The sequence below is a fragment of the Hakea prostrata genome, chromosome 2 (genome assembly GCF_041222555.1).
Source record: "Hakea prostrata isolate BN-2017 chromosome 2, UWA_Hpros_2, whole genome shotgun sequence".
NCBI classification, from domain to species: Eukaryota; Viridiplantae; Streptophyta; class Magnoliopsida; order Proteales; family Proteaceae; genus Hakea; species Hakea prostrata.
The window spans coordinates 23,643,646-23,787,824 of NC_142601.1; the positions used below are offsets into that span (position 1 = coordinate 23,643,646).

The 144,179-nt window shown below is 38.9% G+C and overlaps 4 protein-coding genes and 3 non-coding genes across 7 annotated transcripts in view; 2 read left to right on the top strand and 5 right to left on the bottom strand.

Moving 5' to 3' along the window:
* The window catches only part of LOC149024109 (uncharacterized), a 10,322-nt gene extending 4,823 nt beyond the window's left edge, over window positions 1–5,499 (bottom strand). Inside the window, exons 1-3 of the mRNA XM_089143416.1 lie at window positions 5,331–5,499; window positions 1,556–1,619; window positions 19–277 (exon numbers count right to left, since the gene is read on the bottom strand). Of these exons, the coding sequence (XP_088999542.1) occupies window positions 19–277; window positions 1,556–1,619; window positions 5,331–5,499 (492 nt within the window). The remainder of the gene's footprint in view (window positions 1–18; window positions 278–1,555; window positions 1,620–5,330) is intronic.
* A 1,944-nt stretch (window positions 5,500–7,443) lies between these two features.
* LOC149024110 (uncharacterized) lies at window positions 7,444–10,252 on the bottom strand. The gene is made up of 9 exons (XM_089142888.1): window positions 9,751–10,252; window positions 9,455–9,641; window positions 9,203–9,336; window positions 8,999–9,111; window positions 8,641–8,887; window positions 8,386–8,538; window positions 8,170–8,249; window positions 7,998–8,047; window positions 7,444–7,698 (listed from the first exon to the last, which is right to left on the bottom strand). Exons 1-9 carry the CDS (start codon window positions 10,186–10,188, stop codon window positions 7,562–7,564), a joined length of 1,539 nt encoding a protein of 512 aa, XP_088999014.1. The 5' UTR covers window positions 10,189–10,252; the 3' UTR covers window positions 7,444–7,561.
* A 33,399-nt stretch (window positions 10,253–43,651) lies between these two features.
* LOC149024111 (small nucleolar RNA R71) lies at window positions 43,652–43,758 on the bottom strand. Its single transcript, XR_016171900.1, has one exon. It is a non-coding gene; the product is annotated as a small nucleolar RNA R71 (small nucleolar RNA).
* A 5,552-nt stretch (window positions 43,759–49,310) lies between these two features.
* Window positions 49,311–49,392, bottom strand: TRNAS-AGA (transfer RNA serine (anticodon AGA)). Its single transcript has one exon. It is a non-coding gene; the product is annotated as a tRNA-Ser (tRNA).
* A 25,637-nt stretch (window positions 49,393–75,029) lies between these two features.
* Window positions 75,030–77,970, top strand: LOC149024113 (uncharacterized). The gene is made up of 9 exons (XM_089142889.1): window positions 75,030–75,464; window positions 75,616–75,802; window positions 75,909–76,042; window positions 76,130–76,242; window positions 76,359–76,605; window positions 76,772–76,927; window positions 77,010–77,089; window positions 77,187–77,236; window positions 77,316–77,970. The coding sequence occupies exons 1-9, from the start codon at window positions 75,030–75,032 to the stop codon at window positions 77,462–77,464; spliced, it is 1,551 nt and encodes a 516-aa protein (XP_088999015.1). The 3' UTR covers window positions 77,465–77,970.
* A 10,625-nt stretch (window positions 77,971–88,595) lies between these two features.
* On the top strand, window positions 88,596–90,742 carry LOC149024114 (esterase-like). The gene is made up of 5 exons (XM_089142890.1): window positions 88,596–88,874; window positions 89,193–89,402; window positions 89,582–89,751; window positions 89,960–90,230; window positions 90,315–90,742. The coding sequence occupies exons 1-5, from the start codon at window positions 88,619–88,621 to the stop codon at window positions 90,578–90,580; spliced, it is 1,173 nt and encodes a 390-aa protein (XP_088999016.1). The 5' UTR covers window positions 88,596–88,618; the 3' UTR covers window positions 90,581–90,742.
* Window positions 90,743–96,308: 5,566 nt separating this feature from the next.
* LOC149024115 (small nucleolar RNA R71) lies at window positions 96,309–96,415 on the bottom strand. The gene has a single exon (XR_016171918.1). It is a non-coding gene; the product is annotated as a small nucleolar RNA R71 (small nucleolar RNA).
* Window positions 96,416–144,179: the final 47,764 nt, after the last annotated feature.

The window sequence follows — 144,179 nt, forward strand, 5'->3', positions numbered from 1 at the left end:
AAAGAGGGAGAGAGTTACCTCTATATACAATAAAAGAGCCTTGAATTGAGGTGCATTTTCATTAAGAAAGCCAATAACTTCAAGATCTTGATCCAAAGGAGATTCTTCTCCGAGATAAGCAAAGATTGGAGCACTAGAATTGGCACCACCCCAGTACTTAAAACTGACCACATACTTCTGTTGAAAGCTTCTATAGCTTTCTGGTTGATAATTGAAATGGTCGAGCGTTTGTGTATAGAAAAAGGTCTTCAAATCACTGGAAGAAGAGGAAGGTTTGCTGGTGGCAGCAGCAGCAACAGCAACATTGTTAGGTTTTTTATTAAAATCTATATTATCTATATATTAAGTTTCAAAATTAGTTTTTGCATTTCTTTTATTTTGTTTGTGTGTGGGACCCTTGAGGTAAGGGTGGTAATGAGGCACCATGAGGTAAGGGTGGTAATGAGGCACCATGAGTAAAGGAGGCCCTTCATGACCTTGGTTAAAGGAGGCCCTTCATGGCTTTGGTTATGAGGCTCTTCATGACATTGGTCATGGGTCTTAAAGGTCTTGATCATGGTGATGAGGTGGGCTAACTTGAATGGTGGAATTACTCAAATTCTAACTCTTGACCTTTATTTCTCATTTCAACTTCATGACCATTCATGGCCATTACCATGAGTGGGGGTTAAGGTCTTTGAATGGGTTAAAGCCTATTCATTCCAAGGAAGTGAATATGAGAGTTACTTCCCCAAGTAGTGGGGAGGTTAGGTCAAGGGGGTTTATTCACATTAGTGGAGGAGGGACAAACCATTGATTCTCCATTAGTAGAGAATTGATTCTCCCCTTGTGGGGAGGTGTGGTTTGGGCCTATATAAACCCAATCCTTCCTTGCATATTGTGGGCTATTGTGACTCTCCTCACTCACATTATTTGTTTTACAAAGTTCATTTCTTTCTTGAGTTGTCTAAGTGTTGTGCTCTAGCTTTTGGCTCCTTGAAGGGACTAGAAGAACTACCTCATCTTCTAGTTGGAGGTTGCTTTATCTTGGAGGTGGTGGTGCGAAGAACCCTTGGTAGTAGGGTGCATCAATTACCTTAAAGACAGCATCAAGGTGTGACTCAACCTCATCAATCAGTGGTCCGTTCGGTTGCTACTTCAAGCTCTTCAAATTTGCTAAAGATCTTCATCTCTCAATTGTATTGCAATTTCACTTTTATATGTTTGAAGAATTTGTAATACAATTACCCCAACAAGTTTAAGGTAATTGAATTTGGAAGATCCAATGGCAAGTCTTGGAGATGGCGACTTCAACAAAGACGGAGACAACAACATTGAGGTTGTTGATGGAATTAACACCGGAGGAGATCCTTCAAACAATACCGTTGAAGGTAATGTCAACAAACAAGGTGACGACACTTTCGTTGCCATAGATGGTATGAGATATCCATTCCTTGCTACTCATGATTCAATCCCCACTAATGTAATTCCAACAGTGACAGATCTTATCCCGGATTTGGGTAAGATGAGGATTGTCACTGAGTTCGAAAAAATCGAACAGTTTGGAGGTCAAAACTTCAAAAGGTGGAGGCAAATGTTGCTATTTCCCTTAACCCAAATTGGGGTGGCATTTGCCTTGACTGAACCCATGCCAGAAAAAAGTATTGATCCTGTTAAGGAGGGCAAAAGGGTGGCTTGGATTCAAGCGGACTACCAATGCAAGAATCGAATTCTGAATGCATTATCTAATGACTTATACCATGTGTATAGTTCATTAGAATATGCTTATTCGATTTGGGATGCTTTGGTTAAAAAGTATTCTCTTGAAGATGCTGGTTCAAAGAAATACTTGGTGGCTAGCTTTCTAAATTTTACTATGAAAGATAGTGACACAATATCAACCCAAATTGATTTATTTCAAATTGTGGTTGGGAAGCTAGCAAAAGAGAAAATGGTCTTACCTGAAGAATTTGTAACCGATGCCTTGATTGAGAAACTTCCACCTTCATGGAATGCTTTCAAGATGTTTATGAAACATAAGAAGACAGGATTGACCTTAGACCAGTTGGTTGTAAGGATCAAGATTGAAGAAAGGAACCGGTTCAAAGACAAAGGTGAAAAAGACCTTGGAGAAAGTCGCCTAAAAGCGAACTTGGTGGAAACCAACAAGCAAAACAAGAAGAGGAAAAGTCATCAAGAATATGATGAGTCTTCTAAGAAGAAGAAACTGACTTGTTTTGTTTGTGGAAAGGTTGGCCATTTTAAGAAAGATTGTAGGTTCAAGAAGAAAAAAGTTGAAAAGGTGAACCTAGTTGAAGATGATGTGTTTGTAGCTATGATCACAGAAGCCAATTTGGTTGAAAAACCAAAGGATTGGGTGTTGGATAGCGGTGCTACAAGACATATCTGTGGTGATCTTAAGATGTTTTCCTCCTATTCCATGGGCTCAAATGATGAAAAGGTATTTATGGGAAACTCCCAAAGTGCCCCTCTTATGGGAAAAAGTAAGGTGACTTTGAAACTTACTATACGGGCAAAAACCAAACATCGATTATTTTGACACATTTGCCCCTGTGTCAAGAATTGCCTCAATAAGAGTTATGTTGGCAATTGCGTCAATACATAACTTGGTCATCCATCAAATGGATGTAAAAACTGCTTTTCTAAATGGTGATTTAGAAGAGGAAGTTTACATAAAACAACCAGAAGGTTGTATTGTAAAAGGACAAGAGCAAAAAGTTTGCAAGCTTAGAAAATCCTTATATGGATTGAAGCAAGCGCCTAAGCAATGGCATGAAAAATTAGACAAGGCTCTAATTTCAAATGGCTTTATCATCAACAATGCCGAAAGGTGCTTATATAGCAAGTTTCACGGTGGTAAAGGCGTATTTATTCTACTATACGTAGATGATATGTTGATAATGGGGACGAGCTTGGCAGTAGTGAATCAAACTAAGCATATTTTGATGTCTAATTTTAACACAAAAGACTTAGGGGAAGCTGATATGATTCTTGGGATCAAGATCATCAAGCAAGGGAATTGTATTTCACTATGTCAAGCTCGTTATGTGGAAAACATACTTACAAAGTATGGCTACCATGAACTTTCAGTAGTCAAAACACCTTTTGAGGTGGGATGTCATTTGAAAAGGAACTTGGGTGAACCAGTGAACCAGAAAAGGTATGCACAAATCATTGGTTCAGTTTCATATCTCATGAATTGTACACGTCCAGATATTGCTCTTGCGGTAGGAAAGTTGAGTCAACATACTCAAAATCCAAGTAAAGAGCATTGGAGTGCAATTGATAGATTACTAAGGTACCTAAAAGGTACTATAGACTATAGTTTACACTATAGTGGTAAGCCAACAGTTTTAGAAGGGTATTGCGATGCTAATTGGATTTCGGATACAAACGAATCCTTACCCACTAGTGGGTATGTGTTTACACTAGCAGGTGGTGCAATCTCTTGGAAGTCCACAAAGCAATCATGTGGAACAGGTTCTACCATGGAAGCTGAGTTCATAGCTTTAGAGAAGGCAGGAATAGAAGCCGAATGGCTTAGAAGTTTAATGGCAGATATACCATTGTGGGAAAAACCGACGCCATCGGTATCACTACATTGTGATAACCAAGCGGCTATTCACTTAGCCAAGAATAAGGTGTACAATGGTAAAAGGAGGCATATACGCCTTAGACACAATCTTGTGCGACAAGACATAGATGAAGGAATGATAGCTATCGATTATGTGAAGTCAGAAAGGAATCAAGCTGACATGTTCACAAAGGCTATGTCTGTCAAAAACTTGTGTATTGCATCTACAAGAATGGGGTTAATGCCTAATCCTCAGGTCACATAATGGATACCCTACCTATGTGAAGAGGCTAAATACCTGAATTAGGTTCAAGGGGTACAAACGAAGTCATGGGAAGACCGGTTCAATACTACCATTTATAATTATTCCATTCTAGGGTGTAGATGAAGGTAATAGTACTACTACAAGGGTAAGGTTGAGCGAAGCTCTTAATTAGTCTAATCCCAAGGAATGTGGGGGTGTGTTAGTTGTGGTGCACATCGGGAGACTAACCTAAGTGGATGTAGGTGGTTTGGCCGCCACTAATGAGAACTTATAGGCGAGTGCTCTAAACATTCATGAATCCAAGATAAGGGACATGGCCGGTTCAAAAGTCCAATGTGTAGTGTAAAAGGTAGCTCCAAAAGTCAACCTTTAGGACATGGATGATGGGGCGGTCAGCTACACTAATGAGGAAAGGTTCAAGGAGTCTGACTCTACCTGTACTTTGTAGTGCGACTCATTAGACCTAGTGTAGGTTCAAGTCCGAAAGACACCTACAACGATGTGTCTTTTAGTGTCTAATAAAGTCACAACACGAGTCCTTTTTTGCAATTTTGAAACTTGTGGGGGATTGTTAGGTTTTTTATTAAAATCTATATTATCTATATATTAAGTTTCAAAATTAGTTTTTGCATTTCTTTTATTTTGTTTGTGTGTGGGACCCTTGAGGTAAGGGTGGTAATGAGGCACCATGAGGTAAGGGTGGTAATGAGGCACCATGAGTAAAGGAGGCCCTTCATGACCTTGGTTAAAGGAGGCCCTTCATGGCTTTGGTTATGAGGCTCTTCATGACATTGGTCATGGGTCTTAAAGGTCTTGATCATGGTGATGAGGTGGGCTAACTTGAATGGTGGAATTACTCAAATTCTAACTCTTGACCTTTATTTCTCATTTCAACTTCATGACCATTCATGGCCATTACCATGAGTGGGGGTTAAGGTCTTTGAATGGGTTAAAGCCTATTCATTCCAAGGAAGTGAATATGAGAGTTACTTCCCCAAGTAGTGGGGAGGTTAGGTCAAGGGGGTTTATTCACATTAGTGGAGGAGGGACAAACCATTGATTCTCCATTAGTAGAGAATTGATTCTCCCCTTGTGGGGAGGTGTGGTTTGGGCCTATATAAACCCAATCCTTCCTTGCATATTGTGGGCTATTGTGACTCTCCTCACTCACATTATTTGTTTTACAAAGTTCATTTTTTTCTTGAGTTGTCTAAGTGTTGTGCTCTAGCTTTTGGCTCCTTGAAGGGACTAGAAGAACTATCTCATATTCTAGTTGGAGGTTGCTTTATCTTGGAGGTGGTGGTGCGAAGAACCCTTGGTAGTAGGGTGCATCAATTACCTTAAAGACAGCATCAAGGTGTGACTCAACCTCATCAATTAGTGGTCCGTTCGGTTGCTACTTCAAGCTTTTCAAATTTGCTAAAGATCTTCATCTCTCAATTGTATTGCAATTTCACTTTTATATGTTTGAAGAATTTGTAATACAATTACCCCAACAAACATCATCATGGTTCTTCAACCAGGATAATCTATCAACCACACCAAGCCTTGGTATACTTGATTTTCCTGTTGCTGCAGAAACACATGTTATGAAGAAGAGAAAATGGATGAACAGAGAAGAAAACAAAAGCAGTGAATGAGGAGGAGCTTCCATAGACATTTGTCCAAACATGTATGAATTAGGGATTCACTCCCTATATATAAAGTTCTCTACTTTCTCATACTCTTATTAAAATATCTTCCTTTAGTGATAAATGGTTGGGCGGTCCAAGGAATACTAATCTAAAATGGTTGACCATAGTTGATGATTCTTTTGACCCGTTGACTTCTGTAATCTTGGTTTGACCGCGGTTTAGTTAGTAAATTTCAAAGCTAAAGAACCCGGTTTATATTTAATTTGTTTTTCAGTTGGGTTCACTTATTGTGGGACGTAGGCGCAAACCAAATTTGAAAGTGTTAATCTGTTGCTTGGAAGGAATATTACCAATCATTTTCGGTCGAACCGGGCTAGTTTTTCAGATATTGAAAGCCGTTGGTTGGTAGAATATTCTGTTTAGACCAGGCAATGGTGGTAGTAGGCAGTAGCTTCAAGCTGGCAAACATAAAACCGAATCTCATCTCCACAAAGTCACCATTGAGGGAATCTAGTCTCATTAATACCAGGAACTATAAGTGACGCGTTGAAAATTAGAAGTGTTGGTTTGGGACCAAAATGGGTTGTTTGATTCTCAACCACACAAAACCAAAACACAGTTGGACCAGTTGGTTCGATTATTTCCTGTAAAGGAATAAATTTTCACGGGCAGCTTTGTTTGGCATGCTCTAGTAATCCATGCGCGTGTGCGTATCAGTCCGTATCGTTTCGATTTTACTATTTTATCCTTACATATAAAATTTAAAAAAATTTCCATGCCTAGTGAATTAACAACAATGAGAACTTGATTAATTAGAACCCATTTTTCATGTCCCTGATGGGAAGCACTACTCCTCCGATGGCATTACAACTACAAATTATGTGGAGCTCATAAGTAAAAACTAATAAACTATTTAAAAAAATAAACCGAATTCCCTTAATCCTATGGGTCCCCTGTAATTTGTGGTCAATACCTGTCGAGGAAGACGATCTAGACTCATTTTTCAACCAGTGCTTAAGATTTCATTAGTATCCTAAGACATAAGTAGATCCTATATGTTTATAGAATATACCAATTGAGATAGTTCACTTCACCAATCTGATTGGTGAATAATCTTCTGGGTTTATGTAGGTTGACTGAAAAATTTATGTGGAGGGTTTATTTTTTTTGGCCATACCTATGTACTGAGGTTTGAGGGTTCTTTAATTCAGAATGAGAGGGGTGGAACATAAATTATTATAATCCTATTTTTCATTGATAGTGAAACAATTCTCATTTCAATATAGGCAGAGATAATTTTAACCAACTTTTATATTCTTTTTTACCTCGTTTTAGATTTCATTTTTACCAATAGAATCATTTGCGTAAATTTATTTTGATTGAGCTAACAAGAATGACTATGCCAGATTGATATGGTGATGCACATTAGTGCACACAAGGTACTAAACCATTAAGGGTGATCAAATCCTCGACAATTCCAACATAAAACACTCATGGCCCCAACATCGGGCAGCTTGCAACCATTAGAGCTCTCTTGCAATTAAAGAATTGGTTACTACACACATAGGGATCTGGCCTAAAACCTCACCCCACCCCAATCACAACCTTTTAACTTTGCAATTAAGGGATTGGTTTCTGTTTTAGCTATAAATAAAATAAGTAAACCACACATTCAACAATCTTATCTACTTATAAGGACTCCATTTTAAGAAGAGAGTCCGCTTCCTCTCTCTTGATCGCTTGCTATCATATATTTAGGGAGATTTATCTTGTCTGTGTTCAAAAGTGGGCATTCCTCTTCAATGTATAGTAAAAGAGACGCTAGGGAAGGGGGCCGTGTTGCTTTGGTTTTTCACTCTTATTAGTGAAGAAAGTTTCTCTTATTGAAGGAAAAGAATGAATAAGTTAAGGATTCTTTGGTGTATAAATTGAAAAAAAATGAGAAAGAAAGGAGAAAGTGACCCAGAGACTGTACGCAATAAAGAAAACCTCCATTCAACATGTGCATCATTGTTTAAAGTTCCAAACAACAATCATATTTGACCATAACCATTCTTTTTCCAGATCTTGAGAGATGCAATTTTGGTCCTACAATGCTTTTGTTGTAGGATCCACAACATACTGCACTAGCCATCTAGCAATTATTCTGATCTCAATCTTTCTTTGCTCCACTAGCCACTCTGGGTCTTCTGGTGATGATTTAACTATATCCAAGCAATGAGACCCTGCAAATAGTTGGGTACAAAAAAAAAATTTCACTCATGATTTTTTCTCCATGAAATGTGGTTTTTTTTTTTTTTTTTTTTTTTTTTTTTTTTTGTTTTTGGTACAAAAGGCCTTTATTAAGCCAAGAATGGGGATATTAATACGCCTCAATGAGATTCAAACCCACGACCTCTTCATTAAGAGGTGTTGGTTTCAACTACTAGAACGAATCTGCGTTGGCTGAAACATAGTTTACCTATTAATAAGTAAATATTCTTGGCTTTAATTAAGACAACAATAAATGAGGTTGAAGATGTACCATTTTTTGTATGAACAGCAACTAAACTAGAAGAAATGTTTTCCAGCACCCTGTTGATGACAAGACAGAAGAAAAGTTGAATTCTCAAACAAATTGGTAATACATATATATAGAGAACTAAGGATCCATTCGATAAAAAAAATAAAAAATAAAAACACTATAAATATCCTACCCTCCACTGCTATATGGGTCTCTCAGTCCATTTGAGAATATGATGTTGCTTCCAAACCGCTTAAGAACCTGTTTAATGTTCTGCAAGTTTTTACCCATTCATCATTAGATCCTACAAGTAACGAAGAACACATCTTTAAACAAACTTAATTAGCAAGTAATTAGCTTGCAAAAGAATATATTAGCTAGTGATTATTGAGTAATTATTAAGACTTACATGACCACCAAACTGAGTTGTGATCCAATGAGGCCGAGGGCTCACACCATATTTATTCTTACAGTCTTCTATGAAGCTACTGAGGTTGAACGGTGCAAGTGGAAACATGGTATTGTTATCTTGGCCGATTCGCATTACCATCTCACTGCATCTCTAAACCAAGATAAACCATCAACCATTAAGATAAATTATTTTATTTTATATTAAGTTTCAATTTTAGAAGAATTAATTTTATTTGGAGTTGGAAAGTATTACCTGCCAACCCCACCCCTCATTTGTTTCAGATGGCTTGTTGAATTCATTTATATCATAGCATGATTTTTCTCCTCTATAAGCAACCAAACCTGCAAATGCTCGACTTAGAATATCAGTTCCTTCGGATGCTTCATCGATTCCTCTGCAAATCTTTGAAACTGGATAGCCCGGAGGACGATTATATTGAGCAGCAGAAGCATATGTACTCTCTAAGTAGTACTTCAGATCAGAAGATGCATTCAATGTGCTACAGAAGATCGAACGAATCAACAGAAACAATACTAACATTAAGATTTGAACCACCTTCTTTATTGGAAAAAAAAGTAAAATATAATAATAATCTGGCTTGGTTCATTACGAGCAAGTCTTGAATTTTTGGCTGAGATTAATAAGACCATCTGCTAGGGAAGCAACTTTGTCTATTTCTGACCACAATTGTCTAATTGTATTGTAGCAAATCTCACTGGCTTCCTGCACCACCACCCTAACAAGGTTAATTAATTAAAACTCAGTAGAGATCATTAATTAGTTCCTCTAATATGAGATTTTTGTGTTTATATACCCTGAAATCCTTGGTGACAATAGAGTAATATCCATCTTCAGGGGTGATGTCATCAAAGTAGAGAATGGGTGCTGATGATGCAAGTGCTCCATAAGCAACATGAGGATATTTTAGTCTAAACCATGATGCGAGCACTGAAAGATAGATAAAGAAAAGATAATCCTGTGAAATTAATCATGAAATTAAGAGATTTGATTAGTGCTAAATGAGAAATGAGAAATTATATGTGGCTAGCTAATTCTAATCACATACTTCCACCATAAGATCCTCCAAAGACAATAACAGGACTAGCTTCTGCAGATAAATTTTTCTTCAAATCAATAATCAGCTCAGCATAATCTGCTAAAGCTTGGGAAGAACTGAAGTACCCAAGCGTGCTTGCGTTTTGGAATGCTTCTTCCCTTGATCTGAAAGGGATTGATTTTCCATAGTATCGGTGCTGTTAAGAAACACCAACCACCCTACCTTAGCCATGACAATAAGTAATCACACATACAGAGAGAGAGAGAGAGAGAGAGAGAGAGAGAGAGAGAGAGAGAGAGCTTTACCTCTATATACAATATAAGAGCCTGGAATTGAGGAGCGTTTTCATTGAGAAAACCAATAAAATCAAGATCTTCATCCAAAGGAGATTCTTCTCCCAGATAAGCAAAGATTGGAGCACTGGAATTGGCACCACCCCAGTACTTCAGATTAACCACATATTTTTGTTGAAAAGTTCTATAGCTTTCAGGTTGATAGTTGAAATGATCAAGCGTTTGCGTGTAGAAAAAAGCCTTCAAATCACTGGAAGTAGAGGAAGGTTTGATGGGAGCAGCAGTAACATCACCACCATGGTTCTTCACACTTGACAACCTATCAACCACACCAAGCCTTGGTGTTTTCAGTGTTTCTCTTCCTGCAGAAGCACATGTAATGAAGAAGAGAAAATAGAAGAGAGAAGAAAGCAAAAACAGTGGTTGAGAAGGAACTTTCATGGCAATCATGTGGGAATAGAAGAGTGGAAGCAAGACATATGTGATTTAAAGACTCCTTGTATTACTTTTTTCGCTTTTTGCTTCTAATACAAAATACTTCTATAAAATGCCAAATTCTTAGCATTTTATTAAAAGAATATCTTCTCTATAATAACTAAATAGCTAGTATTTGCTCATGTCATATCCTTGGGTGGTCCATAAGAATCCAATTATCTAAAATTGAGTGGATCACGGTTGATGCTTCACTTGGCTATCTTTGAAAACTAAAAAAATAAAACCCTTGGCTAAGGGTGTCAATTCAATATGGAATCGATATTTAGTATGGTGTAGATAAAAAATCAGATACATATTTATCTCATACCATTTTATCATGCTAAATATCAGATAGAAAAAGTATATATATTATTGTTTATTATTATCATTTTTTTGGTATTGGTGTTTTTTTAATACTAGAAATGAAATGCCATCTGCACAGGTCAAACCCAAGACCTCTCCACTGAGAAACATGAATCTTTACCACTCAATTTATTTGGTATATATATATAAGTGGATTTTTGAGTTAAGAAACCGGTTTAAATTTTGGTTTAATTGTCATCCATTTTCAAGCCTTTTTTAGTCCACCTAATGTTGGACGTAGACGCAAACCAAACTTTGAAAGGGCTGTGTGTTCTTTGTAGTGGAGAATATTATCCCACTTATTTCCCGTTCAACTGGATAGATTTCTTGTTATTGGAACCACAGACACAAAGTTACCACTGGGGTGAATGTTGTCATATCAAACTAACGTAAGAGATGCGTTGAGGAATTAGCAAGTAAATGGGTTCTTTGAATGCCACCACAAAGGATAGGTTTGGAAATCGCTGAAGCCAGGCTTTTGATACTTCAAAGATAACTATAAAATTTAAATAATTTTTTATATTTCTTGCTTCAAGAAACAAAAGATGGGTTAAAAACTATTAGTAGTGATTTTAGAAATGAAATGTATCTACTACTGAAGACATTGATTTATATTTATACATAATACTAATTACAAGTACATATGCACATGGGTCATATATAAGGATAAAATAGTCATTGTGCTTTGATTTCTAACACCCTCCTACAAAGTCAAGGGTCTATAATGGAGCTTGAGTTTGGACTGAAGTAGTAAGCTCTTAGTGAGTATGTCTGCCAGTTAATCTGTGGTGGAAAGAAAATGAATTAATAACTCCCCTTTAGTCACCTTGTCACGAACAAAGTAATTAAAAGTCGATCTCAATATGTTTTGGTGCACGCATAAAATACCAGATTGACTGATAGATAGGTAGTCCCAATATTATCAAACTATAAAGTAGGAGGTGAAGAAATTGAAACCCCATTCTCAAAAAGAAGAGACTGTATCCAAGTGAGCTCGGTTGTGGCAAGAGCAAGAGCCCTATACTCACTCTCCGTGCTCAAGTGGGCCACGGTAGATTGCTTCAGAGATTGTCACCAAGATAAATGAGAAACCCTCATGTGGACTTGCAATTATCAAGGCACTTAGCCCAGTTGGCTTCGGTATAAGCATGTAGAGTACAACTTGAAGAAGGGGTCAAACGAAGCCATACAAAATTTTTCTTTAAAATACTGTAGTAGGCATATAAGGGCCAACCAATGATCCTCCCTTGGATGTGCCAAAAATTGAATCCGGATCATTACTCTGTCAGGGGAGCACAAAGTGCTCCGTCACAGTTTTACCACTACAAAATCGGTGGGCCCCAAAGGTAAAAAATATAAAACCAAAAAAAAAAATCTCATCACCCAACTCCCGACGAGTTGAGGACTCGGACTCCAAAAAATTGAGCTTACTGATAGAGAAAGACAAGTCAACTCTTGTAAAAGTCATATATTGTAAGTTCCCACCAACCTTCTTTAAAGAGTTCTATGCCCAAAAAAGATGGTTGCTAGACCTAGATCCTTCAGCGCAAATTCTTAGGATAAAGCAGCCATAAGAGTATCAATTCCCCCTTGACTTGGGCCAAGTACTAGAATATCATCCAAGCAGATTAAAATGTAGAGAGACCCATTGTCATCATGACGATAGAACAGAGAAGAATCGGTCGTCGATCCAAGAAAATCAAGTGTAAGAAGGTGTGAACTAAGGTGAGTAAACAACGCTCTTAGGGCTTGCTTGAGACCATATAATGATCATTGTCATCTGCAAACATAATGAGGATATTGGGCATCAATGTTTCCCTGGAGCTGTTGCATATAAGCTCCTCATCAAGATTACCAAAGCATTATTAATATCTAATTGCCAAATTAACCATATCGAAGAGAGCCAAAAAGAAGAGATACGAATATTAGTTGCTGTAACTACGGGACTAAAACTGTCACACCCCGCCCGCCGGGCAGGGTTACCCGCCCGACAACCCGTGGGTGCGAACCGTCACAGGATCCACGGTTTTAGTCTATCAACAATAATAAATACAAATACAGATAATCAAGAGCAAGAATAGCGCAATAATTAATAAAAAGGTTACAGAAGTCCAAATACTCCAATAAATATCCAAGAAAGAATCAAAGGAAAGAATCAAGAATCAAATGTAATATCGAGTTCAGCGGAAGCAAAATAAATAACTAAATAATCTTCTTTCTGGTTTTCTTTTATAAATCTAAAAACTAGTTGTCTAAATTAACAAGTAAAGATGTCCTCCAATCTTTCTCCCTACGATCATAACAATCCTGGCAATCTGCCTCCGTCGGCCATCAATGGGTGCCAAAAGTGCACACAAGCATCTTCAGGAGGCTTCATGCTCTGCAAGTTCATGTACCACTGTCTGTGCCACATCAGCTTTATAGGAGAAGGCTCTTTCATACGAATCATCTCCAACTTCCGATGTTGTGCAACTATCTGTACAGTTTATATAATACATACAATGAAAGGAATGAGCTCTAACGAACTCAGTAAGGAACAAGCAATTCTCATATATATGTCAATACAATCCACGAATGCACAGATGAAATGATATGGATGGTATACAGAAATATGAATGCTACTAAGATTTAACTATGCAAGTCTCTAACAGCTGACATGCTTTAAGATATACACCAGCCCTCCTTTGGGTAGGTCTAGTCTCTCTGATCCAGCAAGGACTGGTTACCTCTGTAGGGATCCTGGGCAAAGGGGTAAGTCCACACCTGGCTCTCAAACCATGGCTGAGGGTTAAGTCAACACTCTCTCACTATGACCATTGGCAATGACTATTGGCGCATGTCGGGGTTTCTAATCCAATGCAAGTCATAATGATAACATACTATATGGAGTCCAGATACTTCCCCTATGGCACCAACCAACTCGGTTCAGTATCCTTCGCAACCTAGAAGTGAGAACCCTCACGGACTGGCTACCGCTATTGGACTCCACTCCTTAACCCTATGGTCATCCACATATTATTGGGGCGGATGCTCTCATGACTCCTCCCGACACCCGGTCCGTTCCTTGGACGTCCATGAGCCCAACCCTAACATATGCAACCCTACCATTGCATGACCAACAGTGGACCACAGAGTCTCCGCATGGACTGGTTACCGCTGTAGAATGAAACATAGTCACGTCACCATTGTCACGGGTCACCCGGCTTCTATTCCCCTGCCGAAAGGGTAATAGCATGTGGGGTACCTAGCCATGCAATTCTAGACACTCCTAAGTATGTCATCCAGTAATCATGATAGTGCTGGAGACATCAGCAGGCATGTGTCCCATTCCATAGCCTTCTGATATCCCAAGCTAAGATATCCCAAAGGAATACCCCTTCCATCACAACTACACTACATCACTTTTTATCATACCATGAACAGTTGTGCAATATCATGAAAGATGAAGTACATCAAGGAATACCACAAACAGCAAGTGTACAATAAGATTCACATGCTTTATACAATTACAGCAAGTTACATGATCAAAGAATAGTAAATAGAACAACAGAATCATCATGTATATGTAATTGCATATAAATAAGAATGCATGTCCTTACCTGTAATTTAGTAGAAGTCCTCTAACTTGCAATCCAAAAACTATTATAAGACTTTTATTTGAAACAGAGAACACCTAGGCATAGGGTTACAAGAATGTATAAGAGTCAAGAGTCAAAACAATTCAAAAATCAAACCTACACAGTTACTGGAAACCAGCCGGTTGCTTGTGGCGGTTGCTTAAGTTGAGCGACCTCCTCAAGCGACCGCCCCTGTTTCAGACAGTTTCCAACTCCAAAAATCAGACTTTTGATCATCCGATTTCAATCCGTTTTGGGATGATCTTAGTCCGAATTTCAAGCTTAATAGGTCTATAACAAAGGGGTGAAAAGAACCCTAAAACTAACACAGATCAACCACCCAAATCATTCCCCTTGATTAGATCCATCCATTAACAAATGTAGGGATTCGTTTCTGGACAGGATCTCATCAAGAACATTGAAAAGGGAGATACAACAAATCAATTTGGTAACCACTAGACAAAATGGGGATGGGTTCATATCAATTAGAGGTTAAAAAGAAGAGAATAGCAGATGGAGATTCATTACCTTAACCAGAATCACCAAGAATAAAAGAGAAAAGGTTCCATATCATTAACAGCACTTCGCCCACCTTCTAGCAAGTTTCCACTACCGCCTAATTGCCCAAAATAGCAATCCCAAACATAACAATGCATTAATAGGGCGAGGGATGCTATTTATAATGAACAGGGGGCAAAATAGGGCATTTTCCAGCAAGCAGAACCGGGCGGTCGCTTAAGGCGGTCGCTTGGTTTAATCAACCGCCACTAGCAACCGCCCCCAAGTATATTGCTATACAAGGGTGCTTTGCTCAGGGGGTTGAAACCCAAACACAACCTAGCCCTAAACAACACATGGGGGAGGTCTTACCTTCATTTAGGACATCTCCAAACACCACTTGCCTTCTACCAAAGATCCAACTTCTCAGAAAGGGGGGTTCTTCAACAAGAGAATCCAAATCCATGGGTTCTGGATATGGATCATGAACTCCTAGCTGGACACTCCACAAAATTAACCCGACTAGACCTTCGGGTTCTCGGACCTACAATACGGATTCCGGGTTAGAAAAACGGGGGTTGTTACATTCCTCCCCCCTTAAAAGAAATTTCGTCCCCGAAATTGCAACGTATCTAAAAGTCCGAAAAGCTGGGGGAACTTTGTCCGCATCTCATCTTCTTTTTCCCAAGATGCTTCCTCAAAAGAAAGGTTCTTCCATCTAATCTTCACCAAAGGTATAGTCCGCTTCCTCAACTGCTTATCCTTCTGGTCCAAAATTTCATCTGGCTCTTCATCATACGTCAAATCCACACTCAAGCCTTTCAGTTCATGCTGGAGCAATTGCTCTGCGCTTACCAAGCACTGCCTTAGCATAGACACATGGAAAACATCATGCACACCAACAAGAGACGGAGGCGAGCCAACCCTGAAAGCTACTAGTCCAACCTTCTCAGAAATCTCAAAGGGACCAAAATACATAGGGCTGAGCTTTCCTTTGATATTGAAACACATGACTCCCTTCATCGGCTTAAACTTTCAAAAACGCACGCTCACCCACTTGAAACTCAAGGTCAGACCTTCTTTTATCCGCATAGGACTTTTGTCGAGACTGAGCAGTTTTGATCCTTTCTCTAATCATATCCACCATGGTACCAGTGGTTTCGATTAGATCAGGGCCAAGAACACGCCTTTCCCCAACTTCATCCCAATACAGAGGAGTTCTACAAGTCTTTCCATACAGAGCTTTAAACGGGGCCATTCCAATAGTAGACTGATAACTGTTATTATAAGCAAACTCCACCAAGGCTAGGTGGTCATCCCAGTTACCACTCATATCTATGACACACGCTCTAAGCATATCTTCCAAAATTTGTATGGTCTTTTACGATTGTCCATCGGTCTGCTGATGATGAGCAATACTCAAATTCAACTGTATTCTCAAGGCTTTCTGCAGACTATTCCAAAAAACGCTAGATGAACCTCGGATCCCTATCTGACACAAACACCAACAGGCACACCATACAATTCTCACCACATTGTCCACACACAGCCTAGCCAACTTGTCCACGGTAGGTGATCTTCATCAGAAAGAAAGAAAAAAAAAATGAGCCGATTTGGTCAATCAGTCCACTACCACCCACATTGAGTCATTCCCTTTGCTGGTTCGGGGTAGGGCTGCAACTGGGCCGGGCTTTTGCAATCCCAAGCCCAGCCCTATATGGTATAATTTGAGCCCATTCCCGCCCTGGCCCTAGTTTAGGGCCAATAATTATTGTCCCTGGCCCTAAGCCCTACGGGGCCAAGCCAAGCCCATTCCCGCCCTAATTGGCCCTAATTGGGCTGGGTCGGGATGGGTTGGCCCTGATTAGCCCCGATTAGCCCTGATTGGCCCTGATTGGCCCTGTCCCTGGCCCTAATTGGCCATGTCCTTGTCCCTGGCCCTAATTGGCCCTGTCCCTGGCCCTGATTGGCCCTATCCTTGGCCCTAATTGGCCCTGTCCCTGGCCTTGATTGGCCTTGACCCTGATTGGCCCTGTCCCTGGCCCTAATTGGCCCTGATTGGCCTAGGCCCTAATTGGCCTTGTCCCTAGCTTTAATTGGCCATATCTTTGGTCGTAAATATCAAATGTAAGACAGGTAGTAATTAAAATACATATTAAAGTAATTAAATACTTAAATTCCAAACTCAATTCTGGAAAATAAAATATTAAAGATGTCAACAAATAATCCAAAACTTAGATTCAATATGTATTTAACTATTTATACCCATTTAGATTTTAGAGAAATAGAGAAATCCAAATTTCTAGGGTTTTTTAATTTGCTCTCTCTCTCTCTCTCTCTCTCTCTCTCTCTCTCTCTCTCTCTCTCTCTTTTATTCTGTTTTTTCCTTTGGTTTTTCTTCAGCAGCAAAGAGTTAAAATTATTCATGAAATAGAATAAGTAGAGAGAAGAATTGTAATTAAATTTTGGCATATTTGAAAGTCAAGTCAATTATAGAGAATGTCACACAAACTCTTTTTGTAAACTTAGAAACATCAGAGATTCATAATTCAAAAGGAATCTGATAAATGAAAATTTTATCTTCAAAGTCAAGAATTTATGCCGTAGGTAGGTATGTTTTCATTCACAACTGTTCAATAAATTGATATATTTATTCAATAAAAAAAAATCATATTCAAAACCTTGTTAACAAGTAAATCGACAATAATTTAGTATTCAACAAAAAAAAATTTTTTTTTTTTCATAGTTAAAGAAAATGATGTTTAGTTACAAACATAGCTATATGTTTTTAATAATTTTTTTTTGAAATATCACAGTAGATTTATTAGATATTCATGATGAGAAGTTGGGGTATAGATTTGTTAGATATTAATTCTTTATGTAATAGTTTTTATTATTTATAATATATTATCTCGCCTTAGTCAAAAACAAAATCCATATTTTATTGAACTGAAAATGACTTTGTTGGAAAAAAAAATTACCTTAAAAATAATATAAAAAGTGAATTTATAGTCTAATATGATCAAAGTGACTAAATATCAAAATCAAGACTCATATCAATGTTAGTATGAAGATTAGGGTAAAAATCTAGTACTATAGTACATGATCATCGTCAAATTAATATTAAGATTAGAGCCAAAATTAGGGTCAGGATCAGGGCCAAAATCAAATAGATGCTTATTACATTGGTAATGAGGTTATAGTTTATTTTTATTAATTTTCTACAAAACATGATCATGTTTTTAAAATTTGACACGTGTCAAGTATCCACCTATATGTATTACAACTAATTCCTCTCCATGTGGGTGGAGGGTCCAGAGTCTTTAGACTCAAATCAGGGCCAGGATCAGGGCCAGAATCAGGGCCAAGATCAGGGCCAAAATCAGGGCTAGGATCAGGGCCAAAATCAGGGCCAAAATCAGGGCTAGGATCAGGGCCTGGGTCAGGGTCAAGATCAGGGCCAAAATTAGGGCTTGGGTCAGGGCTAAAAATCAGGGACGAGCCGGGATGGGCTGGGCGGGCCAAAGAGTAATCGCAGGCCCGCCCTTGGCTCTAGTTCAGGGCCAGAATATTTTGGCCCTAACCCGCCCTTAGGGCCAAAATCTTTAGCCCAAGCCCTATTCGGGCTCAGGGCGGGCTTAGGGCGGGTCAGGGCTGCCAGGGCCAAACTTGCATCCCTAGTTCGGGTAGACCTGTGACAAAGTCCATAGCAATGTCTTCCCACTTCCAACTAGGTACTGGAAGAGGATGGAGAAGGCCAGACGAAGGCTGCCGGACAGCTTTTACACGTTGACAAGTTCCACACTTAGCAATGAAGTCTTCCACATAATTCTTCATGCCAGTCCACCAAAAATATCCTTTCATATCATGGTACATCTTCACACTTCCGGGATGAATAGTAAAGATGGACTGATGAGCATCAGTCAAGATTTTGCTTCTGAGGTCATCAACAACAGGAACACAAACTCTTTCTCTAAAAACAAGAGCACCATCAAAAGCTAGGGAGAAGTCTTCCACGTCCTTAGTCTTCTAAGTGATCAAGTCAATCTTCTTCTTCAATTCCGGATCAGTCGACTGTAGAGCAACAATTCCGTCTCTCAAACTCGGTCGAGCCGACACAGCTGCCAAAATAGCACCAGAACCTTTTGACAAAATCTCAAGTCCAAATCTAACAACAGAGAACAATAAGGGCTTACTGAGAGATGTCAGAACCACACTTCCTCGATTATTCTTTCTATTTAAGGCATTATCAACCACATTAGCTTTTCCTGGATGATATTGAATATCACAATCATAGTCCATCACCAGTTCTAGCCATCTTCTCTGTCTCATATTCAACTCCTTTGAGTAAGGAAATACTTGAGACTCTTGTGGTCAGTGAAAATCGATATCTTTTCACCATAAAGATAGTGACGCCAGATCTTCAGAACAAAAACCACAACTGCCAATTCCAAATCATGAGTAGGATAGTTATACTCATAGTTCTTCAACTGCCTAAAAGCATAAGTTACAACCTTCCCATGCTGCATCAAAACGCTACCCAAACCAACTTTAGAGGCATCGGTATACACTATCAAACCTCCAGAGTCATCTGGTATCGTCAACACAGGAGCGTTAGTCAACCTTTTCTTGAGTTCTTCAAAACTTTCTTCACAGACTCCATTTCACTCAAACTTGATTCCCATCTTGGTAAGCTTCGTCATAGGGCTGAGTCTAGAGAAATTCTCAACAAAGCGCCTATAATAGCTAGCCATACCAAGGAAACTTCGAATCTTGGTGACTGACTTGGGCCCGACCCAATCTGCCACAACCTTCACCTTCGGAGGATCAACTTTAATACCATCAATAGAAACAATGTGACCCAGGAACATAACTTTAGGTAACCAAAAGTCACATTTACTGAACTTGGCAAGCAACTTCTTCTCTCTCAAATGCTGCAGAGCAAAACTCAAATGCACAACGTGTTCTTCTTCGCTCTTTGAATAAATCAGAATGTCATCAATAATTATAATGATAAACTTATCTAAGACATCCTGAAATACTCGGTTCATCAGATCCATGAATGCTTCCGGTGCATTAGTAAGACCAAAAGGCATAACTTAGAATATAATGCCCATATCTAGTCCTAAATGCAGTCCTGCAGACATCACTAGACTTCACTCTTAATTGATGATACCCAGATCTCATATCGATCTTCGAGAACACAGAGGCACCTTTCAACTGATCAAACAAGTCGTCGATCCTAGGGAGAGGATATTTATTTCTAATCGTCAACTTGTTCGATTCCCGATAGTCTATGCACATTCGCATACTACCTGTTGTAACTAATATATCCATTACCGATTTATATTGGTCAAACCAACTTCAACCGGGTTCGATTGAGAGATAAAGGCAAGATGATCAGAGACGTCCAAAAAGGAGCAATGATCTGATGGTCATAATTGAAAGAGAATTATAAGCGGGAAAGCCAGTATAAAAGCCAGAGAAGATCCGTAGGAAGGTAAGTCTCTAGAATCAACCAAAACTCTAAGCTCACTCTGATTGAACTCCATTACTAGCATTTGAGAAGCTCCAGAGAGCTCTGTAAACACCATCGACACCATATTGACTAGACCGTCGGAGACGAGACGCCGATCAAGACGATCGGCTCCGTTTCTTACCGTGATTCTGTTTCTTTCAGGAGTGAGAGGTTGATTGATCGAAGAGCAAACCAGATCGAATCAGATCTGAGGAGTTCGGTGCGAGAAATTACGGTTCACGGCGATCGGCAAAAATAGCACCAACATTTTGGCGCCGTCTGTGGGAAACAAGTCAGAACAGAAGCTATGGCTCAATCACCTAAGCGAGGGGGAATTACCAATAGAAATGGCGGAAACAAGCCAGAGGGAGCCAAGGAGAGTAAATCCAAAAAGAAGAACGAGAGAAGTGGTTCCGATGCCGCATGATGAGCACATTTATGTGTGAAATCTTAGGGCATAAATCATGCATTTTTAACACTTTGAGTGGAGCTACCTTGGGTTTTATGTTGTTTTTGCAGATTTTATGAAATTTTAGGGCTTAAGCGAATATCTGGAGTTTTGAGTATGAAACATGCGATTTTACACATCAAGAGGTCCGTTCAAATTCTCAAGTGCGAAAGTGGGCCTGATTTGGAGCATGATGGGCTAGAGATGTAATTATGGGCCAACTCCAGAATATCTTGTAAAATTAGATTAGGATTTTTATTTTATTTTTGTTTATTGTAATTGAGAATTGTATGGGGCCTACAAGTAGTCAAAAACTAGGATTTTCTATTTTTTAGAATATTTTATTTTGTTAGATTTTATTTATTTCTCTAATTAGTTTTTTCTCTTTCTTCCCACTTTCTATTTTATTTACTTTCTTATTTCCTTAATAACCAACCCACCTATATTTTTGTTAACAAAATATATATATTTCTTGTTTTATTTTATTTTCTTTCTCTTTCCTTCTTCCACTTTTCTTTCTTTCTTCCACCTTTCTCCACGTGAACTTCAAAAGCAAGTTTTTATTTTATTTCTCCACTTATTCTCTCTCTCTCTCTCTCTCTCTCTCTCTCTCTCTCTCTCTCTCTCTCTCTCTCTTTCTTTCTAACGAATTTTTTTTGCTCCTTCTTTATTTGTTTTTTCTCTTTCTATTTTTCTCTTATTATTATTATTATCATTATTTTTCCTTGTTTGTAAATTATTCTCATTCTTCTATAAATATTACCTCCCTCTTAGGTCTAACAGACTTGATTTTCTCTTTAGTTTACTTTAGTTTTACACTTTACTTTCTCTTTAGTTTTACTTTAGTCTTGCACTTTCTATTCTCTTTAGTTTGCTCTAGTTTGCTCTAGTTCTTTGATTAATTTGTGGGCTCTAGTTCTAGTTTTTAGATTGAATGTTTAGGAAGATTGAAGTTGTGTAATTTTTCTTTTATGCAAGTGTAATTCCTTTAGTTTTATCAATGCAATTTCAAGTTCAAGTTCAAGTTCAAGTTCAAGTTTCAAGAGGATTCGCTTTCTCTCTGGGTCTAGCAATTGCAGATCTAGTTTATTCTAGACCTGGTTGTTAGGGTTGGTTGAGATTCGAATCGTTTATTCAAGTTTTGTTTGAAAGATGCAAGTAAGTAAGATTCTTCAATAGTCTTCTCTCCCCCCTCCATTCCCGCTTCTATCTACCCCTCAATATTCTTAATTTAGGATTTACTTTCAGCATTATTTATTGTTCTCCCTTCCCCTGGATCCTTGATCAGAGATGCCTACAGTCGTGCCTCTCTTTGGTTAAGGCTTCCTTTTCCTTTTATTGCTTTGTTATTTACTTTCTGTTATTTACTTTATGCCTATTCATTCATTATCTCGGACCACATAACCGGAGCAAGCCTACAGTCGTGCCTCTGTTTCTGGTGACGGGTGGTGTTGCATCTGCATTTTTTTTCCTGTCTTTTATTTATGCATTAGTTATGTTCGCTTTATTTTTTTTTCGTTTCAATTCGATTGCATTAGATGTATGGATTAGGATCGTTGGTTTAGTTTAAGTAATTAGTTAACAAAAATTGAATCATTCTACTCTCGCATTACTATTAAGAAGTTGAATTCTAGGTGGCATATCTCCCTGAGATCGACCCGTTAGCTACACGATACTGTGCGCTTGCGGTTATTTTATTTTGCAAACACCGCAAATTCCAGTGATGCAAACTCGACAGAGGCGGAGAATGCTGGAGGATCATTCTCCACCTCGTCCAACTGATCAGTTTGAAAGGCAAGAGAAACAATTAGCAGAGACATTGGCGACATCTCGTCCAGAGTTAGATCCAAATCTGATCGCTGAGCGGTTTGAAAGCATTCAGCATCAAATACAGGAGACACAAAATCTGATGAGGACTTTCATCAAACAGATCGGAGTACATCCTAAGGAAAGAGTTCCGGTCTTATCAGCTGGAAGATCTCGAACTCTTTCCCGAGCAAAAGCGACCTCTGTCCCAAACTCTCAAATTCAAAAGTCAGGAGGAAGCCGAAGGAGATCATTTCTGAAGGAAGGATTAGGAGAAAGTGCGGATCCAAACTATATTCCACTAGAGACTGAAGATCGAGAATCGTCCAGAGATGATCAATTGAGTCATATCTGGAGAAAAAAAAGCAGGAGCGTTGGGAGTTGGAGAGATAAGAGAGAAACAGGAAAATCAGGAGATTGCAGATCTGAAGTTTATGGATCAGAAATCAGTAAAAGATTTCGCGTCCTCGATGATCAGATCCAACGACTGGTGAACAAAGATGGTGGAGAAAAAGCTGAGGAAATAATGAACCAGAATCCATTTGCTAAAGACATTATGTCAGCACCATTGCCGCGCAATTTTAAACTTCCAACATTCACGATGTACGATGGAAGTACAGATCCAATGGAACATCTGGCTCAGTTCAACTCTGTTATGATGCTAGCAGGTAACTCTGATATTTTAAAGTGTCGCTCATTTCCATCTTCCTTGAAAGGATCTGCAACAACCTGGTTCTTCAGCTTATTACCAGATTCCATTAAGGATTTTAAGGATTTGACGAAAATATTCTTGTCAAGATTCCAAAGTAGCATGAAAAGCAGCAAAACTGTTGATAACTTAGCTGCAATCCGTCAAAAATCGGGAGAATCAGTTCAAAATTATATGAAGAGATTCAATCAGGAGTCAATTCAAATTAAAATTTTGAATGAGGCGGTGGCATATGACGCTATGTTCAGAGGCCTAACAAATGAACATCTTCTGGAATTCCTGATCATGAACAAGCCAGCAAATATAGCAGAATTGACGACTCGTTGTAATCAGTATGCAAATATGAAAGACATCCTCCAAGCAAGAAAAGAAACTGAAGTGGTGGAGTTAAAAGAAAAGTGATGAAAACTATACTCCTCTCAACGCAAGAAGATCGGAAATTCTGATGCAAATTCAGCATCAGGGATTTATGAAATGGCCACTACCAATGATAGCAAAGGCGGATGAGAGGAATCCGAATAGGTTCTGTAGATATCACAAAGATCATGGTCATGATACTGATGACTGCAGAATTCTGAAAAATGAAATTGAACGACTGATCAACCAAGGAAGATTGGATCAATACGTTCAAAAGAGAAATGGGGGAAACAGAAGAAATGTTGCTGATCAGCCGAGAAGGTGGAACAATCGAACACTAGCTAGAGAAGAACAAGCCAAGGGAGATTTTCAGTATAACTCTCCAGAGGAAAATACTAAACAGCAAGAAATTCGGCAGATTTAACAGAAGCAGTCCCCCGTCATGACCATCCTGGGAAGTTTGGACTTAAATTCAATTTCAAAATCTAAGGCTCATGCCAGGTATGTGAATACTGTCGAATCTCATGTTATTCCTAGAAGAATCAAAATGATGAAGGAAATAGTCTTCACGGAGGAAGAAATGGAAGGAATTCAAGAACCACACGATGACGCCGTTGTGGTAGTCATCGAGGTGGCAAACAGAGATATTCATAGAGTTACGTAGACACGGGATCATCTCGTAGACATCATGTCTTACGAAGCTTTTCAACGATTGAAGTTGGATACGGTCAAGATAAAACCTTGCAGCACAAGACTATTTGGATTTTCTGGAGAGTCTACTTCGGTAGAGGGGACTGTGGAACTAACGATAACACTTGGAACACATCCACAAACGGTAACTACAGTTACCAAATTTTTGTTAATAAAAAGTCTATCAGCATACAATATAATTCTTGGGAGACCAACGTTGAATACTATTGGTGCAATAATTTCGACAAGACATTTGAAGGTCAAATTTCTAACAGAAGGTGGCATTGGAGAATGCAAATCAGATCAGAAAACTTCAAGGCAAAGCTATACAACTTTTTTGAAGGATTCGAAAGCACAAGGTAAGGCACTTGCCTTTACTGTTGAAGTTACAGATAATAGGGATGAGGAAAAAATTCAAAGAGGTGAACCAGTAGAAAAGCTAGAAAAAATTTGTTTTGGTTTGGAGAATCCAGAAAAAGGGACCATGATAGGAGCTGATCAGAACAGTCAGGACAAGGAGCAATTGAAAGAATTTCTTCAGCAAAACGCAGATGTCTTTGCCTGGTCAGCACAAGACATGCCAGGTTTAAGCAAAGAGGTGGCAGAGCATTGTTTATGGATAGATAAATCTATCAAACCAGTGAAACAGAGACGAAGGAATTTCTCATCAGAAAAGCATGATGCAATTAAGGTTGAAGTGGACAAACTTAAGAGATCTGAGTTCATTGAGCAAATCGGGTGTCCAAGGTGGTTAGCAAATGTGGTAATGGTGAAAAAGCATAATGGAAAATGGCGAATGTGTGTAAATTACACTGATTTGAACAAGGCATGTCCCAAGGATTGCTATCCTTTGCCGCGAATTGATCAGCTAATCGATGCCACACCAGGTCAGCAAATGTTGAGTTTTATGGATGCTTATTCAGGTTATAATCAAATTCTTATGAAGAAGGAGGATCAACCTCACACGGCATTCATGACCAATCGGGAAAGCTATTGTTATAAAGTTATGCCTTTTGGGTTAAAAAATGCTGGTGCAACATACCAAAGGGCAATGAACAAGCTGTTCGCTGATCAGATTGGAAGAAATATGGAGGTTTATGTAGATGATCTTCTTGTAAAAAGTCAATTTAAATATGATCATCTCGTCGATCTAAGAGAGTGCTTTGATGTATTGAGGAGAAATGGAATGAGACTCAATCCTGAGAAGTGTGCATTTGGAGTTTCATCTGGTAAATTCCTAGGTTTCATGGTCACACAGAGGGGCATTGAAGCAAATCCGAGAAAAAATCGGGGCTATATTAAATATGACGGCTCCCAGTAGTATGAAAGAAATTCAAAGCTTAACAGGAAGAGTTGCAGCATTAAGTAGATTTATATCCAGATCGGGAGATAAGTGTGCACCATTCTTCAAGGCTTTGAAGAATCTAAATGCACTCAACAAATTCAAATGGTCGAGGAGACTCATCGGAATTCATTTGAAGAGTCAAGAGGAGGCCGACCAGTCCACCGATTTTATCTCGACCAAAGCCCGGAGAAAGCTTGCGAGATATATCTATCTTCTTCAAAGGCGGCGGTAAGCGCGGTGTTAATCCGGGAGGAAGGTACTTGTTCAAAATCCTATCTACTTTGTAAGCCATACATTGTTAGATGCAGAATCTAGATATCCGAAATTTGAGAAACAGGCTTTCGCCTTAATAATAGCAGCCGGAAGCTCCGGCCCTATTTTCGAGCTCATCCAATTATTGTTCTTACTAACGGCCTTTAAAGAAAATACTGCATAAACCTGATCCGGCGGGAGAATGGTATCATGGGCGATAGAGTTAACGAGAACATGATATAGATTATAAACCTAGAACCGCAATAAAGGCACAAGTTTTGGCCGATTTTATTGCTGAAAGTATTTCATCACCGAGAGGAGGAAAAAGATTCTAGTAAGGTGTCTTCTGTGGACCTTACATGTAGATGGGTCAAGTCATTCGCGAGGATCGGGAGCGGGAGTGATTTTACAAAGTCCGTTCGGATTTGTAATTCAAAATGCACTTCGGTTTAATTTTCATGCTTCAAACAATGAAGCAGAATATGAAGCTCTTATTGCAGGGTTACGACTAGCCAGATCTCTCTGTGTTCAAAGCATCGAAGTAAAAAGTGATTCAGAGCTGGTGGTCAGTCAAGTGATGGGAGCGTATGGTGCGAAAGATGATCGAATGGTCAGCTATCTTAAAAAAGTATCACAATGTAAGGAGTGGTTCACACAATTCTCAGTCACAGGGATATCTCGAAATCAAAATAATGAAGCAAATTCTCTGGCAAAATTGGCATCCGCAAAGTCTGTTTCTATTCCACAAACTGTATATTATGAGGAGCTAGATATTCCGGCATATTCAGAGCCAGAGATAATGGAAATTGATGCAGAGATATCTTGGATGGATCCTATTATACAGTATCTGAAGGACGGTATTCTTCCTGAAGATAGGGAAAAGGCCAGAACTATGAAAAGAAGGGCTGCCAGGTTTATTCTAAAAAATGAGTTATTATATAAAAGAACAGTTTCTGGGCCACTGTTGAAATGTTTGGGACCCTCTGATGCTCTTTATGCCTTATCTGAAGTTCATGAAGGAATTTGTGGAAACCACTTAGGTGGGAAAGCTTTGGCGTATAAAATTTTAAGACAAGGATTTTATTGGCCACGAATGCAATCTGAGGCAATTGAGTATGTAAGAAGGTGTCATCAATGCCAGATTCATGCACCAATTCAGAGCCAGCCAGCAGAGCAGCTAACATCAATTCTTAATCCTCTCCCATTTGCTATGTGGGGTATGGATTTGTTGGGACCTTTTCCCGTTGCAGCTGGAGGGAAAAAGTTTGTAGTGGCTGCAATCGATTATTTTACGAAATGGGTAGAAGCAGAAGCCTTGGCAACAACTACCACGAGTCAAATTGAAAAGTTCTTCAGAAATCATGTCATATTCAGATATGGCCTACCAAAGATTCTACTGACTAATCACGGACCACAATTTGACAATGAGAGATTCAAGGAATTCTGTGCAGATTATCATATTGAGTGCAAACACTCATCTGTAGCCTATCCTCAATGCAATGGCCAAATTGAGGTAACAAACAGAACACTTTTGCGGGGGATAAAAAGAGACCGGATGAAGCGCATAGTTTGTGGATTGATGAACTACCTCATGTACTATGGGCATATAGGACTACGGTCAGGACCCCAACAGGTGAAACACCTTTCAGACTGGCGTATGGATTAGAAGCATTGGCTCCAGTGGAAGTTATGGTGGGATCAAATAGATATGAAGGATTTGATCCAATAACTAATGAAGAGGGACTACGGGCAAACCTCGAATTTTTAGATGAAGTCAGAGAAAAGGCCTTATACCGTAATATGGAATATCAAAGGAGAACAACAGCGTATTATAATGCTCGAATCAAACATAAATCTTTCAGAGTAGGAGATTTGGTTTTGAGGAAAAAATCAGCATCAGATCCAAGGAACTGTGGAAAACTTTCAGCAAACTGGGAAGGACCATATGTGGTAACAAAAACTGTGAGCAAAAACACATATTGGCTGAAGGACTCTCATGGAAGTTGTTTGAAACGACCGTGGAATGTAGTTCATCTTAAGAAATATTATCAGTAGAAAGAATTTTCTGGTATTCTTGGAGAATGCATTTTATTAAACGTGGTCATCCAAAGTTTCTTTTTCGTTATTAATCCAAAAGACATCTATGCGAACCAGTTTCTTCTGATCAAGCCATTTCAACGCTGATCCAGGATCATTCTTTTTGAGGATGATCCCGACTTTCCGAAGTCAGACCCAAGTGGTCAGCCTTCCGAGGCCAGGTCATGCTTTCCGAAGCTGATCACGGATCATTCCATACCGAGGGTGATCCCGACTCTTCGTGAGTTAGGCTCAAGTAGCCAGCCTTCCGAGGCCTGGTCATGCTTTCCGAAGCTGATCACGGATCATTCCGTACCGAGGGTGATCCCGACTCTTCGTGAGTTAGGCTCAAGTAGCCAACCTTCCGAGGCCTGGTCATGCTTTCCGAAGCTGATCACGGATCATTCCCGTCGAGGGTGATCCCGACTTTACGTAAGTCGGGCTCGGGTAGCCAGGTCATGCTAAGCTAATCACGGATCATTCCTTTCGCGAGGGTGATCCCGGATTGTTCCTTTCGAGGAATGATCCCGACTTTCCCAGTCGGGCTCAAGTAGCCGGGCTTCCGAGGCCCGGTCATGCTTTCGAAAGCTGATCACGGATCATTCCGTACCGAGGGTGATCCCGACTTTACGTAAGTCAGGCTCAAGTAGCCAGCCTTCCGAGGCCTGGTCGTGCTTTCCGAAGCTGATCACGGATCATTCCTTTTGCAAGGATGATCCCGACTTTCCGAAGTCAGGCTCCAGTAGCCATCTTTCTAAGGCAGCATTCGGATCGAGTACGACGGAATTAATCAGTAAAATAACTCAAGGATCAGGTTACACTGAAGTCTATTAATTGAAGTTCAAAAGTCAGATCAGGTATTAAATCAACATCTCAAGGTATCTGATCAGGTATTAAAAATCCTTTTAAATACTTTTTCATCAGAGGTATTTCAGCAGTATATATAATATAAAAATAATCACAATAGAAGGAGGGAAGAAAATTTCATTCACATAAAAGTTGAACAAGTTAAAAAAAAATAAAATAAATAAAAATAAAAATAAAAAAAACCTCATATGCAAAAGAAGTAGGCAAGAAAGAAAAAGGTAAGTTCATAAAGCAAAAAGAGTGTTTTCTTCATATGTGTGATTTTGTAGATGGATCAACATCTGTAGCATTACTAGACGGATCAACATCAACAACATCATTAGCAGCAATATCTTCATCTCTTTGAGCAGGTAAGTTATCATCATCATTATCATCTGAACCACTGGGCGAATGATCTGGGCCAGAGCTGGAGGAGTCACTCATATCATTATCAGAATCATCTTCTGACGAACAATTAGAACTGGGATGCTTCAAATTCCTAAGATCAAAAAAGGTTTTAGAAGGGAGAAACTCTGGAGATAACAACTTGAAATCTAAACTAGGATGAGTCTTAAGGATCTCTGAAAAAATTTGGTCAGAGCAGTCCTTTACCATATTTTTGCAAAACCCTAGGAAAGTTGGATTATCTCCAACTTCCTTCATAGAGGAGGTAACCGAATTTAAAACTATCTGGTTTTCACTTTGTATTCTTCTCTTTTCAATTTCAAACTGTTTCCTCTCTGCCTCTAAGTCTTCATGCAGCAAAGTTTTGAATTTTAAAGTTTCATCTAGGAGTGCATGAAGGTTTTCTTTCTCTTTAGAAACCAAATTAAAGGAAGCATTGAGATTATCCTTTTCTGCTGTTATCTCATCGAGCCTTAACTCCAAACCATTACTCTTATCCTCCAAAGCAGACTTCTCCAGTAGAATTGAACTAAAAGCTTTCACATGATATTCTTGTGCCAACTCTAAAGCAGTATTTAGCTTCTCAATCTCATCAAACTTCTCCTGGAGTTCATTCTTTTCCTTCTCAATACTTTGTGACCAGACCAAAGCTCTGGTCAGCTTTCCTTTAAAATCTTCTCTTTCACCTGTGGCAATTTTGGCCCTGTCAAGGGCATCATCCTTTAACATTTTAAGTTGAAAAAGCTCATTCCTATGATTCAAAACGGCTTCTCTCAACATAGAAACTTCTTCCCTGCAATTCAAAGCACAATGGTCAGAGCAAATTTCATAATCATTATGCAAACTATCAAGGTCATTCATCAAATCTATTTCTCTGAACTCAGCTGCTGTTAATTTTCTCTCTGAAGATCCCAATTTTCTTCGAAGATCCTGTACCTCATTAACCAATTCGAAGTTCTTCTTGATCAGTTCATCATTTTCTCGAGACAAAGTTTTTCTCTCTCCAACACTTCAGAAAAATGCATTGAAGGCAGCCCCAAAACATCTGTTTATCAATCAATATATAAGTATATATTAAAGACAATATAAATAATCAGATCAAAAGTAAATTAGTTCTAAATAAATAAAAAAAAAAAGGGGGGTCTAATTCTTACCCCCACCCATGAGAATAAAGATCAGAATCAGACATTCGTGCAGTATTCTTCTTGTCACGAGGGATTCTGCCTTTTGTACCCCATTCTGTAGCAGCCTCCCAATTACGGCTGGATGTGTGATTTTCTTTTAAAAACCACTCAGGGTGGAAAGGATTCCCGGAATCAGCATTGCTCATGGTATCATCAACTTTGATCGGGGGCTGGTTGGAGATCGGCTATCTCAAGAATATTCTCGGGATTAACATTCACTGCAGCATCATTTGAATCAGTCTGCATGATGATATTTTCTGGGTCTTCATGACCGACATGAGGGTCAATTACCATGAGAGCTTCAGGAGGGACAGGATTATTCTCTGGGAGAACTACTTCATGAATTCCATGGGAAACATTTTGGTTATTGTCCTCCAAGGGAGGAACATCTTCATCACTTTTCTCAGGAGGGGGAACATTAATATCTGGAGGAGCAAGAACATCAGTATCTGGGACAGCAACATCCAACACAGGGATGGATAAAGGTAAAACAGAAACGGAAATTTCATTCACATGATCCTCGGCAACAACATCCAAGGGAGAGACAGGAACATCAACATTTTCATCACATAATTGATCGGCTATTTCTTCAATAATACCACCTGCAGCATGTGTTAGTATGTCTTCAGCAATTTTCTTCAGGTGGTCAGAAGAATAGTCAAATAAATCCTTACCTTGACCTTCGTCCTCAACCATTTTTTCTGGGAAGACGGAAGTATCATGAGGAATTTCTTCACGTGGATTATCTTCAACAGTGGGAACTTCTTTGGGGGCAGTATGAATTTCTTTTCTTCTTTTCTTCTTCTTCTTTGAGTCAGACGGGCCCTGGTCAGAGACTGGACCTGTAGACCTAAGTCTACATCTCAGTGTATTGGAGGTTCTGGAGGTCCTCATCTTGGGACCAGGGATTTCACTTGCAACTGTTTTCACAATTTGCACATCAGCATCTTCTCTGATGGCACTTTCTGGAGCCGGGGTAGTTTTCTCTTGATCAGGGGAATCTCTCTTAGCAGTTTTTCTTTTCGAAGGATGACGGGCAGTGTGTTTTCTTTTCTTGGAGGGTTTAATAACCCTAGAATCAGACTTCTTTTCCTCTGAAACACTTCTCCGTAGGTCAGCAACATTAAGGATGGGACGAGCAATTGCTTCTGATGGCAAAAATATATGATAATGAGTAAGGATTACAAAAAGATAGAAAGGTATACAACAGTTATTATCTTTACCTGGAAAAAGGCCGTGACTAATGAGACCTGCATCTGTCTTCAACTTGGCCGCATCTATGGGAGTTCCAGTCGGAATCATACTCCAGGTTATTCGGTCATACTCAGTAAGCACAGGACGTACTTTTAGAGGAGATAAGGATTCCAAGGAATGAAGACACCATCAAGACCTGAAGTTTGGACTTGGAATAGCGCAGAAGAAGTATTTTTCCCGCCATTGCTTATTGTCATGGGGAATGGAAGAATCAATGAAAATTTTGGATTCTCTTCCCAGTTCACCCAAAATGCGGGTTCTTCGGCAAAATGAAGATATCCGCGTTCGCGGGATACTTTCAAGGTGTAATAATTTCTGAAGAGATCAACAGACGGGACACGATTCATCTGGAGAATAAACGCAAAAAAACAGTAAACCAGCCTCCAACTATTTGGAGTAAGCTGAGAAGGACAGACATGATAATAGTCCAATAAAGATTGAACTACGGGAATCAGCGGGATTCTAGAACCTGAATCAAGGTGATCAAGGTAGATGGTGATAACACCAGGATCAACTGAGTAAGGACGGTCGGAGGATTCGGGAACCCATACTCTAGCATCAGAAGGAAAATGGTAACTTTCCAAATAAGAATCCAGGTGGGATTTCTTTATTTTAGTAGGATACCATTCAGGACCAGCATGCTTTGGATCCATTTTTTCTCTGGACATGTTGACAAGAGTATAAGGAAGGATGGCTTCGTCATGAGCATATGGGACTGGTTTCCAGTCTGAAGGATTATGTTGAGAAGAGGAAGAAGCACCAGACACATTTTTCATTTGCTCTTTGTTTGGAGGTATATCAGGTTGGGAAGAGATACTGGGTACTGAAGGATTGGAAGCAGGATCCATGGCGGAGATAAGAAAGGAAGAAGAAGAAAATTGAAAAGGTAAAATCTGAAAAGGAGTAATAAAGGAGTTAGCAGATAGGTATGTTGATGTTCGCGAAGAAGAACAGAGTACGGAAAGGAAAAGGCGACAGTTGACAGATATATATAAAGAATGAGAGAGGATTTCTTGAAAGGAGGGGGAAATACACGATGATCCAAAATCAATGGTCATTACCTTTCGTAACTGACGCGTGGGATTAATCGGCTAACGCATGAAAAACAATGCAGTTGAAAAGAATGAAGATGATGTGTGAAAGGGCAAGGGAACAATATGATGGCAATGCATGGGAAAAAGACGAAGTCAGTGATCAAGCGGCGGTAACGTTAAGGAAGTTAAAAAGTTATATTTGAAAATTCAGAAAAGATCCGACAAGACAGTGATTTCAGCCGGTTTTAAGATAATTTGGGGGCTGAGTACAGTAATATAATTTCAACCAATACAAAGGACATGATTTCATGAGAGATATGATTATAAGCAGATTTTCAAGATAATGATGATATGATACGATAACTCGTCATCAAGGTTTTGAAGAAATCGAGGATTACCTGGGGAAAAGGCGTAATAGCTGGACAAGGAATACTTGTGTGATTTTGATGAAAAGGATAAAACCTCGCTGATCGAGTCTCATTTAGATTCAACCTGATCAGCAGGCTTGAGGGCTTATGTTGTAACTAATATATCCATTACCGATTTATACTGGTCAAACCAACTTCAACCGGGTTCGATTGAGAGATAAAGGCAAGATGATCAGAGACGTCCAAAAAGGAGCGATGATCTGATGGTCATAATTGAAAGAGAATTATAAGCGGGAAAGCCAGTATAAAATCCAGAGAAGATCCGTAGGAAGGTAAGTCTCTAGAATCAACCAAAACTCTAAGCTCACTCTGATTGAACTCCATTACTAGCATTGGAGAAGCTCCAGAGAGCTCTGTAAACACCATCGACACCATACTGACTAGACCGTCGGAGACGAGACGCCGATCAAGACGATCGGCTCCGTTTCTTACTGTGATTCTGTTTCTTTCAGGAGTGAGAGGTTGATTGATCGAAGAGCAAACCAGATCGAATCAGATCTGAGGAGTTCGGTGCGAGAAATTACGGTTCAAGGCAATCGGCAAAAATAGCACCAACACTACCGTCCTTCTTCTTCACAAACAACACCAGGGCTCCCCAAGGCGAAACATTGGGTTGAATAAACCCCTTGCTTGACAAATCATTTAACTGAGTCTGAAGTTCCTTCAACTCAGTCGGAGCCATCCGATACGGAGCTTTCGACACAGGAACTGCTCCAGGAATTAGATCAATTGAAAACTCTAACTCCCTCTCTGGAGGCAAACCAGACAAATCATCAGGGAAAACATCAGGAAAGTCCCTGACAACTTCAATATCAGACAACCGTTTCACACCTTCCGAGACATCCACAGAAGAGGAAAGAAGTCCGACATCTTTAGTCCACTGCCTAACTTTCACAATCGCAGCCACTATCTTCTTGCTCAACTTCCTTTGACTACCTTGATACTCAAACAGGCAATCATCCTTAGGATGAAACAGTACCTTCCTTTCGAGCAAAGGATAAACTGCGCCATACTTGGATAACCAATCCATTCCAAGTATCACATCAAAATTAGACATATCAAACTTGATCAAACGGGCTTCAAGGGTTCTACCAGCAATAACGACGGAACAAGATTCAACCACTTCATCTAATCTTACAACAGATCTGGTAGGAGTACTAATAACTAGTCCTCTTTCCAACTTTGCAAGTGTAACAGGAATACGACTCACTAAAGAAGATGTTATGAATGAATGCAATGCACTAGTATCAAATAATACGAAAGTAGAGGTAGATGATACTGAAATAATACCTGTCACAACATCGCGATCTGTCTCAGATTCGGAACCAACAACACTGAACACTTTTCCAGTGGGAACATTTGAAGCAGGCTTCAAACCTGACACCTGAGAGCTCGGCTTCTGAGTGTAGTTACGAGAATAATGACCCGGCTTCCCACAGTTAAAGCAGATCAAATCCCTACCACTCACAGGAGCTACTGAAGAAGGATATGCAGGTCTCTGGTTATTAACCATTGGACGAGGGTTAGCATAAATCGATTCAGTACCTTGACTACCTTGAACAAGACGCACTGGTGCACCACTAGAACCATAGCTCGAAGCAGAGCTAAAACTGGAACTAGCTCCTCTAGGCTGAAACGAAGGGGCAGTATAAGGAGCAGGCCTAGAGAATCTCTGGTTACGGTCACCCAAATGATTCCTGTTCGCAACAGAACATTGGAGCAGATAATTCTCTCTCTCTCATTATCTTCTACCTTCTTCGCATTCTGTATCATCTCAGCAAGTCTTCAGTGACGGCCTCAAACCCTTGAAGAACTTCTTCACTTTAGCTCTATCCTCCTTAAGGATTCAGGAGCAAAGAATAACAATTCCACAAATTTCTGTTGATACTTAAGTGCAGAAAAGGGGACCTTGTGTGAGTGCCATAAACTCAGCTTCTTTAGCATCTCTCACATACTCGGGGAAATAATTCTTACAAAAAGCTTCCTAAAATATTTCCCAAGAGATACCACCAGCAGGAACATCAACTTCAGGGACAGCCCTACCTCTATTCCAACTAGAGGAGGCACCAAGGTTCCTTCTTTCAACCATTCTAATAATCCAAAACAAAAGGTTGAAAATCCACGAAAAATTTCATCCATTCAAACTCACACTTCCAACATGTCTTACACACTTAACTCAACTGCACAGGCCATTGAAATCCAAACAAAGCTTCAAAAATCAAATATTCTCAAAAATTGTCAAAACAACAAAATTTGCCTTGCTTGAAAAACAGCCTAAAGGGCCCACTTTCTCTATTCCAAACTCATTTCTATCTTTACCAACTTTGAGTTTGGCTCCGGGGAAAAGGGTTTTAGGGCTCCTAGGGTTTCCAAGACTCTCAAGAGGCTTCATCAATATCACACAACTTCCTTTGATCATCAAACACAAGGTAGCCTTCATTCTCACTTCTCTTTCCTTTCAATTTCCATTTACCTACTACATGATTTTCTTCAAAAATGAGAAATGCTTGCTGTCCTTGGTTAGAAATATGACTAGGGATGTTTAGAAACATGCTCCAAAAAATTTCCAAACAAAATCATGCTCCCATCAACAAGATTTCCCACACTTTGCACCAATTTCACTATTCACCTTAATAAAAATCCAACTTTGCAAACACTTATCCCATTTTCAAACCAAATGGAATTTTGAAACCAAACCACTTCCTACATGACTGATTCACTAAGAGGAATGTGCCTCCACACTTCGTTCGGCCAAATTCCAACTTTTGAAAAATCACAACCCTAGCCCAAAAGAGGGTTTCTTCTTCCAAAGTTGCTGAATTTTCACGTCCACACTGCGAATTTGAAAGATTTTCATCAAACAAACCATCCCAGCATGTTTATCCAAGTCTTGTGCACATGCTAGTATGTTTGAATCGCAATTTCGCCAAAATCAAAATTTTTCCAAAAATTACCAAAATGCCCTTCTTCACCAAATATTACACTGCTTAACTTCCTTTGCTCATGCAATGCAATGCAAAACTCAACTTATCTCTTTAGATTTCCAACAAACCACAATGAGGAAAGCGCCAGGGGTTAGGAGAGGTAGGCAAAGTGCTAATGCTGTGTCACAAGCAGAGATGATACAAGGGTAAGGAGACAACAGTCCAAATTTCATATGAAATTCAGGATCAAGATGAAGATGATGATGAAAAGGATCAAGAGGTTCAGGAAGATGAGGAGGAAACTATTCCAACTCGGCAGTTTAAGGTTAGAGGTCCTTCGCATTCAACTTTCGAGGCACCGGGTGTGGTTTCTCAGTTGTTAGCGAAAACTTCCACACAAGAGAGGATAGAGACTCAACAGGAGAGGATGAAGACACACATATACATTATAGAAGATTGACTGACACGACTAGAGGAGGAATCTCGAACTATGAAAGATCAGCTAAATTCTCAAAAACGATTACCTAGATAGACAGTTCTAGGAATTCCTTTTATGTCATCACAAATGTATTCACTTTAATACTTGTAAACCTAAGTGATTAGTGAAGTTAAATTTGTATCACTTGTGTTATTGTATATTATGCTTTGCTTTTGTTGCATTAATAATTGTTCAATGTTTAGTTATGACTCATAACTCATAACGACCACTCACAACCATTACTCCCAACGACAACATAAAACAACTCTCGACTCAGACTCGTTCGACAACACATGACGACAACACGACTCAAACTCATATGATGACTTACTCCTGACAACATCTCACAACAAAAACTTACTTACAAGGACAACTCATGACTCGACACACATACACAATAACTAAACTGACAACTCAACTTTAACCCATGACTACAACCCAAGTACAAGTCATAAATTTTAATTGTTGTGCATTATTCAAACTTGGTGTATTATGGTTTATTTATTCAAGTTTCTAGTCCAAGGTTCTCTATTATTCACCTCTAAGAGAAATTGAGTCACTTCTGGATCTATGACTCAGATTGCTCCTCCAATACTTGTATTAACTATTATTGACTTCGTAAAACCAGGGCTCTGAAACCACTCTGTCACACCCCGCCCGACAACCCGTGGGTGCGAACCGTCACAGGATCCACGGTTTTAGTCTATCAACAATAATAAATACAAATACAGATAATCAAGAGCAAGAATAGCGCAATAATTAATAAAAAGGTTATAGGAGTCCAAATACTCCAATAAATATCCAAGAAAGAATCAAAGGAAAGAATCAAGAATCAAATGTAATATCGAGTTCAGCGGAAGCAAAATAAATAACTAAATAATCTTCTTTCTGGTTTTCTTTTATAAATCTAAAAACTAGTTGTCTAAATTAACAAGTAAAGATGTCCTCCAATCTTTCTCCCTACGATCATAACAATCCTGGCAATCTGCCTCCGTCGGCCATCAATGGGTGCCAAAAGTGCACACAAACATCTTCAGGAGGCTTCATGCTCTGCAAGTTCATGTACCACTGTCTGTGCCACATCAGCTTTATAGGAGAAGGCTCTTTCATACGAATCATCTCCAACTTCCGATGTTGTGCAACTATCTGTACAGCTTATATAATACATACAATGAAAGGAATGAGCTCTAACGAACTCAGTAAGGAACAAGCAATTCTCATATATATGTCAATACAATCCACGAATGTACAGATGAAATGATATAGATGGTATGCAGAAATATGAATGCTACTAAGGTCTAACTATGCAAGTCTCTAACAGCTGACATGCTTTAAGATATACACCAGCCCTCCTTTGGGTAGGTCTAGTCTCTCTGATTCAGCAAGGACTGGTTACCTCTCTAGGGATCCTGGGCAAAGGGGTAAGTCCACACCTTGCTCTCAAACCATGGCTGGGGGTTAAGTCAACACTCTCTCACCACAACCATTGGCAATGAGTACTGGCACATGTCGGGGTTTCTAACACATGTCGGTTCAGTATCCTTCGCAACCTAGGAGTGAGAACCCTCACGGACTGGCTACCGCTATTGGACTCCACTCCTTAACCCTATGGTCATCCATATATTATTGGGGCGGATGCTCTCATGACTCCTCACGACACCCGGTCCGTTCCTTGGACATCCATGAGCCCAACCCTAACATATGCAACCCTACCATTGCATGACCAACAATGGACCACAGAGTCTCCGCACGGACTGGTTACCGCTGTAGGATGAAACATAGTCACGTCACCATTGTCACGGGTCACTCGGCTTCAATTCCCCTGCCAAAAGGGTAATAGCATGTGGGGTACCTAGCCATGCAATTCTAGACACTCCTAAGTATGTCATCCAGTAATCATGATAGTGCTGGAGACATCAAGAGGCATGTGTCCCATTCCATAGCCTTCTGATATCCCAAGCTAAGATATCCCAAAGGAATACCCCTTCCATCACAATTACACTACATCACTCTTTATCATACCATGAACAGTTGTGGAATATCATGAAAGATGAAGTACATCAAGGAATACCACAAACAGCAAGTGTACAATAAGATTCACATGCTTTATACAATTACAGCAAGTTACGTGATCAAAGAATAGTAAATAGAACAACAGAATCATCATGTATATGTAATTGCATATAAATAAGAATGCATGTCCTTACCTGTAATTTAGTAGAAGTCCTCTAACTTGCAATCCAAAAACTATTATAAGACTTTTATTTGAAACAGAAAACACCTAGGCAAAGGGTTACAAGAATGTATAAGAGTCAAGAGTCAAAACAATTCAAAAATCAAACCTACACAGTTACTGGAAACCAGCCGGTTGCTTGTGGCGGTTGCTTAAGTTGAGCGACCTTCACAAGCGACCGCCCCTGTTTCAGATAGTTTCCAACTCTGAAAATCAAACTTTTGATCATCCGATTTCAATCCGTTTTGGGATGATCTTAGTCCGAATTTCAAGCTTAATAGGTCTATAACAAAGGGGTGAAAAGAACCCTAAAACTAACACAGATCAACCACCCAAATCATTCCCCTTGATTAGATCCATCCATTAACAAATGTAGGGATTCGTTTCTGGACAGGATCTCATCAAGAACATTGAAAAGGGAGATACAACAAATCAATTGGGTAACCACTAGACAAAATGGGGATGGGTTCATATCAATTAGAGGTTAAAAAGAAGAGAATAGCAGATGGAGATTCATTATCTTAACCAGAATCACCAAGAATAGAAGAGAAAAGGTTCCATATCATTAACAACACTTCGCCCACCTTCTAGCACGTTTCCACTGCCGCCTAATTGCCCAAAATAGCAATCCCGAACATAACAATGCGTTAATAGGGCGAGGGATGCTATTTATAATGAACAGGGGGCAAAATAGGGCATTTTCCCACAAGCAGAACCGGGCGGTCGCTTAAGGCAGTCGTTTGGTTTAATCAACCGCCACTAGCAACCGCCCCCAAGTATATTGCTATACAAGGGTGCTTTGCTCAGGGGGTTGAAACCCAAACACAACCTAGCCCTAAAAAACACATGGGGGAGGTCTTACCTTCATTCCAGACATCTCCAAACACCACTTGCCTTCTACCAAAGATCCAACTTCCCAGTAAGGCAGGTTCTTCAACAAGAGAATCCAGATCCATGGGTTCTGCATATGGATCATGGACTCCTAGCTGGACACTCCACAAAATTAACCCGACTAGACCTTCGGGTTCTCGGACCTACAATACGGATTCCGGGTTAGAAAAACGGGGGTTGTTACAAAAACTCTTGCCATAGTCAATGCCATACTCTTGTGTATATCCTTTTGCAACAAGCCACACTTTATAACGCTCAATTGTACCATTAGACTGTTGTTTCATTCTACACAACTACTTACACCCAACAACATTGCCAGAGAAGGAGGAGGAGTTAGAACCCATGTATGATTGGACAAAAAAGCATTAGATTCTACATCCATAGCTTGACACCAAACTTAATGTTCTAATGCTTGAGAAAAACAAGTGGGTTCTATTTCAATGGGACCCAAAGCCATGAGATTAAGAAGAAGTGGATGTTTGGTGGCAACCAAACTATAGGGTACCTCGAGAATACGGGTGCCTCGCATCCATAGACCATGTGACCATGGTGTGAGGACGTGTGGGTCTGTTAGGTTTTTTATTAAAATCTATATTAAGTTTCAAAATTAGTTTTTGCATTTCTTTTATTTAATTGTTTTGTTTGTGTGTGGGACCCATGAGTTAAGGGTGGTAATGAGGCACCATGAGTAAAGGAGGCTCTTCATGACATTGGTCATGGGTCTTAATGGTCTTGATCATGGTGGTGTGGTGGGGTTACTTGAAGGGTGGGATTTACTTCAATTCTAACTCTTGACCATCAATTCTCATTTCAACTTCATGACCATTCATGGCCATTACCATGAGTGGGATTGAGGTTATTGAATGGATTGAATCCAATTCATTGCCTTAAGAATCCTAAGGGGTATAAGGTGAGGTTTGGGCCTATATAAACCCAACCTTTCCTTGCATGTAGTGTGCTAGAGAGACACTCCTCACTCTCACATTATTTTCTGTTACAAAGTTAATTTCTTTCTTGAGTTGTCTTAATTTCTTTCTTGAGTTGTCTAAGTGTTGTTCTCTAGCTTTTGGCTCCTTGAAGGGACTAGAAGAACTACCTCATCTTCTAGTTGGAGGTTGCTTTATCTTGGAGGTGGTGGTGCAAAGAACCCTTGGTAGTAGGGTGCATCAATTACCTTAAAGATAGCACTCAAGGTGTGACTCAACCTCATTGATCGGTGGTTCGTTCGGTTGCAACATCAAGCTCTCCGGATTAGCTAAGGATCTTCATCTTTCAATTGTGTTGCAATTTCATTTTTTGTATTTTATAGAATTTGTAATACAATTACCCCAACAAGTTTAAGGTAATTGATTCTGGAGATCCAATGGCAAGTCTTGGAGATGGCGATTACAACAAAGACGAGAACAACACCATTGAGGTTGTTGATGGAGTTAACACCGAAGGAGATCCTTCAAACAATATCGTTGAAAGAAAAATCAACAAACAAGGAGACGACACATTCGTTGGCATGGTAAGTTAGGTCATAGTAGTGTGAAATATATCACCAAACTATGCAAGTTAGGGATGATCATCGATAAGATGGAATCTCCCAAGGACAAGTGTAAAACTTGTGTGGAGGCTAAGTTAACCAAAATGCCTCACAAGACTATGGATAGAAAGAGTGATATCTTGGAATTATCCATAGTGACTTAAGTGACTATAAGTCATATTAGTCAAGGAGATGAAACAATTATGTGTGACAGTACATAGATGAAGAAATGATAGCTATCGATTATGTGAAGTCAGAAAGGAATCAAGTTAACTTGTTCACAAAGGCTATGTCTGTCAAAAAAATTGTGTATTGCATCTACAGGAATGGGGTTAATGCCTAATCCTCGGGTCACATGATGGATACCCTACCTATGTGAAGAGGCTAAATACCTGAATTAGGTTTAAGGGGTACAAACGAAGTCATGGGAAAACCGGTTCAGTACTAGTATTTATAATTATTCCATTCTAGGGTGTAGATGAAGGTAATAGTACTACCACAAGGGTAAGGTTGAGCGAAGCTCTTAATTAGTCTAATCCCAAGGAATTTGGGGGTGTGTTAGTTGTGGTGCACATCAGAGACTAACCTAAATGGATGTTGATAAGCATGCATTTACCATTATTTATTTGATTTAATTCCCCATACTTATTTAATTAAAGAGAGCTAATTGAGTATTTTTGTGTATTTTTCAGGAATAAGGAGATTTTGGATATTAGAGATAATATGGAGTAAAGTTGGCAAATATATTAGATATTGGTGGATTTTAAATCATGGCATTCAATCTTGCTGCTCAAGAAATCATGAAAAGTGAGATCTTAGCCAAATTGGAAATAGGTGGAGGTCTAAGGAACAAAATTGGTAATAAATCTGAAAATCGGGTAAACAGACATACCTCCAGTATTTTGGGCATATCTCTCTCGTATGAGCTTGGAATTCGATGATTTAAGATGCTATGGAACGATATTGAAAATATATACAAGTTTCTAGTTTTGGGTTTTTCCAAAATCCAAACGAATAAAGGTCGAATCTACGGGTAAAGAGAAAGGATTCATTGTGTGCGGGAGACATAAAAGAGAAACCAGCCACAGAAGAAAAAAAAAAACGGCGAATGCGGCTCTCATCTCTCTCATTGCTGAAGAAGAATACCACATTTCTCTCTCTCTCTCTCTCTCTCTCCCTATGTTTCATCTTTATTTTTCTTATGAACTTTGTGATAATGAGTAGCTAGTTCCTTTTCTTTGGGATGTAGATGAACCATGCTTATTTCATTAATTTGATTGTTCTATCTCTTCTAGTTGATTGTGGTTGAGTTTGGCCAAAGATGTTCTATAGCTCAGCGAACTAAGCGTGCCAAGCTTCCGTGAAGGAAGATAGTCTTGCGAAGATAGGGCATATCTTGGAAGACCATCCTTAATTTACTTTGAAGTGTAGAGTTATATCGGTTAGGGAAAAGCATTGGGGATTTGAAATCCCAAAGATCTTCACATATTCATAATTTATGTTTTTGCATTAATTAATAGATTTAGTTTAAATTTAGTTTTGTTAAATTCAATCTTAGTAACTTAGCCTTTTAGTTCCCCATAGTTCGACCCCGTACTTTCTCCTTACTAAATTAGTATAGGATTTTATTTGATTGGTTAGCGACACGATCAAAATTTGGCGCCGTTGCCGGGGGACCAAAGCACGGTTGCTAGGATTGATTTTTGTCAATTGGGCATAATTTTTAGAGTAATTTTAGTGTTTTTAATTTTTATTTTTTCCTTGCTTATTTAACTAATCTCTTATTCTTTTGTTTTGTAGGTAACTGCAAGAGTAGCGATTCGATAATTAGTTTAGGTTGTTATTTTTTCTTTCTTATATATAATTGTATTTAGGACTTTTCAATTGTAATATTACATTAGATTGGGTTGTTTAGGTTATTTTAAAAAAAAAATCCCCATCCCTCAGATCCCACATGTGTAACTTTTGTTCGAAAGATCACGTGGATTGCGCTTCAGGTACGTCTTAAACTTTCCCTTTTGCTATAATTATTTTCTTTGAATTTTACTTATTTAGCTTATTCTTTTTTTTATTCTTTTGTGTGTTTGCATGGTCGTCGGTCCCTAAACCCTGAGTTGACTCCACTTGACTTAGAGTTAGAAGAGACTTTGGCCAATCTTAGAAGGCAAAGAACCATGGAAAACTATGAGCCTCCAATGAGGCCCTTGAGTGAGCATTTCATTCCTACGATATGTACTCCGGTTTCTTGTATTAAGTTGCCTAACATTGAGATGGCTCAATATGAGATCAAATCTAGTGTGATTCAAATGCTACCATCTTTTTATGGACTTGCCAATGAAGAGCCTTATAAGCACTTAGATGAGTTTTTAGAGGTGTCATCCACGGTTAAAATTCAAAACCTCTCAGTTGATGCTTTAAGGTTACTTCTTTTTCCATTCTCCCTTAAAGATAAAGCTAAGCATTGGCTTCATTTTTTGGACAATGTTAAAATTTTCACTTGGGTAGAAATGCAACAGGAGTTCCTTAAAAAGTTCTTCCCCATTGGCTGTACCAATAGCATTAGGAGAGCGATAACGAGTTTCTCCCAACAAGAAGAAAAACAATTTCATGAGGCTTGGGAAAGACTAAAAGAATTACTTAGAAAGTGCCCCCATCATGCTATTCCTAAATGGCAATTGATTCAATGCTTTTGTGATGGCCTTAGAGACCAACATAGGCAAATGGTTGATTCTTCTTGTGGTGGGACTTTCATGCACAAGAATGAGAATGAGGCATGGGAACTTTTTGAGACCCTTAGTGAAAACTCCCAACTCCATGCTTCAACAGCTAGGACTAAGATTCCATCCATTGGGCAACCAAAGAGGAGCGGTCTCTATGAGATCAATCCTACCATTGAGATGAGCACTAAGGTTGACTTGCTATCAAAGAAATTGAACCATCTCTTGTCATTAGGACAACAAACCCCATCTCCATTTCCTACAAGTTTCTCTCCACCTAATCAGATTGAAACATGTGCTTTATGTTCTACCATATCCCATCATGTCACTGATTGCTATTTGGCTACACAATACCCTGAGTTTGTTAAGGAGCATACACATTTGGCCCAAGGAGTCTCTAAATTGGCAATGATCCATATTCCAATACCTATAACCCAGGATGGCGAAACCACCTCGAAAAATGCCCAATCCCTCTAATCAAATACCTTATAGGCCACCTCCATTTAATATGCACCAAAATGCCTATAGGAATGAGCAACCATCATCTTCACAACCATCACATAATTCATCATTTGAGGATAAGGTACTTAAAGCACTTAGTGGATTAGAGCAAAACACTCAATTGTTGCATTCCCATTCTCAATCCATTAACAAATTGGAAATCCAACTTGGTCAACTAGCTGATGCCATCAGTAGGAGGGAGGTTGGCTAGTTACCTAGTCAACCAATAGGTAACCCTAATCATCAAATTGGGTCTAGGAAAGAACAAGTCCAAGCAGTCTCTGTTGTGACACGTAGTGGGAAGGAATATTATGCACCTTTTCCTACTCCTAAGCCATTGTCCATTGATCTTGAGAGTCGAGAGGAGGTTGATTTGATCCACGAGACTGGCGATGGTGCACACAAGCCTAGTAAAGAAACACCACCTATAAGTATTTCCCATCAATTTCCTTGTAAGGGGTTGCACATTCCGATTGTAGAGGGTCCTACTCCTGAATCTTACACTCCTAAAGCCCCCTTCCCTGAAGCTCTTGAGTCCTCAATTCCAGATTTTATAAAGAATGTATCTTTAAGCCCAAATAGAGATGAAGAGTGCTTTGCGATTAACTTTATTGATAAGGTAGTGGTTGATTATATTCTAAACATTCTTATTGATGATCCCCTACAACATTATTTGCCATTTGGGGAATATAACCTAAATATTGAGGAAGTCAACACATTGTTGGACTCTTCCACTTCTTTGGAGCAGTCACCATCTACATTTAGATTTGAGCTTCCACCTCCATTGGCTGCTTCTTACTGAGTCTGGCTGAAGACTCTAAACTTAGCGCTTTATGGGAGGCAACCCATATGTTTAGATATTATTTCTTGTTCTTTTTCTTTTATTTTCTTTGTTTGTTGTTAGGTTTTACTGTTGCGTGCTCTATCATGAGTTCAAACATCGGGTACACTCTTTCCTCTATTTGCTTCTATTATTTTTTTTTGCATGCACTGAGGTCATTGCATAATTTAAGTATGGGGGGGTGTCAACTCGAGTAAGACTTGTTAATAGTTGGTAGAGCATTGTCACAAAGATAAAAAGTGCCCAATTTTTTCTGGCTTTGGTAAGATAAATGTTTTAATTCCTTGCTTAGATACAAAATGAGAGTTTAAGTGTTTTAGAAATCACATCTGATGTAATGAACACCTTCTTGAGAGAATAGTAATGGGTTTTATATTTTGAGACCGAGGTTGAATCTAAAAATAGGAATTCCAGGTAGTCCAAAAAGTTTGACCATCTAGTTATCTTGTATTGCCTTGTGCTTATGGTGACAAGTTGAGACCGTTTTAGACTATTTAAATGTGAAGTGAATTGAAGTATAATGTGAAAAAAGAAAAAGAAAAAAAAATGGTGAAGTTTAAAGGTTAGACCTCCTTCTTAGTAACGGGGTCTCGGTGTCACCAACATCGTGCCTCGCGTCAAATAGTTGGGGTGTCTTTGGTTCAGTCTTGGCCTATAGCTTAGTTGGCTTGAGTAAGTAAGTTCGAGGGGTATTCTACACCTAGTCCCTTAAGGCCATCTGGCTTGAGACCGGTTGACCCAACACTTGTTACATAGGCCATCTAGAAAGCTTAAGAGGCAAGACATTGCACGGACTAGAACTGTGACCATTAAAGAAAGAAGTGAATTAATGTGCTTATAAAGGTGAAATGTCTAAGAAGGTCGATATTGCTTAGATCTTGAGTTCTTGGTATTATTTGGTATCTAGTTTAGTTTTATCTGAGGGTGAACTGGTAGACTGAAGATAAGAAGAGACTTCTCGATTGAATTGTTTGCCTAGAGCTAGACTCAAGAGAGGGTGTAAAGAGCTTAAGTGTGGGGGTGCCTATATTCCCTTCAATCTTTAGTGGAGTGTCTTTGTCTTGAAATCTATCTTTTTACTTTTACTACTGCCATAATAATTAGAAGAGCACTTAAGAATTTTGTGTGTATATTCTCTGCAAACACTCACGAGATACAACTCGTCCACTAGGGTAACCTAGGGGTTTAAAGGCTTGTTGCACATGCTAAGTGCAACCGTGATTCCTACGAAAGTGAGTTAGGTTTTTCTTTCTTTATTTTTTGTATTAGTTTTATTTTTTTGTTTTGGTCGAGGACTAGCAAACACTCAAGTGTTGGGGTATTTGATAAGCATGCATTTACCATTATTTATTTGATTGAATTCCCCATACTTATTTAATTAAAGAGAGCTAATTGAGTATTTTTGTGTATTTTTTAGGAATAAAGAGATTTTGGATATTAGAGATAATATGGAGTAAAGTTGGCAAATATATTAGATATTGGTGGATTTTAAATCATGGCATTCAATCTTGCTACTCAAGAAATCATGAAAAGTGAGATCTTAGCCAAATTGGAAATAGGTGGAGGTCTAAGGAACAAAATTGGTAATAAATCTGAAAATCGGGTAAACAGACCTACCTTCAGTATTTTGGGCATATCTCTCTCGTATGAGCTTGGATTTCGATGATTCAAGATGCTATGGAACGATATTGAAAATATCTACAACTTTCTCGTTTTTAGTTTTTCCAAAATCCGAACGAATAAAGGTCGAATATATGGGTAAAGAGAAGGGATTCATTGTGTGTGGGACACATAAAAGAGAAACCAGCCAAAGAGAAGAAAAGAAGACGGCGAATGCGGCTCTCATCTCTCTCATTGCTGAAGAAGAATACCACATCTCTCTCTCTCTCTCTCTCTCTCTCTCTCTCTCTCTCTCTCTCTCTCTCTCTCTCTCTCTCTCTCTCTCTCTCTCCCTATGTTTCATCTTTATTTTTCTCATGAACTTTGTGATAATGAGTAGCTAGTTCCTTTTCTTTGGGATGTAGATGAACCATGCTTATTTCATTAATTTGATTGTTCTATCTCTTCTAGTTGATTGTGGTTGAGTTTGGCCAAAGATGTTCTATAGCTCAGTGAACTAAGCGTGCCAAGCTTTCGTGAAGGAAGATAGTCTTGCGAAGATAGGGCATATCTAGGAAGACCATCCTTAATTTACTTTGAAGTGTAGAGTTATATCGGTTAGGGAAAAGCATTGGGGATTTGAAATCCCAAAGATCTTCACATATTCATAATTTATGTTTTTGCATTAATTAATAGATTTAGTTTAAATTTAGTTTTGTTAAATTCAATCTTAGTAACTTAGCCTTTTAGTTCCCCATAGTTCAACCCCGTACTTTCTGCTTACTAGATTAGTATAGGATTTTATTTGATTGGTTAGCGACACGATCAGATGTAGGTGTTTTGGCCGCCGCCAATGAGAATTTATAGGCGAGTTCTTTAAACATTCATGAATCAAGGATAAGGGACATGGCCGGTTCAAAAGTCCAATGTGTAGTATAAAAGGTAGCTCCAAAAGTCGACCTTTAGGACATGGATGATGGGGCGGTCAGCCACACTAATGAGGAAAGGTTCAAGGAGTCTGACTCTACCCGTACTCTTTAGCGCGACTCATTAGACCTAGTGTAGGTTCAAGTCTGAAAGACACCTACAACGATGTGTCCTTTAGTGTCTAATAAAGTCACAACACGAGTCATTTTTTGCAATTTTGAAACTTGTGGGGGATTGTTAGGCTTTTTATTAAAATCTATATTAAGTTTCAAAATTAGTTTTTGCATTTCTTTTATTTAATTGTTTTGTTTGTGTGTGGGACCCATGAGTTAAGGATGGTAATGAGGCACCATGAGTAAAAGAGGCCCTTCATGACCTAGGTTATGAGGCTCTTCATGACATTGGTCATGGGTCTTAATGGTCTTGATCATGGTGGTGTGGTGGGGTTACTTGAAGGGTGGAATTTACTTCAATTCTAACTCTTGACCATCAATTCTCATTTCAACTTCATGACCATTCATGGCCATTACCATGAGTGGGGTTGAGGTTATTTAATGGATTGAATCCAATTCATTGCCTTAAGAATCCTAAGGGGTGTAAGGTGAGGTTTGGGCCTATATAAACCCAACCTTTCCTTGCATGTGGTGTGCTAGAGAGACACTCCTCACTCTCACATTATTTTGTGTTACAAAGTTAATTTCTTTCTTGAGTTATCTAAGTGTTGTTCTCGAGCTTTTGGCTCTTTGAAGGGACTAGAAGAACTACCTCATCTTCTAGTTGGAGGTTGTTTTATCTTGGAGGTGGTGGTGCAAAGAACCCTTGGTAGTAGGGTGCATCAATTACCTTAAAGACAACACTCAAGGTGTGACTCAACCTCATTGATCGGTGGTTCATTCGGTTGCAACATCAAGCTCTCCGGATTAGCTAAGCATCTTCATCTTTCAATTGTGTTGCAATTTCAGTTTTTGTATTTTATAGAATTTGTAATACAATTACCCCCAACAAGTTTAAGGTAATTGTTGCACCCTACTACCAAGGGTTCTTCGCACCACCACCTTCAAGATAAAGCAACCTCCAACTAGAAGACGAGGTAACTCTTCTAGTCCCTTCAAGGAGCCAAAAGCTAGAGCACAACACTTAGACAACTCAAGAAAGAAATTAACTTTGTAACGTAAAATAATGTGAGAGTGAGGAGTGTCTCTCTAGCACACCACATGCAAGGAAAGGTTGGGTTTATATTGGCCCAAACCTCACCTTACACCCCTTAGGATTCTTAAGGCAATGAATTGGATTCAATCCATTCAATAACCTCAACCCCACTCATGGTAATGGCCATGAATGGTCATGAAGTTGAAATGAGAATTGATGGTCAAGAGTTAGAATTGAAGTAAATTCCACCCTTCAAGTAACCCCACCACACCACCATGATCAAGACCATTAAGACCCATGACCAATGTCATGAAGAGCCTCATAACCTAGGTCATGAAGGGCCTCCTTTACTCATGGTGCCTCATTACCACCCTTAACTCATGGGTCCCACACACAAACAAAACAATTAAATAAAAGAAATGCAAAAACTAATTTTGAAACTTAATATAGATTTTAATAAAAAACCTAACAATTTGAAAACGTGAACGGCAGGATTCGAACCTGCGCGGGCAAAGCCCACATGATTTCTAGTCATGCCCGATAACCACTCCGACACGTCCACCGGCTTCTGGGGTAATTGTATTACAAATTCTTCAAATACACAAAAATGAAATTGCAATATAATTGAGAGATGAAGATCTTTAGCCAATCTGGAGAGCTTGATGTTGCAATCGAACAAACCACTGATCAATGAGGTTGAGTCACACCTTGAGTGTTGTCTTTAAGGTAATTGATGCACCCTACTACCAAGGGTACTTCGCACCACCACCTCCACGATAAAGCAACCTCCAACTAGAAGATGAGGTAGTTCTTCTAGTCCCTTCAAGGAGCCAAAAGCTAGAGCACAACACTTAGACAAATTCAAAGAAAGAAATTAACTTTGTAACACGAATTATGCAAGTGTGAGGAGTGTCTCAATTTTCACACCACATGCAAGGAAAGGTTGGGTTTATATAGGCCCAAACCTCACCTTACACCCCTTAGGATTCTTAAGGGAATGAATTGGATTTAATCCATTCAATAACCTCAACCCCACTCATGGTAATGGCCATGAATGGTCATGAAGTTGAAATGAGAATTGATGGTCAAGAGTTAGAATTGAAGTAAATTCCACCCTTCAAGTAACCCCACCACACCACCATGATCAAGACCATTAAGACCCATGACCAATGTCATGAAGAGCCTCATAACCAAGGTCATGAAGGACCGCCTTTACTAATGGTGCCTCATTACCACCCTTACCTCATGGGTCCCACACACAAACAAAATAATTAAATAAAAGAAATGCAAAAGCTAATTTTGAAACTAAATATAGATTTTTAATAAAAAACCTAACAATCCCCCACAAGTTTCAAAATTGCAAAAAAGGACTCGTGTTGTGACTTTATTAGACACTAAAGGACACATCGTTGTAGGTGTCTTTCGGACTTGAACCTACAATAGGTCTAATGAGTCGCGCTACAGAGTATGGGTAGAGTCAGACTCCTTGAACCTTTCCTCATTAGTGTAGCTGACCGCCCCATCATCCATGTCCCAAAGGTCGACTTTTGGAGCTACCTTTTATATTACACATTGGACTTTTGAACCGGCCATGTCCCTTATCCTGGATTCATGAATGTTTAAACAACTCACCTATAAGTTCTCACTGGCGGTGGCCAAACTACCTACATCCACTAAGGTTAGTCTTTGATGTGCACCACAACTAATACACCCACATTCCTTGGGATTAGACTAATTAAGAGCTTCGCTCAACCTTACCCTTGTGGTAGTACTCTTACCTTCATCTATACCCTAGAATGGAATAATCATAAATAGTAGTACTGAAACTTGTGGGGGATTGTTAGGTTTTTTATTAAAAATCTATATTAAGTTTCAAAATTAGCTTTGCTTTGGTACCCTAACCGTATTTACGTCAATGCAGGGTTGGTAGAGTGGTAAAGTTCATACTTCTTAGTGGAGAGGTCATGGGTTTGATCCTTCCGGACGACAAGCAATCCCCTAAGGATGTAATCAAATTGTTAGGTTTTTTATTAAAATCTATATTATCTATATATTAAGTTTCAAAATTAGTTTTTGCATTTATTTTATTTAATTGTTTTGTTAGTGTGTAGGACCCATGAGATAAGGGTGGTAATGAAGCACCATGAGTAAAGGAGGCCCTTCATGACCTAGGTTATGAGGCTCTTCATGATATTGGTCATGGGTCTTAATGGTCTTGATCATGGTGGTGTGGTGGGGTTACTTGAAGGGTGGAATTTACTTCAATTCTAACTCTTGACCATCAATTCTCATTTCAACTTCATGACCATTCATGGCCATTACCATGAGTGGGGTTGAGGTTATTGAATGGATTAAATCCAATTCATTGCCTTAAGAATCCTAAGGGGTGTGAGGTGAGGTTTGGGCCTATATAAACCCAACTTTTCCTTGCATGTGGGGTACAATTGTGGTGTGCAATTGAGACACTCCTCACACTTGCATGATTTGTGTTACAAAGTTAATTTCTTTCTTTGAATTTGTCTAAGTGTTGTGCTCTAGCTTTTGGCTCCTTGAAGGGACTAGAAGAACTATCTCATCTTCTAGTTGGAGGTTGCTTTATCTTGGAGGTGGTGGTGCGAAGAACCCTTGGTAGTAGGGTACATCAATTACCTTAAAGACAGCACTCAAGGTGTGACTCAACCTCATCGATCGGTGATTCATTTGGTTGCAACTTCAAGCTCTCCGGATTTGCTAAAGATCTTCATCTCTCAATTGTATTGCAATTTCATTTTTGTGTGTTTGAAGAATTTGTAATACAATTACCCCAACAAGTTGATGATCATCCCTAACTTGTATAGTTCATACTAACTGTATTTATGTCAATGCAGGGTTGGTAGAGTGATAAAGTTCATACTTCTCAGTGGAGAGGTCATGGGTTCGATCCTTCCGGACGACAAGCAATCTCCTAAGGATGTAATCAAATTGTTAGGTTTTTTATTAAAATCTATATTATCTATATATTAAGTTTCAAAATTAGTTTTTGCATTTCTTTGATTTAATTGTTTTGTTAGTGTGTGGGACCCATGAGATAAGGGTGGTAATGAGGCACCATGAGTAAAGGAAATGCAAAAACTAATGGTGCCTCCTTTACTCATGGTGCCTCATTACAACCCTTATCTCATGGGTCCCACACACTAACAAAACAATTAAATAATAGAAATGCAAAAACTAATTTTGAAACTTAATATATAGATAATATAGATTTTAATAAAAGACCTAATAATCCCCCACAAGTTTCAAAATTGCAAAAAAGGACTCGTGTTGTGACTCTATTAGACACTAAAGGACACATCGTTGTAGGTGTCTTTCAGACTTGAACCTACACTAGATTTAATGAGTCGCGCTACAGAGTACGGGTAGAGTCAGACTCCTTGAACCTTTCCTCATTAGTGTAGCTGGCCGCCCCATCATCCATGTCCTAAAGGTCGACTTTTGGAGCTATCTTTTATATTACAAATTGGACTTTTGAACCGGCCATGTCCCTTATCCTGGATTCATGAATGTTTAAAGAACTCGCCTATACGTTCGTATTGGCCGCGGCCAAGCCACCTACATCCACTTAGGTTAGTCTCTAATGTGCACCACAACTAACACACCCCCACATTCCTTGGGATTAGACTAATTAAGAGCTTCGTTCAACCTTACTCTTGTGGTAGTAATATCACCTTCATCTACACCCTAGAATGGAATAATTATAAATAGTAGTACTGAACCGATTTTCCCATGACTTCATTTGTACCCCTTGAACTTAATTCAGGTATTTAGCCTCTTCACATAGGTAGGGTATCCATCATGTGACCCGAGGATTAGGCATTAAACCCATTCCTGTAGATGCAATACACAAGTTTTTGACAGACATAGCCTTTTTGAACAAGTCAGCTTGATTCCTTTCTGACTTCACATAATCGATAGCTATCATTTCTTCATCTATGTACTGTCACACAAGATTATGTCTAAGGCGTATATGCCTCCTTTTACCATTGTGCACCTTATTCTTTTTGAAAGATAACAAGATGTCAACATGGCTTCCCCCCACATATCAAGTGGTACATTAGAACTCAACAACATGGAGTTCATCATCTCTTTAAGAGATCTATTTTTCCTTTCCGCTACCCCATTTGATTCTGGTTGGTAATGAGCGGTCTTTTCATGGATAATTCCATTTTCCTCACAAAACTTATCAAGAATAAAATACTCAGTCCCTCTATCGGTTCTAAGTCTTTTAATCTTCTTGCCAAGTTGATTTTCAACTTCCATTTTGTAAGATGTAAATGCCTTTCCGGCGTCATCCTTTGATTTATATCTAGAATGATCATCTATGAAGGTGATAACATAATTGTTTAATCTCCTTGACTCATATGACTTATAGTCACATAAGTCACTATGAATAATTCCAAGAAATCACTCTTTCTATCCATAGTCTTGTGAGGCATTTTGGTTAACTTAGCCTCCACACAAGTTTTACACTTGTCCTTGGGAGATTCCATCTTATTTGTGATCATCCCTAACTTGCAAAGTTTGGTGATATATTTCACACTACTATGACCTAACTTACCATACCAACGAATGTGTTGTCTCCTTGTTTGTTGATTTTTCCTTTAACGGTATTGTTTGAAGGATCTCCTCCGGTGTTAATTCCATCAACAACCACAATGTTATTGTTTCCGTCTTTGTTGAAGTCGCCATCTCCAAGACTTGCCATTGGATCTTTCATAAATCAATTACCTTAAACTTGTTGGGGTAATTGTATTACAAATTCTTCAAACACACAAAAATGAAATTGCAATACAATTGAGAGATGAAGATCTTTACAGGTATAGCAAAGGTAAAAGGTACCAAAACAGAATCTGAACTAGGGGTCTTTAAGAGAGATCCAGATGTGGAAACTTTCATTAGATGAATGAAGCCTAGGTGGTGGAACTTCACTATATGGAGGCCCAATTTTTGAAACCTCATTAGATGGAGGCCCAGGTGGTGAAACTTCATTAGATGGAGGCCCAATTGGTGAAGTATAGGGACAAGAACCATCAAGAAACTTCATGAGATCAAAACTCTTTAACAGAAGAGTGAATTGAGATCTCCAAACCAAACAATTTGTGAAAGAAAAGTTTGATCGAAAGAAAATGATGAATATTAGAAAAGGAAAAGTGAGAAACCAAATCAATGATGCGAGCTTCAGAAATTGTGGATTTACACTCCTTAGAGCAAAGAAAACTGTAAAATGATAGCAGAAAACAGGAAGACCTCAAGAGCAAACAGAGAAGCCCCAAGAACTTCGAAGATTCACACTAAAACTTCAATAGTTGCAGAACGCGAAGCCAACAAATAGAACAAGAAAGAGCCGAAACTAGACTCCTAATACCATATCAGAAGTGATTTTGGGAATGAAATGTATTTACTGAGACTGATTAGTATGTATACATAACAGTGCATAGAAGAACTTATGCACATGGGTCATACAAAGGATAAAGTTGTCATTGTACTTTATCTCTAACAAAAATCGTTTGAGATATATCATACTATCATACTACTATTATAAAAGTATGAACTCAAAAAAGATGGCTACATTTAGTTTTCCCCAATTACCCCTATGAATTCACACAATTATCATATTTGTATTAGATTCACACAATTAGATTTACACAATTAGTATGTCTACAATTGTAAATGCAAAAAGATGACTACATTTCGTTTTCCATAAATATCCTTTGTATTAATCAGTTAAATCTTTGAATTAGTAATAAATAATGCCTAAAATTGTAAATTTAAATTATTGAATTAATTTTAAATCTCAAATTCTCTTTTTTTCATTTTTCAATAATTCATTAATTGCTTTATACGATGTCTCATTGTATTCTCAGAAAAATGAGATTTAAATTAATTAGACCCAGGTAATAAAATCTAACCGATGACAGAATAGTTAAAGCTGATAGGAAGGGGAAAGGTTTTATGCCCAAAGCACTTAGGAAGATGAAAAGTTTCTTAAATCATAATTTCTTCCTTTTACATTTTCCAATAAATCATAACTGCTTGATCCGTTAGAAGCCGAGAAGCCATAACAATGTGGTTACACATGAGGTTTGTTCATCTTCCATTATAGAACTACGACCACCATTTTCTGCTTTTGCTTTTATGTACTTCCTTGTTGAGTACCTCTGTTGAGCTTGAGAACAACAGAAACTTCATTTCTAAAAGCAGATGCAGTGAACAACGGAAACTCAATGAGTTCAAACTCTACAGAGGATCATTAGCGTACATGAAAAAAGAAAAAAGATAAAAAGGTAAACCGATTTCATAAAGGTAAACCCTTAAAATTTTTCCTACCCAGTATTTTTCATGTTTCTATTTTTCAAAATCGTGGATGTATATAAAATTTTGCCTATGTTTCGTTCGTTCCAGATGAAGAAATCGGTGGTCATGATGGAGCTGAGAAGTTCGCAGAGTCAGAAGAATTCGACAAAATGAATGTTGCGATTGAACTCGAAGAAGGTAACGTTTTTTATTTTAATTTTTATTTTGAAATCGTCTAATTTTCTGAATTACAAATTTACAATGCATTTTCTAAAGTATTGATTCGGACCACCGACAGGGCTGGCTTCGACAAGTGACAGCTACCGTATTTTCTATGCGGAGAGGTGCCCATGGTGGCTTGTGATTAAGGCTACTGGTGCTCCTGCTCATGGGTCAAAGCTTTACGACAACAGTGCAATGGAGAACCTACAGAAGAGCGTCAGAGAGCGTGAGGAGGTTCCGTGATGCTCAAATTTGACATGGTAAAGGCGGGTTTGAAGGAAGAAGGCAAGGTCATTTCAGTGAATATGGTTTTCTTTAAGGCTGGTACGCCATCTCCGACTGTAAGTTCTTGAGTTGCTTATTAGCGTGTTTGGTCTGATAGTTCATCAAACATTGGCGTTGTTATACACTTATAATATAAACAGCCCTTGTATAATTAATTTTTAACTCTTTAAGGTGTTTAGTACAACAATGTTTCAAAGCTTAAGTTTACCCATTTGTTATAGCTCGAATCCTCAGTTCCTAATTGTCTGAATCTGAAATCACATACGGTGACCCAATTAGTCCCATTTTTCCATTTGTTGGTTCATACCACATTTGTGCTTGCAAGCACCTGGGATGCCTGGGCTGGGTGAGTGCTTTACTTGCAAACCTTTGCCAATGCATTGGGTCACCTAGACCCCATGACATTGTGGTTCACATTGTAATGTGGTAATATAGAAAAGTCATTCAAATATATGAGCTAAGTTTTAAGTTTTTGAGTCTTTTTAACTCGACTTCATAAGATTATCCTTGAATGAACTTATGACCGATTATAACTGAAATTACTCTGTATTTTATATTGTACATTAGATCTCTCCAGAGAATGTAAACACCAGCCTAACATGAACTTGAAAAGAATGGGTCTCGTGTGAGAGTTTATAAAAAGAATATGCATTCTTTATACAATGTACTTGTTAGTAATGGACAAATCGGCTGTCACCTTATGACTTATGTTCCCACTTCATTGCCATACTGTTCTGAACATGTGGAACTTCATGGCTGTGCACACTAATTTTATCACATTCTTTTGGATTGCATACATATAGTTTCATCGGCTGCAATTCTTGGCACCATATGTCATAATTAAATAGGCTTGTGTAGATGTCTGTTTATCTCACAAGGGATTCATTTTCTTTGCCTCACTTCACCTCCCCCCCCCCCCCCGGCACTCCCCCTTCATTCCTCTTCCTTTTTCATCTTGCATTTTCACTTTAGAATATTTTTTCATCCGAAAGACACTTTGCACTTTGAGAAGTCACAATTGATATTTCTACTTATCTAACCAATGCTTGCTGTGAAACGTTACAGGGTGAAATTCATCATGTTATGAATTCTGATCCATATCATGGGGTCTTTGGCTCATATGCCAGTTCTTATGCGAAAGATGTACAAGAACACATTGACTTTGGTACTTCAGGAAAAGTTGCTGGTTTTATAGCAGAAACCATTCAAGTGGACCTAGATAAGTTATAGGATGAGATGGAGGTTTAATGTTTGCTACCCATCTAGACCTGGGACTTCTTTTATATTCTTAGCTCAATTTCCTCATTTTGAAAATTCCAGGGAGTTGGAGGAGTATGAATTTGCCCCTGGATATTTAACACAAGTGTATGATATTGTACATAAGGCAGGTGGTGTATGCATCGTAGATGAAGTGCAAACAGGGTTTGGCAGAACTGGAAGCCACTACTGGGGGTTTGAAACCCAAGGTGTACTTCCTGACATAGTGACTATGGCTAACCGTTGCCTCCATATTATATATGCGACTACCCCTTTTGCACCCACCGCCCCAAGTAAAGGAGAGAAAAAAAAAGAAAGAAAGATGGAGATGCTTTCATCAGTTGTTTTATATTTATGCGTCAATGTTCTGCCTTTAGGCATGCGAGAACTTCACTTTAAGTCATCAACAATTGCATATATCTGTGCACTTTTGATTTATCAGTCTTTGACGTGTATTGATGAGGCATTGGCAATGGTTTGCCATTGGGAGCTGTTGTTGATATCGCGTTACTATAGGCAAGTTATATCAGTTTGTGACTATGTCGATGTCAAATCGATGTCAAGTGCTCATTTTTTTTCTTCCTGCTTTCCTGGTTAGGTTAAATTGATCCATCTTTGATTGAAAGGTGGCTGGAATAATTTTCTGCTTTAGATGTAGATATTCTGTGTTTACAACATGATTTATTTAGAGGCTTTGTATGGTTACAAGGTAAGTTTCCATGCACAGCCAAACATAGTGGTGCCTCTAATATTTCAATTAGCTTTTTTTGTACTAATTTGTGGGATTATCCTCTTGACTGGTTTTGGAGGTTTTGGAGGTTCATGCCTGGCAATTTTGTAGATAAACTTTGAAGTTTATAACTAATTTTCATCAATATTTTCTATGCATTAGTTGATTTAATTTGGGGATTTCAGCTCATAATTTTGGTGTTGAGTTCTTAATGATTTTGGTGTTGGTATTCTTGTATGCTTGCTCACAACCCTTTCTGCAACTGATTTCTTTGAAATCAAAGGCATCAACGAAATTGAGCCTGCATTGAAGAAGCTACTTATTATTTCAACTGTTTTGATGACTATTGGAGTTGCACTCATTAGTTGCCTTGCATTACCATCGTCCTTCATAATTTCAATTTTGGAACTCAAAAGGATGTGAAGAACTGGTAAGCGACATCAATTGTACTGCTTTCATGGTGGTTTAAAGAACGATTGAGATTTTCGTAATACTAATTGGAGGGTCCCCCAAAAAATTTTTTAATAAATTTGTTGACATTGAGTTTAGTTTTCAGGCACTTGTTTCCTTTGTGTTGCTGTTGGTCTATGGGTTGGACTTGCTATTGGTTTCGTCACTGACTATTACACCACTAATGCATACAGGTTTGCATTCATCCTCCACTTTTTGTAATATAGCTAACTCACGAGTTTTATTTGTAAAAAATCCTAAGAAAATTTTCTCAGTCTAATGTTCCAGGTTCTCAAGAGACCCTAGCTAACTATATGAACATTTCCACATTGATTTGCTATTAATACTTGATCAATTTTCACAAATGAATATCTCTGGCTTTAATTTTAATTAACTTGATTTACTTATTACCTATGCAGTCAACACAAAAAGCTGGTCATATTGTTCTTCTATTTGCCTCCCTTTTTCTCTATATGAGTTTCTCACTTCTAAAGCTCTAACATTAGTTATATATATGATTATGGTGGAAAAAGAAGAGTATAATGGTCCTCTGCTTCTCTTTTCTCTCAAATTTCTTTCAATTTTGAAACTTGCATCATTCATTCTGTATAAAAAATATTAAAAAAAAAAAAAAAAAAAAAACCTCCACGTGGGCTTTGTTTGAGACTATGTGAGCATAATAATGAAATTTCCAAATCCCAATAACCTTTTGAGAGACAATTTGGTTGGAATTGGATTCCTTAGAGATAGTTTCTTGCCTTTCCATTGGCGGGATGTTGCTTGATGATGCTTGATGGGCCTGTCAAGCTGGTTGATGAAACCAAAGTGCCGTTGAGCTCTACTAAAAATATTTCAATTAAACACGTCTATAGAGACACTAATGTTGTTATTGCTTGGATGTCAAAGGTGACCCTTTTGTTGAAGGGGACTTTAGTATACTTTTACGAACCTCCTTTGGACTTAAAAGAGGTTCTTTAAGCAAATGCGTTAGGCTCTTCCTTTGAATAAATGATTCCTCTATGTGGGTGTTGAACCACATTTATATATCTAGAAAATGAAAATGAATGAATCATTGTTCATGTTCCTAGAGGAGGAAACATCTAATAAACCTTGAAGACATTCTCTTGTGATTATACTGCAAAGGTTATAAAATTCAATTTAAAGGCAACAAAGTTAAAATTTGTAAATTATACAAATAAAAGAATATATTCATGGACACATCACACGTGCATTTGCACGTGCGTTATTACTAGTATATATATATATATATATATATATATATATATATATATATATATATATATATATATATATATATATATATATATATATATATATATATATATATATATATATATATATATATATATATATATATATATATATAAAAAAGTTAAAATTTATGAAAATTTATGTTTCAAGAAATAATTTTAATGTAATAACAATTGTAGTGTCTATTTTTGAAAAAGCAAAAGTTGGGCGTGGGTTAGATTTAAGTGAAACAATTATATAGATAGATATTCATTGAATATGACATTCTAAACATAAGAATTCTACTAGAAATTTTGCTTTCATATTGTTTACGCTTCCAAAAGCAAGTTCTATCAAATCATACTATCATACTATTATTATAAAAGTATGAACTCAGGGAATATGACTACATTTAGTTTTTCATCAATATCCCTCTGCATTCATTCAATTAGATATTTGCATTAATAATAAATGACGTCTATAATAGTTAATTACAATATATGAACTTAAGAGATATGATGTCAAAATTTAATTATCCTCCAATACCTCTTTGCATTAATGCTCACTTACGATTACATCATTTCCAAGATATTATTTATTCAACAAATTTTAATTGATGAAATTCAATTACAATATATGAACTTAGAAGACATGATGTCAAATTTTAATTTTCCTTCAATACCCCTTTGCATTAATGCTCACTTATGATTACATCATTTCTAAGATATTATTTATTCAACAAATTCAACAAATTTTAATTGATGAAATCCAACTTCCTTAAAAACAATACAATTTTTTAATCTCTCCAAAAAAATTACATGGGATTCTGTAAATCTAAGAATCCCAAATATTATTTATTCAACAAATAGTAAAGAATTTACCAATAATACACAATAACAAGAAACAATAAATACTGCTACTTACTAATAACAACATCATATTACTATCTCCGATTACATGACATGAAACAAATTATTTAATTACATCATACCTAATAAATTACATGGAATATATCATTAATAATAATAATAATACACAATATAGATTGTTGAATTTCCCATAGTAAACATTTTTCAATGTAATTGTTGAGTTTCCTAAACATCATAAACATCATATACCTGTTTATGATACACCATACATCCAAAACACCCAACCAGCACGAGACCCAGGAACTTAGTGGGGATCGATCAAGTGCTCTTTAATTAATTCATTAGGACTCTCCATGATGAAGTGATAATGACGAACACCCTCGACAGTAGAATAATTTGTTCAAGGCGAGCGGTGGATAAGGTGAGAGGGAACTACAGGTAAACTCAAGAGCTGACAACTCCTAATCCTAGTGGGAGTCAACTCCAATTAACAAATGAAGTAATGATATATTAAGATTAGAATTAGTTTACAACCATCTACGTGAATACTTACTAGAAAATTTTAAAAAAAAAAAAAAAAAATCCATCTGCGAGAATACTTACAAAATAAAAATACAACGGTAGACATCTAACCAAATGAAAAAAGAAAAACCCTCCTCAAGCTACCTGATCAAGCTCCTGTAGTCTGTTGCATGTCCCAATCTGATTAATAAGGTGCAATATATAGCAATCACACAGAAGCCTTGCTTGAAAAAGAAAGTGGTAGCCATGAGGAAAACGGAGGTTCTCTTTCCTGCCAGTGGTCCCCACCGGCAAGCAGTGGTGGGGTTTCCAGAAAGATGAAGGAAGATGATGGGTGAAAGGAGAATCCCTTCACTCATTTAGAAAGCAAAATAAATGGAAATTACTTGAAGGGTATTTTAGTCTTTACACACTAAAGAGTGTATAGTATATTGGACAATTCATAACCCAAACTTAATGGTCAAAAGGCCTGACCGTTAAGAGGGGTAACTTGCAATATTAAAACTTAACCAATGAGGGTGCCATGCAATTTAAACCATACAAGTGGACAACCATGAATTAATGCCCACTTAAGGGGGTGTCAAGCAAAAAACTCTTTTTTTTCTTCTTTTTGCTTGTAAAAGAAATCTAATTTTTTGACTATAGTTATTTTGATAAAATTCACCCCCCCAAAAAAAAAAAAAAAGTCATTTTGATAAGTTTGAATAAAAGAAAGAAATTAAAATGACATAAGAGTGTTTTGGGCACAAAAAAAATTATAAAACCAATGGAGACCGTTTAGATTTTAAGGCGTGTATTAGACTTTTTTAGATACCTCAAGGGAAGCAAATGCAAAAGATAATTTTTTTGAATAAAAAATGACGTGAAAAATACTATAGGGTACAAATGAAAATTACCTTTTTGTAGTCAAAGTAAAGACTCAATTTCTATTTAGTAATGTACATATTAGGATAACAGTAAGACACTTAACTTTTATAAAGTGTTAAGGTTCAAATTGATCCTACTCGATCCTTTGTTTTCGAATAATTATCAAGCCAAACATCTAACTTGGATTAGCCCAATTGGCAAACACCAATATTTCATAACCAAAAGATGAGTTTTGATCTCTTTTGTGTCACCATTCCATGAATTTTGTTTTGTTTTGAGGGTTATGAAATATTGAAGTCAGAGAGGGGGTAGGCATGATGGGGTTGGGGTGGTTTCTAGGTCTAAGAAAGAGAGAGAGGGGACTGGGATGGATCGTGATGGAGAGGACGGGCTGTACTTGGGGAGGCTTGAAGTAGGCTGAAGCTTGAAGAAGAAGAAGAAGAACTTTCAGAGTTGCAGAAAACACTAGCACAATCCAGCCGCCATGGACACCCTCGACTTTTTCTCAAGTCTTTCTTCAACTCAAATTTCCATTCATCAAAACTGAAATTAAGTACATAGACTCCTTAACTATTTATAACAAAGGACTCAAACAAACAACTTCCCATCAAAATAAAACTCTACAAGGTAGAAGATGAAGAAAAAACAAACAGCTTCTGCAAAATGAACCCTCGCAACTTGTTTCTCCCCCTGCTTGCGCCCTTTGTTTCCTTCTCTCTCTTCCTTTTTAGATTCTGCTAATTTCTTCTTGGAGTCGCCTGGTTGGAAAATAGGGTAAGATCGATGAGCTGGTGATGGATTAAGCAGGAAGGGTGTGGTAGCCGTTGCTGTACCGCCCTATCAAATTTCATTACTCTTTTTCCTTATTATCCTTACTTCTTCTTCGTCCATATTTAGTTCTCCACCTACCGGGTGTCGGGAGCTTTTATGGGAATCTCTTTTGTTTACTCTTCTTAAAGGAACTCTCTTGACTTCCAAATGCACACGACTTTTCTCTTCTAAACCTTCAAAGACGTGTTGTTTCTGTCTTTTCTCATCTCATTTGTGTCCAGATGGCGGAAATTCTATGCACTTTGAACATCTAAAAACGCACTCTTTTCTTTCCTTCTCTCTCTAGTTGTTCGTGTTGACAATATAAACCGACTGCTGTTTCAGAAACCTTCTTGTGGCTGTTGATGTCTATTGTTCTTATTTCTATAACCCTCTCTTGTCTCTTCTTTCACTTCTCTCCTTCTGCGGGTTCTCTATGGGTCGTCCTGGTTCCTCTTGCTCGTAGCGTGGTCTCTCTCAGCGTGTTTCATCCTCTGGCATCCTGGGAAGCTCTCCGATGATGGGACGTTTACATGGCATCACTGATGATGCAGGGAAGGAAATCTCTGCAGCATATTGGAGGTTCTCTAGCCACGGAGTGACAACCATCGAAGGATCTGTTACTCGGTTTCTCCCTCACAAAAGAACGGTTCGCTACTTGCGGCAGAGTTTATTTCTGAAGAACATCGGAACCGAATTCTGTCGTTCGCACCCTGGTGGTCTGAAGCCTATCTTGTGCATGTTGCTTTCTCTCCCTTTTCTGAAAGGTTCATCCAAGGAGATCTGACGCCTCCCCTAGCACGATGGTTTCAAATACACAAAATCCTTGAAGAATGCCACAAGGAGAATCAGGTGTCGGAAGCTGCATCGGTGTTTGGCAAAGTCGTTGATGTGCAACTCAATCTGGTGTTGGAAGCTGCATCGGTGTTTGGGTCTTTCCCATGACGTTGCCCGTGTCAAAGTGATGTTCGATATTAATAGTCCGATGGAGATGCAGGGGGTGATGTTGTGGCTGAGGAAGCTGCTCCAGTGGCCATGGAGTGTGATGTAACTAGAGGTGATCCCACACAAGTTGCTGAAATGAAAATGATGTGCATTCGGCAGGCTTCAACCTCCAGTGTTTGTTTACCGAAGAATCAAAAGCTGAGGCAATGTATAAACTAAAAGGGAAGGCTGTTCTTGAAAACAAAACTACACAAAATTGTGAACAAAACTACACAAAATTGTGAACCCAAGTTTTGTGGATAAAGAGATCGTGGAAGGGGCGCAGACTGTCAATATCTATCATGTTTATTGCTGCCATGACTAAGCCAAGGGAGGCTGTCATGTCAAGGGAGGCTCCGGGGACCAGAGGATGAACCGTGAGAGACATGTGAGAACTAGAGGGCTGAACATGGTCTAGTTCTCACATGGACACCCAACCCGCATGAGGAAGCGTTCCCTGAGTAACGCTGTTCGGAACCTTGATCCAATGGAATCTTTCCAATCCTTTGTCAACACCCTTCTCTCTAACTCCCTCAACCCTGACTCCCTGCTGAACTCCATGAAAGAAGATATTCTAATGAGGATTTATGATAGGGCAAATCAAAACGTGTTGCACCTCTTCTCCAATGCATACTATCTAGCATCGGCTCTGGATCAAACCCTGTTGGACAACCAGGTGACCCCTGTCTAATATTTCTTGTGGTTTCTTGATATTTTTGATACTTTTATTTTTTTGTGTTGCTCTCGTCTTTTTCACTGTATCCACGAGGTTGTTAATTCACTGTTTTAAGATCTTTGTCCTCCAGCTCTCTAACCAATTTTAGTTCACTGTGTGTACTCTTCCAGGTCGTTACTGGTTGCATTCATGCGTTCTACCCTTGAATTTTTTAAGTTTGTAGTAGGTTGTATCACCTTTTTGCTCTCTCTGCCTGCTGTTCTTGTGTGGTGTCTTTGGTCTCCTTTTGTGTGTTTGTGGAGAGAAAACAAGTCTAAAATGTTATTTTTTAGTTGGAATGTTCGTGGCATTAATGGGAAGCTAACGCTTTTGAGATTGGAAAAACTCTGCAGAAAACTCAAGCCTGATTTTCTCTTTCTATGTGAACCTAAATGTAAAAACTTCGGAATCATTCACAAACGTTTCTCAGGTGCACTTAAAGGTTACGAACCAGTACATGAAGTACCCAGCACAGGAACTAGGGGATATCAGGGTGGCTACTGGATTCTTTCAACCTGTTGCCAATCAACCCAAATTTTATTTTCTTCTAATCATTTTACTGGCTTACTTATTGAATCTGCAAATACTCAATTTGTGATTATCTTCATTTATGCACCCCCCATAATACCCTTCTAGAAAACAAGTATGGATTGATCTTGCCAGTCACCTTGCACCACTTACATTACCTTTCATCATGTGTGGGGACATTAATGAGCTGATCTCGCCGGTTGATAAATGCGGGGGCACGTTCAAACCTTCGCCAGCCCTTCCTTTCTTATGCAATCTCATTTCTGATTTTCAACCCTCTGAAGTTTCGGGTGATGGTCCTACATATACTTGGTCAAACCACAAACAACCCCCTCATCTCGCAAAAGAAGTTTTAGACAAAGCATTTGCTTGTCCAAACTTCCTATCTTCCTTTCCTAATCTAAAACTTTCAAAACTACCCGCAATTGGATCGGACCATTCACCCATAATCATTAACACTAATGGTGGTTTTGTCTCAGGAAGAAAACTCTTTCATTATCAACTGGCATGGCAGGGGCACCCTGATTTCTCCTCAGATATTGGTAAGGTTTGGAGTGAGATGGAGGAGGGTTTCCTTTCTTCCAAACTCGCCTCTCTTTCTAATTTCCTTAAAGGATGGAATGTTTCTAAGTTTGGTTCTGTGCATAACATTTGTGATAGAATTGAGATGGAACTATTTGCTATTGAAAACAGTCCTGACCCTGATTGGAGTTTGTATCATCAAAAGAGAGACTGGTTGAAGTGGGTATATGAGGCCCAAGAATCATTTTGGTTCCAAAAGTCTCGACTTCAATATGTTTCGGATGGAGACAGAAATACCCGCTTTTATCATAATGCTTCGAAATTCCATCTGAAGAAGAGAAAAATTGAATTTATTCTTCATGATAATAAGTACACCAATGACCTTGCAGGTATTGCTAACTGTTTTGCTGTATTTATGCAGGATCTGTATACATCTAGTAACCCTGTTATTCCCCCTCTTATTGATTCGCTTTCTCTCCAATTAATGCGATTGTGAATAACTTTTCTTTGACTTGTGGCCCTAGCTTGGAGGAGATTCATTCTTCTGTGTTCTCTATTGGGGCTTTTAAGTCCCCAGGCTTTGATGGGTTTGGTTCCAAGCTTGTTTTTTTCAACATTTCTGGGATTTAGTTCAAACTGATGTTGTATAGCTTGTGGAGAATTTTTTTAATAATTGTTGGTTACCCCCTGGGATAAATCACACCTTGCTATGCTTTATCCCTAAAAGGGAGAATGCAAGCCGGGTATCGGACTTTAGACCCATTAGCTTATGTAATGTCTCTTACAAAATTATTGCTGAATTAATTGCTATGAGACTAAAACCTTTTCTCCATGAAATTATTTCCCCTCTGCAAAGTGCGTTTGTGCCTGGAAGGCAAATAACTGATAATATTATGATAGCCCAGGAAATTTTTCATTTTATGAAAAAAACTCGGGCTAAACATAGTTTTGTGGCTTTGAAACTTGATATGTCAAAGGCATATGATAGAGTGGAGTGGAAGGTTCTACTCAAAGTGCTAAAATGCCTTGGGTTTGATTCTAAATTTTGTGACATGATTGAATGCCTTATTTCGTCTGCCTCTTTCTCTGTAAAGCTTAATGGTTCCCCCTACTCTTGGTTCTCTACATCTAGAGGGTTAAGACAAGGATGCCCATTGAGTCCTTATTTATTTCTTCTCATCATGGAAATTTTGTCTAGACTTCTTGGAGCTTTTAAGTCTGAACAGGCCTTTCAAGGAATCAAAATTGCTAGATCTGCCCCTGAGATTACACACCTGTTCTTTGCTGATGATACTTTTCTTTTCTGTTGTGCTACATTGAATGATGTGTGTGTTATCAAGTCTGTGTTGGATATATTTGGCGAAATCACTGGACAAGAGATTAATTTTGATAAGAGTGAAGCCTTCTTTAGCCGAAACACCAACCCTTCAATAAAGCAACAAATCTTGAACCTATTAGGCATTAAGGAGATGAGTAGCTCTTCTACTTATTTGGGTAGCCACTTGTTTCCTGGAAAGGCTAAATCTCTCTGTCTCTCGCCCATCCTAAACAAAGTCAAGGCCAAGCTAGCTGGTTGGAAAGCCCACTCTCTTTCCTTTGCAGGGAGAACTATACTGATTCAATCTGTGTTACAAGCTGTGCCTCTTTATCACATGCAATATGTCTTGTTTCCCAAACAAATCTGCAAAGCTTTGGACTCGACCTGTCAGAAGTTCTGGCTAGGAAAACCAGGCCAAGGTAAGCCTCTCACTCTCATTTCTTGGGATAGATGTTGTACACCTAAATATATGGGAGGTTTAGGGCTGAAAAATATGGAGACTATGAATAAAGCCCTTTTGCTTAAACAATGTTGGAGGCTCCTTACTGAAACAAATTCGATATGGGTCAGATGTTTCAAAGCCAAGTACTTCAAAAAAACCACCCTTTTTGATCACAAGGTACAAGCAAAAGCTGGTTCCACTGCCTGGAATAGCTTGAGATCTGTCTTACCTTTTTTAAAGAAATTGGTCTTTAGGGAGGTGGGAAGTGGGAATGAGACTTTCTTCTGGTTTGACCCATGGATCAAGGATCCATAGGAAAATTCGGTTGGAGAGTTCAATGTACATTTTGCTTTGAGAGGGGCAAATGTGGCTGAGATTATTAGGACTAGAAGGCGATTTGCTTCTGAAATTTCTCTAACTTTTTGTCCTAGAATTTCTGCAGCTATTCATAATTTACATCTTTCATTGACTATGGATACTTGGAAATTGAATTTTTCTGATGCCCCAAAACTGACAACTAAGTTGGCTTATCAGCAGCTTACAGTTGCTAATAGAGGATCATCATTCCCTGATAAACGCTGGTGGTTATTTCTTTGGAAATTAAATATCCATCCTAAATTTAAACTCTTTTTTTGGCGCCTTCTAAATGCAGGAATTCCAGTCAATGAGATTCTCGCCAAATGGAGCACAATTTTGGATAATTGTGGGCTTTGTGGTACAAGTAGTGAATCGAGTTGGCACCTATTCTTCAAATGTGAATGGACAAGGCGGGTCTGGGCAGCATGATCGTTAGGCTTGAGAACAGAAAGGCTACCCTTCACTAATATTACTGACTTTTTTTTGAATTTATTTTATAATTCACACATTGAAAAACTTGTGCTAAGATGGATGTTTGCTATCATATCTATCACTTGCTTCAGTATATGGTATGTTCGAAATGACATGAAATTCAGGAATGAACTACCACAGCCCATGAAAGTGTTAAAATTCATTAGTAACTGGTGTTGTGACCTCCATCTAGCACAAATGGGACCACCTGATAGGTTAAATCCCGACAATAAACCAGTCTATGATCAAATTGATCATACACTGGACTTTACAACAATCCCTCTCCCTACTCTTACAATGCTTTCTTGTGCAGGTGATGTATAAACCACAGAAGAAAAAAAAAACAGGATGCTGTTGGGGAATCACTGTCAACAACCAAGTTGTACATTGCTGGAGCGGTGTTTTTGATGGGGACAATTTCACTTTGGCTATTGTTAAGGGGCTGAGAGAAGGAATGGAGAAAGCAAGACAATACAACATACATGTCGAATCTATTTGGACTAATTGGGACCAAATCAATGACTTCATACCACGTCCTCAAAAGCCCTGGCCACTGGAGTTAGTTCAAGATCTATTGATACTAGGATCATCCCTAAAAGGGATATCGATCATCAAAATAAAGCCAATCTATTTGCTGGAGATGGCACAAGACCTTGCCCATGAAGCCATAGATAGACAAAGTGATAGAATCTGGATTGAAAGACCTTTAAATGACCTCACTACATTGTAATCTTTGTTTTTCTTTGTATCAACCAAAAAAAAAAAACTCTTAATAACTCACAACTAAGACTCTAACCAACCAAAGAAAAATATAAAAAGACTCCATAAGATTGGCTGGATTGATTCCAGGTTAAGTAGGACTCGAACCAAGGGGTGGATGATGACTAAAATACCCCTATGTTGGTTCCTACACACTGGGCTTGCCACAAATTGTTGGGGGCCTTGGGTCCATTTCGGCCCTTCTTGGGCTGTCCTTGGCTGGCTACATCACCTCTTCTCACCTCTCCAGCCAATTCTAGCCCCTCCCCCTTCTTTCTTGTGATACCTCTCTTCCCCTCTTTTCTCTATTTTTTTTTATTTTCTGGTTCTTGTGGCAGAATTAGAAGAAGAACAAAGGAGAAGAAGATAGCACAAATTACACCACCCCCTACCTTGCCAAGACCCCTAACCCTCTTCCTTCCTTAACTGCAAGCTTCTTACCCAAACCACAAGCTTTCTACCCCTATGAGAGCCACATCTTTTCCATCTATGTCCACTTTATTTAAGTAAACAATATTCTTCCCATTCCCCTTTTGGGTATCCCAAACTCTTCCCATACCCAATTACAGAATTGCATTCCCTTCCCAATTAATTTTAGGTAAAGAAAGATCATCCCACCACTTCCCAAATAATTTTGTTTAAATCTGGCCTTATCCTTCCTAGGACCCTCGAGTAAGTTTCTTAGACGTCCACAAACATCTTAATCATTTTCTTTGCCTTCTAGGACCCATTTTCAGCTTCCTAGTAATTTAATAAGTTTACCGTTAGATTTTGGGTATCTCAATTACACCCATTGGAGCCCCAAATTACAATAACTTTTATCTCAATTCATTCTAAGAACCCTTGCTTTTCCCATTGATAGTATTATTTGCTGGCTCAAAAGAAGATTATCCTAGCCAACCCTAAATTTTAGGGAATTCATCCAAAAAACCCTAACCCTAAGATCGGTTTACATTAGGTAGCTAGGGTTAGGGTTGAGATCGAACGTGGAAGGGGAGAAGGGGAGGTGAATCGAAAAGAAAATTGGATTCGGATTGGTGATTTGAAAGATATAGGGATGAGAAGATCTTGGGTTGTTAGGGTTTCTGTGCAGAAGATAAATTGCAGGATTTTAGAGTTTAGGTGAGGGACAGGAGTGGGAGATGGAAGTCGAAGGTAAGGTAAGGGAAGTGAAGGGAAGGGGGGTGGTCCTAAGAGGGGAAGGAATTCGAGGGTGAAGTTCAGAAGAAGATAAAAGGGTTTGGGAGAGAGAGGATGGTGCCACAAGAAGAGAGGGGAGGGGAATGGGGTTGCGCAAAGGGACATAAGAAAGGAGTTGAGTACCAACTTGTTTTAGGAGAGGACTAATTGAAAAACTACAGAAAATAGGAAGCTCCAAAGTGCCAGAGAAGCTTTCCTCTTTGGGAAAACCTCCAACACTCCTCAATTTCCTTCAAAGAAATTCTTTTTTAATCAACTGCCTACATGGGGGAGGCTTTATTTATGGCCTTTACATTGAAGAAGTCACCCTAGGACTTAGAAGAGAAGAGAGAATAAAAATAAAAAATTAAAAAAAAAAAAACAAAGAATTCTGTTTTAAGGAACTCCTACTCAAATAAGAACTTGAAATCCTGATTTAAGAAGGAATCCAATTCGAAATAAGATTCCAACTTGACCAACCAATGACTCGATTAAAAAAATAAAGGTAGATCTAAACTTCTAAGTTCTAACAGGGATTAAACTAGGTCAGATTGGGTTTGACTAAGGGGACCCAAAATGACCAACCAGAATCCTTAGGCCCTGTTTTGGCTAATGGGGCTTTTCTGGGCTTGGCCCTTCTGGTTACATCAGCAGCACTTGAATAACTGGACATAATCCTTGATTAGTTTTTGAGCATTTTGTGTCAGTCTGGTACCCTAGTACTTTTTATTTGAGTCAGTTTTGTTTCTAAATAAAGCTCACAATTTTGATATTTTTACTTTGTTTCGGCTGAGTCATTATTTGTTAAGTTATTAAAGAGGGTATACACTATAAAAGTGTATTTGTTTTTAGAATAACACCCAGCTTCTGGTATTTTTCAAAATAGAAACACTTGTATCTACAAAGGAATTGTAGTGGGCTAATCTGTAATTTAGCTTTAAGGTTGAACCGTGGTTAGCATGGCTTGAGTGAATCATCAACTGGCGCCAAACCAATCGGTTCAAGCTGTGTATATATATTTGTTTTGTGGTTTAGTTTGAAATGGGTTAAGTTATTTTTTTGGTTTTTATATTTTGGGCTCTGTTCTCTCTCTTCTCTCACGTAAACGGAGGTTCAAGCTTCACTCTTGCCGCTGCTGTTTGAGGTGGCTTTCTCCAGCGATCTAATGTGGTTTCAAGCATGGATAATGCCAGGATGATTGTTGCAGTTAGCTCTTCTCTGTTGTACATCTTTTTTGCTAAGTCTGTAAGATTTTGAAACTCTCATATAGTGATTGGACTCTGTCTTGAGTCCCTGAAATGTAAGTCGCAAGACCAAACTTCGTCATCAAATCTCTCGCCTATTATGTGTGTTTTTTTTCCTTTAATTTTCCATAAGGATCAAATTGTAATGGCTTAACAGTGGCATAAGAGCTTCAGTTCCTTGGTTTCCTTGATTCAGTCCTTGATGATTTTTTAGGGCTTCTTTGATTGGTATCCTTGTGGTTATGGAATAAAACTATCCCATTTGATTCTTGATTTTTTGATGAAATTATTATTCGTGTGTCTTGTTCAATTTTTTCATGGAACTCAGCTCGATTTTGGTAGGGATCTGGGGATTTTTGCTTCTAATTGTTCAATTTGTGATTTAGGATCTCTATGATGATTACTGGTATGCTAATTGATCAATTTTACTAATAATTTACTGATTAAGTTCGGCTAGGGTATGTTTGCATGAAATTGATATGTTCTGATAATTTATGCCATGATTATGAGATCTATTCTATCTATCGTTATTTGTTTTGATTAGTTGGTATGTTCTTATTATTAATTGTTAACAATTGTGCATGATTACCTGCTGTTTGTTAATGTTGCAAGCTTCAGCAATATTGTATTGTTTCAAATCATCTCTGAGATAATTTCAGATTGTCTAATGATTATCTAAAGATTATTTTAAGTTACATTCCATTTGTGATTCATTCAGAAGATATAATCAGACAGTTCTTGAACATTCATATTCTTTCTCTTCAGAAAGCTTGATTTTGGGTGAAACATAGGGTTTTTTTTGTGGTGATTTTGGGGTTGTGGAGACCAAGAAAAGCAAGGAGAAAAAGCCAAGAAGCAAGATTGGTATGAAGCAGAAGCCCAAAGGTGTATTTTGAAGAAAGTGGGTGAGTTTCCTATGTTACATTTCTCATTTGAAAGGTAAACATGTGAATAGTTTTTACCTTTCAAATAGTTGCTTGTTTGGTATGAATGGTTTGAAGTTGTAGCCTCATTTTTTGTGGGTGAAAAAGTTCATGTTGGAGTAAGTGTTCTATGTATTGAATGTATTGAAAGTGTATGATTAGAAAACCCTATTTAGGCATTACCCCATGGACGTTGGCAGTTTGGCAACCACATAACTTTTCTACCTTGTGTCTCTAGTTTATTTTGTTGTTGTATATATTGGAATGTTTCAATTGTAGAGGGACTGTTTGGTAGACTCAATCGTATTGTGGTGTGTCGTGGATGCATGCATCCATATATGGTTGATAATTATAGGATCATCCAAACCAATCTTGTCTTGAGATTAAAGAATCATTATCATATTAAAGAGAATCTTAGGAAATGGTAATTCACACCCCCTCCCCCCCTCTTTCAATATCAACCTAGGTTCAAATATAAAAACACAAATATCCGACCGTTGGATGTTAAAGTTGCCACATAGCACACTTTAATAGCGTGGCTAAAGGATGACCGTAACCATAGTGGCTGCAGAGGATGTGAACCCAAATCTATTTCATTACCGCATGAAAAAAAAAACAAATCATTATACCTAAACAGAAAATTCTTTCTTTTTTTGTTCTACTAGAATAGAAAAACACCAAAAACACTGTCAAGGTAGAACAAAAATAACACTAGCCTTGTATTCATCAACTAGTTCTCCCTAGCCAGGCCAGGCTAGGTATTATGAGCAGCCGATCAACTTACCTATGTTCGGCGGTTCAACCATGGTTTGGTCAGGTGGTCCGACCACAGTCAACTCAATAATAATTCTTTCGGGCTTTAAGGAAGATCTTAGGTTTCTTGTTCTTGGAGATTTCTGCTCCGCACTAACTTGTTTGTCGGAGACGATACTCGACCAACACGATTGAGCACGTTCTTGCAAGTTCACGTGTTCCTTCGGTCAAACAGGATTCAACAACAACCCTAGGTAATACAATTCTGATTATTTTTATCCTAAAGACGAATTTGACTTGATCTTAAGCCATCCTCAGGACCAAAAATCTTATACACAATTCCAATTTAAACTCAAGGTAAAAATCTCATTGGAATAAATGCCTTTTTGGCTTGAAGACCATGAGCTCTGGAAGATAGCTGCTGTTTTCTCTTTTGGTAAGTAAGTTACCTGTCATTTCATACTTAAGAGACTTTGGTTACTTGTACAAATGGAACTTCTTCACCTTCTATTTGGGATAGCTAGACAGTTCATCTCTTAGTTGGTGGTTTGATTATTGCATTGTTTAAGGGACCTACTAGGTTTAAAAGGATCTTTCTTTATTAAAACAGTCCATTACATGTGGTGAGCTAAGGAACCCATCTCCATTTTTAATCCTGCATGCCTTTCTCTGGTATATAAATGAGCTGTGCAACAGTTTTTTAAAGGGTGAAGTTGTTGAAGAATCTCTGAGTGATTTCTAGTTTGACAATTTTTTAGTGATCCTTATAAGTCATTTGACCTTTTTATAGTCTTCAGGTCGATTAAAAGGTTCTGTCCAATCTGACAGCTGATTTGTTTTTTTGTTCATACAGGTTCACACACTTCGAAAGGTTTTTAGACTATGTCATCGGAAAGCTTCTGTACAACTATTCTTTACCCACATGGTCCACATCGTCATTGTTAGTTCTGCATTATCAGCTGTGCAACAACCATTAATATATATGAGATCGGAGTTCGTATCGTCTTCCAGTTTCAAACTCGATATGATCTAAAAAATTGATTGGTTCGAACAAACGAGAAAAATAAAAAAAATAAAAAATTCCTCTTACATGTCTACATCCAACAAAAAGTGGATCTGCTAAGACTTGAAATTCAAAAGAAAACCAAAATTAAATTTAAACTAAATCATTAACTTAGAAATTTACTTACTAATTAAACTGCCATAAAACCGGATTAGATAGGTCAAAGGGTGTTAGAAGCCATGCATGGCTTAGAGGGAGGGAGATAAAAAGAGACAAAGAGTTTATGTGATTCGGTAGTACTGTGCAATTAACATACTTTTACGGAGATAATACATAATTTGCTTCTTTGATTATTTATGGTTGTGATACATTTCCTATATATATAAAATAGAGTTTAGAACTCTTGAACTCTAACGGAGTTCTTTATATACAAGTACCGTTAGGTACTAGGGTTTTAAATTGATTGTGTTTCTTACATGTTTATGAGATAAGGTAAACCTCTAAAGATGCTTTGGTTGTTAATGTAATGTACAACCCCGAAGATGCTTTGGTTATTGAGATAATATAGACTTTTGAAGATCAACTTGTGTTCGAGACAATGTAATACTCTAAAAATCCAACTGAGTTTGAGACAATGTAGACTTATGAGGATCTACCGGTTTTTGAGATGAGACAGAACTTTGAATATTATCTCTAGTTGAAGATAAGGATTGGACCAGAGTTGGCATGCGTCTAAGTGTTTTGCCAAAGTTACCCTTGACGGCTAGTAATAATGAGGTGGCTAAGGTAACCCTAGGTTGGCCAGGGTTGTTGGTGAAGTGGCATACATATCCTTAACAATGGATGAAAGGAATCACTAGCCTTGTTCACCCATTTTACATAAACGGATTCTTGGACCCCCTAACTATCTTGTAATGGTACTAGATAAGTTTAAATGATTTACATATATATATATATATATATATATATATATATATATATATATATATATATATATATATATATATATATATATATATATATATATATATATATATATATATATTTACTAGTTAGAACATTTACGTGCAAATGCATGTGGATTTCTCGCATTTATTCTAATTAGATAGAAACTATGAGTAGCGAAGATTGTTGGGCCATAATTGAATGAATTAATATTAAAAATAAATATAAGTTCTTTTCAAAAATCGAATGAAACATGACTTGATGGCTTTTTATATATATATATATATATTAAAGGAGTGAGTAGATAATTTATACACGTTTCCAAATTTATTTGTATTAGAAGGAAAGCGAGAGACTTCCGAGAAGATATCCTTATTTATTTTTAATTTTTAAAATGTTTATTTTAAAGATTTATTTATATAAGGCTCTTTAAACGCTTCTTCTCCTTCTCATATGTGAAGACATGGCCATGAAAGCTCTTTCTCATCTACTGCTTTTGGTTACTTTTCTGGTCATCCATTTTCTCTTCTTCATAACATGTGTTTCTGCAGCAACAGGAAAATCGACTACACCAAGGCTTGGTGTCTTTGATAGATTATCAAGGCTGAAGAAGCATGTTGATGTTGCTGATGCTGCCATCAAACCGTCCTCTACTCCCAGTGATTTGCAGACCTTTTTCTATACACAAACGCTCGACCATTTCAATTATAAACCTGAGAGTTACAGAACCTTTCAACAAAGATATGTGCTTAATTTTAAGCACTGGGCTGGTGCGACTTCTAGTGCTCCAATCTTTGCTTATCTCGGAGAAGAATCCCCTTTGGATTATGATCTTGGTTCTATTGGCTTTCTCGACGATAATGCCCCTCAATTCAAGGCACTTGTACTTTATATAGAGGTTTCCCTCTCTCTCTCTCTCTCTCTCTCTCTCTCTCTCTCTCTCTCTCTCTCTCTCTCTCTCTCTCTCTCTCTCTCTCTCTCTCTGTCTCTGTGTGTGTATGATTACTTACTGTCATGGCTAAGGTAGAAAGATTGGTTTTTCTTGACAGCATCGATACTATGGAAAATCAATCCCTTTTGGGTCAAGGGAAGAAGCATTCCAAAACGCAAGCACGCTTGGGTACTTCAGTTCTTCCCAGGCTTTAGCTGATTATGCTGAAGTGATTATTAGTTTGAAGAAAAATTTGTCCGCAGAAGCCAGTCCAGTTATTGTTTTTGGAGGATCTTATGGTGGAAGTATGTGATTTGCTAGCAACATATGATTACTGATTTACCACTAATTAAATCTGTTAATTTCATCATTAACTTCACAGTATTGGTTTTTTTTTTGTCTTTTTTTCAGTGCTTGCATCCTGGTTTAGACTAAAATATCCTCATGTTGCTTATGGAGCATTTGCATCATCAGCACCCATTCTCTACTTTGATGACATCACCCCTGAAGATGGATATTACTCTATTGTCACCAAGGATTTCAGGGTATATACACACAAAAATGTCATATTAGAAGTATTAACTAATGATCTCTAATGGCTGTTAATTAACCTTTTTAGGTTGTTGATGCAGGAAGCTAGTAAGAATTGCTACAATACAATTAGACAAGTGTGGTCAGAAATAGACAATGTTGCTTCCCGAGCAAATGGTCTTCAATTTCTCAGCCAAAAATTCAATACTTGCTCGTAATTAACTAAACTCTATCTTTTCTTTTATTTTCTTTCCTTTTTGAAACAGAAGTTGGTTTCTATCTTAATATTAAACTTGTGTTTGTTGCTTTGGTAATTTCTTTCTTTCCCAGCACATTGAACAGATCTTCTGAACTGAAGGATTACTTAGAGTCCATATATGCTTCAGCTGCACAATATGATAGTCCTCCAGTATATCCAGTTTCTGTGATTTGCAAAGGAATGGATGAAACACCTGAAGGAACCGATGTTTTGAGCCGGGCACTTGCAGGTCTTGTTGCACTTAAGGGAAACCCATCATGCTTTGATACACAGGAATATAACACTCCATCTGAAACAAGTGAGGGTTGGAGTTGGCAGGTAGTTCTTTCTAACTACAAATGTAATTAAGTCCTAATATCATCTGCATGATCGAAGTAATTAACAAAATCAAGAAAAAGAATCCATGAATCATTTTTGTTACTTTAGGTTTTTGTTCTTTTTACAAAAATAGCATGTTTAATACTTGATGCTTCATCTTTAATAGACATGTAGTGAGATGGTAATGCCCATTGGCCGAGGTACCAATGATACCATGTTCCCAGCTGCACCATTCAACCTGACTAGCTTCATGGAAACCTGTAAGGATGCATATGGTGTGAGTCCTCGACCTCATTGGATCACTACTCAGTTTGGTGGCCATGTAAGTTTTAACTATTCTGCAACTGATTCATAACTTCAATGATCTACTTCATATATTAATGCTGAAAGGATTGAAATTGCAGGATATTAAAAGGGTTCTTAAACGATTTGGCAGCAACATCATCTTCTCCAATGGACTAAGAGACCCATATAGTAGTGGAGGGTAAATGACCTATAATGTGCTCTTGAATCTATTTGTACAGATTATTATGAGCTTATCTGGCAATCTGATTCTACATTTGTCTTCTGATCAATATTAGGGTTTTGAAAAGCATCTCTCCTACCCTTGTAGCAGTTCATACGACAGAAGGTATTGTTTTCTAGTTCTCTTACCTTTTTGTTGTTCTAAAGTTTTCCAAAGACCCAACTTATATAAAGTTTCTGTGCAGGATCTCATTGCTTGGATTTAGTCACATCATTATATTCACCAGATCGCCCAGGGCCAGATTGGTTAGTAGAGCAAATAAACGCAGAGATAAGAATAATTTCTGGGTGGCTGGAGAAGTATTATATTGATCTTGAAACAAAAATATGGTAGAATTAAAATTGCTTCTCGAGGTTTGAGAAAAAAATTATATAATAATTATTATTGTAAGAAACTTAAGATGATCACAAATAAGAAAAAAGTAATTAAACGTGAATAGAAGGTTTCTCTCCCTTTTACACGGCTGTTGGGTGTCACTTTCTCTATGCTTTTCTTTTCCTTTCAGTTTCTATAAATGAGAAATTTTCTTGAACAATGTGGGCAAAAGGATGACCCAAGCAACAGTTTCAGCACCTAATTAGCTTATCAAATATGGAACACCTAATGGCATGTTCTGTACCTAAAGTTAGGTACTGCTAGTCTATCCCACTTGCTGACATTAATTTATAGAAATCATATTACTCATTCAAGTAATCACCCAAATTCTATCTCATAAAATGCCTAGAAGTGGAATTAAACTTCACATCTCATGGATGGTAACGTGTATGAGAGGTAATACATATTCTATTTTTGAAAGCAAAAGGAAAGAGAATACATGAAGTAAAAGTGATAAACTAACATGAAGTAAAGGGGGTATTCCTAACCATAATATCATTTCTTGGATGGTCCTTAAAGTTCGGGTTTTGTGTCTTAAGCACATAGTCGTTTAGAGTATTATACCTTGAGAATTTCTTTGGAAACCCGTTTGCTGCTTCCACCAATATTTATAGGCAACATTAGAGTTTACAGTTAATGGACTTAGTTATAATTAAGACCCACTACACCAGGCCTTTCTCTACCATAGTTAATTATCTTCCATTGGTGTTTTTGTTGAATTGCCTTGGAGGAATATTCATCATCTATTTTTGCTTGTCCTTCTTAAACCACTAAGTGGGAGAGTGTTTCTTTTGTTCGATCTCCAGGTGCTTGCTAGCGTTCTTCTAGGCATACTTAGTCCTAAAAAAAAACTTTAAGATTGAAAGACCCCTTTTCCTATCAGAAAAACTAATGACCTAAGTTTGATTGTTCATCCCACTATTTTCTCTCTTCAACAAAAAAAGATCAATTTTGTCATTGCTTCAAAAGCAATCTTCTTTCGCCTACTTTTTGAGATATCACTTTCTTTCTCTAGATCTGCAAGCATTGAATGAGGTTGCTTCTTTTACTCTCGTCCACCAAATTGCACTGTTTTTTTCTCACACCGGCCGGTTAATCTCATAATTCGTACGAGAGAATTTTGGCCTCGCTACAACACCCGACCAAACCATTGGATCAACCCTTGAATCATGACAGGGGCGGACCTATGAAGGGGCCGAGGGGGGCCATGGCCCCCCGGATTTTTAAAATTTTTATATATTCCCTTAATTCCCTTGTTTTTTCCACTTTTTTCTCTTCCTATATGTGAAATGTCGCTATTTGGCCCCCCCAATATTGAGAACAATTTTTAAAAGTAAAATAATGGGCACATATGTCATTCCTAATTAAAAACTAATTCCTTAATCCCTATTTATTCTCCCCACTATTCTCTCTTATCTTTTCTTTCTATTTATTCTCTTCTGTTTCTATAAACCTGGTTAAAGGAAATATTTGAAAAAACATTTTATTAGATATTCAAAAATCAAAATGTCATTCATAATTAGAAAGTAACTCTTCAATCCCTATTTATTCTCTTCTACATCCTCTATGCTCTCTCCTTTTTTTTTCTTTTTATTTATTCTCTTCCTTTTTTTTCTTTCTATTTATTCTCTTCGCTTTCTATAAACGTGGGTTAAGAAAATTTGGAAAAAAAATCTACTCCACAATTAAGTACTCTTTCTCTTTCTCAATTTATTTATCGTTTATCTTGTTCTCATTTTTTTAATTTTTTTATTTGATTTTATATTATATGTTTCTTTGTTTCTTTTGCAATTTTTGTTATTTGATTTTGAATTGTGAATAAAATATCTATAGTTAATAGGTAACTAATTGCCATTGGTTTGCATCTATTACCTAAAAATTTTGATTTACATCTCCTACCAAAGAAAATATTTGCTTGCATCTAACTTTTTAGGGTTGAAGTCATGTGTATATATTTTTTTATATTGTTGCTTTAATTTTACCTATATTTTGTCCAAAAAAAAAAATCATTATCAATAATTTACCTTTTTTTTTTCTTCAAATAAGTGTGGGTCCCACAAAATATATGTGGGTCTATTCTTTAATATAATAAAATAATTTAGATGTGAGATCTAAAATGAATATTATAAGGGCCCACATAATATGTGTGACAAAAAAGCATTAGTGCTTCCCTAACAGGAAGGTTATCTAGCTTTCGTTCTTCGGTCCCCCCCAATATTTCATCCTGGGTCCGCCCCTGAATCATGATAAAATTTATCAATGGCACTCTCACCCTCCACGTGTAAAGGAGCTTCCACGTTGGCTCCTTTAATTGAATGAGTGGTAGACTTCAAGTTCTCCCTATAAACCGAATTTTAAGAATCTTCCACTTGTGCTAATTGCTTTGTGTGGATTTTTATCAACATATATGATCCAAAGTGAGGGAAATTAACGACCATTTCTATCAACTCCTCATGTATAGAAATAGGAAGGATTCTACTTCTTAGGACATCTCTCATCTCAATAACCCTCAAAATGGCATCTCACATCCTTCAACCCTACTTTCTACCCTTTCTTAGATCGGGACTAGTATGCATCACCGGCACAATACATGATCCCAGAGCTAATAGTTTCTGGTCCATACTATGTCTACACTATGGATCTCTAAACCAATGAATAAAGAGAATCCATTCATACTTATATTAACCAAAGGATTAAAGGTTTTCCTAATCTATCTATCAGAGTGTTATCTGATTATTCATTACATCAAAAGCTCAGTTACATGATATTTAAATAAATAAATAATTTACAATCAAGGCATCATAAAATGATAAAAATAAATAACCTCTAATGTCCTAAATACAACTGTCACATATACAACTAGGGCATGTGCCTCAACATTTTGTGCAACCAAAATGCATCTCTAATACTAGAGTATCACTTGTTATAATATTTTAAAGGAAACATTTTTTAGAAGAATAAGTTTCTTAACATAAGCATAGTAAGGCGAGATGCAAGGGCAATGCAATCTCCAACTCCTCCAAAATGTAATGACAGTTAGGGAAATGGAGCAGAAACATGCAAGAAAACAATTAAACAAAACCATATAATCCATGCTTTTCATTTACCAGGAATATTATTAAGTACTAATTTCAAACAATCCATTATTAAGTCCATGCTGTTACAGTAATAGTAGCAATATATTAAGATGACCTTAGCATCATCTGTCACATGATGCATGCAGCCCTAGTCACCATAGAAGTTATCTGGGCCTACCAATAGCTGGAATCTCCTTAGGGTTAAGGATAAATTCTGGTATGTACTAAATAGTTATTCCACCCCACACAACGTTAGAAAATTAATTTAGTCCATTTCTAATACATCCATTTCCTTGTCAGAAATGGACCATCCATTTGCTTGTAGATGTATGACATGTGTCCTAACATCACATCAAATGATTGAAATCCATTTATAAGTCATATCAAAGAATTGTGATTAAATTAAAAAAAAAAATTATATGACTTGTGAATGGACCTCAACTTTTTGATGTGATGTTGGTATATGTCACACATCCACAAGGAAATGGTTGGTCCATTTCTTTGTCAGAAATACAAAATATTAATTCGAAGTTAGACAATAATTTTTTCTTTTTTCTGGTTGAATAAGTTAGACGATATTGAACAAGTGAAAAAGCAAAATAGAACTAGTATCATTTTATAAAAAGGGGAAGTGGAGTGGTGGGCTAATATTTAGTCCATTTCTGACAAAGAAATGAACCATCCATTTTCTTGTGGATGTGTGACATGTGTCCGAACATCACATCAATAGATTGAAGTCCATTTACAAGTTAAATCAATTTTTGTTTAATTTAATTATAACCCATTGGTGTGACTTACAAATGAGCTTTCTTGTAAGAAATGGACTAGATAAAATTTCTTGAATTGAGTCTTGAGTAAATATTTTAGACTTTGGTTGGTTGTTCATGATAGTAGGAATGCTCTTGCATCCAATAAAATGAAGTATAAAAGGATTATTATTGTTGTCTCCCTCTGTTATAGTTTAATTACTATTTTATCCTCTATATTTTTTTTAAATGACTAATTCAACCTTAGACTTTGCCTATAAGGCTATAATTATTGTTGCTCCCCACCGTTAAATTCCTTTAGTTAAATGATGATGTGACAGTTTTTATTTATTTAAAATTCCCAAAATAACCTATGGTTTTATTCTATTTATTTATATTTTAATTACATTATTTCCTTAGTAACTAGGAAAAAATTAACCCTAATCTGGTAGGTCCTTATTTTTTAGGCTTTTTATATTTACTTTTCAATTTTGTGTTATTTTTTAGTTTTTGTTATTACTTTCCAATTTGATGTTATCAATTTTAGGAAGTTCCTACCTCCATTAGGTTTTCATTTATTTACTATCTAATTTGACGTTATCAATTTTAGGAAGTTCTTTTTCTTAACCGAAATTTTGTTTATCTTCTTCTTCTTCTTTTATTTATTTATTTATAATTCAAAATGATAAGAATACAAGCGCAAAATTGGTACTTGATATGATTTTTTTCTAAATGAGGATAGTATTATATTTTCACTTTTTTTAATTCTAAAAGGACAAAATAAATATTAAACATTGAAATGTAACAATCTTTTAACATTGTTAAAATTGAAAAGGACAACATAAATTATATAAAAAGCAGAGACCTTTTAGTAATTAAGCTATAATACAGGAGAACAATAATAATTATCCCAAATATAAAATATAAATACCTAGAAAAAATTTTATGAACCTAAAGATGGATTGAATTTATTCCATTTCCTCGTAGGAATATTCTTGGTACTCTCTTTTTATTTTTTTATTTTATTATTATTATTTTTTGAATGAATATCTTCTTGGTACATTGGTAGCAGCCAAGTGATTCTTCTTTTTTGTTGCAAAAACCTTATCTAACCTTTGGAACTGACAAAGTTATGTTTTTATTATGATAGAGATTGATTGGGAGATTTTATGAAACAAGCTTTATGTGTTGGGTTCCAATTCAAATAGAAATTACCTTTCGAACTTGGGTGCAATTGAAAGTTGCATAGATAATTAGAAGAGATACAAAGACATACAAACATACGAAAGTGACTATTCAACGAACATTTTACCAAATAAAAGAATATTTAAGTAAACAATGCATCTTAAATTTGATACACGACTAATCCATAAAACACATAGCTTGTATTAAAATTCCAAGGAATCTTAAAATAGTTTTGTTTTCATTCCTCACTTCAAAAGGAATGTAAATAATAAAAATTAAAAAATAATAATAATTAATAAAAATATATAAAATAATAATAATAATCCATCGACCACTGTACCAAAACTCGCCCTTCAAATAAATCACTATATAATAATAAATTATAATAAAAAAGTATGAAAATAAGTTCTTAGGTAGTCTATTATCCATGCCTGCATATTGAACTTGAATAGAACTCGTTACCTCTTCTGAGTTTAGAGTCATTTATTTATAATATTGTTTTTAACAAGATATACATTAAAGTGTAAAACCATATAGGTTAATAACAATTTACAAAATGCCAAACTACTCCCTAATACCATCCCTCAAGGTCAAGGGTCCATCTTGGAACTTGAGCTTGGAATGGAGAAAACAAAAACGAGCGGAGGAGAGCCTTGGTAAGAATATTAGCCGATTGATCAGTAGTGGAGATGTAGAGAAAAAAAAGGTCCTTTTTAGCCACTTTGTCACGAAAAATATGGAAATGGACTTCAATATGTTTGGTACGAGCATGAAAAATTGGATTAGCAGATAAATGTGTCACACCCACATTATCACACCAAAGTACCGGTGGAGATGCCGGTATAATACCAAATTTGACCAAAAGAGATTGGATCAAAGTCAACTGAGTCATAGCAAGAGCAAGGGCTGGTTATTCACTTTCGGTACTAGACCTGGCAACCGTTGTTTGTTTACGAGACTGCCATGAGATGAGGTTAGTGCCCATATAGATAAGATAACCTCCTTGGGATTTGTGATCATCAGGGCATTCTGCCCAATCAACATCCGAATAAGCCTCCAAAGAAGTAGAAGTACAAGGAGTAATATGAAGACCAAACAAAATAGTACCCTTCAAATAACGTAAAAGCCTCTTAAGAGCAATCCAATGATCCTCAGTCGGAAATGCCAAGAACTGACAAAACTTATTGACCAAAAAAGACAAGTTAGGTCTAGTGAGAGTCACATATTGAAGTCCACCAATGAGACTCTGATAAAGAGTAGGATCAATAAGCACCTTGCCGCTATTAGTAGAAAAATGTACAGAAGTTGCCATTGGGGTGGAGATAGGCTTCACATCAAGTAAGTTAGCCTTAGTGAGTAAACAAGTAATATACTTTTGTTGAAACAAAAGAATTTCAGTGGGCAATGTAATAAGCTCAATACCCGAAAAATAGCGAGCTTGACCAAGATCCTTTAAAGAAAATTCCAAAGAGAGAGACAACATGAGAGCATCAATAACCTCATACGAAGGTCTTGTGATGAGGATATCATCAACATACACCAACACATAAAGCAAGGTAGTGCCATGATGCCAAATGAATAGTGAAGAATCAGTCTTAGAACCCTCAAAACCTAGTTGGACAAGAAATGTACTAAGGCGCTGGAAATACGCTCTTGGTGCTTGTTTAAGGCCATAAAGTGACCGTTGGAGTTTGCAAACATAAGAGGGGTAGCGTGAGTCCAAATAGCTAGGGGTTGGTGCATATAGACATCCTCATTTAAGATGCCATGTAGGAAGGCATTGTTTACATCAAGTTTACGAACAGGCCAGTGTTAAGAAACAACCAAAGAAAGAATGATGCGAATTGTGGTGGGTTTAACTATAGGGCTAAAAGTTTCATCATAGTCAAACCCATATTCTTGGGTGTAGACTTTTGCAACAAGACGAGCCTTATGACGTTCTATAGTGCCATCAGACTTCCTTTTGATATGAAATAACCACTTGCAACCAATGATATGACGATCCTTAAGAGATGGAGTAAGTACCCATGTATGGTTAGCAAGTAAAGCATTAAATTGGGTATCCATGGCTTGTCTCCAAACAAGAGATTTAGAAGCTTGACTATAACAAGTAGGCTCGATGTCAGTAGATCCATGAGCAAGGGGAAAAGGATAACGACTTGCATAATAACTCTTTGGTGGTTTTAAAATGCGAGTCCCATCTTGAGACCTAGTAATCATGGAATGGGTCCCAATGGGAGCAGCAAATGGTAATGGTGCCAAAAGACCAGCTCTAGGTGGAGCATCAACAGAGGGTACAACAGATCCACTAGGAATCAAAACATGAAAACGACTGTCAACTGAGGCAGCAAATATATCAAAAGATGGATTACAATTAACCACATTAGAATTAAGAAAATTCAAATGTCCATTAACAGTCCCATTAGGTACAACACTTTCCAAAACAGGCTGGCCATGAACCAAAATAGAATCCAAAAGTCCATTAGCATGCTGTCCATTATCTATTTCAGAATTAACATGCTGGTTTTTATCCTTTGCATAAGCAACATGCTGCCCATTATCTCTTGCAGAAGCAATATTAGTAGAAAACAAAACATGCTGCCCAAATTCAAGTTCTGTTTCAGCATTATTAGAAACCAAAACATGCTGCCCAGATTCCAATTCAGATTCAACATTATTAGAAACCAAAACAGGCTGTCTAGAATCCAGTTCAGCTGTAGCATTATTAGAAATCAAAACATGCTGCCCAAGTTCCAGTTCAGATTCAGCATTGTTAGAAGCCAAAACATGCTGCCCATTATCCAATGTAGAATTAACAGTAGTAGATGGAGCATGACACGGTTGAGGAGAACCACAAGAAACAAAAACTCCATTGTGTTTGTGAGATTGCAGCCCATCAGTACAAGCATGAACTAATCCTTGGAAGAAGCAGAGCATATGTGTTGCCCAGATATATGTAAACCATTATGTGAGGGAACTAAAACAGGGGAAGAAAGAGGTTGTCTAACTAATGTCCCACCATTAGAAGAATGCTGATAGAATAGATTAGGTGAAACAAGGCCATTGGAGTGAGGAATGACAAGAGAAGCAGGGGAAGGTGAAGGAAAAAACGATGGAATAACGGAGCGAAAAGGAAAATAAGACTCATAAGAAACAACATGACGAGAGACAATAACCTTGCCAATAGACACATTTAAGTAGTGGTAACCATGGTGTTTTGGACTATAACTAACAAACACAACAATGGCAGACCTATAGTCCATTTTATGTTTATTAAAGGGTCGCAAAAATGGATAACAACAACAACCAAAAACTTTAAGAAAGATATAGTTAGTAACACGATAGGTAACTTTATGAAAAGGAGAATCTAAGTGTAATGCAGCAATGGAAAGCCTATTAATAACAAAAACAACAGTAGAGAAAGCTTCAGCCCAAAATTTTAATGGCATTCCCGAATGAGCTAACATGTAAGACCCATTTAACTATTTGTTGATGCTTTCATTCAACACAACCATTTTGCTCAAATGTGTGTGGACAGGTGAGACGATGGGTAATACCACAAGACCTTAAAAAGGTAGAAAAACTTCTAAATTCTCCCTCCCAATCAGTTGAAAATTAAGAATAGAAGAGGAAAATTGATTCTCAACAAGAGCTTTAAAAATCTAAAAAACCTGTAGAGCATCAAATTTATTGGCTACTGTATACAACCAAGTAAAATGATTAAAAACATAACAAATGAAACATAGAAGTAATGACCCTCATTGGATAAAACAGAGGAAGGTCCCCAAAAATTAGAGAATATTAACTAAAGGGGAGTAGTAGTAAGAGAATCACAACTTTGAAAAGGGAGTTTATGAGATTTCCCAATCTAATAGGAAGAACAAATTGAAACAGACCGAGAACCAACAGAGGGTAAATGAAATTGATGAATGAGCCTACTGATAGTGGGTTTACATGACCAAGCTGTAGATGCCACAAGTCAGGGGAGGCATGAACAGTAGATAATGCTTGCACAGGGTCACATTTCTTCATCATTGGAAGGCTATAAATTCCTTGATTAATGAGGCCGGTGAGAAGGACACGATCCTTGATTTTGCAACCAGAAGCATCAAATTCAAATGATACATCATTATCATTAACAAATTTGTGAACAAAGAGTAGATTATGGGTAACCGAAGGAACATGAAGAATATCGCTAAGCTTGAAATGAGAATCATTAATAGAAATTAATGAATTACTAGTATTCTTTATAGATAGACTTGAACCGTCACCAATCCGAATAGCATCGCTACCAAGATATTCAATTGGATCACTAATAGCATGAAAACCAGGAGTGATGTGGTGCGTAGCACCTGAATCTGGAAACCATATCATAATTTGTTGTCGTCTTACAGAGGCAACATGAGTTTGTGGATGTTGAAAACCAGAAGACCAAGTCTGATTGGATTGTGAGGCTCTAGCAGAAGAAGGATCAGATCCATTACGATAGTAGCAAAATGTTGGCAAATGACCAAAACGATCATAGATATTACAGTACCAAGTAGATTGACCACCGCGAGTTCCTTGATTTCCAAAGCAACCAAAATTTCGACCACCATGAAACCAACAGTTGAAGAAACAACCAAAAGAAGCAGTGTGTGGAGGTTGAGAGGATGCAGAAGACATACTAGGATATAGAGATACTATAGCAGCTTAAGCCAAAATATTAGTAAGATCCTGTAGAGCAGAGGAGATTTGCATTTCTTCACAAACGAGAAGGCCATGGAGATCAACCACCTTAACAAGATTATCTCAAGTAGTAACAGAGGTTATGAAGGCTTGATATTCAGAGCCGAGACCACCAAGAATGTAGAAGACCAAATCAGAATCACAAATAGGCTGTGATGCAAGAGCAAGAGAGTCAGTGATCTTTTTAATCTTCAAAAGATAATTGGACATTGAATCTGCACCTTTCTTGATGGTATGCAGCTGCATCCTGAGTTGCATGATTCGAGTATGTGAAGATGAAGCATAAGTAGATGCTAAGGCATGCCAAACTTCGGCAGAAGATCTCAATACAACAACTTGAGAATGCACACTATCAGTTAACGAAGAAATTAAGCAACCAAGAAAGAACAACTTGATCTTATTTCTGCCACGCAAGATACGCTGGATTCACAACCGGAGATGGTGAAGTCAGATCCAAGAGAGGCTTAGGACAAAGATTCGAACCATCAACGAAACATGTCAGTCCAGTACTAATCGAACAGGGAAGAAGTTGCGATCGCCAGATCAGGTAATTTTCAGATGAAAGTTTAACATTCAGGTAATGGTGAAAATTAGATAGAGAGAATGGAGAAGTGGAAATAGGTGTAGAAGGCAATGGAGGTTCAGAAGAGATGGATTCAGAAGCCATGAGAAAAGCAGCAAGAACAGAGGAAAGCTCGCAAGAATTGGGAAAAACAAGAAATTAGGGCAAGAAACCAAGAGAAGAACCAAGGTTCACAAAAGAACCAAAAAAAAAAAAAAAAAAAAAAAAAACAGACCAATTTTGAGGAGAAAACACGGGATCAGACCAGGCTCATGATACCATATTGAACTTGAATAGAACTCGTTACCTCTTCTGAGATAGAGTCATTTATTTATAATATTGTTTTTAACAAGATATACATCAAAGTGTAAAATCATACAAGTCAATAACAATTCACAAAATACCAAACTATTCCCTAATACTCCAAGAAGATAATGAATTTGATTGATGTCATGAGACTATTAAGGAATCAGATCACCAACAAAAGACTAGAAGCATGATCAAGAAGTGTAGAAAATGACAAAATGTCCATAAAGACTATAGATATTCAACTTCTAGGGCTGAAACATGAAGAAAGATAGATGTGAGTCATGTGACATGATCAGTGACTACAACAAAACGACGAGTGATGATTCAGAAGCGTGAAAAATGGAAAAAGAATTTGTATCATATTGCAGGAATGCCTCCTCATGCATGGGAACTAAACCACGTAAAATGTAAATCTGATCTCCTATATATAGTCTCTCCTTCTCTCTTTCTCAAGCCAAGTACCCTTTAGCTCTGATCTTTCTTTCTTTGTTTTTTCTTCTTCACCATGGAAACTCAGAGAGTTACCCAGTTTCTTATAATTCTGTATTGTTGCACAACAGTACTCATTGTCAATCTCAATCATGGGTTTGCTGCAGAGGTAAGCTGTGAATTTCCAGCCATCTTTAACTTTGGAGACTCTAATTCAGATACAGGAGGATTAGCTGCTGCATTCTTTCCACCTAAGTCACCCTATGGTGAAACCTTCTTCCACACTCCTGCTGGAAGATATTCTGATGGCCGCCTTATCATTGATTTCATAGGTACTAATAATATATATCTAGCAAGCTAATCTCTTCTAGCTTATTTCAAGTTCAATGAATTTTCAAGTACGTGGATACATGTGAGTCATTCAAATGGAATCCACTACATATGGTGGTTTCACTTGGATGTCTCATTTCTGTATGTGTTCATAGAAATTCACATACATGAAGGTCCATCTTTGTTCCTTATTTTCCTTTCATGTCCAATTTATGTCCTATAGTGATGTTACATGATACATGTTTGCATGAATTTTCACTTAAACCTGATTTTCATATTTTGATTTGATTACCATTTGATCAAAATGGGGGTGTTTTCAGCGGCGAGCCTTGGATTGGAATATCTAAGTGCATATCTCAATTCCGTCGGATCGAACTTTACGTACGGTGCAAATTTTGCTACCGCAGCATCAACCATCACACCACAAAACAGAGGATTAAATCAAGGTGGATACAGTCCTTTCTATTTAGGGGTGCAATACTCACAGTTCCAACAATTCATATCTCGATCACAAATCATCAGGAATCAAGGTCCCTAATTCTATCTTCTTATGAGCACTTTCTTTCATAAAAAATATATATAGTATGGAAAATAGAATATTATTAGTACATAGATTATAAGGTCCATGCATCCAGACAGACACAAGGATGAACGAAATGATATCAAGTCCTTAATTTTCATTTTTTTCTTCTTGATTGATATTAAACAGGATACACATACGCAGAGTTATTACCCATGGATAAATACTTCTCTCAAGCATTATATACATTTGATATTGGTCAGAACGATATTGGAGCAGGCATTTTTGGTAATCTATCTATACAAGAAATCAATGCTAGTATCCCTAACATAATCAACCAGTTCTCTATTGATTTTAAGGTAAGCCCACACCAACAAAGAAATTAATAACTGTTACTTGTGGTTGCTTTTTGTTTTTCTTCTATGGATTATTGTTGAAAATTCCATGCCATTATTTCACCATCATGGACATTTTTGAAGGAAAGAAAATGGTTCAATATTGATTGTATATCTTCTAAGTATGTATTTGAAATAACAATAGAAAATTAATCTTGTATATATCATGCAGTCAGTGTATGATGAAGGAGCTAGAACATTTTGGATCCACAACACCGGTCCTATTGGTTGTCTCCCGTATGTCCTTGCTAATTATCCAGTCGAAGGATCGAATTATGATAGTGCTGGCTGTGCAACTCCATATAACAAGCTTGCAGAAAACTACAACCAGCAGCTGAAGGAGCTTGTGATTGAATTGCGAAAGGAACTTACTTCTGCTACAATTACATATGTAGATATATACACAGTTAAATACAATCTCATTAGCCAAGCTAGCAAGTATGGTAAGTCAATTCTCCTATAATGAGACTATAATTTTCCTAACTTCATTAATTCATTTCTGACTAATTAGTGAGCTAAATTTGCAGGATTTGAACAGCCCACTGTAGCTTGTTGTGGTTATGGGATTAATGAGTACAATTACCACACTAATGCAGTATGTGGAGGAACCGTAAACGCCATTAATGGCACCCAAATTGTTGTAGGAGCTTGTGAAAAGCCTGGTGTGCGAGTGAATTGGGACGGTGTTCACTATACAGAGGCAGCTAACAAATGGATATTTGATCAAATCGTCAATGGCAACTTCTCTGATCCACCCGTTCCCTTGAGATTGGCATGCACAAAATTGGCTTAAGAAACTACCCACAGTGATGTTACTTCTATTATTATATATTGTACTATGAGTTGAATCTAATACTTCCAAGGGAGGACAGAACAAAAGAAGCATGTTGTTACCTGGGTTGGAGATGTGAGTTTAAATTACAAAGAGTAAAGGATGTTGTGTGTATGTACATGGAAAAAAAGTTTAAAATATTGATATTAAATATAATATCTGTCAGGTGATTCTAAGAAAGCATGTCTGAACAAGAAAAAGTAAAAGAGGTTTTAAAAAAAAAATTAAAAATTCAGGTATCATATCCTTGTTTTCTTCTCTTTTCCTCGTCCATAGAGCTTCTTGATGTTGCCCTTTACATAAAAAATAAAATAAAATAAAATAATTGAGTTCTAAAAAAAATAAAATTCAGGTATAAAGGTCTCTGTGTCCAATTAACAGTTCTACGAGAGGAGGATACATTTGCTAATTTTGCATATTCGTGGGGGTGTAATGCATTATAGGAATAAATTGAGTTCTAAATCATATGTATTGATGGAACTTGGAAAGCTAATAGTTGTTACAGTGATATGGAGTTAGGGACTTAGGGCCACAAGGTTAGACTAGACCAGGTCAAGTAAGGTAGATTAATCCTCATTCATTGTTATCTTAATTTAAAACAAACCCTACATTTCAGGATGTTAATCTTCCTATTCTGATTGGTGAGGCTCTTGCTATGAGGGAAGGATTGGAAGCTTATAGACTCAGAGGTTGGTAGTATTAAGAAAGGTAAACATAATATTTCAATTCCTTATGTGAGATGTACAGTCTAGGTAATATTTATAGATTACAATCCCATATCAAACCTATCATCATGACTGTACACTTGTCTCTATCTCTATATCCCCCCTCAAACTAGGCCGGGAAAACATACTAGTTTGCTACATAAAATCTGAAATTCTCGAGGTAGAGGTTTAGTGAAAATTTTAGCTAATTGACGATGAGTAGATACATAACGAGTAATCAAATGCCCGAGTGCCACCTTCTCTCGAACAAAGTGATCCAATTCAATATGCTTTGTGCGTGTATGAAATACAGGATTAATTGTCATATGAAGAGCACTCATATTGTCACAATATAAAATTTTGCTGGAGAGGACTGAGGAATGCCAATATCTTGAAGAAGAAAACTAAGCCAAGTCAACTCAGCTGTTGCCGAAGCCATAGCCCGATATTCAGTCTCGGTACTAGATCTAGAAACCATAGGCTGTTTCTTAGCACTTCAGGAGATGCAATTGCTACCTAGAAATGTGCAATAACCAGTTGTGGATCATCGAGTAGTGGGACAGCCAGCCTAATCTGCATCAGCAAACCCATAGAGCTGAAAGGAACTATGATGATAAATCTGAAGACCAAATCAATAGTGCCTTTAACATAACACAAGACACGATTAAGAAGTGAAAAATCACTCATAGTAGGTCGATGCATTGCTTGGCAAATTGAATTTACAGCATAAGAGATCTCCAGCCGTGTCATAGTCAAATATTGAAGGCTCCCAACCAAACTGCGAAAATTTTTGACATCGGGATAAGGAGTAGAATCGACAACAGTAGAAGAAGTGTGAGACACAATTGGTGTGGGCATGGGCTTTACATCTTCCAAAGAAGCCCGATGTAGTAAATCTCTTGCATATTTAGATTGAGAAAGAAAAAGTCCAGATGATGTAGTAGCCACTTCAATCCCAAGAAAGTAATGTAAAGAGCCCAAATCTTTCATAGCAAAAGGTGTACTAAGTCGGGAGATGAAATCCATCATAAATCCCATATCATTCCCAGTCAAAACTATGTCATCGACGTAGAGAAGAAGCAACAAAACCTTCCCATTAGCCCGATAGATAAACAATGAACTATCAAAAGGCGAACAAACAAAACCAAACTCAAGAAGAAATGTGCTAAAAAAATCAAACCACGCTCTTGGAGCCTGACGTAGCCCATACAACAAATGGTGTAATTTACAAACTGCATGAGGCTTACCTGAGTCCACAAATCCAAGTGGCTGGGTTATATAAACAGATGTGGTCAAGAAACCATGAAGAAATGTGTTCTTGACATCTAATTGTCGAATTGACCATCTCATCATAGTTGCAATGCTTAAAACAAGCCGAACAGAACCAGGTTTTATCACAGGACTGAAGGTTTCAAAGAAATCTACCCCTTCTTGTTGGGTAAAACCCCTTGCAACTAATCGGGCTTTTAGTCTTTCAAGAGACCCATCAGCCTTGAGTTTGGACTTAAAAATCCATATACAGCTAACCACATTCATTTGAGTAGTACGAGGAACTAAAGTCCAGGTCTTATTCTGATCCAAAGCACTCATTTCATCTTTCATAGCTAAAAACCATCCAGAATCAGCTAATGCCTCTTTGATTGTACGAGGCTCACGTGGAATACTAACAACAGCAAGAGCATATTTTGGATTACGCTTTATAATTCCAGCTCAAAATTGGGTAACCATTGAATGAGATGGAACAATATGTGGTTGGGCTAAATCTGAGGAAGAAGCATATGGCTGCTGGGCTGGGCTATGATCAATGGATTGAACTACAATAGAAGGATTAAATATAGCAAGCTCATGTGAATTAGACCCATGCTAAATAGCTGTTGAACATCCATATATGTGAATTAGCTTCATTAGGAGCAGAAAACATACTAGATTCAAAATTCGGTGGCCCATTTGAAGTATTATGCATAGAAGCTATTATGCCCAAAACAGAATTAGGTGTAACACCCACAGGAGCAGAAATCTATACAGGTAGAGACAACCGATGCTGAAGAAGACGCTGGAACCATGACATTCATATCATCAAACCATGGTTTTATAGGTACAGAATCATCAGCACTACCCGCAACAATTACCACATCATTTCTAGAAGCAAGAGAATCATCTTTATAAGAAACCCATCCACCAAAATCACTAATATGTAACTCAGGTTTACCAGAAAATGCAGAATTTGTAGTAGAGTTGAATGGAAAAGAATCTACATCAAAAACACTCCTTGAAATGTAAACTTTATCAGTAGCACGATGGTAACACCGGTAGCCTTTATGCTTGTCACTATATCCCAAAAATACACACAACATAGACCGAGGATCAAATTTATTCTTGGCATAAGGTCTCAAATACGGAAAGCAAGCAGATCCAAAAACTCTTAAAGTAGAGTTCTGTGGTTCTTGATCAAAAAGAAACTTTAAAGGAGTCTTCATACCAAGCATTTGTGAAGGTAGACGATTAATCAAAAACACTGCAGTCAAAAATGCTTCAACCCATAAACATAAAGGAACAGAAGCATGAAACAACATTGCTAATCCCAATTCAACCAAGTGCCTATGTTTTCTCTCTACAATGCTATTCTGAGTAGGAGTACCTCTACAAGACACATGATGAATAATGCCACTGCTAGCTAAAAATTTCTGAAACATCCCAAGACAAAATTCACAACCTCCATCAGTCTGAAAAACTTTAATTTTCAAGCTAAACTGTGTCTCTACCATGACTTTAAATTGAAGAAAGCAATCAAAAAATTCAGACTTATGCCAAAGAGGGAACAACCAGGTATAGCGTGAAAAGTCATCAACAAACAGAGCATAATAGCAAAATTTCTGAACACTAGATACTGGTGCCTTACCCCACAAATCACAATATACTCTGTCAAGATCGAGGAGCAAGAGATCTAGTGAAAGAACTAACAAAGCGAAGTTGAGCATTTTTACTCATTTGACAACTGCTACAAAGATGCCGAGATTTACAACTCACACGAATCAAACTATTGATAAGCATGCATTTACCATTATTTATTTGATTTAATTCCCCATACTTATTTAAGTAAAGAGAGCTAATTGAGTATTTTTGTGTATTTTCAGGAATAAGGAGATTTTGGATATTAGAGATAATATGGAGTAAAGTTGGCAAATATATTAGATATTGGTGGATTTTAAATCATGGCATTCAATCTTGCTGCTCAATAAATCATGAAAAATGAGATCTTAGCCAAATTGGAAATAGGTGGAGGTCTAAGGAACAAAATTGGTAATAAATCTGAAAATCGGGTAAACAGACCTACCTTCAGTATTTTGGGTATATCTCTCTTGTATGAGCTAGGATTTCGATAATTCAAGATGCTAAGGAACGATATTGAAAATATCTACAACTTTCCAGTTTTGAGTTTTTCCAAATTCAGAAAGAATAAAGGTCAAATTGACGGGTAAAGAGAGGGGATTCATTGTGTGCGGGAGACATAAAAGAGAAGCCAACCACAGAGAAGGAGAAGACGGCGAACGCGGCTCTCATCTCTCTCATTGCTGAAGAAGAAGACTACATCTCTCTCTCTCTCTCTCCCCCTATGTTTCATCTTTATTTTTCTTATGTACTTTGTGATAATGAGTAGCTAGTTCCTTTTCTTTGGGATGTAGATGAACCATGTTTATTTCATTAATTTGATTGTTCTATATTTTCTAGTTGATTGTGTTTGAGTTTGGCCAAAGATGTTCTATAGCTCAGCGAACTAAGCGTGCCAAGCTTCCGTGAAGGACGATAGTCTTGCGAAGATAGGGCATATCTAGGAAGACCATCCCTAATTTTCTTTGAAGTGTAGAGTTATATTGGTTAAAGAAAAGCATTGGGATTCGAAATCCCAAAGATCTTCACATATTCATAGTTTAAGTTCTTGCATTAATTAATAGATTTAGTTTAAATTTAGTTTTGTGAAATTCAATCTTAGTAACTTAGCCTTTTAGTTCCCCATAGTTCGACCCCGTACTTTCTGCTTGCTAGATTAGTATAGGATTTTATTTTTGATTGGTTAGCGACACGATCAAATTTTGGCACCATTGCCGGGGAACCAAAGCATGGTTGCTAGGATTGATTTTTGTCAGTTAGGCATAATTTTTAGAGTAATTTTAGTGTTTTTAATTTTTAATTTTTCTTTGCTTATTTAACTAATCTCTTTTCCTTTTGTTTTGTAGGTAACTGCAAAAGTAGCGATTCGATAATTAGTTTAGGTTGTTATCTTTTCTTTCTTAGATATAATTGTATTTAGGACTTTTCAATTGTAATATTTGCATTAGATTGGGTTGTTTAGGTTAATTTTTAAAAAATCCCCATCCCTCAGATCCCACATGTGTAACTTTTGTTCGAAAGATCACGTGGATTGCACTTCAGGTACATCCTAAACTCTCCCTTTTGCTATAGTTATTTTCTTTTAATTTTACTTATTTAGCTTCTTTTTTTTATTCTTCTGTGTGTATGCATGGTCGTCGATCCCTAAACCCTGAGTTGACTCCACTTGACTTAGAGTTAGAAGAGACTTTGGCCAACCTTAGAAGGCAAAGAACCATGGAAAACTATGAGCCTCAATGAGGCCCTTCAGTGAGCATTTTATTCCTACGATATATACTCCAGTTTCTTGTATTAAGTTGCCTAACATAGAGGCAGCTCAATATGAGATCAAATCTAGTGTGATTCAAATGCTACCATCTTTTTATGGACATGCCAATGAAGAGCCTTATAAGCACTTAGATGAGTCTTTAGAGGTGTCTTCCACGGTTAAAATTCAAAACCTCTTAGTTGATGCTTTAAGGTTACTTCTTTTCCCATTCTCGCTTAAAGATAAAGCTAAGCATTGGCTTCAGTTTTTGGACAATGTTAAAATTTCCACTTGGGTAGAAATGCAACAGGAGTTCCTTAAAAAGTTCTTCCCCATTAGCCGTACCAACAGCATTAGGAGAGCGATAATGAGTTTCTCCCAACAAGAAGGAGAACAATTTCATGAGGCCTGGGAAAGACTAAAAGAATTACTTAGAAAGTGCCCCCACCATGCTATTCCTAAATGGCAATTGGTTCAATGCTTTTATGATGGCCTTAAAGACCGTTATAGGCAAATGGTTGATTCTTCCTGTGGTGGAACTTTCATGCACAAGAATGAGAATGAGGCATGGGAACTTTTTGAGATCCTTAGTGAAAACTCCCAACACCATGCTTCAGCAGCTAGGATTGAGATTCCATCCATTGGGCAACCAAAGAGGAGCGGTCTCTATGAGATCAATCCTACCGTTGAGATGAGTGCTAAGGTTGACTTGCTATCTAAGAAATTGGATTATCTCTTGTCATTAGGACAACAAACCCCATCTCCACTTCTTACAAGTTCCTCTCCACCTAATCAGATTGAAGCATGTGCTTTATGTTCTAGCATATCCCATCATGTCAGTGAGTGCTATTTGGCTACACAATACTCTGAGTTTGTTAGGGAGCATGCACATTTGGCCCAAGGAGTCTCTAAATTGGGTAATGATCCATATTCCAATACCTACAACCCAGGATGTCAAAACCACCCCAATTTTTCATGGCGAAACTCAATGCCCAATCCCTCTAATGAAATACCTTATAGGCCACTTCCATTTAATATGCAACAAAATGCCTATAGGAATGAGCTACCATCATCTCCACAACCCTCACATAATTCATCATTTGAGGATAAGGTACTAAAGGCGCTTAGTGGACTAGAGCAAAACACTCAATTGTTACATTCTCATTTTCAATCCATTAACAAATTGGAAACCCAACTTGGTCAACTAGTTGATGCCATCAGTAGGAGAGAGGTTGGCCAGTTACCTAGTCAACCTATAGGTAACTCTAATCATCAAATTGGGTTTAGGAAAGAACAAGTCCAAGCAATCTCTGTTGTGACATGCAGTGGGAAAGAATATTATGCACCTTCGCCTACTCCTAAGCCATTGCCCATTGATCTTGAGAGTCGAGAAGAGGTTGATTTGACCCATGAGACTGGCATTCATGCACACAAGCCTAGTAAAGAAACACCACCTGTGAGTATTCCCCATCAAATTCCTTGTAAGGGGTTGCAAATTCTGATTGTAGAGGGTCCTATTCCTAAATCTTACACTCCCAAAGCCCCCTTCCCTGAAGCTCTTGAGTCCTCAATTCCAGATTTAGAAAGAATGAATCATTAAGCCCAAATAGGGTGAAGAGTGCTTTGGAATTAACTTTATTGATGAGGTGGTGGTTGATTATATTCCAAACATGCTTATTGATGATCCCTTACAATATTACTTGCCATTTGCGGAATCTAACCTAAATATTGAGGAAGTCAACACATTGTTGGACTCTTCCACTTCTTTGGGGCATTCACCATTCACATTTAGATTTGAGCTTCCACCTCCATTGGTTGCATCTCAGTGAGTCTGGCTGAAGACACTAAACTTAGCGCTTAATGGGAGGCAACCCATTTGTATAGATGTTATTTCTTGTTCTTTTTCTTCTCTTTTCTTTGTTTGTTGTTAGGTTTTACTGTTGCGTGCTCTATCATGATTTCAAACATCGGGTAAACTCTTTCCTCTATTTGCTTCTATCATTTTTTTATATATCTTGCATGCACTGAGGTCATTGCATAATTTAAGTGTGTGTGTGGGGGGGGGGGGTGTCAACTCGAGTAAGACTTGTTGATAGTTGGTAGAGCATTGTCACAAAGATAAAAAGTGCCCAATTTTTTCTGGCTTTGGTAAGATAGATGTTTTAATTCCTTGCTTAGATACAAAACGAGAGTTTAAGTGTTATAGAAATCCCATCTGATGTAATGAACACCCTCTTGAGAGAATAGTAATGGGTTTTACATTTTGAGACCGAGGTTGAATCGGAAAATAGGAACTCCAGGTAGTACAAAAGGTTTGGCCATCTAGTTATCTTGTATTGCCTTGTGCTTATGGTGGCAAGTTGAGACGATTTTAGACTATTTAAATGTGAAGTGAATTGAAGTATAATGTGAAAAAAAAAAAATGAAAAAAAAATGCTGAAGTTTAAAGGTTACACCTCCTTCTTAGTAACCGGGTCTCGGTGTCACAACATCGTGCTTCGCGTCAAACAGTTGGGGTGTCTTTGGTCCAGTCTTGGCCTGTAGCCTAGTTGGCTTGAGTAAGTAAGTTCGAAGGGTATTCTACACCTAGTCCCTTAAGGCCATCTGGCTTGAGAGCAGCTGACCCAACACTCGTTACATAGGCCATCTAGAAAGCTTAAGAGGCAAGACATTGCACGGACTAGAACTATGACCATTAAAGAAAGAAGTGAATTAATGTGCTTATAAAGGTGAAATGTCTAAGAAGGTCAATATTGCTTAGATCTTGAGTTCTTGGTATTATTTGGTATCTAGTTTAGTCTTATCTGAGGGTGAACTGGTAGACTGAAGATAAGAAGAGACTTCTCGATTGAATTGTTTGCCTAGAGCTAGACTCAAGAGAGGGTGTAAAGAGCTTAAGTGTGGGGGTGCCTATATTACCTTCAATCTTTAATGGAGTGTCTTTGTCTTGGAATCTATCTTTCTACTCTTACTACTGCCAGAATAATTAGAAGAGCACTTAAGAATTTTGTGTGTATATTCTCTGCAAACACTCACGAGACACAACTCGTCCACTAGGGTAACTTAGGGGTTTAAAGGCTTGTTGCACATGCTAAGTGCAACCGTGATTCCTACGAAAGTGAGTTAGGTTTTTCTTTCTTTATTTTCTGTATTACTTTTATTGTCTTGTTTTGCTTGAGGACTAGCAAACACTCAAGTGTGGGGGTATTTGATAAGCATGCATTTACCATTATTTGTTTGATTTAATTCCCCATACTTATTTAAGTAAAGAGAGCTAATTGAGTATTTTTGTGTATTTTTCAGGAATAAGAAGATTTTGGATATTAGAGATAATATGGAGTAAAGTTGGTAAATATATTAGATATTGGTGGATTTTAAATCATGGCATTCAATCTTGCTGCTCAATAAATCATGAAAAGTGAGATCTTAGCCAAATTGGAAATAGGTGGAGGTCTAAGGAACAAAATTGGTAATAAATCTGAAAATCGGGTAAACAGACATACCTTTAGTATTTTGGGTATATCTCTCTTGTATGAGCTAGGATTTCGATGATTCAAGATGCGTTGGAACGATATTGAAAATATCTACAACTTTCCAGTTTCGAGTTTTTCCAAATTCCGAAAGAATAAAGGTCAAATTGACGGGTAAAGAGAGGGGATTCATTGTGTGCGGGAGACATAAAAGAGAACCCAACCACAGAGAAGGAGAAGAGGGCGAATGCAGCTCTCATCTCTCTCTGATATGGAGAGTTTATGATCTGACCGGGTTCATACCTGGTCCGACCCTCGACCCCGGTCGAGACGGAGAAAACCGAATCGCTCCCGAGCGAACCGGATCCGGAAGATGGCTTGCTGAAGAAGAAAGCTTATTCGGCTGCAAGCGTGCCCTAATCTTACTTATGGATTAGGGTAATCACCCTGATGACAGCAGACTCAAACTGACGGCTGCGGATAATCATCATCAAAGGGATAACTATTGCATAACCTAACGGTTATCTCAGGAGTCCTCTACTAGCCCAAACTAGTAGAAGTCTATCGCTCAACGGATCTTATTGATAAGATCCAACGACTACCCGAAGAAGGCTCAAGTGCATCCAACGAAGGAGATTCGAAGGTACACTCTATATAAACCTCACTACCATACAAGGTGAGAGACGGATCAATTGATCAAAAAGAATACTATCTGAGACTCAAGTTCGGATACATACTGATAGATCCAAACTATCAGCGTCCTGCTATCTAGATCACCTTTCCCGTTTCTTCATTCATTAGCTCGTGCTTCTAGCGAGCCGTTTGTGATTAAGTTCATCAAGCGACTTAGCCTTCGGAGGTGGACTCCCGACCCCAGCCGGTCGGGCCACATCCGACGCTTTCGTTTTGCGGGACATCACGTGGAGATCCAAGGGCTGAGCAGATTTTGGACGCATCATTTGCGCCGCCGTCTGTGGGAAAGACTTGAAAAAGCCATGGTGACTAGATCGGCAGCCGCAGCAGCCGCTGCACAACGCAATTCCGGTGTTCAGATACCTGGGGTGAATAATCCAGATATTCCCCAGGAAAGCCAAAATCCTATCGAGGTGGATAATGGCCAGGGAGGACGTAATCTTCCTCCTGATACAATCCAAGATCAATTGGATCAGGTAAAGATTCAACTCTTGGAGGTGAGCCAAGCACTCCGCGTGCTCACCAGACGGGTGGTTTTACCACAAGAACCTGATCAACACGATTCAGGGAGACGTGCATTGCCATGTGATCAAATACCACGTGACCAAAGAATGGCTGAAGACCGGAATGTTGATCAGAATTTCCATGAAGGAGACCGAGGACTTCGGAGGATTGATGATCAACCAAGGCGAGGCGATCGGTTCGACAGACCGCAAGAGAGTACAACTGATTCAAATACAAGGTTGGATACGGGGTAAGAACTCACTCCCACCTTTATCGGAAGAACCGTTCGTGATGATCGAGCGATTCGTGACGAGAGAAACGTTCGTGAAGGACGGGCTGTTCGTGATGATCGAGTAGCACGTGATGATCGTGTTAATCGAGGTCGTGATCGTATTGGTGAAGATCACCCGACCCAGATTGGTCAAGAATTGGCCAACATCAATGAGAAGTTAGGGCAATTGGCTAAGGGAAGAATAACTGAGGATATTTACTGAGTCATTCGGAAGACTCCTTTTGCTGAGCCAATTGTGGGATATCGGTTTCCCCATAACTTTCGTTTGCCTACCTTCTCAACATTCGATGGCTCCGGAGATCCAACAGCTCACATCGGTTATTACCAACAGACCATGGCGATTTCAGGTAATTACGATGAAATTTTATGCGGGGTTTTCGGTTCATCTCTAACTGGAGCGGCACAAAAGTGGTTTTCTAACCTCCCCTCGGGAAGGATCGTAAACTTTGACGAATTGGCGCGCCAATTCATAGGGCGATTCCGGAGTGGGATACGAGGTCAAGAAAACGGAAGAAACCTTGTTTCTTGTCAAATAAGGAAAGAACGAACCGATCGGAGAGTTTCGAAAAGATTCAACAAAGTGACGATGGAGATAGAAAACTTGGATGAACAAGTAGCCGAACCGCTCTATTCACGGGACTCACAAATCGGAAACTCCTGGAGTTATTACTACGGGATATACCCACGACTTATGCTTTGAGTTGGTACGAGAGATGCCGAAGCGGGCTGAAGTCATGGAGATTCTAGATGCGCGCCAAGGAGATAATAAAGTCTCCAATAAGGAACAAAAGGCTCTGAGCGAAGCGAAGCCAAAGAAGAATGTTCACGATCGGGTTGGAAGATCCCAACCTTGGCGCCAAAGATCCCCCGGTAGAAGTGAGTACACTCCATTGAATCCTCCTCGGGCCGATATTTTGAATATCCTCAAAAGAAAAAATATTTTGAAGTGGCCGCCTAAAATTCTTTTGAAACCTGGAGAGCAGCAGGATCGGGAAAAGTATTGCCGATTCCACAAGGACTATGGTCATTATACTAATGACTGTCGTCATCCGAAGGCGGATATTGAAAGATTGATATCCGAGGGACATCCGTCCGGTTTGTTAGCGGGGAGAAGGGAGGAGCCACGTGGGCCACGTGCGGCTGCCCCTAAAAGGAATCGTTCGGTTAGTTCAGAACGATCGAGGGAGGCCCCGAAGTCTAAAAAAGGCAAGGAGGTGATTGAAGCTGCTACTTGGTCACCGATCCTTACCATCTTCGGGGGACCAGAGCCCGAATCATTCTGGAGTCTGAAAACCAAATCCAAATTTGTTGGAGCCGGAGAGCGCGAAGCGGAAGAAGCTGAATGGTGAAGATTCTATCACCTTTAGCGAAGAAGACGAAAGAGACGTTTGTTTACCTCATGATGATGCTATAGTCATCAAGGTAGAGATTGCACGGCGGGAAGTGCATAGAGTATTGATTGATACAGGGTCTACAGTTGACCTAATTTCTTACGAAGTGTATCAAAAATTGAAGGTGGATCAGGACTTAATGAAACCTTCATCTACACACCTATATGGCTTTGCAGGGTCGTCTGCAGTAGCGGAAGGATCGGTTCAGTTGGATCTTTCCATTGGAAGTTTTCCTAAAGAAACAACTGTCCGAATCAATTTTTTGGTGGTTCGAGAACTACCAGCCTATAATATGATTCTCGGGCGACCATCTTTATCCAAGATAGGTGCTATTGTTTCGACAAAGCACTCGAAGATAAAATTCCCGACGATATGGGAATCGGTCAAGTCTCCTCGACCCGGAAGATCTCTCGGCGGTGTTATGTTGCCTATTTAAAAGACAAGGAGGGTCCGAGGAAGGTTACTGCCCTCCCCATAGAAGTTCGAGATGATCGGGAAGAGACGAGAGATGCAAAGGCCCGAACCGGTGGAGAAATCTGGAGCAAATCCAGCTGTGTACCGAGGATGAGAAAAAGATTACTTATGTCGGGTCCGAGCAGTGGAAGAGTTTAAAGATGAGTTGAAGTTATTTCTTCAACGAGAATAAGGATGTATTCGCATGGTCTGCTGAGGACATGCCGGGGATCGATCGGGCCATTGTAGAGCACAAACTCGGATAGACCCTAAGGCGAAACCAGGTGATACGAAAAGGAAGAAATTTCTCTATTGAAAAGTATGAAGCCGTTCGGAACGAAGTTGAAAAACTTAAGAATTCTGGTTTCATAGAACCAATCGAGTGCCCAACTTGGTTGGCTAACGTGGTGATGGTGAAAAAGGCGAATGGGAAGTGGAGGATGTGTACGGACTACCCGGATCTAAACAAAGCTTGCCCAAAAGATTGCTACCCGTTGCCTCGGATTGACCTCTTGATAGATGCTACTGCGGGATATGAAACTTTAAGTTTCATGGATGCCTACTCGAGGTATAATTAGATCCTTATGAATAAGGAGGATGAGAAGTATACGGCTTTCATGACTGATCGTGAAAGCTATTATTACAAGGTCATGCCTTTTGGCCTAAAGAATGCGGGAGCAACATATCGAGAGGGCCGTCAACAAGATTTTCAAAGAGCTGATAGGAAAGAATGTTGAAGCATATGTTGACGACATCTTGGTGAAAAGCTTTACAAAAGCAAATCACATTGCAGATTTGACTGAGGTTTTCTCGATGCTGAGGAAACATCAAATGAAGTTGAACCCCAAAAAATGTGCCTTTGGAGTCTCCTCGGGCAAATTCTTGGGTTTCATGGTATCACGAGAGGGGAATTGAGGCAAATCCTGCCAAAATACAAGCTCGATTGATATGGAGGCTCCCAAAACCGTTCGGGATGTACAATGTTTGACGGGGAGAGTTGCTGCCTTAAATCGATTTATCTCCAAGTCCGGAGAAAAATGTTTGCCTTTCTTCAAGGCACTTAAAGACCTGAAGGGCGTAAGGAAGCAAAGTGGACTGAAGAGTGCCGAGAAAGCTTTCGAGGAATTAAAAGAAGCACTTGGACAACCACCGATCCTGTCCGGACCCGGAGAAGGGGGAAATATTACAGCTATATCTAGCGACATCCCTTTCGGCGGTCGGTGCGGTACTTGTTCGGGAGAAAGATAAGAAACAATGGCCGATTTACTATGTAAGCCACGTGTTGCTAGATGCGGAGACGAGATATCCGCAGATTGAGAAGCGAGCTCGGCTCTCATGATGGCCGCCGAGAAGCTAAGGCCATATTTTCGGGCTCATCCAATTGAGGTATTTACAACTTTTCCTCTTAGTAAAGTTCTTAACAAACCTGATTTGTCCGGAAGGATGGTATCCTGGTCGGTTGAGCTAAGTGAGTTCCAAGTGAGTTTTAAGCCCAAAACTGCAATCAAGGCTCGGGCATTACCCGACTTTGTAGTAGAAACTACTGCACCGATGGAACCCACCATTGAGGATCCCATTATACCAACCACTTGGGAGGTATATGTGGATGGTTCGAGTAATAAAGATGGAGCGGTAGTGGAATTCTATTAAAAAGTCCAGCAGGATTTATTATTCGATATGCTTTGAGATTCGCATTTGATGCAAGTAATAATGAAGCGGAATATGAGGCCACGATAGCGGGACTTCGGTTGTCAAAGGCATTAGCTATTGCAGATGTTACTATTTATAGTGACTCTCGGCTTATAGTCAACCAAGTCCGGGGGGAGTATGGCATTAAAGAACCACGCTTGCAAAAATATTGGGAGATAGTGCGGGCATTTCAGAACCAATTTCGGAATTTGAAGATATCTCGATTTCGAGGAATGAAAATTCAGTGGCGGATGAGCTATCCCGACTAGCCAATGCCAAGGAAAAGAATCTAGACCCTTCGGTCTACATTGAAGAGGTAACTTTTCCAAGTTATCATGAGAAAGAAATTTCTTATATTGAAGCGGAACGTTCTTTGGATGGATCCAATAATCGAATATCTAAGAGATGACAAGTTACCCGAGGATCCGGTAGAGGCAAGGTTGATCAAGATTCGACCAGCTAGATTTGTCATTCGAGAATGGGAGACTATACAAAAGATCTTATGCTAGACCCCTTATGAGATGTATAGGCCCCGAAGGAGCAAAATCAGCTTTGGCTGAGGTTCATGAAGGAATTTGTGGCGCTCACATGGGTGGCGAGCTCGGCCCACAAAATTCTAAGACTTGGGCTATATTGGCCTAAGATCCAGGAGGCTGCTATGGACTACGTTCGTCGATGTAGTAACTGTCAAATTCAGCTACGGTATCAAAGCGCCGTGCGGAAATTATGACTTCAATTCTAAATCCCATTCCCTTTGCAATGTGGGGAATTGATATCATGGGCAAATTCACCAAGGCATCGGGCGGACGGGAATATCCGATAGTAGCAATTGATTACATCACAAAATGGGTAGAAGCCGATTACTGGCGACAATTACTGAAAAAAAGTGGAGAAATTTGTGCTTGAATCAATCATATATCGCTTTGGGATTCCAAAGATAATTGTCACTGACCATGGTACTCGGTTCGATTGTCCACAATTTGAGCAATTACGTGGAACATATATGATCGAGCATCGTATGTCCTCGGTGGCATACCCCCAAAGCAATGGCCAGGTAGAGGTTACTAACCGAACGCTACTTTGGAAGGAATAAAGAGAAGACTTGAAGCGACAAAGCTTCTTGGGTCGAAGAACTACATAATGTCTTGTGGGCTTGTAGAACTACGGTTCGAACGCCTACAGGAGAAACTCCATTCAGGTTGGCATATGGATCCGAAGCATTGGCACCTGTGGAGATAATGGCGGGGACGTTACGGGATCGTGAGTTCGAGGAAAAAGCAAATGAACAAGGATCGCTTGATAGTCTTGATTTGTTGGACGAAGTTCGGGCAAAGGCAATAGCACGAACTCAACATTATCAAAGAAGGATAGCGTCTCATTATAATACTCGAGTGAAGAATCGTCGGTACTTAGCCAGAGATTTGGTGTTGAGAAACACCCTAGCTTCCGACCCGCGTCACCAAAGAAAGTTGGACCCTTCTTGGGAAGGACCTTATATGGTTGTGAAACCGGTCGGTTCAGGAGCTTACAGGCTGAAGAACATTGATTCCCAGAAAGAGTTGGATCGTTCGTGGAATGCTAGGCATCTCAAAAAGTTTTATCCTTGAAGATGATTTCAATTTTGTTCACGATGTAATCATTTTCAACTCAATCAATGCAATTTTTGGCTTTCAACAAACTATCTTTTGATTGGGGGGCATCATACACCACATTCAAGAACAAGATCCAAATATAAGGCATCGGATGAAAATTCGTGTGGGTCCTTCAACACTTCAACACTTATGGAAAATCTTTCGAACTTTCTTAAGTCGGGGCATCGGATGAAAATCCGAGTGAGTTCCTTTTGCAAGGCGTCGGTTTAAAACCCGAGTGAGTTCCTTCGAGACTTATTGAATTTTTGAATTATCCTTAAGTATAAGGCATCGGTTTAAAACCCGAGTGAGTTCTTTCTCAGACTTATTGTATTTCTCCGGAAATCCTTAAGTATAAGGCATCGGTTTAAAACCCGAGTGAGTTCCTCCTCAGACTTATTGTATTTCTCCGGAAATCTTTAAGTATAAGGCATTGGTTTAAAACCCGAGTGAGTTCCTTCTCAGACTTATTGTATTTCTCCGGAAATCCTTAAGTAAAGGCATTGTTTCAGACAACTAAGACCTAATGCAACGGCGATTCAAGCGGCTAGCAAAGTTCAAGATAAAGTAACTTCTTATTTCTTCAGAAGATCCAAAGAGGCCAGTATCAAAATAATTACAAGAGCTGGATACAATCTTTGATCAAAGAAGAAAGTCATTACAATTATTGTTAACAAGTTATACAAGATCGACGCGACTTTGCTAGAACAAACATATGAGTCAACCATTGGTGGGGAGTCAAGGAAAAGAAGAGAAGAAATGAGGATTACAAAATAATTTCGATATTTAGAAAATCCTCCGCAATTTCATACTCTTTGTTCAGCTTGTCCAGGAGGAGAATGGTCCTCGACCAAACTCGCATTCGGCACAAGCTCGTCATAATTGACTTCTTCCAGCGGAGAATAAACAGGAGAATCTTCCAGATATTGCATAATATCTGGATTGGAAGGTGGAGGATCAATCTTATCCTTGGTCCAGTCGGGAGGAGGAATACCCGGTCGGTAAATACTTCAGGATGGCAAACAAGACTTTGTAGGGAGTCGTATCAAAATGAGGATCTTTCCTTAATATTGATTCCCATACTTCGTTCTCACCATCCCGATGCGCCTTGCAAGTTATAAGCATTCAGCATATCAACAAAAGGCTTACTTGTGTAAATACTTGAAAACGCAGGCTCTGCAAACATCGCTTGGAAGGGATTCGGGCAAAGGAACGACAGACTTGCCTTTCGGGTAATGTTTCGATCCTTTAGCTCTTGACTTTCCAACTGTCCGCTCCGGTCGCCGGATCTTCTCCCTGGCATCATCCAAGTCCGGCCGAAGACGACCAATCATTGAATTCTTTTCTCCTGCCACCTCCCAAGCTAGATTCCGAAGGCGAGCAATCTCAACATCTTTAGTTTCGAGAGATTTCCCGAAGCCTAGAAACTTCATTGCTCAACCTCTGAGTCTAGTGACTGCTTCCACTTGGTTGTGGAAGTTACCAAAGAAGACTCCCGCAAACAACTTTCGAGTTAGCGAGGAGCGAGAAAAGTAATTTTTCAAAATCGAGAGGATAATGAAGAAAGACTTACATCACCGAGTGACTTCGTAAAGACTTCATCCGGAAGTTTGGAAAGAAGCTGCGCTCTCGAAGTCATTCAAGCGACGTACACCATTCCAACGCTCTGTCAAACTCGTTTGACACTAATTCAGACGGAAGGATGAGAAGGATGAACTACACCAAGCAAAGGCTGAGCTTCATCACTTGTCACCCGACGGCGCTTCCTAGTGGCAAAATCCTCCAACTCGAAGGAGAGGAGGAGGATGCCAAACAAGCACTAGAGTTAGAAATAGGAGCAGCACTGCTTGGGACCACACCTTCATCGAGACGCCAACATAGATGCCTCGGATGCCCGAAGAGTCTTCTTCGGGGTGCACTATGAGCTCTCCAACAAGCTCACCAGCGGGAGTTCCGGCAGCACCATCGGCAACGGAGTGATGAAGATCTTCCCGGGAAAGACGAGCGATCACTTCGGGCAAAGGAGGCGTAGGGACGGCATCAACGAAGCTGCGGGGATCCGACTTGAAGATTCACCGCCAGCGAGTCGCCTTACGCTTGGAGGATTCACTAGCTGAAACCACCACACTGGCCCCAACCACCACCGACGCAACCCTTTTCTTGCAAGATTTTGCTCGATAAAGTTCGGGTTGATCTTGGGAGCCACTATGCAAAACAACAAAAAAACCAGCCGTATCGATCTGAGAAATAAAAGACAACAACAATGGGGAAACCCTAGTTTTCTAAAGCTTCAGACAGACCAACAAACTAAACCCCAAGTATAACTACTTGTGCGGTTTACTTCGGGGGGAAGAGGGGAAAGAGATGAGAAATCAAAAAACTCACTTGTTCGAAATGGATAGAGGCATCGTTGGAGTACGAGGAATACGGAAGCGGGCCGAAGGACGAAAGGTTGCTTTGGCACTTTAGCAAATCTATCTTGCGAAGTCGGGATAGATGGAGAGTACCCACGAAGGCTTTAAATAGCCTAAGGTATAAGACGACGGTTGAAGGCTAAGGACAACCGACGACCCGGATCGAAACGACGCTTCGAAATCCGCAAACAGCACGATCAACGGTCGAAGGGATGCCACATGGAAACATGTGGAAGCGAGCACCTGATGCAGAGAAACCTCCAATCGTCGCACTGCCATTAAAATAATGGATGTATTTCCAATTCATTGGAAACAAGTGAATGGTATACAAAAAGCGGAAAACGTTTGAACTTCGCGAGAAGGGAAACGTGCGGACTTTGCAATAAATGAAGTAGTGGGGAAGATTAACGCATCTTCCCGAAACGCATCTTCACAATATTTCTATAAGATCATTATTCGGTGAGGAATGAAAAGTTAAGTGATAAGTTTTATCATTAATACTTTGATATTCAAGGCAATACTTTGGCACGAGACGGGGAAATTTTGAGGCCAACATGAATAAAGAAATGTCTATTCATTAAATTGAGGGTACATTTTTACAAAAGAACAACTCCCTAAGCCTTTTCTTCATTGTTGCCCGAGGGACCCTGGTTGGGATGACTTTTCTCAGGACCATGAGAAGAGCCTTCCTCAAGAGTGGCATCGGCTGAATCCTCTACAGCAACAACTTGAGACTCGGCTTGTGATTTCTCCTCTGGAAGTGCCGGCTCGTCATCTAGATATGCCTCATATTGAGGGTCAGCTGGAAAAGGATCATCTTCTCCCTGAGCCCCGGTCGGGAGATCCATACCAACTTTCCCGAAGACCTCTGGGTGGCATACCTCGCGAAAAGGAGCAGTGTCGAAGTCAGGGATCGTTCCAAGGATCTGCTCCCAAACGTCGTTTTGCCCCATGCGATAAGCCTGAATGTTGTAGAAACCTAGCAATTCGGAGAAAGGTACGCTGTTCAGGTATTTTCGAATGCACTCCTTCCGAAGGTCTGGCTTTATATGCTCAGGCTTGCTAGGGATTGCCAACTTCAGATGTTCTTCGAGATCCCTACTTTTGATTTCAAGGCTGTCACCAAACAACGTGGCAGCTGCATTTTGCTTCCTGGCCTCGCGCTCGGCAGCAGAGACACGAATTCTCGAAGCTTCAAGAGCTTCCTTGAGGGAGATCACTTCTTCCTCATGCTTTTTCTGTAGCTCCATGGTAGCTGCAGTCAGCTGGTCTATTTCAGAATTGGCCTTGGCCAATTTCTCTTCACAAGTTTGCAGCAAGGAGCTAGTGCGACCAACCCGGCTCAATGCTTCCATGTGTTGGGAAAAGCTCAACACAACATTCCTAGGAAGACGGAAGATATCAGAAGAAGTCATAAGAAATTATGAAAACATAAGTAAGCAAGAAGACCGATACCTTGTAGATTGACTAACAAGGGAGGTGTCATCCAGGGCTTCAAACTCCCGGCGATCGAAGGAGCAAGACCGAGGGAGCTCCACTCTGCAGCTTTCTCGGGATCCCGAGTGACCCCGTCGGTCATCTTCGGGGTCCACTGGGGGATGAAGACCTCCTCACCATCCGCCGAAGCTTTGGATTTTTTGTTGGAGGGAGCATCAATTGTGTCATGCCTCCTCTTGGTTCGGACGGAGGAGGAGACGTTAGCCCTCTCCACCATTAGTTTCTTCCCTTTACCCGAAGCATCAGCTACGGGCCGATATTCCCCGATACCCCTGTAAGAGGGGTCGGGAGAGGGAAGAGAAGCCTCTTGATCTGCAGTCAAGACCCCGGGCGATCGTTGCTCGGCTGTCACAACGGCCCTAGCGGCCTTCACCCTGCAGGCTTTCGGGGTTCGTTCCGGGAGGCACCGCAAAGAAGAAGGACAAGAATCATAATTCAAGACATATCACTTCAGTCAAATCAAAGGATGATGGTTAGAAGCTCACAATGAGCCAAGCCCCAGTACTGAAGGATGGAGTTATACTCCATTTCATATCCATGTATCTCTTGATACCACAGAATTGATTTGATCTTCCTGATGGCCGCCTCGTCTTCTTTGGATAAGGGAAGGCCCCGGTTACTTTCAGACGAAGAAGTAAACCTCCTCCAGGTGGTCGGGAAGTTAAGATCTGATGGAGGCGCTCGACAGAAAAAGTATCGTTCACGCCATCTTTTGTGATTAGAAGGGCAAGTTCCTTTGACAAGGATGCTGCCCCTCCAATCAAGTTCAGCCTTATTGCGTTGGAAATAAAGACCCATCCGGGAGGATGGGAGATAGAAAGAACATGAAAATGTACAAAAAGAGAAAGAGATGGCGTAATGCCAAGCTCAAAACACAAACCCAAGAAGCCAACGATGAGACGCCAGCTATTGGGGAGGAGCATTCCGGGACAAATGTTCCAGTGATTCAAAACTGCGGAGAATAAAGGATTTAAAAAGGGAAAGCGAACCCCGCTTTCCAGTGCATCTATGTACAGAGAAAATTCACCCGAAAGGGATGAATCAACCCTCTCATCAGGGTGGGGAGCCCTAACCTGATAAGAGGAAGGAAGGTCAAAATCTTGGACAGCTGAAAGAAGGGTTTCTCCATTATAAATGGAAGGAACAGAGCTAGGCCCACCATTGGACCCGGAGGTTTGAGGCTGCCTAGAAGACTCGACAATCTTGGGAGATCCAGACTTGAGAAGGACAGGAGAAGTTTCGGTTTTTCTTTCAAAACCTTTTTGAGAAACTTCAGCGAACTCCTGCCAGAGGACGGTTAGGGTTTTGTTATCACTATCCGACTGTTCGGGAGCAGGAGAACCAAAAGCATCACTACTATCACCAACATGGGGTACTAAAGAAGCCCTATCGTCCGCCATTACTCGTTTCATAGAACTACAAAAAGAAAAGACCAAGAAACTTACCGATTCAAGTGAGACGGAAGCTTGAGAGCGGGAAGGCGCGAAGCGACGACAAAGGTTCAAATTCCAGACAGGGAAGAATGAAACCTACGAAGACAACGAACCGCTTTTAAAACTCCCGCACGAGTGTCCGGGAATCTGAACGATCGAGATTGATTCAAAATCAACGATCAAGATTGAAAGACGTTTTGAAAGTTTGAACTCACGAATCCGAAACAGGAGTTCGGAAACCGTCGCTTGAATGACGTGAGCCACGACAGATCAACTGCAACGAAGATACGTGGCCTTACACTCACAACGCTCGAGGAAAAGTGACCACTTGCATTAAATGTGATATGACATTTACTTGAAGCACGCAGAGATCATCACCCGACGACGAACCCGAGTTAAAAACCAAGCCCTCGGGATCGACCGAACGCTTGGTCCGGGGGGCTCGTGATATGGAGAGTTTATGATCTGACCGGGTTCATACCTGGTCCGACCCTCGACCCCGGTCGAGACGGAGAAAACCGAATCGCTCCCGAGCGAACCGGATCCGGAAGATGGCTTGCTGAAGAAGAAAGCTTATTCGGCAAGCCCAGCGTGCCCTAATCTTACTTATGGATTAGGGTAATCACCCTCGATGACAAAGCAGACTCAACCGACCGGGCTGCGGATAATCATCATCAAAGGGATAACTATCGCATAACCTAACGGTTATTCCAGCTCAGAGTCCTCTACTAGCCCAAACTAGTAGAAGTCTATCGCTCAACGGATCTTATTGATAAGATCCAACGACTACCCGAAGAAGGCTCAAGTGCATCCAACGAAGGAGATTCGAAGGTACACTCTATATAAACCTCACTACCATACAAGGTGAGAGACGGATCAATTGATCAAAAAGAATACTATCTGAGACTCAAGTTCGGATACATACTGATACATCCAAACTATCAGCGTTCTGCTATCTAGATCACCTTTCCCGTTTCTTCATTCATTAGCTCTGTGCTTCTAGCAGAGCCGTTTGTGATTAAGTTCATCAAACTGACTTAGCCTTCGGAGGTGGACTCCCGACCCCAGCGGTCGGGCCACATCTGACGCTTTCGTTTTGCAAGACATCACGTGGAGATCCAAGGGCTGAGCAGATTTTGGACGCATCACTCTCATTGCTGAAGAATAAGACCACATCTCTCTCTCTCTCTCTCTCTCCCCCTATGTTTCATCTTTATTTTTCTTTAGTACTTTGTGATAATGAGTAGCTAGTTCCTTTTCTTTGGGATGTAGATGAACCATGCTTATTTCATTAATTTGATTGTTCTATATTTTCTAGTTGATTGTGTTTGAGTTTGGCCAAAGATGTTCCATAGCTCAGCGAACTAAACGTGCCAAGCTTCCGCGAAGGACGATAGTCTTGCGAAGATAGGGCATATCTAGGAAGACCATCCCTAATTTGCTTTGAAGTGTAGAGTTATATCGGTTAAAGAAAAGCATTGGGGATTCGAAATCCCAAAGATCTTCACATATTCATAGTTTAAGTTTTTGCATTAATTAATAGATTTAGTTTAAATTTAGTTTTGTTAAATTCAATCTTAGTAACTTAGCCTTTTAGTTCCCCATAGTTCGACCCCGTACTTTCTGCTTGCTAGATTAGTATAGGATTTTATTTTTGATTGGTTAGCGACATGATCAACTATTAGTCTTCAAGAAACTAGTAATACGGGGGTAAGGATGGCCTAATCATTGATGCCAAGTATCCTCTGAAGCTACACAGAAACGAGTGGAAAAGAAAGCCTGATGTCCTGTAACAGCACCATTATTGTCAAAAACATACAATCCATCCTGCTTACTCCCCGATGCCAATATTACTCGGCTGTGATGATCCTTAACAGAGAACCCAAAATCAATAAACTCAATCAAGCACCCAAGATCATTTGTTAACTTCGAAATAGAAATTAAATTTTTCTTAATGTCAGGCACTACCAGAACATCATGCAAAGGGATCACTGAAGTACTAGCAGTCACAGTAGCAACACCTATGTGAGTAATAGGCAGATGAGCACCGTTGCCAACCATATATAAGAGATGAGGAATGATTAAGAAACAATTGAAGAAAGATTACCTGGATCAGAAGTGACATGATTTGTAGCTCTTGAGTCTGGAAACCATCGATTATCCTGAGAATCATTCAATTGAATGGCTGCCAAAGCTTTTGGCACTGACCCAGCTTGATATGTGTGATCAAAACGATTCCAACACCGAAGAGCATCATGTCCCAACTTCTTGCATACTTGACAACGAATGATAGAGCGATGAGCAGAATCTTGATTTTTTTATCAGAAACAGCTAATCGAGTAGACTGTGGAAAACCCCTGTTTTGAGAAGAGAATGAACCAGAGAACTGACCTCCACGACCAAATCTACCCCCTCCTTTGAACCGATTTCCAGCATAGCGACCTTCAGCAGCTTTCCTTTCAGTCTGAACCGAAAAAGCCATATTCGAATGTGGAGAATCACCAAGAATTCCTCTATTGTGCAAGTCATGGCTTTGAAGCAAAGGAATGACCTCAGCGTATGAAGGAACAGGGGGTTTTAACATAGTTGTAGCAAAATAATCATAAGACGATCCCAAATTTGTAAGCAATAGAAATACTTTGCGCTGATCTGCAACAGGTTTCCCAATTGAAGCCAATTTATCGCACATGGTCTTGAATTGAATCAAGAAATCAGCAAGAAGCATTGAGTCTTTCTTACACAAGAAATGAAGGCGCGAGAGAAGCTCAAATTCGTGTGCTTCAGAAACCTAAGAAAAAGCATCAGAGAGAGTCTTCCACAAACTGAAAGAAGACGACAAACCAACAGCCAAACCAAGAACACCCTCACTTAGGGTTCCTATAATCCACGCTTTCACAAGCCTATCAGTTCTGAGCCAAGCTTTGCACAACGGATTGACATATTCATCATCATCAGCAGTTCTGAGAAGACGATCATGGCTGGAATTTCTCCATAGACGAAACCCCACAGATCTTGACTTTCAATAAGAGATCGGATCTGAGTATCCACAAGAGATAATTTTCAGATGTTAATCGCACAGTCACAAAATTGGTAACGTTTAATCCACTGGGATATGGGAATAGAGAATCAAAGGAAGAAGAAGAAGCCATGAGAAAAAGCTTCGAGCAGAAGAGAGAAGAAAGATCTCGAATAGAAGAAGAAAGATCTCGAACAAAAAGATTTCAAACAGAAGAGAGAGAAGTCAACACTCAACGGATGATACCATATTAAGAAAGGTAAACATAATATTTCAATTCCTTATGTGAGATGTACAGTCTAGGTAATATTTATAGATTACAATCCCATATCAAACCTATCATGGACATTGTGGGCTAATTTTTCTACTAAAATGTAATTAATGTTTGTATGTTTCTACTAAGTTTTTTCTATTATCATGAATAAATGAATATGTCTCCCTATAGATACGCTACTGTGCCTTTTTAATTATTACCCATAATTATGTATATATAATTACGCAAGGCCTAACAAAGTAGTCCACTAGGCCCACAAACCCAAACAAAAACATCTAGCAGTAAGTGCCGGCACAATCACCAATTTTGGGTCAATTTTAGGTTAAAACATATATGAATCTAGAAGGAATTAGCGTGCGATTTTTAGATGGATGGAAAGGTCTAGAAGTTTATTTTCTAATGCAATAAACAGTGACCAAATATCTATTTCCTTGGGGGAGTTATTCTCAAAGCCACCTCTCCACTTCGAAGCACATTGAGATTAGTTAACCTTGGAGGAAACACAACCAACTTCCTCTTCCTCTTAGTCCCAACTTTGAACGTCCTATTATTGCCATCTTATACTTTCAAAAAGTTTTTATTTAATGGGAAAGTTAGCCAGTCGAACTAGGTAGTCATTTTCAAGTGATTTTTTGGAATTGCCTATGCATGGAGGGATGTTCCGAATGCACTTATATTTAAGCTCTTTATTGTGAAAGAATTTAAGATATTGGAATGAAAATTGAGTTTGGCCTTTAGCTTTAGAGGAAAGAGTTTTCTTTTCTATATATACTTTTTAGATCTTATTATAAGTTATGCGCACTTTGTCGAAGTTGAGACTGGAGAGTAAGTCTCTGTTTGAATTCTATGAGGGACCGACATGTGAGAATGCAGAGGCACATGGAGACTCGTGCCTATATTCGGATTGCTCCTACAAAGTCAAGTACTATCGAGGAAACAACTATCACCTTATGAGATTGTAGTTGCTCTTGTGACCATTTTTTATATTCTTCTTATTGAACCAATAGATGGTGGCGCTACTTAGTATTTTGTCCCTCTTTGAAATTTGACTTGACTAACTTTCGATAATGACAATTCAAAGTCATGGATAATTGTAATAACTTTTATATTATGGCTTTGATTTGATACTTTATGCTCCTTTCTCATTCTTGGATTATACTATATTGTTTTATTGTTATGGATTGACACTGAACCTAGATCTTGTATTGTTATCAACCCTATAGGTATTCAGGTGAGTCCGGATCCAGCTAGGTGGGGTGTGATAGAAGTTGGCATTATAGGTCAGGTTCATTTTAAATCCTAAAAATAATACTATATAGTGGGAGCATCTTGAATCACCAATCCATAAGTGACTCAACTAGGTTAGAAGTAATAGGTTTCAACCACTAACTTGAAACACACAATGGAGTGAATGAGCATAATGGACCTAACTGAAATAATACACAATAATCAGATCAAACCCATGAGTCATATGGTCACACCCCACCTAGCCAGATCCAATCATGCCCGAATATCCGTGGGGGTGATACACTACAAGATTTAAGTTTACGGCCAAATCCATAACACAACACGTAATAATATAATCAAAGAGCAAGTGACAAGGATTAATCAAGAAGTAAAATGTTATTATAGTTATCCAATATTTGAAATCAAAGTCATCATCCCAAATTAGTCCAGTTAAATCAATTATCAGAGTTTAAGGAAAGGTTGTATATCAACAGAAGTCTAAGTTTTTGAGAAGGCTCAAAAGATTAAGTAGCGTACTCATCCATTGGCTGGATGAGAAGGATGCAACACAAATATACAAGGGCAACTACTATGTCATAAGATATCTTTAGTGTCTCAGAACTGCTTGACTCCGTAGGCACAGTCCGAATAGGTACACGACTTGCCATATAGCTCCATGTCCTCTGTTTTGGGTCCCTCGTAGGACTCAAATGGCATTGGACTTTCTAGAAGAACGGGGTCTTCATATCCTGCAATAATATCTAAAAAGAAAATGTCCATAAAGGAGTATGAGTTAAAATAGAACTCAGTGAGGTCAATTAACCATATATCATGCATTCGTCACATATTTCCATACAATCCATGTATAGTATATAATGAGATGAGTGAATGAATATGTATGCAAATATTCTCCTAAGTCTAACAATTGGGTCTCCATGGTGGACACACATTAAGTTATACACCAGTCTCTTCTAGGTAGTTTCACCACTCTCCCTCATGACACTCAAGCACATCTTTTGGGTTCTCTGCAGAACTTGAGTCGAGTCACATCAAACCGTGGCTGGAGATTAGGTCACCACTCCTTCACAGCACCATTGGTCTGAGAAATAGCACATGTTAGAGATAACCTTAGCTCAAATGCAAAGTCATAAAGTCTCGTACTACGTGTGGTCCGGATATCTTCCCTCATGCCTAGTGCCTTTTTGATCCAATATCCTTCTCCACCTAAGAATGATATCCTTAAAGGGAGGCATATGTTGGATCCCATTGCTTAACCCTATGGTCATGTACATATGTTGGGGCGGATGCCTCTCATGTCTCCTCACAACACTTAAGCCATCTTTTGGACGCCCATGAGCCCAACCCTAATATATGTAGCTTTACCATCTCATGATGACAGTAGGCTTGCTTGATGCTCATAGGACCCAACCACTGTTATCATGGGTCATCGGCTTCAATACTCTAGCCAAAAAGGTAGTAGTACTCAAGGGTTCACTAGCCAACACCTTTAGACACTCTTTTTTACCATGTACCTAGGTCTAAGTGAATGTAAGGTCACTAAGGTAATGGGTGAACCCACAATCCTAATTGGTATACAAGTATGGGTGGACAGTGTCCAACCATCCAATCTACAAATTCACATCATTTCAATATCATAATTCAAGTAATTGTAATAATAAATAAACATAATACAACATAACCTTGTGCCAAGTCACACAAATTTATATTAGATACAAGATAAAAATGTAAACAAAATTTTAAACAACACTAATAAATGCATGGGATATGGCAATGTGTTTTCCTCACCTATTAATATTAACAATACTCTTCAAAATCCCAAGAGATTCACCAAAGAGGATGCAAGCAACTCAAAGTAATCCTAGAAACATGAGAAATCAAATGAGCAACAACCAAGATCGACCAGGAGTCAAAGGGGGCAAAACACACACCCAGACTAGGGGGCGTTGATTAAACCTCCCAAGGCCGGTTGACCGCACCTGGTCGACCGCCCAACCTTTGGGCTGTGACCAATTTGGTAGATTTTGACTCCATTTCGAAATAAACTCAAATGGGGCTTTGGGGTCTTCAATAGAATAGTAATAGGCCCCCCAAAACACCCTTCAATCACCCCAGGTAGTTCCCAAACAAAAAGACACAGTTTGGGCTCTTCGTGGACAATACATCTACCAATAAGTTACCGCCAGTCATTCTTGGAGGGCCCTTTCTAGCCACTGTGAGTGCTTGCATCAATTGTAGATCAGGTATCATGGACGTATCATTTGGATAAGAAACTTAGAGTCAGCATCTTCAATGCATCCTTAAGCCCAAATAGGGATGAAGAGTGCTTTGTGATTAATCTTATTGATGAGTTAGTGGCTGATTATACTCCAAACTTCTTTATTGATGATCCACTGCAGCATTACTTGTCATTTGGGGAATCTGACCTAAATATTGAGGAAGTCAACACATTGTTGGACTCTTCCACTTCTTTGGAGCAATCACCATTCACATTTAGATTTGAGCCTCCACATCCATTGGCTGCATCTCCCCAGCCCTCATCCCTCATGTCTCCCCCTAAGTTGGATCTAAAACCACTCCCTTCCAATATAAAGTATGCATTCTTAGGATACAATGAAACCTTGCCTGTCATTAATTCTTCCGAGTGTTTTCTGAATTCAACGCAGCCATTGGATGGTCCTTATCTGATCTTAAAGGCATAGACCCTTCTATATGTATTCCTAGGAGAAATTGTGAGGATGAAGCAAAACTCCGTAGGGATACCCAATGTCTTTTGAATCCTAACATGAGAAAGGTAGTGAAAATGCGATAATTAACTGGTTAGATGACAACATTGTCTACCAAGTACCAAGTCTCTGATAGTGAATGGGTCAGTCCTACTGAGGTTGTCCCTACAAAATCTAGCATCAATGCGGTTCCAAATGACAACGATGATCTTGTCTCAATTCATACTGCTATGGGTTGGCATGCCTGCATCAGTTACCAAAAGTTGAACATTGTTACCAAGAATGATCAATTCCCCTTGCCATTTATTGACCAGATTTAGAACTCACATACTGGACATGCTTATCAAGTTAACGGTCAGCGATTTAAAGCTTTATGTGGATGGCCTAGCTTATGGCTAACTTATTGACGAGTTGGACCTAGAAGACTTGCCTCAAGACTCTTTATGAGTCTCTCATTGAGTTTGGTTGAAGACCCTAAACTTAGCGCTTTTTGGGAGGCAACCAATTTGTTTAGATGTTATTTCTTATTCTTTTCTTTGTTTGTTTGTTAGGTTTTACTATTGTGTGCTCTATCACATTATCAAGCATCGGGTACACTCTTTCCTCTATTTACTTCTATTATGTTCTTTTCTATTCTATCCTCTATGCACTGAGGTCACTGCATAATTTAAGTGTAGGGGGTGTCAACTCGAGTAACACTCGTTGGTAGTTGGTAGAGCATTGTCACAGAGATAACAAGTGCCCAATCTTTTCTGGCTTTGGTAAGATAAATGTTTTAATTCCTTGGTTAGATTCAAAATGAGAGTTTAAGGGTTTTAGAATTTCCATCTGATGTGATGAGCACCCTCTTGAGAGAATAGTAATGGGTTTTACATTTTGAGATTGAGGTTGAATCGGAAAATAGGAACTCCAGGTAGTCCAAAAGGTTTGACCATCTAGTGGTCTTGTATTGTCTTGTGCTTATGGTGACAAGTTGAGACTGATTTTAGACTGTTTAAATGTGAGTTGAATTGAAGTATAATATGAAAAAAAAATGTTAAAGTTTAAAGTTTAGACTTCCTTCTTAGTAATTGGGTCTTGGTGTCACTAACATCGTGCCTCACGTCAAATAGTTGGGTTGGTCCAGTCTTGGCCCGTAGCCTGGTTGGCTTGTGTAAGTAAGTTTGAGGGGTATTCTACACCTAGTCCTTAAGGCCATTTAGCTTGAGAGCGGCTGACCCAACACTCGTTACATAGGCATTCGTAAAAGCTTAAGAGGCAATACATTGCACGGACTAGAATTGTGAGCATTAAAGAAATAAGTGAATTAATGTGCTTATAAAGGTGAAATGTCTAAGAAGGTCAATATTGCTTAGATCCTGAGTTCTTGGGATTATTTGGTATCTAGATTAGTCTTATCTAAGGGTGAACTGGTGGGCTGAGGATAAGAGGAGACTTCTCGATTGAATTGTTTGCCTAGAGCTAGACTCAAGAGAGGGTGCAAAGAGCTTAGGTGTGGGGGTGCCTATATTCCCTTCAGTCTTTAAGGGAGTGTCTTTGTCTTGGAATCTATCTTTTTACACTAACTATTGCTAGAATGATTAGAAAAGCACTTAAGAATTTTGTGTGTATAATCTCTGCAAACACTCACGAGACACAACTCATCCACTAGGGTAACCTAGGGGTGTAAAGGCTTTTGCACATGTTAAGTGCAACCGTGATTTCCACAAAAGTTAGTTAGGTGTTTTCTTTTTCAGTATTGGTTTTATTGTTTCATTTTTCTTGAGGACTAGCAGGCACTTAAGTGTTGGGGTATTTGATAAGCATGCTTTTATCATTATCTATTTGATTTAATTTCTCATACTTAGTCAATCAAAAGAGAGTTAATTGAGTAATTTTGTGTCTTTTTCATGAATAAGGTGATTTTTGTTATTACCGATAATGTGGAGCAAAGTTGGCAAATATATTTGAGGATTTTAATTAAAATAAAATCATGGGATTCAATCTTGCTACCCCAAAAATCAAGAATAGTGAGATCCAACTTAATAATGCAAAGAGAGGATGAATCTTAGCCAAATTGGAAACAGGTGGAGGTCCAAGGAATAAAATTGGTAATAGGATCTGAAAATTGTGTAAACAGACCCACCTGAGTATTTTGGGCATATCTCTCTCGTATGAACTCGGATTGAGGTCATTCAAGATGCTATGGAAAAATAACAAAAAATCTACAACGTTATATTTTTGAGTTTTTCCAGAATCTGAACACATAAAGGTTAGATTGATGGTTAAAGAGAACAAATTCATTGTGTGCAGGATACATAAAAGAGAAGCTAGCTACAGAGAAGAGGAGAAGATGACGAATATGGATCTTGGCTTTCATCTCTCTCTTATTGCTCAAGAAGAAGACCACATGTCTCTCTAAATTTCATCTTTATTTGTTTTATTAATTTTGTTATAATGAGTAGCTAGTTGTTTTTCTTTGAGATGTAGATGAACTATTACTTATTTCATTGTTCTATATCTTCTAGTTGATTGTGTTTGAGTCTGGCCAAAAATGTTCTATAGCTAAGCAAACTAAGCATGCCAAGTTTTGGCGAAGAACAATTGTGTTGCAAAGATAGGGCATATCTAGGAAAGACCATCATTTGTTTTGAAGTGTAGAGGTATATCGATCAGTAAAAAGCATTGGGGATTTGAAATCCCATAGATCTTCACGTATTCATATTTAAAGTTTTTACATTGATTAATAGATTTAATTTAAATTAGGTTTTGTTGAATTCAATCTTACTAACTTAGCCTCTTAGTTCCCCATAGTTCGATCCCGTACTTTCTGCTAGCTAGATTAGTATAGGATTTTATTTTTGATGGTTAGCGACACGATCATTGTTCACTAAAGCTTTGACAATAACAACATTTACTTAGTAGAATAATTTACTGGCCAATGTAGTTCAGAGTTGTACCGGATATATATGGAAGACAAATTTCATGCCCATTTCTATGTGGCAAATCATAAGTGCACGTGAATGACCTTTCACGATTGCAGAAAGACCATGTGAGCCAGTAGAAAAATGTTTACCAGGTTTAAGTTCTTGAAGTGCAAATGCACCTTGGCTCTACCTGAAAGTGAGTTTGTGGCCATTACCTTGGATTATGGGAATTTTGAGTTATGTAAGTGGTTCGCTGGCCAAAGGCCTACAAACCTTGGCTAATTGCCCATTCAATGAGCTATGATTTTTTCCTCAAGGAAGAGGAACAGACACAAAATCCGTCTGGGTCCTATTATAGGAACTAGAGACTTACCCAGGAATTGTTTGGGTCTCAACAACAAAGCCAACTTTGGTATGCTAATTGTGACGTAAGTTGGCTGGAATGGTGAGAGAAAAACCATTTGCTTTTGCAAATACTTATCACCCCAGTAGACAAATGCAAGGACTCGAAGACCATTAAATTCTCTTTTGACACAACCAATATTGAATTGGTCTTTGACCATTGCTGAAGGAAAGACAAATTTAATGGAGCGAAGGGCATAAGATACCACCTGATACAGAATTGAAAGGGTAATGATATTGTATCTGACACAACACTTATAATCATGGGTTTAAAACCTGAAATTTGTCATTTATTAAAAGAAGCCTTGTCAAGAATGAACATCACAAAAAATAAAATAAATAACAAAGGCATATCCAAAGGAATACTTAAGCATCTGATGATATGAGTGAAACAACAATTTTAGAGTTATTTGTATGAAGCAATACCATTAGGAATAAAATGTCTATTGCTATAGACATCAACTAATGACTTTGAAGATTAAGAGGAAAAAGCATTCCAAGTTCGGTTGTACTCATTCATGTTTAGTAAGATTCATATTCTTTCATCCCTTTTCCTGGTTTTCTATATTTTTTGAATAAACTCTTTTTTCCCTTCTTTTTTTTCCCATGTCGTGTGAGTTTTGCTAGTCCTTCTAAAAGTAGAAGATGAAGAGATGAATCGAAGTGATGGAATTGTAAAAGAGAACTTATAAATTAAAAGACAAAGATAAAATTAAAGTATCCATATTGAACTTCAGCCTGAAACAAACACGTAAAAGTTGATTCAATTGGTTATTATTTTTTTCTTTGCCCTCTATGTATATTCTCCTTTTCTTCTTTTTAATACCAAACATTTGAAGCCCCAGCAGCAAATTGTTTGATAGAAATTGTGCAAAGGAGTAATGTCATCAGTAAATGCTCCATGGCCACCTCTAGTTCAGCTTGGTTTGAGATGGGAGGCAGCAGGTAATTCCATATTTCAGATTTGCCCCTAATGCTCCTTTTAGAATTGCACCATGTCCACTACTGGGTTTTGAAGAGTTTGGGTGTATTGGTTGCAATTGCTATTTTGATTGAGTGTCTGTGATTTCTTGACATGGTGTAAATATTATAGTTCGTGTGTGTATATATATATTGATATGGAGAAAATGTAACTGAACCTCGTTCAGACTTGGTTTGACCCTCGACTCCGGTCGGGACGAAAGGATTCGACTCGCTTCCGGGTGAGCCAGGTTCATGAGATAGCTTGCTGAGGAAGAAAACTAACTCAGCCACAAGCACGCCCTAATCCGATGCGATCGGAATAGGTTAATCAACCTAAAGACGGCTAGCAGTATTTGGCTGCTGTCACTCATCGCTATTATATGGATAACTACCATATAACGATCGTATTATCAAAGGCGTCATCTACTAGTCCAACTTAGTAGAGATCTATCACTCAATGGATCTATCTGTTGAGATCCAACGACTATCCGAAGAAGGCTCAAATACATCCAACGAAGAAGATTCAAAGGTACACCCTATATAAGACATCACCTACCCACAAGGTAGGGACAGACGAAAACACTCAGATACATACTATCTAAATCGTATTCTCGTTATTCATTCCTTAGCTCTATGCTCTAATAGAGCCGTTTGTGATTGAGTTCATCAACTGACTTAGCCTTTGGAGGTGGACTCCCAATCCCAGCGGTCGGGCCACATCTGACTCTTTATTTTGCAGGTTACTCTCAGGAGATCTAAGGGCTGAGCAGATTTTGGACGCATCATTAGGCGCTGTCTGTGGGAAACGTTTCAGAAAGCTATGGTGACTAGATCAGTGGCAGCAACAGCAGCTGCTGCACAACGAGATGCTGGAGTCCAAATTCCCAGAGTAAACAATCCGGATATTCCAGAGGGAAGTCGACCCCTTGAAGTAGATGGTGGTCATGGAGGTAATAATCCTCTAGATTCACTCCAGTATGAACTGGATCAACTGAAACTCCAGATGTTGGAGGTAAGTCAAGCACTCCGTGTGCATACCAGACAAGTGGTGATACCACAAGTACCCGATCATCGTGATGTAGGAAGACGCGCATCACAACGGGATCAAAGACTGATCGATGAACTGAATGTCGGTCAAAATTTCTGGGAAGGCGACCGGTTACTCGAAAGAGAACCTAGGAGAACTAAAGATCTCCCTGGGCGAGACGATCGGTTCGACGGACCGCAAGGAAGTATGACCGATTCAAATACGAGGTTGGTAGTAGGAGTACGAACTCACTCACCAACTATCAGACGCGTCACTCGAGAGAATGATCGTGTTGCTTGAGATAATGATCGTATTGCTCGAGGTAATGATCGTGTCGTAGGAGATTGGTCAGCACATATTGGTCAAGAATTGGCCAACATCAATCAAAAGCTCGGACAATTGGCGAGGGGAAGAATAACCGATGATATCTATTCGGTTATCCGAAAAACTCCATTTGCCGGGCCTATAGCTGGATATCAGTTTCCTCATAATTTCCGTTTGCCAACTTTTTCCACCTTCGATGGTTTGGGAGATCACACGGCCCACATCAGTTATTATCAGCGAACTATGGCAGTTGTAGGTAATTCTGATGAAATCCTTTGCAAGGTCTTCGGTTCGTCTTTGACGGGAGCGGCACAAAAATGGTTCTCGAATCTCCCGTCAGGAAAGATCGTGGATTTCGATGAATTGGCAGGCAAATTCATAGGACGATTTCAGAGTGGAATCCAAATCAAAAAGACTGAGGAGACCTTGTTTACTATTAGACAAGGGAAGAGTGAATTGATTCGGGAATACCTGAAAAGATTCAACAGAGTTACAATGGAGATAGAGAATCTAGACGAGCAAGTAGCTAAAATTGCTTTGTTCACTGGACTCACTAACCGACGACTCTTGGAGTTATTACTTCAAGAAATGCCTACCACTTATGCTGAACTGGTGCAGAGATGCCAAAAGCAAGCGCAGAGGTCACGGAGATCCTAGACGCACGCCAGGGGGACAATAAAGCCTCTACAAAAGAACAGAAGGCTCCTGAGAACAAGCAGAAGCCAAAGCAGAATGTTCGTGATCGAGTCGGAAAGCCTCGTCAGGCGTGGCGGCAAAGATCTCCCGATAAAAGTGAGTATACTTCACTAAATACTCCTCAGGCTGATATTCTAAATATTATCAAGAAACAGAATATCTTGAAGTGGCCTCCAAAGCTTCCCACAAAGCCTGGGGAGCAGGATTGAGAAAGGTATTGCCATGTCCACAAGGATTACGGTTATTATATCAATGATTGCAGACATTTAAAAGCAGATATTGAGAGATTGATATCCCAAGGACACTTGTCCAATTTCATTAGAAGAAGACGAGAGGAACCGCGAGATGCAGGTACCAAAAGGGACCGTTCGGTTAGCCCAGACCAACTGACGGAGGCTCCTAAATCTAAGAAAGGTAAGGAGGTGATCGATGCTACTCGTTCACCAATCCTAACAATTTTGGAGGTCCCAAACCTGAGTCACTCCAAAAGCTGAAAGCAAAATCCAAGTTCGTTGGGATCGGAGAAATGCAGAAGCGTAAAAGGCCGAATGGTGAGGGTTCGATCACCTTTGGCAAAGAAGATGAAAGAGGCGTCTGTTTACCTCATGATGATGCCATAGTCATCAAGGTAGAGATTGCGCGTCGAGAGTACACAGGGTGTTAGTTGACACCTGGTTTGCCGGAGACCTTTTATCTTATGCAGCTTATCAGAAGCTTAAAGTGGATGAAGACTTGATGGAGCCATCATCCACACATCTATATGGCTTTGCAGGATCGTCTGCAATAGCGGAAGGATTAGTACAATTGGACCTGTCAATTGGAAGCTTCCCCAAGGAGGCTACCGTTCAGGTAAATTTCTTAGTGATTCAAAAGCTCCTAGCTTACAACGTCATCCTCGGGAGACCATCCTTATCAAAGTTAGGTGCTATCGTTTCAATGAAGCACCTGAAAATAAAATTCTTGACCGAGATGGGAATCGGTCAAGTTTCATCTGACCAGAGAATTTCTCGGCAATGTTATGTTGCATATTTAAAAGATAAGGAGGGCCCAAGAAAGGTAACGACGCTACCAATTGAAGTACGAGATGATCGGGATGAAGCAGAAATGCAAAGGCCCGAGCCGGTAGAAAAATTAGAACAAATCCAGTTGTATCCCGACAATGAAAAAAGAGTTACTTATATCGGGTCTGAGCAGCTAGAAGAATTCAAAGAGGAGTTGAAGTCTTTTCTTCAACAAAATAGTGATGTGTTCGCGTGGTCTGCGGACGACATGCCATGAATTGATTGGCAAGTTGTAGAGCACAAACTTTGGATAAATGCAAAGGTGAAACCAGTTATTTAGAAGAGGAGAAATTTCTCCATGGAAAAGTACGAAGCTGTTCGGGGCGAAGTTGAAAAATTGAAGAGCTCTGGTGTCATTGAACCCATTGAATGTCCAATCTGGTTGGCCAACGTGGTAATGGTCAAAAAGGCAAATGGAAAGTGGAGGATGTGTACAAATTACACAGATCTCAACAAGGCTTGCCCTATAGACTGGTTACCGTTGCCCAGGATTGATATGTTGATAGATGCAACAACAGGATATGAAACATTGAGTTTCATGGATGCCTACTCAGGATATAACCAAATCCTCATGAACCAGGAGGACGAAAAATTTACGGCTTTCATGACTGATCGTTAGAGCTTTTATTATAAAGTCATGCCGTTCGGCCTGAAGAATGCAGGGGTTACTTATTAGAGGGTCGTCAACAAAATCTTCAAAGACTTGATCGGGAAGAACGTGGAAGCCTATGTTGACGATATGCTGGTAAAAAGCACTGCAAGGACGAAGCATATTGAAGATTTAACAGAGGTATTTTCAGTACTGCGAAAATACCAAATGAAGCTGAATCCGGAGAAGTGTGCCTTCGGAGTTTCGTCAGGAAAATTCTTGGGCTTCATGGTACCACAAAGAGGTATTGAGGCTAACCAAGCCAAAATACAAGCTTTGGTTGAGATGGAAGCCCCCAAAACTATTCGGGATGTGCAATGCTTAATGGGGAGAGTAGCCGCGTTGAATCATTTCATCTCACAGTCGGGAGAAAAGTGCCTACCTTTTTTCAAAGCACTCAAAGACTTGAGGGGCAGTAAGGAGGCAAAGTGGACTGAGGAATGTTAGAAAGCTTTCAAAGACCTGAAAGAGACATTGGGAAGACCACCGCTATTGTCCCGACCCGAGAAGGGAGAAGTTTTACTGCTGTATTTGGCAGCATCTCCTTCGGCGGTAAGCGCATTCCTCGTTCGGGAAAAAGACAAAAAGGAGTGGCCAATCTATTATATCAGCCACGTACTACTTGATGCGGAGACACGGTATTCTCAGATCAAGAAGCAGGCTCTAGCTCTTATGATAGCAGCCAACAAACTACGGCCATACTTTCAGGCTCATCCAATTGAGGTATTTACTACTTTTCCCCTTTGTAAAGTTCTTCATAAACCTGATTTGTCTGGAAGAATGGTAGCTTGGTTGGTTGAACTTAGTGAGTTCCAAGTAAGCTTTAAGCCTCAAACGACAATTAAAACTCAAGCACTGGCCGACTTTGTAGTAGAGACTACTGCACCGATGGAGGAAATTACCGAACCCACTATTCCGACCGTATGGGAGGTATATGTGGACGGTTCGAGTAACAAGCAAGGAGCAGGGGCTGGAATTCTCCTGAAGAGTCTGGTAGAATTTATTATTCGATATGCATTAAGATTTGCATTTGAAGCAAGTAACAATGAGGCAGAGTACAAAGCCCTAATAGATGGACTTCGATTGTCAAAAGCATTGCAATAGCAGATGTGACTAATTTTAGTGACTCACAGCTTATTGTCAATCAAGTACAAGGGGAGTATGGTGTTAAAGAACCCCGGTTACAGAAATATCAAGAGATTGTACAAGCATTGCGGAAAGAATTCAGGAATCTGAAAGTATGTCAGATCCCAAGAGAAGAAAATACAATGGCAGATGAGCTATCCAGATTAGTCAATGCCAAAGAAAAGAATTTAGACCCTTCGGTCTACATAGAAGAAATAACATTCCCAAGTTATCGGGAGACAGAAATATCCTATATTGAAGCAGAGCGTTGCTGGATGGATCCGATCGTAGAATATCTGAGAGATGATAAATTACCAGAAGATCCAAAAGAAGCAAGATTAATCAAGGTGCGATCAGCACGATTCATTATGCAAGAATGGAAGGTTATACGAAGATCTTACTACGGACCCCTTTTGAGATGCTTGGGTCCCGAAGGATCGGAATCAGCTCTAGCCGAGGTGCATGAAGGAATTTGTGGTGCTCACATGGGCGGTTGGGCCCTGGCATACAAAATTTTGAGGCTCGGGTTATATTGTCCTAAGCTCCAGCAAGCTGCTATGGAGTATTTTCGTCGGTGTAGCAATTGCCAAATCCATGCTACGGTATCTAAACGCCCAACTGAACAGATGACTTCGATTCTAGACCCCATCCCTTTTGTGATGTGGGGAATTGACATCATGGGAAAATTCACCAAGGCGTCGGGCGGAAGAGAATATCTTATAGTAGCAATCGACTACTTCACCAAATGGGTCGAGGCTAGCGCCCTGGCAACCATCACAGAAAGAAAGGTGGAAAAGTTCGTGCTTGAGTCAATCATATATCAGTTCGGGATGCCAAAAATAATCGTGACCGATCATGGCACTCAATTCGATAACCCACAATTTGAACAATTTTGTGGGACTTACTTGATCGAGCATCGTATGTCATCAGTGGCATACCCCCAAAGCAATGGCCAAGTAGAGGTTACAAACCAAACATTACTTGAGGCGATAAAGAGAAGACTCGAAGCAGATAAAGCCTTGTGGGTCGAAGAATTGCACAATGTAATGTGGGCCTACCGAACTACGGTTCGGACACCCACAGGAGAAACTCCTTTTAAATTGGCTTACGGATCTAAAGCGTTGGCATCTGTCGAAGTAATGGCTGGAACACTACGGGAAAGAGAGTTCGAAGAAAAAGCAATCGAGCAAGGACTGCTAGATAGCCTTGACTTGTTAGATGAAGTTCTTGCAAAAGCAATAGCGCGAACTCAACATTATCAACGAAGGATAACGTCACACTATAATTTCCGAGTAAGGAATCGTCAATACATAGCTGGAGACTTGGTATTGAGAAATACCTTAGCTTCAGATCCATGCCATCAAAGGAAATTGGACCCTTCATGGGAAGGTCCATATATGGTTATTAAACCGGTCGGTTCGGGAGCTTATAAGCTAAAGAACATGACAACCCAAAAGGAGCTGGATCGTTCGTAGAATACCAGGCATTTGAAGAAATATTATCCTTGAAGAGATTCCATTTTCATTCATGATGTAACAAAATTCAACTCAATCAATACAATTCTTAGTTTTCAACATATTGTCTTTTGATTGGGGGCATCACACAACACTCAAGATCAGATCTAGCGACAAAATCAAAAGGCATCGGTTTAAAACCCGAGTGAGTACCTTCTACAAGGCATCGGTTTAAAACCCGAGTGAGTTCCTTCTCAAACTTATTGAATTTCTCTGGAAATTCTTAAGTAAAGTCATTGGTTTAAAACCCGAGTGAGTACCTTCTACAAGGCATCGGTTTAAAACCCGAGTGAGTACCTTCTACATGGCATCGGTTTAAAACCCGTGTGGGACCTTCTACAAGGCATCGGTTTAAAACCCGAGTGAGTTCCTTCTCAAACTTATTGAATTTCTCCGGAAATTCCTTTACAAATTCTTAAGGCATCGGTTTAAAACCCAAGTGAGTACCTTCTACAAGGCATCGGTTTAAAACCCGTGTGGGACCTTCTACAAGGCATCGGTTTAAAACCCGAGTGAGTTCCTTCTCAAACTTATTGAATTTCTCCAGAAATTCTTAAGTAAAGGCATCGGTTTAAAACCCGAGTGAGTACCTTCTACAAGGCATCGGTTTAAAACCCGAGTGAGTACCTTCTACAAGGCATTAGTTTAAAACCCGTGTGGGACCTTCTACAAGGCATCGGTTTCAAACCCGAGTGAGTTCCTTCTACAAGGCATCGGTTTAAAACCCGAGTGAGTTCCTTCTCAAACTTATTGAATTTCTCCGGAAATTCTTAAGTAAAGGCATCGGTTTAAAACCCGAGTGAGTACCTTCTACAAGGCATCGGTTTAAAACTTGAGTGAGTTCCTTCTCAAACTTATTGAATTTCTCTGGAAATTCTTAAGTAAAGGCATCGGTTTAAAACCTGAGTGAGTACCTTCTACAAGGCATCGGTTTAAAACCCGTGTGGGACCTTCTACAAGGCATCGGTTTAAAATCCGAGTGAATTCCTTCTTAAACTTATTGAATTTATCTGAAAATTCGTAAGTAAAGGCATCGGTTTAAAACCTGTGTGGGACCTTCTACAAGGTGTCAGTTTAAAACCCAAGTGAGTTCCTTCTCAAAACTTATTGAATTTCTATGGAAATCTCTAAGTAAAGGCATTGTTTTGAAACAACGAAGACCTACTACAACAATGACTCAAGTGGCTGACAAAGTTCAAAGATGAAGTTAATTCTTTATTCACTTAAATGACCAGAAGGGGCCAACCTTTACATCAAATATACATATGAGATAACAAGTGTTGAGATACAATCTTCGTTCGGTCAAAAAGGAAAGTCAGCATCGGTGATCTTCAAGAGAAGATCGAAGTTACTTTGTCAGAAGCAATACAGAGTCAAGAAGCAACACATATTCAAGAAGAAGAAGAAGAACAGAGTCGGGAAAACATATGTTATCATTTGTTTGTCTCCCTCGGGGATTGCGAAGCATTCTGCAAGTACAAAATCCTCCGCAATTCCATACTCTTTATCCAGCTTTTCCGGAAGAAGTTTGATCTTTGATCAAACTTGCATTCAAGGCAAGCTCTTCATAGCTGAATCCTTTCAGAGGAGAATAGGGAGGAGAATCGTCAAGATGATGCATTATATCCGGATCTGGAGGTGGAAGGTCTGTTGCATCTTTGGACCAGGCAGGAAGAGGAAGTCCCAGCTTTGCAAACACTTCAGGATGACAATTGGTGCGGTGGGGAGTCGTGTTGAAATAAGGATTTCTCCTTAGTATCGATTCCCATACCTCGTTTTCGCCATCCTGGTATGCCTGCAAGTTATAAGCGTTCAGCATGTCAACAAAAGGCGTACGATGCAAATATTTGAAGATGTAAGCCCTGCGAACATCAGTTGAAAGGGACTCAGGCAAAAGGGTAACAACTTGCCTTTGGGACAAGGACACAGCTCCAGACCCTTTCGCCCCTGCTGAAAGCTTTCCTACTTCCTGCTCCAGCTGCTGGATCTTCTCTCTAGCATCATCCAAATCTGAACGAAGACGCTCATTCTCGGAATTCTTCTCTCAGGCAATCTCCTAAGCTTGGTTTTCAAGACGAGCAATCTCAGTATCTTTGGCTTTGGAGTCTTCCCGAAGCCTAGAAACTTCATCACTCAGTCTATTGAGTCTAAAGGCTGCTTCCACTTGATTGTGGAAGTTACCAGTGAGACTCCTGCAACAACTTCAGAGTTAGTCAAGAGAAAAAGAAAATTCTTCAGAACGAAATGTAATGAAGAAAAACTTACATCACCAGTGATTTCATAAAATCCCTGTCTGGGATCGTGGAGAGGGCTCTGCTCTCGGTAGGCATTTGAACAGCAAAGCACCATTCTAGTGCCTTGTCAAAATCGCCTGTCACCAAATTAGACCTCTTCAGCGACCAAGAAGGATGGAACACGTCAACGGCCAACCGAGGGCGCTTCCTAGTGGCAAAATCCTCCGGCTCCAGGGAAGGAGTGGAGGAGGATGCCAAACAAGCACTAGAGTTGGAAATACGAGCTACATTTGTGGGGACCACATCTTCCTCAGATGCCTGAAGGGTCTTCATCATTGAAGAAGACTCCAGCGTAGTGCCGCAAGGGGCGTCAACAGTACAAGCAATGATGGAAGGAGCCACGTCCTCCTTGGAAGACTGAACGGTCTCTTCAGGCAGAGGAAACATGGGAGAAGCATCAGCAGAAATTATGGTAATCTGATCTGAAGATTCACCAACAGCAGTCTCCCCACGTTTAGAAGATTCACCAGCGGCAATCACCTCAGAGGGAGCAACCTTCGTCGGTACTGGGGCAGTCTTCTTGCATGAATTCACCCTAATAAAGTCCAAGTTAATTCTTAGAGGCACTGCAAATGCAAAAAGCAGTGTTAGTATGAGAATCCAACAATTTATAGCAGAAAAGGGAAAACCCTAGATTTCTGTTGAACAGATGAAGTGACGAACACCAATCAGGAAACTTCCGTAATGAGTAAACCCCAAGTATGAATACTGTGGAGATTACTCAGGGAGAAGAAGAAGTTCGTGACAAAACTGAATGACAGAGCAGAAGACTTATTTGTTTAGGTTCTGATCGAAGATATTGTTGGAGGACAAGAGTACAGAGACAGCAAAGGAAGACAAGATATTACTTTGCAAATCTATCAGACAGAAATAACTTGCAGATAGCGAGATAAGGATGAAGTACCCTTTAGGAGCTTAAATAGCCTTAAGGAGAGATGCAACGGTTGAAAGCCCAAGTTAATCAAGGGACAGGATGGAAGAGACGCTTCGAATTCCTAAAAATGCAGGATCAATGGTCAGGGGATAACGGCGCTTCAAATTCAAAACTTGAAGGCTGAACTAGGTTTCCACATGGAACAATGTGCACCTGATACGAGGATACTGCCAAATACCAACCGTCACACCAGTATTAAATAATAGAGTATTTCCAATTCCTTAGGAAGAGTTGGGAGATAGAGTATTAAATAATAGAGTATTAAACTTGAAGGAAACGTTTGAGCTTTGTCATAAAGAAGGAGCAGTTGGGAGATAAAGTTCAAGTATCACAAAAGGTTCGGAAGAATCAAATTGACCGAACGTTATCTCCAGTTAAGGTACAAGTTAATCTACGTGATAACTTATATCATTCTTATATCATTCTCAAATATCTCTTGTGAGAGGGAATAAACAATTCCCTAGATATGATATGAGGAAATATTAAGGCAATCATTAGAAGAGTTTGAGAAAAAGAATACAGATTTATATTTCATTAAGACAATAGAGGGCCAACCCTTACAAGAAAAGAAACTAAAAAAAAAAAAAAAGAGATGGTTGCCTATTGTTCTTTCTCATTGTCGGCCGACGAGTCTTTGTTAGAATCTTTATCCGAAGCATGCTTTTGAGGTTCTTCGAGAGGTGGCAAATCAGCAAGATACTTCTCAATGTCTGGGTCCGCTGGAATGGGATCCTCCTCTTCCAAAACCCAGTCGGGGAAAGGCATCTCAAGCTTCTCAAAGATTTCCTTGTGACACACTTCTCGAAAGGGAGTTGTGTCAAACAAAGGATTAGATTCAAGGATCTTTTTCCAGACATCATTTTGCCCCTCTCGATAGGCTTGAAGGTTGAAGGAACCCATTAGACCAGTGAAGGGGACGCTGTTCAGATATTTCCGAATGTAGTCCCTCCGAAAAGCTTGTGTAAGATGTTTGGGCTTGCTGGGAACTGCCATCTTAGACAGACGTTCGTTCTCCAGGGCTTTAAGATCAAGACTATCATCGAACGTGGTGGCAGCGTTTTTCTGTTTCTTAGCCTCGCGTTCAGCAGCAACAGCACAAAGGGTTGACGAGTCAAGTTCTTTCCTTAAAGAATTCATCTCCTCGTCATGCTTCTCATTCAACTCTTCGGCTACTTTCCTCAGCCGGTCCACCTCAGAATTGGCCTTCGCCAGATTCTCTTCACAAGTTTGCAGCAAGAAGCCGCTACGACCAACTCGGCTCAATGCCTCCATGTGTTGATAGAAGCTCAACATAATATTCCTGGGAAGACAGGGAGATTATCAGAAAATCTCAGGAGAGATTACAATGCAAGTAGCAAAAGCTCAAGAAAAATAATACCTTTTGGAAAGACGAACGAGAACGTCGTCTTGCAGGGTCTCAAAGGCCTGACGGTTAGCAGGCATAAGGCCGAGAGAGCTCCACTCAGCAGCCTTTTCAAGATCCTACGTTGCCCGGTCTGTCCGCTTCAGTGTCCATTGAGGGACGAAGATCTCCTCAGAATCTTTATTCTTTTTGGATTTCTTCAAGGGCGAAGCATCGGCTGAGTCGCGCTTCCTTTTGGTTCCGACGAGAGAGGGGATTTCGACTTCTTCCACCATTGGCTTTTTCCCTCTCCCCGAAGCCTCCACCACTGGCTTCAAGTTCCTAATACCCTTGTAAGAAGGGTCTGGAGGTGGCACAGAGGCTACCTGTTTTGCAGTCAAGGCTCGGGGAGACCGTTGCTCTGCAGCCACAACAGCCTTGGCAGCCCTCACCCGAAGACTCTCGGGATTCATTCTTGGAGGCACTACAAAGAAAGACGAAAGTCAGAAAGTTGAAAAAGTTGGCAGTATATTCAAGAAAGTGAAACGTGGCAGTTAGAAAGCTCACGTCGAGCCAGCCCCGAGGACTGAAGGATGGAGTTGTATTCCATCTCATATCCATGTATCTCTTGATACCATGGAATTTACTTGATCTTCCCGACAGCAGCTCTATCTTCTTTGGATAATGGAAGGACCCGGTTACCCTCAGAATATGAAGTGTACAGCTTCCAGGCAGTCGGGAAGTTAAGATCTGATTGTGGCGCTCGGCAAAAAAAATACCACTTGCGCCACCCTTTATGATTGGAAGGGCAAGTTCCTTTGACAAGAATGCTGCCCGTCCAGTCGAGCTCAACTTTGTTGCGCTTAGAAAACACAACCCAGCCAGGAGGATGGGAAATAGAAAGAACATGAAAATGTACAAAAAGAGGAAGAGAAGGTATGACGATGAGACGCCAGCTATTGGGAAGAAGCATTCCGGGACAAATATCCCAATGATTTAGAATGGCAGAAAACAAAGTATTGAAGAAGGGAAAGCGAACTCCGCTTTCTAGTGTATCTATATACAGGGAGAATTTGCCTGGAAAGACCGAATCAACCCTCTCATCGGAAGTGGGAGCCCTAAGTTGGTACGAGGAAGGAAAGTCCAAACATTTGACGGCTAAAGGAAGATTTTCCCCAGTATAGGAGGAAGCAACAGAATCAAGTCCACCAGCGGACCTGGTAGGTTGTTTGGACTGCCTAGAAGATTCGGCAGTTTCGGAGTCAATGATGGTCCAGACTCAGGAAGGGCAGAAGAAGTCTCAGCTTTTTCTTCTGCTTTTCTCTGTTGGCTAACTTCTGCAAAGTCACACCAGAGAGCAGTTAGGGTTTTCTTGTCACTATCTGACTGATCAGAGGGGACAGAGGCAAAGGCCTCATCACCACTATCGCCTTTACCAGTGCTAAGCACAGGGGAAATTCCAGAAAAAACCCTACCGCCCTCCATTACTAAATAGTCTGATTGTGGTTTCTAGAGAGAAAAGAAACCTAGAGACGAAAGTAAACTTTACAAAGAAGTCACTAAACTTACTGAATCACTGAGGCCGAAAGTTCGAGAATGAGAGGATCGTGAAGGCGCGAAGAAGACGACAAGGTTTCAAAATTCCAGACAAGGAGAATGAAACCTACGGAGACAACGTGTGAAACCTAGCCCTGACCCTAATCTGGAAACTTTGTTATTTGTAGGTCCAGTGACCCAAAGTAAGGCAAGAAGTCATCTTTGAGCCATTTCTATTGAAGACTTGATGGCTGGATTGGATTCCATGAGTGTTGATGCCAGTGTCCCAATGGTGGAAACTGCACCCGGATGAGGATTGGATTATTTGATGGTCTTGGAGTGGTCTCTGTATTGATTCAAAGGCATTTCTAACTCCTAGGTATGTCACTCTAGAGGTGTGCAAAACCCCTTGATGTTTGGACTTGATCTGAGCCTTCAATTCCCTGTTTTGAAGTTGCTGTCTTGATTGGTCGACTCATTGGTCGATTGGACCAATCGACCAATTGATTCTGTTTTTGAAATTTGAATCTTGTCTCTTCTATTTAAGTCTAATCTCGGGAATACTCCACCTCCTCTGCCTCCTAAGCCTCTAGAACGAGTTAGAACCCTAAGCTAACCCATACCCTTGCATTCTTTGGTGATCTCTCGCAAAGACTTGAAGAATTCTTCATCCTCCTACAGCAAAGGTATGATTTCACTCACTCTTTCTTCTATCTCTGATTTTCTTTCTTTAATTTTGTTCTTCGTTGAGATCAGGAAGAAGATGATGCACTCTTGCAACCATCTATTCCATGATCTCATCATGTTCTTTAAGATCCATGATCATCATCATGATCTTAACCTCAGCCAGTGGAATCTTCGAAACCCTAACCCTAATCCTTTGAAACCCTAAACTGTGAGATCGTCTGGAGAGCTTTTGGTAACCTCCCTTGTGAAGGAAAATCCTCTTGGGTAATATTGTGTTAACCTAAACTTCATCATTGAATGACCCTTGTTATTTTTGGCTAACAATTTATCTCCCTTCATCCAAAGCTCTCAATTAATTTCTGAGGGAACCAAAAAGGGTAAAACCCTAATTTCTTGGGTAAGATCAAGAACCTCTAGTTTGATCATGGTAACCCAATCAATGTGTTTTCTTTACTATATTTGTAATCCTCATATCCTAGTTCTTGAATCTTTGATTATAATATTTTTCCCTCATAATCTATGTTTAACCTAGTAGGTTAACCTTTGTGTTCCTAGGTTATAATTTGGGAACTTGATTTGATTTGTGATTTGATATCCTCTATGCCCTAGAATACTACCATGATAATTCCCCTCTGGTTTGTACCCTTTTGAACCATCGAATTCTGTTCTTGATTCTCAAAATTCGGATTCTTGCAGGCCACTATCTGCATTGGTCGACTGGTCCAGCAGACCAATCAATTGACCAATGAGTACAGCAACCTCATTCTTGGTCTGTTTCGATTAATTTATGATCTTTTCCTTTATGCATCTTTCCTAACATGTTGTGTGCACTTGTTTAGGACTGTCTTCTCAGGTTTAGTCAAGATCATACTTGATTCTTTAAGATCCTATCCAAGTTAGAAGGTAAGGACAATTAATTCCTTAACTACATAGATTGCTTGTTCTTTGGTTTCTACTTTATGAAACTATGAGATTACCTACTGTTATTTTATTTTAATTCTGATCTCCTACTGTGGGAACAGTAGGACTTGTTTATATTGTCTTTTTATTATTCATGATATATGAGTTACTGATTATTGCCTAATCTGATTTCTGCTTTTACATTCTCTTGTATATGATGAATTGTTGGTTGTGTATGTCATGACTGTTCTAAGAATGTGTTTGCTTAAGTTTGGTTTGGGATTGGGGAGTATCCTTTTGATGCTTCTGTCCTTGGACATCGGAGGGAATAGTATGGGATGTTCTCCGAAGATGCCCATCGTCGCTTTCCCAAATCAATGGTTGCCATACCTAGGGATGTCTAGCAGGGTTTGGCTAGGATACACCCCTGTTATATGAGACCCAATTCGGAAGGGTATTGAGACCGAACGACCTGTGGTAGCAATGGGGATTCATGGACGCTCAAGACCGGTGAGTTATATCCGTGAGAGGACGGGAATCACATTGTGGGGACCATTTATTGGAGGGTTGCATATGGCTAGACTTGGGCTTATGGGCGCTCGAGACCGGTGAGTTATATCCGTGAGAGGACATGAGAGCTTCCCGTTTACCATATGTGGATAACCAATAGGGTTGATGAGTTCGGTGAGTAATATTCATGACTCTAGTGTGAAGGATACCAGAAAGAATCCCGAGAGGGGAGGAATGGAAGTATCTGGAACTGACTTGATGTAACTGACTAGATGACTTGCATTGGGCTAGGCTTTTCCTTGACATGCGCCGGTACTTATGCCAAATGGTTGTGAGAGAGTGTGTTGACTTAACCCCCTACCATGGTTTGTCCGAGAGGGATGCCCGAACCCACTACCAACAGGAGCCGTATGCGTGACCTACCCAAAGAAGTACGGTGCTATGACTTAAAGTATCTCTACCATAGAGACCAACATACATAGAGTTAGATGCATACATACATTATCTGTTTCATATTGCATTGCATCTTGTTATGTTCTGCCGCATGTTATTTATGTTGTTATGGACAACTACCTTACTGAGTTTCTTCGAAACTCATTCCTGTTTGTATATTCTTTGTTTAGATTATCCTACAGGTGCAGATTATTATGACGAGCAGTACAGTGAAGCGCAAGCCGATGAAGCGTATTGCACGCAAGGTGCTAGCGACGATCAAGATTACTCTGATGATCCCCCGGCGGATCAAGCTGCGTACTACTTTTGAAAACAACATAGAGTTAGAACGAATTCATTGGATTGACGAAGTCCATACTTATGAAAACGTTATCTATAAACTAGAAGACGCTTGATCTTAGTTTATTTCTTAGTACATTGTTTTAGTTGTAATTCCTTTTGACTTTCATACTACGTTCCGCTATATTGGTGAAGTGAGTTTCCGCCTCACTTTACTCTTTTTGATATCATTGGATATCTGGTATCTTTTCCGCACTCTGATTATACTGAGTTTCCATTATTGTTTTGAACCTTTGTTTATAATATTAAACCTTGATTATTTCCTGTTTATGATTATGTTAATGTATATGTGGGAGGATGATTTCCTCGATACTTGATCTTCGGGGCTGTGGATCACACTCTCGGGTATGCCAGTTAGGGTACCGGCTGGGAGGATGTGACACAATGAACTGCTTTTAAGCACCCACACGAGTGTTCGAGGACGTGTACGATCGAGATGAATCCAGGATCAACGATCGAGATTTGAAGACGGTTCGAAAGTTTTAACTCACGAATCCAAAATAGGTGTTCAGAAACCGTCGTTTTCATTGTGTGAGCAACGATAGTTTCGGCTGCAAAGGACGCGTGGCATCACCCCCACAAAAAGTGAGAATACTCAAAATGCTCGAGGAAAAAGCGACATAGCCGCATTAAATGTGATATGACATTTAATGGGTTGAGGATTATGCAAAACTATCATTCGATGGAGAACCCAGTTAAAAACTAAGCCCTCAGGATCGACCGAACGCTTGGTCTGGGGGGCTCGTGATATGGAGAAAATATAACCGAACCTGGTTCAGACTTGGTTCGACCCTCGACTCCGGTCGGGACGAAAGGAATCGACTCGTTTCCGAACGAGCTGGGTCTAAGAGATAGCTTGCTGAGGAAGAAAACTAACTCAGCCACAAGCACGCCCTAATCCGATGCGATCGGAATAGCTTAATCAACCTAAAGACAGCTAGCAGTATTTGGCGGCTGTCACTCATCGCTATTATATGGATAACCACCATATAACGATCATATTATCAAAGGAGTCATCTACTAGTCCAACTTAGTAGAGATCTATCACTCAACGGATCTATCTGTTGAGATCCAACGACTATCCGAAGAAGGCTCAAATACATCCAACGAAGAAGATTCAAAGGTACACCTTATATAAGACATCACCTACCCACAAGGTAGGGACGGACGAAAACACTCAGATATATACTATCTGAATCGTATTCTCGTTATTCAGTCCTTAGCTCTGCGCTCTAGCAGAGCCATTTGTGATTAAGTTCATCAACTGACTTAGCCTCCGAAGGTGGACTCCCGAACCCAACGGTCGGGCCACATCTGATGCTTTATTTTCTAGGTTACTCTCAGGAGATCTAAGGGCTGAGCAGATTTTGGACGCCTATATATATATATATATATATATATATTAATACAAATGAACTTTTAGCAAACCCCGCTCTGAGGGGTTCTCAGTTTAAATGAGATTCTACATTATCACACTAATTCCATTTCACATCGAGAATTGGATTAGCAAGTGGTTTTGTAGGACAAATACCGAGAGGAGTGCATCCACCTTCAAAATGAAGCATATGTACATTTGAGAATTCCAAAAGATGTTATCACATAAATGGTCGAAATAATGCAACTAGACAAGGAGTTGGATATACATTGGAGGAGCTGGTGGCTAGATGTTCCTATCAACGTATATGTAACCTTCATATGTTTGTTTAATTTTTTTCTGCTAAAAGGTCATAGGTATTCAAAGCGAGAAGTATAAACAGCAACAATAAAACTTACATGTCTTGGAACCAAACATTCTAGCCCGCAACCTCAGCTGCCCCCAATACACCCATCCTCACTGGTTCCCACTCACATTAGTTGTCAAAGTGAAAAGCTAGAATCTAAACCTAGGGCTTCCTGATGCATCTAGATCCAGAGCCATCCAAACAGCTTCTGTCCAAGGGATGTTAGTAGCTGAATATCCCTTCCTAGCCACTGTTTTGGCTAAGAAATCCATAGCCATATTGGTTTCCCTATAGCAATGGGTTATTTTCCAAATAGCATCTAAAAATGACAGCAAAGCCCTCCATCGTTATAGGAAAAACCAAGGGATCTTACACTGCTAAATGAGCACAACCACTGCCATTGAATCACACTCAACCAAAGCTTTGTGATTTTCCACCTAGCATCCCATTCCAGCCCAAGAAAGAGAGCCTCCATTTCATATTCAAAGTTAGTTTTCACATTCAAGAAAATGCTGAAGTTCAAGATCACAGCAGCAGCTTCATTTTGGAAAAGTCCATCAGGCACTGCTTTGCCAGGGTTGCCCAAAGAGCATCTATCAATGTTGACCCACCCATTGGAGGAGATACTAGAAAACTTCTTGAGGGCGTTTTGAGCTCATAATGTGATGCTTTAACCCCAAAGATCTAACAAGAGCAAAATCATCCTAAGAAACTCTTCTGCCTTCAAGCACGATAACCAATTGAGCAAGATATGAGAAGATACGATATAGCACCCAGTCCTTTGGAAGGCAAAGCTCCTCATACGTGTGCTTATTTCGGCCAAGCCAAATGTAGTAAATTAACAGAAAACAACCATTTAACCAAACCGCCCCTAACAAGGTTGATTTAGCTTGCTGAGTCCACAATTTACAGCTCTATAGGAGAGATGTGTCAGCATGCCAAATCTTTCCAAACTTTGTTGCCAACGACTCTCCACAGCTGTGGGCAAATGAACATTGCAAAAGGATATGGTTGATACGCTGTGAAGCCTCCATACATAAACTGCAGTGAGAGGCCAAAGAGATCCCCTTAAAAGTAATCAAATCATCCACAAGGATCTTTTGATGGAAAAAACACCAACAAGAAGCTAGCTGCCTCAACAATAAAGGCGACTTCCAAATGGTAATTGCCCAATCTACCTTCGTTGCTTTACTTCTAAAAAGCTCCCAAGCTGATTCTATAGAAAAATCACTAAGTGGTGAGGCCCTCCAGTGATACACATCAGCAAAGGCACACTAGGAAGAGGGGTTAATCTAAACAAATCCAGGAAGAGGGATTAATCTAATCAAATCCATCACCTCCTGAAGCTTTGGTGAAAGATGTTTTTTTTTTTTAATTCATCATGAATAAAGTATTACATTATTTAGATTTTCAGTTAACTCACAAGACTTGTATTCAGTTCAAATTTGGGTTCAAATATTGGTTTTGTTTCCCCTTACAACAGATCCCATGTGAACCAAATTATAAAGACACCTTAAAATTTATGATAGGGATAATTCCTATTGTCTCCTATACTATAGCTTAATTACAACTTTAAATTGCGGAATTCTTGGGTTTGCTCTTCAATTATTTTTTGTCTGAAAAATGTTTGGCTTTTTGTTGCTTCTCATGAGAGATGAACAATGAGCGATGGGACAAAAATAAATTTTTGGAAGGTCGTTGGTTAGGAGACTTTACTACAGCTGCTCATTTGGAGATTCCTCTAAATGGTACACATTATGATTGTATAGATCCACATATATCACCCTGTATATGTTCCACAATGCAGGGGATTCAAATCCAACTTTAGCCGGCGATGGTCTAGTAATAAGTTTCCCTTGAGAACAAGCAACACAACAAAGTTCATTGAATTGAAAAATCCTCTGATTTTCAATGCATGGCCATGTGAATTTTCAATACTTTTTCACATCATATTCTATCCGGGATGGCAACCGATCACGCCAAATAATAAAGCTATTTGAATCAATATTCCTTAGATCCACCAAAGCATATATTTCAACCATGCGAATATTTGTGTAGTACAAACCGAAAGAAAAGCAAGTAATTTTCCAAACTATATATTCTACCTGTCTTTTTTGTAGTAATACAAAGATATTTAGTTTTACCATCATATACAGTCTCAATATGATAGCCATTTTGACGAATTTCTTTGAAACTTAATAATTTTCTTTGACACTTATTACAAAATAATGCATCATTGATTACCAATTTGGTTCCCTTAAATAATAATAAATTAGCTCTTCTAGAGCCTTCAATCAATTTTGTACTATTAGTTATTTTATAAACTTTGGCTTCCTCCATCTTCAAATACAAAAAATATTTTTATCTCTTAGTATAGTATGTGTCGCAGCACCATCTACGAGCTATATATCGTCTTCACTAATCTTTGATCCAATTGAAAATTGAGGAATATCCATATTCTTCATTAAATTGAAACGAAATACATAAAAAAAAAAATGTAAAAAATCATCAAGAAAGGAATTAAACTAAAAATAAAAATAAACTAATTGAAAACATAACATCAATTTTATTCGAACCTAAATAACAAAAATAACCAAATCATCAAATATTTTCTTTAGAGAAGTCTACAGCATCTAGATGCATGATGTCTATGAGACCAGTAAAATCATCTTCTTTTTAAGAAAAACTTACTTCAATACCATTATTTTGGAAAGTCAAATCTGTCTTCACATTATTTTCCTTCTTTTTGATTGAAGCTTGATAAAGTTTGACAAAAACTATGGAGTACAACAAACACACAACCAATGGCCTTTCATTCCACATTGGTGCCATTGGTGACAAACATTATCTTTATTCTTTGAAGAGTTACTTTGAGAATCCTTGCATTTCTCTTGTTTATTTCAATCATGAGGATGATAATTATTCTGTCTTTTTTCTCATCCATGTCCACGTCCATGGCCATGATTATAATTTTGTCTTCTTTCATACTTATCATGAATTATTGCATTCACTTTAGGGAATGGAGCAGAACCAGTTGGACGGGCCTCATGATTTTTTTAATAATAATTCATTATTCTGCTTAGCCACAAGGAGGCATGAGATCAATTCAGAGTACTTCTTAAAACCCTTTTTACTATATTGTTGTTGTAACAATACATTTGAAGCAAGAAAAGTTGATATGGTTTTTTTTTTTCTAATAAGTCCTCATCAGTAGTAATATTTTCTCCACATAATTTCAACTAAGAAATATTTTTAAAAACTGCAAAATTGTACTCGTTTACAATTTTAAAATCTCGCAACCTCAAATGCATTCTTTCATATTGAGCTTTAGGTAGGATTACCATTTTTTAATGGTCATACATTTCTTTTAAATTAATTCACAATTCAAATGGATATTTCATAGTCAGATATTTTGCTTTCAATCCTTCATGGAGATGATGGCGAATAAAAATCATGGCATTCGCCTTATCTTGATTGGATACATCTTTTTATTTCATAATTGCATTTCCAAGACCTCTACTGTCAAGGTGGATCTCAGCATCAAGGATCCATGACAAGTAATTCTTGCCTGTTATATTAAGAGCCGCAAATTCCAATTTCATAAGATTTGACATGATATAAGTCAATATAAAAGAGGCATAAAAGATAAAATTAAATTTCATGTAAACATTAAATAATATGTGCATCTTCTAATATTTGAAGTAATGAATAATAGTTGAACATAAAAACTAACATGAAAATTTACCTCAAAACACTATTACCTGGAGCGGGGTTGTACACAATTACTTCAATAGAGTTGTGCTCAAAATATAATTACTTCAAGTGGAATCGTGCACAATTACTTCGATAGAGTTGTGCTCAAAAGAACAATTACTTCATGAGAAATCGTGTTGAAAACGTATTATAAAATAAATAAAATATATTAGAAATGAAAAAGGAAACTAGAATAAGATCAATCAAACTATTCATTGAGTTGAGTGTATTACATATTTATAGAAGAAGTAGCAACTTTTCTGATATGGAAATATCAGAGTCTACAAAGAAATACAATATATGATTCTTACACACAATAAGATGTTCTTGATATGGATAGATAGATTGCCGCTCAA

Excerpts from the sequence above, each read along its gene's own strand:
- LOC149024110 (XM_089142888.1), bottom strand. The coding sequence starts at position 10,188 with ATGATTGCCATGAAAGTTCCTTCTCAACCACTGTTTTTGCTTTCTTCT. Across the intron at positions 9,642-9,750 it reads CTCTTATATTGTATATAGAG|CACCGATACTATGGAAAATC; the intron begins GTAAAGCTCTCT and ends GTTTCTTAACAG. Across the intron at positions 9,337-9,454 it reads TGGAGGATCTTATGGTGGAA|TGCTCGCATCATGGTTTAGA; the intron begins GTATGTGATTAG and ends TCTATCTTTCAG.
- LOC149024113 (XM_089142889.1), top strand. The coding sequence starts at position 75,030 with ATGGCCATGAAAGCTCTTTCTCATCTACTGCTTTTGGTTACTTTTCTG. Across the intron at positions 76,928-77,009 it reads CTACTCAGTTTGGTGGCCAT|GATATTAAAAGGGTTCTTAA; the intron begins GTAAGTTTTAAC and ends TTGAAATTGCAG. Across the intron at positions 77,090-77,186 it reads GACCCATATAGTAGTGGAGG|GGTTTTGAAAAGCATCTCTC; the intron begins GTAAATGACCTA and ends GATCAATATTAG.
- LOC149024114 (XM_089142890.1), top strand. The coding sequence starts at position 88,619 with ATGGAAACTCAGAGAGTTACCCAGTTTCTTATAATTCTGTATTGTTGC. Across the intron at positions 89,403-89,581 it reads ACAAATCATCAGGAATCAAG|GATACACATACGCAGAGTTA; the intron begins GTCCCTAATTCT and ends GATATTAAACAG. Across the intron at positions 89,752-89,959 it reads AGTTCTCTATTGATTTTAAG|TCAGTGTATGATGAAGGAGC; the intron begins GTAAGCCCACAC and ends TATATCATGCAG.